This window comes from Nuphar pumila, chromosome 9 (genome assembly GCF_984573655.1).
Source record: "Nuphar pumila chromosome 9, dmNupPumi1.hap1.1, whole genome shotgun sequence".
Lineage (NCBI taxonomy): Eukaryota > Viridiplantae > Streptophyta > Magnoliopsida > Nymphaeales > Nymphaeaceae > Nuphar > Nuphar pumila.
Window position 1 is genome coordinate 1,392,945 of NC_143257.1, and position 116,543 is coordinate 1,509,487.

At 39.2% G+C, this 116,543-nt stretch overlaps 3 protein-coding genes across 4 annotated transcripts; all 3 read left to right on the top strand.

Moving 5' to 3' along the window:
• Positions 1-37,051: 37,051 nt before the first annotated feature.
• On the top strand, positions 37,052-42,365 carry LOC149828158 (protein GRAVITROPIC IN THE LIGHT 1-like). Its single transcript, XM_090016775.1, has 2 exons — positions 37,052-37,697; positions 41,023-42,365. The coding sequence occupies exons 1-2, from the start codon at positions 37,106-37,108 to the stop codon at positions 41,790-41,792; spliced, it is 1,362 nt and encodes a 453-aa protein (XP_089872901.1). The 5' UTR covers positions 37,052-37,105; the 3' UTR covers positions 41,793-42,365.
• Positions 42,366-47,959: 5,594 nt separating this feature from the next.
• Positions 47,960-68,248, top strand: LOC149828159 (putative ataxin-3 homolog). The gene is made up of 2 exons (XM_090017418.1): positions 47,960-48,383; positions 67,368-68,248. The coding sequence occupies exons 1-2, from the start codon at positions 48,126-48,128 to the stop codon at positions 67,896-67,898; spliced, it is 789 nt and encodes a 262-aa protein (XP_089873544.1). The 5' UTR covers positions 47,960-48,125; the 3' UTR covers positions 67,899-68,248.
• A 4,263-nt stretch (positions 68,249-72,511) lies between these two features.
• LOC149828160 (neutral ceramidase 2-like) lies at positions 72,512-115,276 on the top strand. 2 transcript variants are annotated; one of them, XM_090017419.1, is made up of 10 exons: positions 72,512-72,854; positions 73,981-74,374; positions 108,679-108,887; positions 109,083-109,442; positions 109,647-109,908; positions 109,990-110,263; positions 110,394-110,519; positions 112,287-112,350; positions 112,949-113,118; positions 114,388-115,276. In XM_090017419.1, the coding sequence occupies exons 2-10, from the start codon at positions 74,031-74,033 to the stop codon at positions 114,934-114,936; spliced, it is 2,358 nt and encodes a 785-aa protein (XP_089873545.1). In that variant the 5' UTR covers positions 72,512-72,854; positions 73,981-74,030; the 3' UTR covers positions 114,937-115,276. The 2 variants fall into 2 exon arrangements, with proteins under 2 accessions (XP_089873545.1, XP_089873546.1); XM_090017420.1 differs by having other exon boundaries at positions 72,645-72,859.
• The last annotated feature ends 1,267 nt before the right edge of the window (positions 115,277-116,543 follow it).

Sequence of the window (116,543 nt, forward strand, 5' to 3'; positions counted from 1 at the left end):
ATTAGCAATGGACGTTAATTCAAACAAAAGAATGTCCACTGTTACCACAGAAAGAGAGAGAGAGGAAAAGAAAATGGTCTACCCGTTAAATGGTTCATCCACAGTCTTCTCCTTTAAAATGTCCTTGTTAGATATGTTTTTTTTTTTGGCAAATCTGACCACATGGATGCTAATAAACTCTTGAATTTTTTTGATGTGTAAATAGGATTTTACAAAGATAAAAAAATCAACTGTTTTGAAATTTACAATTTTTTTTTAACTGATACTTTTAACCATAAAGATTGTATCTATACTGTTAGATTAAAAACAAATTAAATCTTTCATATTTTTAAGGGGATGAGAGTGGACAATCCCCAATCTCTCTCTCTCTCTCTCTCTCTCTCTCTCTCTCACACACACACACACACACATATATATATATATATATATATATATATATATATATATATATATATATCATTTCACTTATCTTGTTTAACATGGTTTTTAAAAAATCTCATTTCTTGATTTTCTTTTGGCTTTTGTCACCGACATGGACACGAATCATGACTCAATGCCGGTATACGCCAAGCAAGTTTGCAAATTTGTAGAAAAATAGGACACGAGGATACAAATCTTTTTGTTTTTTAATTAATTTAATTATTCTTAAATATATCAAATATAAAAATACATTGTTTGTTAAAATTATTATTAAAACCAGAGTGACAAATATCGTGAGATTTATGAAAATCTTGTGATAATATCACGAGAAAATGCCTGAAAGTTTAAAATGGCAATTTCTCACGAGATTTACAAAATATTGTGAGATTTATGAAAAAACATAAATACCGTGATTTAAACATGATACTTATGTTTTAAACAGCTATTTATCACAAAAAAATTGTGTACTTTTATTTTAAAATAATTTTTTTTAATATTTTCTTATAAAAAATATTTTATATATTTTTTAATTGATTTTTTTATTGTCCAGATTTTGACAAAAAATACGAGATTTATGGATTTTTTTCAATTTCTTGCGAGTTTTTGAAAAATGAGAAATTACCGATAAAAACGTTTGTCACTATGATTAAAACTATCAAAATGTATTTAAAATAATAAAATATTATCAATTCATGTCATAATATGTCACGTGACGCCTCCATAAGTCATGTTGTGTCACCTTTTTACACATGGGACCCTGTTACGATTGATCGTGGCCCTGTTTCGGTATCTGTGGTGTAAAACTCCACGGGTACTCTCCTTCCATCACCTTGCGACAAGGGACAAAGGTAAAATTTCTCTTTGCCAAGGAGAAGATGCGGATTCCATTCTGAGAATCGACCAACATTACCAAACATCAGTCTTTGTTTTTTTTTAAAGGCAAGCTGGGGTTAGGCAGACCCCCCCCCCCCCACCCACCCACACCCACACCCACACACCACCACCACCCACACACACACCCACAGCCACACACACCCACCCACCCCCACCCACCCACACCCACACCCACACACACCACCACTCACACACACACACACACACACACACCACCACACACACACACACACACACACCACCACCCACGCACACACACACAAGTTATTATTTAACCTACCACTGGGTTTTGACCACTTTATAGAATGAAAGTGTTAGATCAAACCACAGATGAGCCCTGCTTATCTGCAGACTCAATAATGTATTTGACTCATCCAATGCACATGAATTCTTTGCTCATGCAACAATCTTCTCGCTTGGGCTCCTCGAGGTTGGTAGGAGCTGTCAGTGCAACTCTCCTACGTTGCAGGTTCAAAATCCAGTGGTACATTTGAATAATAATTGGTGGGGTCTGCCTAATCTCAGTTTGCCTTTTGAAAAAATCAATAATTTGTTGGGTTTTTTTAAAATGAAAATACTATTCAAAAGATACTCACTTTCAAAATCTCATTAATATTTGAACCTCATTTCACTTTTGGAGTTATGTGTCAACTTACTTTTTATAAAGTTTTTTTCTATGTCAAAAAAGTTTTATATTTGGGGTACCAAATGTACCCTTGTTGATATTCACTTGTGTTTTTACACGAACAAACCGACGATTTGACAAATCTCCACGATATTTTGAAAATATCAAGAAAAAGCACATTTTAGGTTGCCGTTCTAAATGGTTTAATGTCTTGGATTTTCAAAGTATCGCGATACTTTCTTTAAGGTTGAAACATCATGATTTTTATCATGATATTTATGTTTATATATATATACTTTTGTGAACAAAAATGGGTGATTTTATTTTTCATATTCATATGTATTTGTTTTTTTTTACTATACTTTGGTGATAAAAACGTGAGAAATATGAATATTTTTAGTTTCTCACTAGAATTTAGCCGTCGTTATTTTGCAGTTTTAAACGCTTGTGACAATGATCCTGGAGGAGCGCTTCCCAAAGAGAGAAACGTGGGGACCGTTTGGAGCGCGACAAGCAGCAAGCCAGCTGGTGATACAGGATATATGTCAGGTTCCACAAATGTTGTCTCGATACTTATCATATCTGCTAAAAATTGATACGATACTAATCTGAATCGGCTATTTTTAATAAATATAAAGCTTACTTAAAATTATTTGTTTATTATTTTAATGGTTTTAACACGTGCCACGTTCTGATTGTCATGAAATATTCTTTCATTATTTTTTATCCCATTAAGAATCATGATTCATTTGAGAATCGGAATTGTTGGCCAAACGATTCGGGGCCCGTACTGATATTGATATTGACAACATTGCACAATGTTATCATCGGTAGTACCAAAATTGCCCCTTCATCCAGATACCGATATCCGCCTTGAATCGTTGGGCCCAGTGTTGTGAGAGGCATACGCCTCAGAGGCGAGGCGCACGCTCAAGGTACTGAGGTGTGCTGTGATGCGCAAATTGCCCCTCATCAACCTCCAGCCCCCCCCTCCTTCATCCCCAAGTCTTCCTCCTCCGCCCGATTTGTCGGCTGTGCTAACTCCAAGTGCCGGTGGATCCACCGCCACGTGCCGGCCAGCTGCTCCACCGCTGCTCCTTGCCTCCCCTCCCACCGCTTCACTTTCATACCAGTTGTGAGAGGCGTACGCCTCAGCGAAGCGCAGGTTCAATGCCTCGCTTCGCCTCATCGCATTTAACAACCTTGGTTGGGCCACCTATTCAGATGTATCATACTCAAGTGAATCGTTTTGTATCAGCCACAAAATAATTAAAATATATTACATGTAAATCATAATGTGACACGTGTTAAAACTATTAAAATAAAGACATTTTTTAAAATGTATAAGCAATATTAAAGTGAAAAAGTGAAGGTCGACATGAAGAAATTGTAACAAAAAATACAAATAAAAATAAATAAATTAACAACTATATATATAACCCGTTTTTCTCAATAAATAGCTGTTAAAAGCCTAAATATCATGACACGTTTGTTTAAAAAATGATATTGTGACATTGTGAAATTATTATGACATTTTTTACGTTAAAAACAACAACCAAGGTATCACATTTATTTTATGATATTTTCAAAATATCAATGACAATGTGCATGAGTTATTTTGTTTTTTGATATTTACACAGAGAAACCACTCCCAGGATCAGAAACCTAGATGTTCTGGCTCTGTCTGCGGTACTTGCGGTCGATGTTCCAGCTGCGTAAAACTTTGTAGGTATATCCCTTGCCTGGGGCAGGTTATATGTGCACCCCCACACACATGCAATGTTACAGTGAACGTTTGGGATCCCGATTGAATGCCGCGTGACGTTTAATTGGGTATAATAAAAAATTAATATTAAGTAAAAAATATAAAATTATCAAAATTGGATATTCCCTAACAACGTGTCAGCAGATCCAACAAATGCTGTCGGGTGCTCCTAAGAAACTCTGGAACGTTCTTAACGTGACACATTATGTTGCTTTTTGGGCGTTAATTTGTACGATTTAGCATATAGACAAACATCATGATAATGGACTTTACAGCAACTCTCTCTGTCTCCTGTATACTATATACTATATTATTAATACTACTATTTATAAATAGTATATAGTTATAATTGAATAAAAAAGTAAAAGTTAATAGTAATAGTATCATATTTCTACTGTTTCATTTTTTGATTGTTTTTTTCCCTCTCGGATGAATCTAAAATTCCAGAGTATTTATTTTCACCCAGATTATATTTTTTTCATATTTTGAACAAAAAAGAAGAAGAAGAAACTCTCTCTCTCTCATGGTCAAATTTTGTTCACCCAGACTTCGGCTCTCGTTCAAGCCTTACTAAAACCAATGTCATAGATGGTCTCTTTTCGAAAAGAGCACAAGGACAAAACTTTCTTATTTTTTATTGATTAAAAATATTTTTGGGTATTTTAATATTTCAAAAGATTTTATTATTAGAAATTATTACAAATTGTAAATTATTGTTCATACATCCTAAAACGCATAATGTCCCCTTAGACTATGGCTGAAAGATGGTCCGGGTGACCTAGGCCCGGCCCTAACAGGCCAGGCTTGGGCCTAGTTTTTTTAAAATAAGACCCGACCCCAACTAGGCTTAAAGCCAAACCAACAAAATCTCGGGTCAAGTTGGGCAATCCCACAGGTTATATATAGTGTAAAGTATGTGATTCAAATAAATGGATCAATATATCATGGATCTCATTTATTTTTGTGTTTTTTAAATTGTTATTAAGGAAATCTATGCATTTAAGAAAATAAATGTGGAATATCATGAATATAAGATGAGTTGTAACCCTACCCGAATGAGGTCTGAGGACCAAACGGGTGGGGCACCGACTTTGTATTAGAAACAGAACCCACCCGAACTAGGCCTAGTTGGTCAATGGGTCGAGATTGATAAGGCCCCACCCATCAATGTCCTGGTCAAGCCCATCCACTAACAGGATCGGTCTAGCCCAGCCTACCCATTGTCCTGCAGCCCTACTTTAGACACAAGACCCTGAATGGTGTGTCCTCGTGATATAGCTCAATGGGTTAAGTCAGACCTAATTGGAATCCCGATAAACGTAGGCGTGCTACCTTTGTCTGCCCTACTTGCAGTCGATGTTATTGCAGCGTAAAACTCCGTGGTCATACCCCTTGCCGGAAGTAGGGATGGCAGTTGACCGGGGGGAAACGGGGGCACGCCCCGCTTAGCCCCGTTTGGACCAGGGATGAAGGGTATGAAATGAGGATGGAGGCGGGGACGAAGGTTAAAATCCATTCCCGTTTGGGGATGTAGGCGGGGATGAACGTACCTTTTTCCCTGTCCCCGCCCCGCCCCGTCCCTGCCACTTTTCCCCATCTCATCCCTGCCCCACCCCGCCTCATCCCCGTTTGAACCAGGGATGGAGGACATGAAACAGGGATGAAGGCAGGGGTGGAGGTTAAAATCCATCCCCACCGGGGATGGAGGCGGGGATGGAGGTTCTAATCTTGAGGCGGGGCAGGGGGTGGAGACCTTGTCCCCCACCCCGCCCCACTGCTATCCCTAGCGGGAAGCAGATCAGGTCATGCTGAACATGAGTGTTTTTGCTCATGCCTACATCGTGGCCATCCTATTTGTATTTTAAAAAGCTAAAAAGGCTCATGTTCAGCATGACCTGATCTGCTTCCCCCCTTGCGCAAGTTACTTAGTGCTTAATTTGCAGCATTATCCATAAAAAATGTTTTGCTTTCTTATTAAGGAAAAAAGGAAAAAAAAAAAAACACGTTAAGGTGTTGGATTTTTTCATATAAAAGCCATATTGGATTCTTTTAATATTTGGTAGGCCGAGTTGATCCTGGGCGTTTGATAAGCTATTGCGCGCGTTCCTAGGATGCCCTGTGCATGGGTCCCACGCACGTTCACTTGCCCATGCAAACTTAGGACACAAAGATGCAATTTTTGTGCGTCCTTTGGACACAAAAAATATGTCCATCACTGTTCCGTGCTCCCTCATGGAACATTGGAGGACGGACAGTGCGGGGCGCACAATAAAAAATAGGGTGCGTGGGCAGGGCGGGACAATACACCCTATTTTCTACACAGGCAGTATAGGACAGGACGTTTTGTCCTGTCTATATGCATCCCGAATTCAAATGCCGAGGTCTTCATATGTGCCCCTCGTTGAACTTGGATTAATAAGACATGGACTTGGACATATAAGGCAATTTGGGGGTGAATTCCTGCTATGATTTTTTTTTTTTACCTGCCCCAGGAACAGAGGCGTAAACGTGCTGACTGAGTCTGCCATGTTTATGTTGGCTGTCTTGTCAACGTAAAACTCTGCAGGCTTATCCTTCAACCTCAGGGAGTCACCAAGCTTCAGCATACCCAAGAGGGTGGCGCTCATGGGATTTGAACCTAGGCCTCATCCCGTTAAGAAAAAAACAATGGTGAACTTGTGGAAGCTGAGATTTGAACTTATGATTGTCTAGAAAAAACAGAAAAAGGAAGCTGAGATTTTTTGTATTGAATTGGATATTAGGAGAGGGTGTTGTGTGTTCTCTCCCATACATGCTACAGTGCATGTTTGGAGTCCTGACTAAGCGCCGCGTGATGCTCAATCAGGTGTATGGGGGTACCATACATTGCCGTACATCCCGCAAGCGGGTGTACGTTGATATACAGTGACTCTGTGAGCGTCACGCAGTGCAAAGTTGAGACCCCAAACACGCACTATAGTTACAGTACGTGTTTGGGGGGGGGGGATGAAAACATATAACCTACCCTTGGATAGTAGTGATTGAAAGTACTGTATGATCGATGCAACCAACACTAAATGGGTGGTGAATAGTGTTTTTAAACTTCATCTTTGAAATTTGAAAGATTTTGAATTCTGCAAAGCAATTACACACAAAGAACACAAATTTTATCCTGTTTTCTTTTTTCCAAACCTAAATCCATTCCCTAAGCAAAATCCGCTTGAGATTTCCACGATCAAACTTGTGTCATGATAAGATCAAACAAATCAAAACCCATTACAAACAAAAATGTGAATTAGCGACGGGCGCTATCTATCGCCAATTCGTCGTTAATCCGTCGCTAAACTGTTTAGCGACGAATTGGGATAGATAGCGTCTGTCATAGATTTTTGGTCGCTAATTAGCGACAAAACTCATTTGTCACTAATCTGTCGCTAAATAGCAATGAATAATATCCATCGCTAAATAACCAACGGACTTTGTTTTGTGACGGATATTATTCATTGCTAATCCGTCGCTATTTTAGTGATGGATTAGCGACGAATAATATCCGTCGCAAATTTTTTAAAAGAAATTGAAATATAAATACTTCATATCAAATTCTATATGCCTAAACAGTGCATAACTGCTATGGGTGACAAACTGCTCGAATGGAGATATTTAATTCCCCTTGCCGCTCTCAGAGCTATTCGCGACCTTGTCTCCCAATTTAGTGGTGTTCTGTCTACTCCTTTGCTTCCTGTTCACAGACATTCTATTAGAAGAAAGAAGAGAAAAGAAAGGATACAGAACACGAAAAGACTATCTAGATTAATGTCATCAAGAAAATCTATCACAATTCAGTGTAAAACATACTGAGAATAAAAGATCTAAATGCTATCAACATTAATCACAAAATGCCAAGACTGAAATGACCAACTGATTTTGCTTGTAGGTAATTGCCAAGAACAACTCAATCAACTTAATAGCCATAGTAGAGAATAAAGCTACCAAATCAGCTAGAAGAAGAAATAGATGAATGAAAGGACAACAAAATTAATAAAAAAAATGCAATTTTGTACCTTTGGGTTAGCAGGATTTTCAAATGGTTGAAGAATGTAAGAATTGGGAGTCTTTGCTAGCAACTCTTCAGCCTTCTGAACAACTCCTTTTGTGCCTTTAGCTGGGTCTGTGAGCACTAGTTCAGCTCCAAAAGCTAGAAGGGTCATTCTTTTCTCAAGACTCATAGAAGCAGGCATGATGATTATAAGCTTATAACCCTTGGCCACTGCGATGAATGCCAACCCAATGCTAGTGTTGCCACTAGTAGGCTCAATCAATACACTCTTTGGTGTTCATAAAAACACAAAAGTTGCACGTCACACACACACACACACACAGAGAGAGAGAGAGAGAAGCAATCAACTTGATTTAGTTCGAACCCGATACATGTCATAATCCTTACAACTAGAATTGAACACTCTAAAAAAAGATACATTCAATGGAACATTACTGAAGCTACACGGGGCCGAGCAGCTAAATCCATGGTTAAGATTTGAGAATATCAAGTCCCTATACTTTGCCTCTCGAAAGAAATACCAACAAATGTTTAATAGAGAGTATTGTAAATAATGTTGTGAAGAATGAAACCAGAAGGCTAAGTTTCAAGATATAAAAGGGAAGAAGTACAAATTGGTGAGAATGAAGCAATGTCATTTAACATCAAATACCTCAGCAACACGAATATTTATTTTATGATTATTTCGCTTTTCTTATATAAGTCTCAAGAATAACACGGGAAAATCTTTACAAACTTGAAAAATATAAAACGGGAGCTAAGAAAAAACAAATTTTCATAACTTAGGAAAAATATACAAATGTCAACAAAATATAAAAACTAAATATGGATGATCATAGAAAATAAATTTCACAAGATATTCAAATTGGTGATATCTTTTCAAATATGGTTGATAATATATTTTTATGAAAATATTGCAGTATTTTTCCAGAAAATACCCAATATTTGTGACGATGATAAAAAAGGCCATTCACCAGATACAATACTGAACTTGAAAAGAATTTCCTAACATGTCCAGGGGTTATACGCCCTTTCTCTTCTGCATCGAGGATCATACTGTACCCAATCCTGTGAAAAACAAAGTCAACCACTGTGAGCCCATGATAAACTTAAGAAAAAGAATGTATATAGGTGACCATAGTACATATCCTTGACACTAGAGCATGGCTCCATCATCTCCAGCTTAGCCGCAATGCGAGCAACACAACCATCTACGACATTGTTGAGATACATCAAAGGTGTTTTCCCGATCAACTAGTCAAAACAGATAATAAGCAGATTCAAAATAAAACAAAAAGGATAAAGATTCTTCAAGAAGGGACGAACGGGAATTCAATGAAAAGGGCACACCTCGGTGACAAAGTGTGCGATCGAGGTTGGTTCTTTCACCATCTTTAAACTGTAAAACTAGAATTAAGCGCTAATCCTTATGATCCCTGCTAACCCAAAGGTCCTCCAGATCGAAGCCCCTCTGTGCGTCGAGAAAGAACACCAACTTCTTCCCACCACCACCACCACCAATAGCTCCACCCATTTTCGATTTCCCCACCACATCATACTCCTTTAATCCGCCACCACCACCCACATTGTCTTCCTCCGTGACCGCCGCCTTCTTCAGCGCCATAGGATCTAGGTGAGGCAGCTTCGCGACAGCCATATCGATCGCGCCCTCTTCCCTATCGGGAAACCAAATATTTGGGGTTAATCTAAGAGAGAGAGAGCGAGGGAGAATTTCACGCCCTAGATGAGATGGTTTAAATCGAAAAGTAGCGACCGAATTTTTTCGTCGCTAAGTCATTGTAAATTAGCGACAACAAAATTTTGTCGCTAATCCACCACAAATTAGCGATGGATTAGCGACCTAATTTTTTCCGTCGCTAATTTTCACAAATAATTTGAATGTTAGCAATTGATAGTTTTCTCTAGCTAATCCATCGCAAATTTGCGATGAAAAAAAATTATCGCAAACTTTTGTCGCTAAGTAGCATTTTTCTTGTAGTGATTGGTCTCACTTTCAGCAACAACCTTGTTGAAAGCAAACTTCTCTTTTAAACCAAAGAAGACTGTCCTTTTACAGAGAAATTGAAATATACAACTTATAATCAACCTATGAGCATTTCTTATGAATGCAAAGAAAGTTGAATAGTTTTGTAGAGGCTTCTAAGGCTTTAAAAATACTCAACTCACGATTTCATTGACTCACAAAAAGAATTTGAGTGAAGAATTTGAGTGAAAAGACTTAGTGAGTGAGAAAACAAATGCTTAAGAGAAAAGGAGTAAAAAACAAAGAATTCGATGTTTCAAATCATTGATTTTGAGTGTAGATCTCTTATTTATAGCTGAAGAATTTCAAACGTTGGGGGCACAAAGGGGTGTCAAACTGATAGTTTTGAACAGTCAAAATGTTTGAAAAATGATAGAACGTAACTTCTGAAAAATTCAAAAATATAGCTATATTAGTCGACTAAAATCAAATATTAGTAGACTAATTGTTAAATCAATCGACTACTGTGTCTAACCGAAAAGATTTGAATTCAAAATTTTGAAAATTAGTCGACTAAAATCAAATATTAGTAGACTAATTGTTAAATCAATCGACTACTGTGTCTAACCGAAAAGATTTGAATTCAAAATTTTGAAAATTAGTCGACTAAAAAAATTTTAATCGCTTGATGAAAATCATCAATAGACTAAAAAAAGCTTTCAGTCGACTTCTGTTAAAATTTTAAAAAATTGGACATTTGGGTCGGTCAACTAAGAGTAGATTAGTTGACTGATCAAAAAATAGACATTTGACTTTGAAAAATGTACGAGAAAATCGGTTGATTGATAAGGCTATTGGTCAATTGGTAAAACTAAAAATATAGGTAAATGGCTTTCTAAAATGATTTTTGCAAAGGTTTTTTTTAGAAAAAATTTTCTAAGTATTTTTAGGTGTAATACAAGTGAGATATGCAATCGAAGTTAGGCTCTTACAAGAATATAAGAATTTAAAGAGATTTACAATTGCACAAAATCTTCAATGTAGAACTTGTAAATTTCTTCAATTCTTTTCTTCTTTCTTTATTGCCATAGCTGAAATCTAGTTGTTTCAGTTATTCATCATCAAAATATCATATTTGAATTATCGTGTACACTTTTCTTGTCTTAACAATGATGATGAGTACAGTGTTAATAGTAGTATTTGCTTAGAATTGCTTTACGATGGTAGACTTGTGTGTGTGTATATATATATATATATATATATAATGTACTTATTTATTTATTATATAGGTAACGCAAATTTGTTTATCAACCAAATATGTCAACTTATATGAACCACGATTTTCATAGTTTTCCTATTTTGAAAAGCTCACCATATGAATGTGATTTAGACTCTTAGTTTTATAAAAAAGAGACACTTGGATCATCCAATTACTATGTATAAGAAAGATCTTTTTAAGGGTTGAAAATCATTGGCTTATAATTTTTATAAATATTTAAACATAAAAAATTACATTTATCAACCGGATTACGATAAATGGGCCAGGCCTAATAATTATGTAGGGATAGATTTGCAGAAAAACCTATAAAAATCAAGACAAAGAAATAATATTTGGTTGGTTGACATATTCCACTTTTCCTACTTACTAATATCCTGCATTAAGAAATTGTCTCAGTCCAGTACAAAAGAGAGCATCTGTCTGCATGCATTTCATTGATAGATTTGTGGGTGGGGGTGTGGTACCCATCGGAACTCATCCTACTCGGATCCAACAAATTCACTCGGGTGCTGGTAAGAAACTCTGGAGCGTTCTTAACCTGACACGTTATGTTGTTTTTTGGGCGTTAATTTGTACGATTTAGTAGGGGTGGCAAAAACCTGACACGACCCGCCAACACGACCCGCGAACCTGAGAACCCGTTTACCCGACCCAACCCATTTATTAAATGGGTTGGCGGGTCGTGTCGGGTTACCCGTTTATTAAATGGGCTGGGTTCGTGTTTGCCACAACCGACCCGTTTAATAAACGGGTCGGGTTCGGGTTGAAGTATGCTGACCCACCAACCCATCGGGTCGACCCGCCAACCCGACACGATTGCCACCCCTACTAGCATATAGACAAACGTTTTGATAGTGGACTTTACTGCAACTCTCTCTTCTCTCTCCTGTATACTATATTATTAATACTACTATTTATAAATAGTATATGGTTATAATTGAATAAAATAGTTAAAGTTGATAGTAATAGTATCATATTTCTACTGTTTCAGTTTTTTATTGTTTTTTTCCCTCTCGGATGAATCTAAATTTTCAGAGTATTTATTTTCACCCAGACTATATTTTTTTTAAAAATTTGAACAAAAAAAAAAAAAGAAACTCTCTCTCTCTCTCTAGTGGTCAAATTTTGCATATGTAGTAGTGACTTTGGCTCTCGTTCAAGCCTTACTAAAACCAATGTCATAGATGGTCTCTCTTCGAAACGGGCACAAGGACAAAACTTTCTTCTTTTTTATTGATTAAAAATATTTTTGGGTATTTAAATATTTCAAAAAAAAATTATTAGAAATTATTACAAATTGTAAATTATTGTTCATACATGACATAACGCATCATGTGGGGGCGTCCACGTACCATAGTATGCCCCCTTAGACTAGGGCTGGACGAATATGGGCCGGGTGACCTAGGCCCGGCCCTAACAGGCCATGGCTTGGGCCTAGTTTTTTAAAGAAGACCCGACCAAGCTAGGCTTAAAGCTAACCCAGCAAAATCTGGGGTCAAGTTGGGCCAGCCCACAGGTTATACATAGGGTAAAGTATGTGATTCAAAAAATGATCAATCATGGATCTCATTTATTTTTTTGTATTTTTTAAATTGTCATTAAGGAAACCTATGCATTTGAGAAAATAAATGAGGAATATCACGAATATAAGATGATTTGTAACCCTACCCGAATTAGGTCAAAGAGCCAAACTGGTGGGGACACGGGCTTTGTATTAGAAACCAAACCGACCCGCACTAGGCCTAGCTAGGCTCGACCTGGTTGGTCAACCGGTCAAGATTGATAAGGCCCCACCCATCAATGGCCCGGTCAAGCCCATCCACTAACATGATCCGACTAGCCCAGTCTACCCATTGTCCAGCCCTACCTTAGACACAAGACCCTGAATGGTGTGTCCTTGTTACATAGCTCAATGGGATTAGGAAGTGACTTTATCGAGTCCTTAAACCGCATGTTAAGTCACACCTAAATATTTCAATTCCAATCTCACTAGAGCAAATAGAGTGGCTTTTTTTGATAGGTATTCTCAAGCTATATTTTTTTTACTCTAAGAAAATGCCCTAGGTGCATACACCTAGTCGTGCTGGCTCAGCCTACCGTACTTACTGTCATTGTCCTGTCAACGTAAAACTCTGAGGGCATACCTCTTGGCCCTAGGGAGTAGCCAAGCTTTGGCTTACAAAAGGATTGATGCCCGTGGGATTTGAACCTAGGCTGCCGATCAAACCGCATAGGCCCCATCCCACTATGTCAAACCCCTTGAGTCTATTCTCAAGCTATATTTAACTAAGTGGTAATGTTTGTTACCCTCATCGGTACAAATCCGTTTGGCTCATCTCGAAAGTTATTTTTATCTTTGTACCCTTCCTTGAGATTTCATTGATGTAGATTGTTTTGATCAAATCAAATTCCATAAATGTGATCTATATTGGTGAAGGTTGATGCTTAAATCGCCAAAATTCAACGTGTACAGGATTTTTTAGTGGTTCAAAAATCAAGGGTTGACAAAACACAAAACTTGTAATTTAAAAATTCATTTCTCTTCATTAAAGAAATACAATTCAAAGGTTGATTCTTATTAAATCGATCATGTTGAGTCCATCTATAGGGTCAGACAGTGGCGGAGCCAGGGGTGGGCGGTCGCCCACCCCAGAATTAGAAACCGAGTCGAAATATGATATGACTAGGGTCTTCTTCTTCATTCCCCACGATTTGGAGGCTGCATTCTTTCCTTGCGAATGCTTGTCGAAGAAGATCAGAGCAGGGTCGTGCATGAGTGAAGATCATGCCTCCCTGCGATACAGAGTTGCTCTGCCTCGATGCTGTGGCGAGGACCGTCCCCTCCGAGAGAGAGCTGAGGAGGCACCTCAGTTGGAAGACCTTCGGCTTGCTGCTGGATCACCACCGAGAAGGAGGTGGCTCAACTACCGAAACAGACTTTCGATCTCGATGTATGATCTTCACCACCATGAAAGCTTTGTGCCACTGCGCCACCGACAGAGGTCGATGATCACCACCCGAAGTCTGCCCACCCAACAAAAAACTTCTGGCTCCGCCACTGGGGTCAAATTTGATCAAAACAAATTGCATCTTAAGATTTAAGAGCGGTATGAAGATGGAGATGACAAGGGATGAGTCATGGAAAAGTAACCCCCTAGTGAAAAACTACATAATATTTTTAGTTTTTTATTGCTTTTGCATATCTGACCCTTTTGATGCGATCCACATGTTTGGTAATGCCGGTCTTTATAACATGTTTTTCCACGTGAATGTCAGATTTTTCAAGGATTGAAATATCAAGTTTTATTAACAAAAAAGTACTATCAAAGGGTCAAATCTTATTATCCTGACCAGGTTAAATACATTTATGGGGTCAGATTTGGTGAAAACCCCCTCTTTTTATGGGTTCCAACTAGGGGTTCCTTACCTATGAGGGTAGCAAATACTTTCCTTAACTAAGAATCATAATTCCATAGGTTCATGGAGAAATGAGGCTGCAGCTAAGGGCATTTCATGGCGAAAAAAGCATATAAAATTGCAATGACTTGAATAATTGTAATAATAACAACTTTGACACACCAAGGGGGCTCCGCCTGTCTGGTACGAGCAGCTAGTGCACGTCACCTTGTGTTGGGACATTGCAAGTTCGAATCACAATGGTATCGTTGTATATCTGTTAGGGGTCTGCCTAATTCGCCTATAAAAAAAATTCTTTGGCACACTTGAAGTCATCTTACACTTGCCGTCTGGAGTCTTTAATTTGTTATGATCTGACACTGGATCTGATATCGTGCAAAGTATACATATTCATATAGCGTAGGGGTAGGTGCCTACACCCTTTTCATCGAACAACAAACGGACGTGCGGTAAGCTAAAGGACATTTAGCAGCGGATGTTGATCGCGCTAAAGGCCCCAAGGTCTTTAGCTGCTAAAGGGGTCCACAAAATAAAATGTGAACTGTTAATCACACACATTATATACAACAACAACAACAACTACTACGCCTTCATCCCAAAATAATTGGGATCGGCGATATGAACCAAAAAAGAAAATCATTATGGGTCTTCCACATGAATCCTTCTCCTCCAATCATTTCTATCCAATGCCAAGTCCTTGGTGAGGTTCAAAGCATTCATATCCTTTCCTATCACCTCCATCCATGTCTTCCTAGGCCTACCCCGACCTCTTTTAATTAATATATTTTCCCATTTCTCCATCCTTCTAACTGGAGCATCATTAGGCCTTCGCCGAATATGTCCAAACCACCGTAAACAATTCTCTCATCTTATTTTCAATGGGTGCAACACCTACCTTCTTACGTATCTCCTCGTTCTGAATCTTATCTTCTATTGTATTTCCACACATCCATCTCAGCATACGCATCTCAGCTACACTCATTTTTTGAATATGATGTCTCTTGGCAGCCCAATATTCCGTACCATATAGTAAAGCAGGCCTAATAGTCGTCCTATAGAACTTTCCCTTCAACCGCAATGACATTCTACGATCGCACAACACTCCAGTTGCACTTTTCCATTTCATTCACCCAACCTTTATCCTATGATTTACATCTCCATCAATTTCTCCATACTTTTGAATGATAGATCCCAAATATTTGAAACAATCATCCACCGGTATTTCTTGCTCACCAAGTTTCACTACACTCTCATCATTACTTCATTGCTTACTAAACCGACATTCCATGTATTCTGTCTTACTCTTACTCAACTTAAAACCTCTTGCTTCCAATGTTTGTCTCCATAATTCTAACTTAGCATTAACCCCAGCTCTAGACTCATCAATCAAAACAACATCATCCGCAAACAACATACACCACGACACATTTTCTTGAATTGATCTCGTAAGCTCATCCATCACTATAGCAAATAGGAAAGGGCTTAAAGCAGATCCTTGATGTAACCCAACCGTTATAGAAAAATTGGTTGTCACCCCTCCACAAGTGCAGACATTGGTTACTACTCCTTCATACATATCTTTAATTATTTTAATGTACTTGAGAGAAACACCTTTCTTCATCATTGTCGAGCAGAGAACGTCCCTAGGTACTCTATCGTATGCCTTCTCAAAATCAATAAAAACCAAATGCAAATCTTTATTCCTCTCTCTAAATCACACACATTATATATAGGAAAATATTTGCTACTAATGAAGGTAAGGAACTAATGAATTAGATGTCATAGGTGTAAGTTGTATCCATTCAATCTTACCACAAATGTGTTTAGCATGATTTGTTTACTAAGAATCAAGCCTTTAATTGCATTTATTTCACCTAAAAATGTGATCTTTTGAGTTGTGAAATTTTGGCCCTTGTGCGCCGTTGATTTTTAGTCTCCTTTAAAAACCTATTTTTTCATAATCACATGATTCAAAACAAGTTTTCTACTAAACAAACCATGTAGATCACATATATATCATTTAATCTACAAAAAAAATTAGAATTTTTGAAGAAAAAGTGATTCTACTCATTAGTTCTCTACTAGTAGCGAATATTTAACCTATATATAGAGAGAGGGAGAAGGGGAAAGAGAAAGAAGGTGATAGTTGCTAATTGGTTTTCTAATTAATCAAGTTTTTCAAGGGTTTTTTATTGTTTTTCTTAAATCTAGTTGATCTTACATATGTGTTTCACATGCTTGATTTTATAGGAATCTAATCTTGGATTATCTAATTCTGAAACACAAGTTGTTATAAGGTTTAAAAACCGAGTCTAAGATTTTCATAAATATTTTAGGATTAAAAAATCATATTTTTGTTGAAAAAGCATGATTCAAGTGTTGTTCTCTAATAAATTGACCATGTTGAACACATCTTTACAAATATATTTAAAAAAAATAGGAAAAAAACCCTTAAAATTTTGAGTTAGCTGAGTGGTTAGCTAGAAAGGTGGTTAGCAATATATAGGGATAAATATTGGTTACTAATGAAGGTAAGGAACTAACACTACAAGAAATATATGGATTAGCGATGACCTCAATCCGTTGCTAATCCGTCACCAATCCATCGCTAAACAGTTTAGCGACGGATAACTTTCATCACAAAATTTTAGTCACTAATTAGAGATGGAAACTATCTGTCGCAAGTTCTGTCGCTAATTTACGATGAATTAGTGAATGTCATGATTCATCGCAAAGCCGTCGTTAATATGCAGAGATTTGGTTTAGCGATGGATTAAAATTCATCACTAAAATATTGGCCGATTCACTTTTGTGATGAATAAATATTTATCCCTAATCCGTTGCTAAATTATATGTCGATACTAAATAGCGACGGATAATATCCATCGCTAATCCATTGCAAACAATAAAAAAAAATTTAAAAAAATTTGTTTAAAACATAAATATCGAGAAAAAATTCTCGTGATACAATTTATATTTCTTGTGTATAAAAAATAAAGTACACATAAAAATACATATAAAAAATAACTAAAACAATTTATCGATCCACTATAGTCCTCGCCAAGTTCTAATTATTTACAAGTGAACATTTACAAAGATTTTCTTTTGAAACAACAAGAAGGTACAACAAATTCAACACATGAATCTAATCATCGCCAAGATTTTGTGCACCATCTTCTTCATTGTCTCGATCTGCCCCTTCAGCTCCTTTACGCTGATTATCTCCAACATCCTACAAGAGAAAAGAAAGATTAATATTGATAAACAAAATATAATGAAATAAATTATATGCAATGCACCTAAGTTAAGGCAATCAAAGTAACATAAGTGAATTACACATAATCTAGCTAGCAATAAAGTAAAGGATATTAACAAAATTCAGATGTGTTCATAGGCTGACATAAAAAATTCATAATGATTCAATCATGCAAATATGTGTTCTAATCATGCATATACTAGCTTGAAATCTAACAACATGAAACAAATCACATGAAACTTTCATACCTAAGAGGCACCTGCAAACGAAGTTCCCTTGTCCCGAAAAAGGCTGCAAAACTCATTACGGACAACATTAGAAATTGCTTCATGTAAATTATCACACATTATGTCCTTAACAAGCTGGCGGAAACCATCCCAAGAATTAGGAGGGTCAGTCGGATGCTTAGAGCTGATGCTGACAGGAGAAGTCTGAGAGTCGTGACTGGATGAGGCAACGACTGGTGAGGTGTTCATATTACTCTCAAACTTGAACACACAACCCTTTTTAGGTTCACCGGTTGCAGTCACCCATGCTCTAAGATCAAAAGGCGGAAGCTGAGTGGAGTCATCGTCATATCGCTCTATCATCTGTTGCTCATATGATTCTTATAAAGTAATGATTATAATATGGATTAATAATTAACACTTCAAAAAAAATGGCCATTAGCGACGAAAGTTTGAGATAATTTTTTTTCGTCACAACTTTGGGGCGGATTAACGAGAGAAACAAATCTGTCACTAAAATCCATAATATTTATGAAAATAGCGATGAAAAAACTTTTGTCGCTAATTAGCGACGGCTTAGCAACGTCAGGTTTTTGTCGCAATACCCACGACATTTAGAGACGGATTTGGCGACAAAGGTTTTTTCTTCGCTACATAGCGACAGAAATATTCCGTCGCTAACTGGTCATATAAATTTGCGATGGAAGTAGGTCGTCGCCAAATCCATCGCTAAGTTTCCGGTAAATCCCTAATTAGAACTCTTTTTTCTCTTTCTTGTTTCATCTCTCCCGCTCGATGCACTCCCCCGACCGCCGCCCTCTCCCGCCCGATGCACTCTTTGGCCTGTCACTCGTCGCTCCCCGGTCCACCGCCCGTCCCTCCCCCGACCCATCGCCCCCTGTTCTGCCGCCCGTCCCTCCTCCGGCCCATCGCCCCCCGTTTTGCTGCCCGTCGCCGCCTGTCCCACCCCCGGCCCATCACCCCCCGCCTGACGTCTCCCAGGTAAATGGGTCATTTTTTTTTCAGCAGAGGGTCGCCCCTCTGCCTCGTTCTTTATTTCCGGCAGGTGGGGTTGCCTCCTTGCCTCTCTTTTTTTCCGGCAGGGGGGGGGGGGGGCGACCCCCTGTCTCATTTTGTTTTTGGCAGGGGGTCGCCCCCACTGCCTCATTTTTTTATTCGAGAAGGGGGTCACCCCCCTGCCTCATTTTTTTTTTCGGTAGGGGGGGGGAACCCTCTGCCTTATTTTTTTTTCCGGCAAGGAGTCGCCCCCCCTACCTCATTTTTTATTCAAACAAGGGGTCATCGCCCTTTCTCTTTTTTTTCTCTAGCTAGGGCGGGACCCCTTGCCTTTTTTTTCTGGCAGGGGGTTGCCCCCCTTGCCTTATTTTTTTATTCGTGCACGGGGTCGCCCCCCTGCCTTATTTTTTTATTCGGGCACGAAGTCACCCCCTTGCCTTATTTTTTTTTCGGCAGGGGGGCGCTCCTCCTGCCTCGTTTTTTTTTTGGCAGAGAGGGCGAAGGGGCAGGAGGGCGCCCGATGATTGTCGGGTTCTTGAACCACGACATCGCTCTGTGCCTGCCGCTCCGGGGGACGATCACTGCCCCCGGAGACCTCATGTTGTTGTCGTATATCGCTGGCCTACTGACTGGCCAACCGAACTCGAAAACCTGTTGGGCCGAACGAAAAGGCGGTCGACGCCTACAAGGCATTCCGCCTCGCCAGAATCCTGTCCGACTTTGATATTTATTCTAATTTTTTTCCTTTCGATAGAGGGTGACTTCATTTTAACACTGTGTCTCTTGCAGATTTCTCAATGGATCCCGCTTGTGCCCCGCCACTCATGGTAAGTAAGTGATAAAAATACTGCAAATCGGGTAAATACCCGTGGTAAGTGATGCAAACTCATCACATGTTATTTAATTTGTTGGATGCAATACTTTACTGTTCACACACTCACTTAGTTGTTGATATCTAGCACTACTTTGTTGGAGTTTGGAGATCATGCTGAGCATGATTTTAATGTATGAGAATAGAAGTGTTCTTATTTTTGGATTACGAATTCCATGCTAGGCATAGTAGTAGTTAGCAGGATATTAAAGTGTGTTTGTTGTAGGTACATGTTTGACATTTTCTTGATATGAATGTTTTCGATGTATTGCAATGTTTGAAGTGATTTTATCCATGCTTACATGTACTTACTTTCAATTTGATTATGACTTACATGTAAAATTATATAAAGAAAGCATGCTTCAAATGAATGTATCGTGTTATGAATAGTTTGCACATGAAAATATTAAGTTATCAATACATGTATCATAATTCTTGTGATTATATGACATCATATATTGCAATGATTTGAATGATTTGCAGGTATTTCAATGATTTGAATGTATTGCAATACTTGATTTGAATTATTTGAATGTAATAAAATGTATTGCAATGATTTGAATGATTTGCAGGTATTCCAATGATTTAAATATATTGCAATACTTGATTTGAATGTATTGAAATGTATTGCAATGATTTGAATAATGTATAGGTATTCCAATGATTTGAATGTATTGTAATACTTGATTTGAATTATTTGAATGCATTAAAATACTTGATGTGAATGATTTGAAACAATTTGAATTTATTGCATGACATTTTTTATTTGTTTGATTATGGTTCGTGGAGTTTACAGTGGTCGTTCATAAAGTAGTAGTCAGTGTTAGCCTTTATCTTTATGGGCTCTTTTGATAGGTATATCATTTTACTAATTAGATGCTTGATTAGTTGAAATGCGTATTCTGAGAATTTCTAACTTATTTTTTTACAGATGATGTTTCGCCTATACTTGACCCACCTACACTAGTTGATCATACAAGTCAGGCACCAACACAGGATGCAAGGTCTTCTTAGTCTGGCATAAGAAGACTCATTCAAATAGTCTATATCGATAATCGACCGTAAGTATTTCATTTTCACTTATTGCATATCTTATAAATATTGTATATTGATATTTACTATGTACCAATTCATGTGTATCATAAGATTCGAGCCACAAGAAGTAGTACGCGATATTAGGAATTCACTACTTCAACATCTACCAGGACCGATCGCTCAATGGAAAGAGTATTCAAAAGAGGTGATAGACAGATTATGGTCCTCATTCATGGTATACAGTTGTTTGTCATAGTTAATGTGTTTCATATTTAATTATTTGATATAGTCATGTCTACTAACTTTTTAAAAATATTTGTAGGCTTTGAATTGCTTCGCGACTATGATGGAGAAACATGATACAAGGAAGGTGTGGCAGAAGGTGGCTGTCAATCTATTTGCAGGCATGCTCTACAATATGAAGATTGCAGCAAGAAAAACATCTGGCGGGATAGTTGATTCACTGCACATATGAGCAGGATAGAATCACTTATACAATTTTTTTACTGCCTTAGAACACATATGAGCATGGTAGAATCACATATACAGTTTTTTGACTGCCTTAGAGCACATATGAGCATGGTAGAATCATATATACAGTTTTTTTGACTGCCTTAGAGCACATATGAGCATGATATAATCACATATACAATTTTGTGTCTGCCTTAGAACATATATGAGCATGATAGAATCACATACACGGTTTTTTGACTGCCTTAGAGCACATATGAGCATGATAGAATCACATATACAGTTTTTTTGACTGTCTTAGAATACATATGAGCATGATAGAATCACATATACAATTTTTTGCCTGCCTTAGAACACATATGAGCATGATAGAATCACATATATAGTTTTTTGACTGCCTTAGAGCACATATGAGCATGATAGAATCACATGTACAGTTTTTTTGACTGCCTTAGAACACATATGAGCATGATATAATCATATATACAGTTTTTTGCCTACCTTAGAACACATATGAGCATGATAGAATCACATGTAAAGTTTTTTTACTACCTTAAAGCACATATGAGCATGATAGAATCACATATAAAGTTTTTTTGCCTACCTTAGAACACATATGAGCATGATAGAATCACATATAAAGTTTTTTTACTGCCTTAGAGCACATATGAGCATGATAGAATCACATACAAAGTTTTTTTTACTGTCTTAGAACACATATGAGCATGATATAATCATATATACAGTTTTTTGCCTACCTTAAAACACATATGAGCATGACAGAATCACATATAAAGTTTTTTTACTGCCTTAGAACACATATGAGCATGGTAGAATCACATATATAGTTTTTTTTACTGCCTTAGAGCACATATGAGCATAGTAGAATCACATATAAAGTTTTTTTACTGCCTTTAGAACACATATGAGCATGATTGAATCACATATAAAGTTTTTTAACAACCTTAGAACACATATGAGCATGATATAATCACATATACAGTTTTTTGCCTGCCTTAGAACACATATGAGCATGATATAATCACATATACAGTTTTTTACTGCCTTAGAGCACATATATATGAGTATGATAGAATCACAAAAATAGTTTTTTTACAGTCTTTAGAACATATATGAGCATGATTGAATCACATATAAAGTTTTTTTACTCCCTTAGAACACATATGAGCATGGTAGAATCACATATATATATTTTTTACTACCTTAGAGCATATATGAGCATGATTGAATCACATATAAGTTTTTTTACTGCCTTAAGAACACATATGAGCATGATAGAATCACATATAGGGTTTTTTTACTACCTTAAAACACATATGAGCATGATAGAATCATATATATAATTTTTTTACTGTCTTAGAACACATATGAGCATAATAGAATCACATATAGAGTATAATTTATTTTAGTATATTTTGTTTATCAATATTGACCTTTCTTTTCTTGTGTAGGTTGCTGGCGATAATCAACGTAGTAGAGTTGAAGGGATAGATCAAGACAATGAACAAGAGAACACACAAAATCTTGGCGATGATTAGATTCATGTGTTGAATTTGTTCTACCTTCTTTTTGTTTCAAAAATATAAATGTTGAATTATAAAATAATTAGAACTTGCAAATTTTAGAGTGGATTGATTAATTGTTTTAGTTTCCTTTTATATGTATTTTGATATGTACTTTATTTTTTATTCATAGGAAATATAAATTGTATCACAAGAATTTTTTATCGATTTTTAATTTTCAAATAATTTTTACATTTTTTTTCTTGTTTGCGATGGATTAGCGACGAATATATCAATCACTAATTACTATTAGCGTTGAATGTAGCGACGGATTAGCAATGACTATAAATCCGTCGTAACACCAAAATCACTGTATAGTAACGATGGCCTTGCAATGGATGTTGGCATTCGTTATTTCATCGTAACTTAGCGACGAAACTGACGACAAATATATTCCATCGCTACTTTGCGATGAAACTGACGACAGATATATTTCATCGCTAATTAGCATCGAAAAATTCGTGATAGAAGCTATCCGTCTCTAATCCGATGCTAATCCGTCGCTAAACTGTTTAGCGACGGATTTAGGTCATCGCTAATCCACAGGTTTCTTGTAGTGTAAGAATTACAATGTTTATGATAACTTATATATTACAATGTTTATTACATTTATGTGTTTCAACAAACACATCCTTGTATGACACAATGCCTTATTTTTTTGCTTCCTGCGAAGTTAAACGATAAAAAAATTATTTAACAGGTATGCAACAATACTTGTAAAATTGATAATATATATTGATGGGTTACCATTTTCTTCAGGTGGCTCCTAAAAGTCCTAAATCCACGTGCGTGTAGATGGGCATCGGGCATCTTTGCTCGGTTTTGTGCAGTCTTCATTGAGCGGTTTTGAAATTCATGCCATGCCCACTTGTCGCACATTGCATCCCAAACATCTGACCTGATAGTAGGAGGGTCATGACACTTCTACTGAAGTGGAACATCTATCCTGCCATATGCTTTTCTTGCTGTAGTCTTCATATTGTGCAACATATCTGCAAATCGACTGACAGCCACTTTCTGTCACACCTTCCTCGCATCATGCTCCTCCATCGTAGTCGCAAAGCGATTCAAAGCCTACAAATAATTTTAGAAAGTTAGTAGACATGACTATAATAAAAAATTAAATATAAAATACATTAACTATGAGAAACGATTATATACCATGAATGAGGACCATAATCTGCCCAATACCTCATTTGGGTACTCTTTTTATTGAGTGACTGGTCCTGGTAGATGTTGAACTAGTGAATGCCTAATCTCTCGTATTACCTCTTATGGTTTGAACCTTGCACTGCACATGAATTGATACACATTAACTATCAATATACAGTATTTATAAGATAAGTATAAGATAAGTGAAAATGAAATACTTACAGTCGATTATCGATATACACTATTTGAATGAGTCATCGTGTGTCGGACTGAGAAGACCCTGCATCCAGCGTTGTCGCGTGACTTATATGAACAACTGGTGTAGGTGGGTCATGTGCAGGCAAAACATCATCTATAGAAAAATGAGTTACAAAATTCACACAATGCGTATTTAAACTAATCAAGTATACAATTAGTTAAATGATATACCTATCGAAGTAGCCCGTGAAGATGAAGGTTGAGACTGACTACCACTTGATGCTTGACCACTGTAACCTCCACGAACCATATTCTAACAAATAAAAAATGTCATGCAATACATTCAAACATTATAATACCTTCAAATCATTGTAATACATTTCAATACATTCAAATCATTCATATCAAATATTGCAATACATTAAAACATAAGATATGACATCACTTGCTAATCATGGATAACATATCCTTAACTTGCAATACAATTTGATTATTTACATAACCCTATATCATCATGGATATATAATCAAATAAAAAATAACTTCATGCAAGACATTCAAATATTGCAATATATTCAAATCATTAAGTCATTGCAATACATTTTAATATATTCAAATCATAACTCTATACCTATCGAAGATACATAATCAAATCAAAATTAACTTCATGCAATACATTCAAACATTGCAATAAATTCAAATCATTCAAGTCATTGCAATACATTTCAATGCATTCAAATCATAACTCTAAACCTATCGAAGATATATCATCAAATCAAAATTAATTTCATGCAATACATTCAAACATTGTAATACATTCAAATCATTCAAGTCATTGCAATACTTTTCAATACATTCAAATCATTCACATCAAATAGAGGTATGCATTACAAGATGTATTTCACTAGCTCGAGAATTTTTTCTCATCACTTGTTTGACTTTCATATTCTTCTTCGTCCTCCTCCTCCTCTTCGTCATCTTCTTCATCTTCATCGGGTGCCCATCCACTTGGTATATCATTTGAATCGCATTCTTCCATTGACCAATGGAGATATGACATATATACTATACGCGACATTGTGACCATAAGAGAGGTCATAAATATCATCTGATTGATAGTAATGGCTCTCTTCAGTTAACTTGTCCATCATAAATTTTTGTCGCTAATTAGAGTTTTTCTTGTAGTGTAATGAGTAGAAATCACTTTTTTTCTTCAAAATGTCATAATTTGTTGTACATCAAATGTTAATGATGCAATCTAAATTGTTTGTTTAGTAAGAAACATGATTTGAATCATGCGATTATGGTAAGTAGTTAAGTTTTTAATGGGGTCCAAAAATCAATGACCCACAATGTGTCAAAATTTTATAACTCAAGAAATCATATTTTTATAAGCAAGCAAATCATGTTGAATATATCTACGTAGTTAGATTGAGTTGATACAACTTGCACTTATGGTTTCTAGCTCATTAGTTCCTTACCTTCGTTAGTGTGTATCTCTTTTTGGGTATATATATATATATATATATATATGTGTGTGTGTGTGTGTGTTGGTTCTGCCACATTAAGCCTCTTTAAAAATGTAGTTTATAGCATCTTTTCTCACATCTAACATTGTAGATGTGATCTATAGGTTTTGTTTAGTGGGAACCGACTTTTGGATCACCGAAATCTAACATGTATACAAGTTTTTTCGATGATCCAAAAATCAATGGCTATGAAGGCATCAATTTTTCCGGATCATAAAATATATTTTTTCGTCAAAAAAATGATCCAAGAGTCAATTCCCACTAAATTGAGCATGCCAAACACTTATAATGGCTCAAATCTATCATAAAACACTTCAAACTATAGGGTCCAACAGGGCAGAACGAGAAAAGAGGATGTTTTGCTCTCTCTCTCTCTCTCTCTCTCTCTCTCTATATATATATATATATATATATATATATATATATATATATATATATATATATATATATATAATTGAGTCCATAACCTAGGCTTGCAAAGTTGCAAAGTCTGTGCTTGAGGTCGGCCAAGGTCAGCCAAGTTGATATTCCCCTTAGTGGAGTTTTCCAAGCCTTCATGATTTCGATAATACTATTACCCTCGTACACCAAGCCAAGCCCTAGCCTCTCTGCTACATGTGATTTGCCTCTATGGTTCAGTTGAACGCAGATGCCCTAAAAACAAGCTTATGAAAGTCCTTTACAAGACACGGACAGTCTGGTCTACAAGACATGGCCAAGTAGGTTGAGATTGAGAGTCAATGTCACAACTCCAACTTAACCCCCATCTCATACTATTCTCATGTCCCATCAATGGCGTGTCCCACGCTTTCTTTGTGGCGTCCATGTGATATCAGGTCCTTGTTACTAATGCATAAATGATATCTAGCTACTCCAGTATACCCTTGTGTCGTGCCCCATTGTATATTCCGTTAATGAAAATTTACACATGGCGTGTCCCATGTTCTTTTTATGGTGTCCATGTGACATCCAGTCCTCCCAACATTCCACAGGGCATTATTGTTAATACTATGCAATGTGCATGGGCATTCTTGGCACTATCAAACTTCACAGCAAAATGGTACCTTTCAAGTAGGGCTGGTAGGTGGTAAAAAAAACGTAGAGCTGGTAAATGAGCTGAATGAGACCCAGGATAAAGTGCTCAAACTTGGCTCATAATCAACCCGAGTTTAGGGATGGCAGTGGACCGGGGGAAAGCGGGGCCCCGCCCCGCCTCGCCCCGTTTGGACCGGGGATGAAGGGTATGAAACGGGGATGGAGGCGGGGATGAAGGTTAAAATCCATCCCCGTCCGGGGGTGGAGGCGGGGATGGACTGGCACGTTCCCCCGCCCCGCCCCGCCCCGCCCCATCCCCGCCCCGGCCCCGCCCCGGCCCATCCCCGCCCCGCCCCCGGCCCATCCCCGTCCCGGCCCTGCCCCATCCCCGCCCCCAACTCAGATGAACTGTTTACTAACCCTAACTCCCTTCCCTAATTTCCTAACCCTAGAGCCGGGCGACGTTACTGTGCACGTAGGACGCCGGGTTCTCGATAGCGTACCGGACTCCGGCCTGGGCGGCGAGGTGCATCACGTGGGTGAAGGCGACGAGGTCGAAGAGCTTGGCCAGGAGCCGGGCGTCGTTGATGTCACCGGCGATGACGAAGACGCCGTGGTCGCCGAGGATTCGACGGCGGGCCTTCTTGAGCGAGGGGTCGTAGTAGTCGTTGAAGTTGTCGAGGCCGACGACACCGTCACCGCGCTTCCGGAGGGCGAGCGAGACGTGGGTGCCGACAAAGCCAGCGGCGCCGGTGACGAGCACGCTCATCCCGCGGGGTCGGGGACGGGGGCGGGGTCGGGACGGGGACGGGGCGGGGGCGGGGCGGGGACGGGGACGGGGCGGGGACGGGGACGGGGACGGGGCGGGGGTGGAGGACATGAAACGGGGATGAAGGCGGGGGTGGAGGATAAAATCCATCCCCGCCGCGGAGGCGGGGCGGGGGTGGAGGATAAAATTTTGAGGCGGGGCGGGGGTGGAAACCTTGTCCCCCGCCCCGCCCCACTGCCATCCCTACCCGAGTTAAACGAGCTAAGTTCGAGCTAACTTGTTTGTAGAAAAAATATATTGGTTTAGAGCTGGAAGAAATGGTATAACAAAATAGTAAGTATAAAATATATTTAAAATATATTTCGTACTACCTAATGAGCTTATCGACGAGCTTATTTTACGAGTTTGAACGAGCTCTTTACTATGAGCATGGCCAATCCACTAGCAGCTGGGCTTGTTTACCAGACCTACTTTGAAGGTACATTGTTTTTATTTGGTGTTTTGTGGTCTTGCTTTATGACCTTTTAGCCCTTGGCATCCTTCTGCATATCTCCCCAATGATTTTCCCATTGATTGGAAGAGAACAATAGGAAAGCAACAAACTTCACTAGACCAAGAAATGAAGGGGAAAGGGGGGCCGCCAGTGAAAGCAGTGTCCTTCCATACACGTATCGATTCCCCCACTTGGTTGAGCTGGTTGTCCATAACTCGATACAGTGCATTGCCATTTCTATAAATTTGAGTGGTTTTCTTCATTGAAACTCAGCCTCTTGTCGCAAAGATTCGTTTTAAAACAATGAAGGTTGCATTGGTACCGGTGGTTCTCACTGGCGAGAAAGCCTTTTGAATCTCAGACTTGTTGCATTGCGCACTCTTCAAAATTGAGAATCGAGCTTCACTTTGTAAGAACTCTTTAATTTCTTAATTTTCTTTCGATTTGCCGGATAATAGAATACAGATTTTTATATGCTAATACGTTTTCCATAGTAAATTTTGAGGATTGAAGATTATGGAATTAAGTTAACCAGTAGTGTTTTTTTGGTGTTGTTGAATGAGAGTTCCTTGTGTGTTTAAACAGATGAGAAGTACTTTTAGGTTTAGTTTTTATGTGATTTCTGTTTTAATGTCTTTTTCCTCACGGGAGCATCTGTATGAGCTCCATGTACAGTAGCTTTTACCGTGGAGCTCTCTTCCATGAAAACCCCACCACCGGAACCACTCGCTAATGAACCCGCAACATCTTTCAACTTGAATGCCTTAAGTGAACCCACCTAGCCAGGTGTGTATAGCCCTTGTGGGCTTGAAAACTTGGAAAAATTGAACAGGACTGGGTCTGTTATTGAGCCTCTAGCTCGGTTCTCTCTTGGTGGCCCAAGACTTGTTTAGAAAAGGCTCCCTACTCTCCAAGTGCAACATGCTTGTTTCATTCTTCGGACTATTCTAATTCTAAAACCCAATCACATAGCATATCCTCTAAAGTTTGGATAGTTCTCTCTGACTGATCATTCGTCTAAAGAAGAAATATTGTGCTAAACTTAAGCGAAATCTTCAACTACTTTCAAAATTAAGAGGTAAAATGAAGGTCAGGATCTGACACAATAGATCACAGAAAACCATGCAAGCGAACTACTTCATCAATGTACAACTCGGTTAGCTTGAGTTACTTTTTTCGATTTATTACATGAAAAAAACTGCCCTCAAGATCAGAGACCTAATCACAGTGACTCTGCTTGTTGTACTTTCCATTGCTGCCCTATTAGCATAAAACTCTGAGGGCTTACCTTTCACCCCCTAGGGAGTTGACTTAAATTGTGATTGTTTGATACATTGGAAAAGGAATCTCTGATTTATGTTCCAATTTCCCATGGAAAGGAAAAACGGCTGTTCCCTGGTTGTGTTTGCCAACATAGCCACAAATATCATGATATTGTAAGAAACGGTTAAAATCAAGAAAAAAGTCATGGTTAGTTTTGTATATTTTGTATTTGTGTACTTACTTATTTTCTTCTATTTTTTTTAAATTTATATATGCTATATTTTCTATAGAGGTTTTGCAAAAATATATTTTTTAACTTTATAAGAGCTTTTTCCTTACAGTGAAAAATTATGATTTGTGAACCGCAAGGACCACAAAAAAGCTAAGCAATTGTGCTCTTCTTTGGGCAACAGCATGCGTGTACTCATTGCACTTCATCTTGGTCCTTTCTAATAGGAATATGTTTGCCAAACCCTACCAAACATTTCTCACCTAGAAAAACATGATCTTTCATACGTAATTTTGATATTTCTACATTGAAAAATCATTTTTCCCACGGCCAGATGGCTCAAACACGCACGAGCAGGAACAGACCCAGAAACTTTTATTGAGGGGCCCAAACATAAAGCAATTTTTTTTTCTTAGGGAGGCCAGAAATTTTGTTTTTCAGGGGCCAGATGGCTCAAACATGCACGAGCAGGAACAGACCCAGAAACTTTTATTGAGGGGCCCAAACATAAACCATTTTTTTTTCTTAGGGAGGCCAGAAATTTTGTTTTTCAGGGGGGGGGGGGGGGGGGGGCGGGGGCAGAAATTTTTTTTTCTATGTTGAGAGCAGTCAAATAAAGGCTCCAATATAAGTTTTAAGTTCTTGGGGGCCTAGGCTCCCCAGTTCTATTGTTAGTCCGTCTCTGTGCACGAGTGACAATTTTTTCTTATGAAAAATTTTCCCACCTTACATCTATAGGAAAATGTTTCATAAGCCACTTTCTCAAGAATGTTTAGAAACAAGTTCCCGGTTTAATTTGAGCATATTCACAAACAAGCAGACAATTTCGGTGCTCTACATAAGTGGGCCATAATTAGGGATGGCAGTGGACCGGGGGAAAGCGGGGGCCCGCCCCGCCTTGCCCCGTTTGGACCGGGGATGAAGGGTAAGAAACGGGGATGGAGGCGGGGATGAAGGTTAAAATCCATTCCCGTCCGGGGGTGGAGGCGGGGATGGACGTGCACTCATCCCCGCCCCGCCACGATCCCCGCCTCATCCCCGTCCCGACCACTTTTCCCCGCAATATCCCCACCCCGCCCCATGTGAAGCATTGGCCCATGGGATAGGGGTCCTAGTCTCTGAGTTTTACGTTGCTGGCACGACGACGACTGTAGGTATGGCAGGCTGAGCCAGCGCGATCATATCTTCATGTTGGGTATGGTTTCTTCGGGTTATAAATTCAGAAAAACATAAGTGACACATACATGACTTGGCAAGTGTATTTTTTTGTAATTTTTATATTTATTTTCAAATGTTTTTTATTTTTTATAATAACTTGGAGTTTAAAGCTTGGTTTGTTTATTTATCATCGAAGATATTGAATAATGAGCATATATTTATGTATAAAAACATTTAAATAATATATGTTACAAAGGGATAATGTTTGACACCTTTTAGGGTTCTAAACCCAATAGCGAAAAACTTTAATTTCTTTTATACATATATATATATATATATATATATATATATATATATATATATATATATAGAGAGAGAGAGAGAGAGGGAGAGAACTTTGAGTTCTTAAGTCCCCCTTCTGTTCCCAAACTTGGTGCTCCTTTTGAAATAGTTCTAGTCCATGTTAATCGTCCTGAATCAGCCAATTTGAATCGGCACCTGACAGATTTATTGAAAATCAGCCTAAAATCGGTTTTCTGTTTTCATTCTTAATATTTTGTGATAATTATGATATTTGTTTGTTGTTATATTTTTTGATTTTTTAAATGCATATTTTAGAATTTGAACTAACCTCCAAGCTATCTTTACTTTGTTTCTGTATTTTTAAAATATTTTTTCTGTTTTCTTAGATCTTTATGGTTTTATATTTTTAATTAAAATCGATGTTTTTAAATAAACCAATTAAAACAATTCGATTCAAACTAATTTTCTGAATTTGGAAAAAATATTCGGTTCAAAAGCCGATTCTACCAACAACGGTTCTAATGAAGGGCTTCGGATTGTTGATCCAAAACAATGATAGGCAAGACCAACTCCATCTAGTTTTTAGATAAGTGGCCCAAATCCTTTCAAAACCATGCAGGTGCCTTTGATTACCTTGGATCTTAGATCTGATGTTTGGATCTGGTGAAGAACTCATGCCAAAATAAATTTTTTTTTGTAAAAGCAAGATTTTGGATCCTTAAAAAATATACCTAGAGATCCCTTGTTTGCAAAAAGCATGGATTTGGCAAACAAATCCCGGGCCAAATTCAATTCAATCATCAATTTTGAGATCCAAAACATTTGCACATTACCCAGCCTCACAGTCACTTGTGGCCTTTGAGAAGGGATGCAAATTGTTCGGATTTGGGACAGCTAAATACATGAGAGTCAGAGTCAGATCCGTTACACCCAAAAATTACAAAACCTCCATCCTGGATCCAACCCATTTGGATCCCTACCTTTGAGTGCAACTCACCGTTACGTCTTTGAGGTTCATGCTTGCACAAAATCAGTTAAAGGCTCCACATAATCACTACCCACTTGAGTTTAAACACTAGAGATGTAAACGGCTTGGGTTCGGATCAGATGTAGCACTGTACCAGATCTGACTAACTGGATTGGGACTCGGATTGAGAAAGGGTAGTACCAGACCTGTCTATGCATCTTCTCAAAATTTGACATCGAAATCAGACATCCATTGGATTCAGTACTAAAAGCCTAACCATAATGTGAATCCAATTTTTAGCCCAACTTGATTTCCTTTGCTGAACCCAATTAATAGGAGTCAGATTTGGGTCCTATATTGGATAAGATTCGATCCAATATTCCTTTAGATTTCTGCAGTGTGACAAATATAGCGAGAAATTACTGAAAGTTTTAAACTTAATTCCTCTGATATTTTCAAAAAATCATGACTATAACAAAGACTTGTTTTTTTTTGAAAGGCAAGCTGGGGTTAGGCAGACCCCTACCAGTAGGGGTGGCAATAGGGTCGGGTTGGTGGGTCGGGTTGGCAAGTTGGCAGGTCATCATACCTCAACACAAACCCGACCCGTTTATTAAATGGGTCAGTTGTGGCAAACACGAACCCGACCCATTTATTAAACGGGTAACCCAACACGACACGGTTAACCCGTTTTATAAACGGGTCAGGTCGGGTAAACGGTTTGGCGGGCGAGTTGGCGGGTTGGGTTCGAGTAAACGGGTTGGTGGGCGGGTAAATGGGTCATTGGGTTGGGTTTGGGTAAATGGGTTGATCCATCCACCTAACCCGTTTATTAAACGGGTCAGCCGGGTTGGTGGGTTGGCATACCCCTAACACGAACCCGACCCGTTTAATAAACGGGTTAGGCGGGTCAACCCGTTTACGACACGAACCTGTTTAAGCCAAACCCGGCTAAGAAGCGGGTTGGCGGGTCATGTCAGATTTTGCCACCCCTACCTACCAATTATACAACTATACCATTGGCTTTTGAACCTGCAACGTCCCAACGCAAGGTGACGTACCCTAGCTGCTCCTACCAGACAAGCGGAGATCCTGTTGGTAAAATATCATGATTTTTTTTTGTAGAAATTAAAACATTGTGTTTTAAACGAATATTGATCTGCCACAAAGGGGTTTGACGTAGTGGGATGGGACCTAAGCAGCTAGGTAAGTGGTCTAGGTTCAAATCCTACGAGCATCACCTCTTGCGCAAGCCTGAGCGTGGTGGCTCCTTTAGGGTTAAGGGGTAAGCCCACATAGTTTTACGCTGCCTGGCGGGACAGCGACGGTAAGCACCGCAGGCAAAACCTTGGAAGTTGTTTCTTCATGTAAATATATATATATATATATATAAAACACAATATTCATGTTTCATAGACTATTTATCGTAAAATAACTGTGTTTATATTTCTAATTTAATTTTTATTACCGATATTTTCCCAAATGCAAGTTTTTCAAAAAAACAAAAAAAAACTTTTTCTCGTGAGTTTTTGTCTGCCGATATTTTGCCGTTTTTTAACTTTTGTCACTATAGATTTCTGATTCTCACCCGTCTCGGCCTCTGTTTTCTGTTTCGTTTTCAGAAAACTCGTGCCGTTCGGCCCAACGAGTAATCGGCTGAGATCGACCATTATTCTCTGCGATTCGAGCGAAGCGCGTTCCGACAAGGGGGGAAACGATGATGCCCAACATGTGCGTCCGTTTCGGGAATATGCGTCCGTACAGGTTTAGCTCGAGAACCCCGTCCATGTCCGTTCCGTAAGGACTAACGGCGGGCCGTTAGGGTTTCTGACTAACGGAGTCTGCCCGTTCATCTCGTTTTTTTTTTGCAGGGAGAAGAAGGAGATGGATAAGGAGAGCACGGAGCTGACGGTGATGAAACCCCACATGTACGCCGTTCCGTCCACGAGATCACTCCCACTCGCCTTGAAGGCGTACATCAGGTCGACCCTAACCCTAGTTGTTTTTAATTTGACGGAAATTTATCGTTTTATTAAAAGGACAGTCAAAATAAAATATAATTATTTAACATATTTCACTAATTTCACAAAAACTTTAATTTGTTTTATATTTACACATAGAAACCGTAGGATCTCAGACCTAGCCGCAGTGGTAGAGCCAAACTTGGATCAGATTTTTGGGTATGGTATCGGGTTCAAACCTGAGTCTAATTAGATTCATTATAACAAAAAACATGCCCGGACCAATAAGAACAAGATGAACCAAACCTCATAAACTCTCACAGGCAAAAGTTTCTTTTTCCATGAGAGTTTTTCTCTCTTCCAAACGTGCCCTTTAAGTGCTGCTGCACTTAATCACCCACCATATGTTGTTGGGCCCATGGTGACGACCTTTTTTATTGGCAAAATCTTGTTTTTCAAAAACTCGCAAGAAATTGAAATTTTTTCATAAATCTCACATTTTTTGGCGAAATCTCAACAATAAAAAATTCAAATAAAAAATATTTTTTATAAAAAATATTAATAAAATTTATTTAAAAATAAAAATACATGGTTTTTTCATGATAAATAGCCGTTTAAAACATAAATATCATGTTTAAATTGCAGTATTTATGTTTTTCATAAATCTCGCAATATTTTAAGAATCTTGCAAGAAATTATTGTTTTAAACTTTTAGGCAATTTCTCATGATATTATCGCAAGATTTTTCATAAATATCGTAATATTTGTCACTCTGGTTGAGCCCTACAACTGATAGTCCTTACCCCGAAGATGGTGGGTGATCAGGTGCAGCAGCATACTCACATTGCACAGGATCCTCTCTCAAGCAAGGCCTTATAAGCTATGTTGAGCATCATCGGGTTGGAGTTTTGACTTGAGTTCAAAGCAGATCCTATCTAGATGATAAGATCTAATAGTATATATTTAAGTATGGATACCGACCTAAAAGAAACAAGGTTGTGTTGTGCTTAGCAGCTTTTAGTGGATCGAGCAACATAAAGATTCATATCATTAGATATCGAACTATGGGAGATCCGATGAGTCTTGATTCAAAATCAAACCCTCTTTCAAAATGGGCCGATGTTGGGTCAAGCTTGGCAGGACCAGTTTGCAGACCTACTATGGAGGATCGCTTATGTGGGCATTCATCTCTAAAGATGCAAGTGGGTCGGATCCAGGATGGGGGCTTTACAATTTTTGGTTTTTTGGATCTGACCAGATCTGAATCCCCCTTGATAAAGATCCTAACCATTTGCATCTCTAAGATAAGTCCACCAGCTAGGCTTCCAAACTTGGAGGTAGGACCCACAAAGCAGTATGTCCCAAAAGTGGGGCTAACCCTAAAGTGGAGTGGTTGTGCTTCTTTGGCTTCTCGTCCACGTGTGAATATTATAGAATGAAAATATAAACTAATTTCTATTTGTGATATCGATAGTCATATCACACTATCTCCGGCAATTAGGGGTGTCAACGGGCCAGGTCTACCCTGACCCCACCGGAACCAAACCCTACAGCATGGTGATAAATAAGAAGACCCGACTAAGTCCTGGGTCTAAACCCGAATATCCGATTAATACATGAATCCAGGTATAGTCTGTGAAATTTTATACCAGACCCGGACGACCTGAGTTATGATTAAGACCAGCAATTTTTTAATGTAAAAATGATAACAAATATGGTTTTACCCGGTATGGTCTATGTTTGGTTCATGTAGTTTTTATTGGGTTTGGGTATGGTTTTTCTTATAGTGCACCCGATTAAACCTGGGTCCGGAGCCAATAACATACCTGAAAATCTAGTCCAAGTCTGGTTCAACCTGGGTCTGAACCAAACCTGACCCATTGAGACCCCTACCCTTAATCAAGTATATTTTGGTCATAACTCAAAACCATATGAGAAGTCCCGTTCAGGCTACAAGGGTCTGGCTTATTTGGTAGGGGCTACTTTAGAATGTCACCAAGTTGACGAGATGTCACAAGTTCGAAATCCATGGCTGGCATCCCTTGCTGCACGGTCAAAGTTGAGTGTACTCTTCGTTGGATAGGGAGAACCTCAAGGGTTAGGGATGGCAGTGGACTGGGAGAAAACGGCCCCCCGCCCCGCCTTGCCCCATATTTCAACCGGGGATGGAGGACATAAAACAGGGATCAAGGTTAAAATCAAAACCCATGCATGGATGAACTTATGCTTTTCCCCGCCCCGTCCCTCTCCAATCCCCGTCCCTGATCTTTCTTTAGGGATGGCAGTGGAATGGCAGTGGAACGAGGGGAAACAGGGCGCCGCCCCGCCCAACCTCACCCCATTTGGACCCGAGATGGAGGACATAAAACTAGGATGGAGGCGGGGATGAGGTTAAAATCAAAACTTGTGTGGGGATTGTGGGCAGGATTTTGAGACGGGGTAGGGGTGAAGACCTTGTCCCAAGCCTCCGCACCGGTCCACTGCTATCCCTATCAAGGGTTTGATCAACAAAAGGCCAGCCAATGTGTTGTCGGTGATTTGGGGTAGGGTAAAAAAAAAAGCTTCTACTTTGCGTCCAGGGACTCAAGCAGGCCAAAACATGTTACTAGTCTTATTATTTTTAAAACTAAAATAAACTTTATATAAATCGTTTTAATGTACAACTGATTATAAATACATTTACAATCAACTTAGCAAATACTATTTTCTTCTTCTTTTGTTTTTTGTCACATCTAAGACCCAATAAATGATAAAACCATATGTTTTATCATTTTCACATTGAAAAATTGCGGGTCTTAATCAAAACTCGGGTCGGGTCTGGGCCTACTATAAAATTTCACAAACTATTCCCGGATGTATTTATTAATTGGACCTTTGGGTCGTACCTTATAGGGATTGGTTCGGATCGGGTCCGAGTAAACCAGGCCCATTGATACCTTTAATTCTCGACATAAAAAACTGCATAAAATTAAATAAGAAAAGGGTCTGGAAAGTGTGACCCGCATTAAATGCTCCATCTGGCAACAAAGGATCCAACCACAAGAAAACAAAAGAAAACCCCAGAAACTAATTCCATGAATAAAAATTAAAGACAACACGAAGCCCCTCTGATCTCTCTCTCTCTAACAGAAGCGAAGACGAGATCAAGCCGAAGAAGAAGAAGCAAGGGATGGCGAGCAGGTTGTCCTCCAACTTCTCCGATCTGATCCACCGAGTCGCCGGTTCGTGCCTCATCCAGACGATCGCCCGGGGCGAGGACGAACCGGAGGAGAAGAGCGACTCGTACCCGGACGATCACGACGGGTCGACCTACTTCGACTACGAGGACGAGGAGGAGGAGGAGGAGGAAGAAAGGAAGGGGACGGTGATGGTGGCGGCCGGGGAGGCAGGGAAGCTGCAGGCGATGGAGGTGCTGATGATGGAGGTTTTCGAGACGGTCTCCTCCATGAAGAGGGCGTACGTGAGCCTCCAGGCCGCGCACAGCCCGTGGGATCCCGAGAAGATGAAAGCAACGGACGCTGCCGTGGTGGCGGAGTTTAGGCGACTCAGGAGGCTCCGGGACCGGTTCCGTCGGGGGAGCCCCGCTGCCGCGGCGGCCGCGGCGGCGGAGAAGGTGGCCTCGGTGTACGATCCGGAGGTGGAGGAGCTGAGGAAGGAGGTGAAGGAGAAGGAGGAGCAGGTGGAGAACCTCCGGGAGCGGCTCAGGCAGGCCAGCGGCAGGCGGGGGGGAACCAGGCGGTCCTCGGCGCGATTCCGACAAGGTAAACGCCCAAGTAACTCACTCTCCCTCCAGTTCTTTTTTTTGCTACTATCCGCGGCGGCAATGTTGTCAGATTCGTATCGACCCTTGAATCGTTGGACCAACGATTCAGTTGAATTGGCCGATTCATAATCGCCTCTGAATCAGAATCGAAACGCTCAATTTTCAACCAGCATCTGAACCGTGTCATAAAATATTAACAAAATGTTTTTTAGCAATTTTTATTTATTTTAAAATGATACAAACCGGGTCATTTGGTAACGATTTTCTGCCGATATGATACGTATCGGTCGATTCAAGCAGATACTGACAACAATGCTAGTCCGCGGCTTCCTTCTGGGAATCGGCTATCCGATCGCCGATTAATCGGAGGTCCCGTCCTAGAGGCGACGGTACTTCGCCATGGTTTTCACAAAACCGGTAACGGTTTGCGTCTTTTCAGTTTAAATGACCGAAATACCCTTATCAAAGGCAAGCTCTTCGAAGCTGCTTCGGGTGTGGAGCAAATCGGTCGAGTCTGGTAGCGGTTAGACTCAAGTCCGGTCTCTCTCTCTCTCTCTCTCTCTCTCTCTCTCTCTCTCTCTCTCTCAGTTGGCCTCATCGTGTCTCATAGAATTGGGGAACTTTTCCAATAGAATTTGGTTCACTTGTCCGGTATTATTCCGTCCACCTGAGTGTGTGGGTTCACGTCCAGACTGAGCTCAAGACCTGACATAGAGTGCGTTGTCAAGGTGCACGTGGAACTCCAATTCAGTACAAAACCAAATCTGATCTAAACATAATATGTCAAGTCCGTTCAAAAACAGCTCGAAGGGACTTGCCTTTGACTGGAATAGGCTTGGTGCACACAGGTAGGGGTGGCAAAATCTGACACGACCCGCCAACCCGCTTCTTAGGCGGGTTCGGGTTTGGCTTAAACGGGTTCGTGGCATAAATGGGTCGACCTGCCTAACCCGTTTATTAAATGGGTCGGGTTGGTGTTAGGGGTGTGCCAACCCGGCTGACCCATTTAATAAACGGGTTAGGTGGATGGGTCAACCTGTTTACCCGAACCTGACCCGCCAACCCGCTCACCAACCCATTTACCCGACCCCGACCCGCCGGCCAACCCGTTTACTCGAACCCGTCCCGCCTGCTAACCCGCCAACCCGTTTACCCGACCCGATCCATTTATTAAACGGGTTAACCGTGTCGTGTCGAGTTACCCGTTTAATAAATGGGTCGGGTTCGTGTTTGCCACAACCGACCCGTTTAATAAACGGGTCGGGTTCGTGTTGAGGTATGCTGACCCACCGACCCGACACGCCAATCCGCCAACCCGACCCGATTGCCACCCCTACACACAAGGCAGTTGAATTGGGTCTCACATTTTAGGAGGTGTTTGTTTCATGCCCTTTTCCTAAGAAAGAAGCTATCCTTCACACGTCCATGAGAAAAATGTGGCAGGATTAGGTGTCACATGATAAATGCAGAAAAGAAGCTTTCTCCCAATGGGAGGCTCAGCTTGTGTGGTAGGAGCAGTTAGTGCGTGTCACCCTGTGTTGGGAAGTTGCATGTTCGAATCTCAATGGTATTAGTTGTATAACTGGTAGAGTCTACCTAACCACAGTCTTCTCTGTCAAAAAGAAAAGGAAAAGCTTTCTTGTCAAAGTAGGTTCATACCCCAGTTTTCCCTCCAAAGCTACCCTTTCAAACCAAAGCGGCTTCTCTTATGTAGGAGTGTAACAAACTCTCCCTTCGGATTTTACAAGCTACCAAACGACTGTCCTGATACGTTCTGTCTGGACCGATACAGAATCTTAGTTGAACCGAGTCGGTTTAGTCTTCAAAAACTTCGACTGCCCCCGTGTTGAGAGGTAGTTTGGGTATTTTGGTTGGGATAAAAGTTCCCCATGATGATGGTGAATTGCACGTGACATTGGAAGGTTGTGGGGCCCACTGTCTTTACGCAGTGCACTGTGGATAGTTAGACCAAATAGTTACTTTTTTGCCCCCAAGATTCTGAGTCAAGGTCTAGGATGGATTCAATTTTGACTTTGACCTTCCACTGGGATGAGAAAAGATGCCCCAGTTTTTTTTAGTTTTTTTTTAAAGCATTAAAAGATCTGCAAGCTCAAGCGTGGCGGCTATCTGGGACAGTGATCGTAATTAAGGCAGACTCAATATAAAATATATTAAAAAAAGTCAAAAATTTAAGAGACCTGGCCGCGCTGGGCCTGCCAAGCATTGGCTTGCGCAGAAAAGTGATGCTCATGAGAATCGAACCTTGACTGCCCTTTTAGCAGTTATGGTTCCTACCCCACTATGCCAACCCCCCTTGGGCGAACCTTGATGACCTTGACCATTATGTTCAGCGATTTTGGCCTTTTGAGAATTCAACCGTCGACCGTCCAACGACCTTCACTTCTAATTAGGAGGTCAATGTATCGGGTTAGGACTCAGGAACCGATTACATCCAACCAGTTACGGACCTGGGCCCACACAAGTGGTGGGTCTGTTAAAGCTTGTACATTTGTTTGTAGAGGTGATACCCAGATCCAGTTAGAGGCTCGGTTGACCCTTGGACATTTTAGTAGCTGCTAGAAGCTTTTTGAACTTTTAAGGCTTTATGCGTTTCTAACGCTTCCAAATCTTTATGAAAAGCTTGCTTTCAGAGAAAAAAAATAAAAAGTTTGATTTTTCTAATGTGGGTTGACTGAGTTTTTAATTACTTTCTTGACAGGAAAATGCATCTTTCGTGTCAAAAGAATTACACTTTAGTCGGTTAATTTATGGCTTCGTTTTGAAACCAGCATATATCTGGTTTGACCCGTACATGTTTGTTTCACTTTTTGTAGGAGAAAGCCCTATTCCCTAAGAAAGAGTGTTTCTTTCATGGGAAAAGGCTTGAAACAATCGCTACCTTAGTTAAGTACTAGGCGAAATACTTGGATCTACTCTCTAGGGAATCCACTTTCCTGTGAAAGGAGCGCAAAGTTAGAAAAACTACTGCTTATCAGACATTTTTTTCATATGAAATGGTTTCTCCCACCCTTCTCGGTGGGAGGGTAAACCTTTTCCATGGAATGGTAAGTCTCGCCAAAAGCCACTGGCCCAATGCACTTCTACACAGGTAGCGTATGGGTCCCGCATTGCTTTTCGCGAGGCTATTTGTTTCACGGAGGCTGCAGAAAGGCAGCCATTTTCACACCGTGAAACAAACGGAAGCTTGGACTGAATGGGCGGTGTTTGGTAGGGTGGATTTCGGTTCATGGATGCAAATGCAAATGCAAATGCAAATTCTTACCTTTCATTATGATGATGATGACGATGATTCTCTTGGCCAGTGGTGCACGCACCGACGCCGGAGCTCTTCGAATCTTGCATGAACCAGGTGAAGGAGGCGTCGAAGGCCTTCACGGTGCTCCTCCTCTCGCTCATGCGTTCCGCCAACTGGGACATCGCCGCTGCCGTCCGCTCAATCGAGGGCGGGGCTACGGCCATCACCACTACCACCGCCACCACCACCAAGTACCCGCACCCCACCCACGCGAAGCACGCGATCGAGTCGTACGTGTTCCGGAAGATCTTCAACGGATTCGAGAACGAGGCATTCTACCTGAGCGGCAGCCTCTCATCGCTCATCCACCCGGAGAAGCACCGCCGGGACTGCTTCACTCAGTACCGCGACATGCAGTCGATGGACCCCGTGGAGCTTCTGGGCATCCTCCCCGACTGCCAGTTTGGCAAGTTCTGCTGCAAGAAGTTCCTTGCCATCCTCCACCCCAAGATGGAGGAGTCGTTCTTCGGCAACCTCGAGCAGCGGCGGGCGGTGGTGAACGGCGGGCACCCGCGCACGCAGTTCTACGGCGAGTTCCTCGCTCTCGCCAAGGCGGTGTGGCTGCTGCACAAGCTGGCCTTCTCGCTCGACCCCCCGCCCTCGCACTTTCAGGCCACCAAGGGGGCGGAGTTCCACCCGGCCTACATGGAGAGCGTGGTCAAGTTCCAGGACGGATTGGTTCCCCAGGGCCTGGTGGTGGGCTTCGGGGTGAGCCCGGGGTTTAAGATCGGCAGCTTCGTCATCAAGTCTAGAGTTTACCTCGCCAGCAGGACTTGACGCGATAAAACAAATAAAAAATTTGTCTTTATGATCTATTATGATGATGCCCATCGTGGTCGATCCTGACCGTTTAACCGAATACATGTCGACGGCTAGGTTCGTACGTAGCCGTGCATGGGCATTCAGATTGGACGACTAAGCACACTATCATATGCCATAGGATGAAATCTTTCTTTTTAAGTGACAGCTGTCATGTCGCATAGGGCCCACACCTTCTTTGAATAGCAAAGACTTTGGTTTTCGTAGTCATGTGTGTGTCTGTAGAGTCTGTTAGAAGTTAGAAGGGACTTAAAGGTAGTATAGGTCACGAGTAATTAAATAATCAAGTGACGTTTTCTAGGGTTTTTTTGTTTGCGTGTTTAGGGTTTTGTAGGGGTTGTTGACTTGTAGTATACTTTTTCGTGGTGCACTTTTCCCTTTGTTGGCGATGATAAGGGTCTTTGTTTTGTATTTTGTATTTTGTATGGGTGTGGTTGTGCATGAAGAATATCTTTGTTTTGTACTTTTGGGTTTTGTATGAGTGTGGTTGTGCATGAAGAATATGGAATGCAAGGTGTTTCTTTTACACAATTTGAGACAGTTCTTTGAAATGGCAGTTACCAAGTTTTTGGTAAATGAGACAAATTACCCTATAATGAGTTTTTTTTTTAGATTGAGAAAAAAACTACTGGAGATCCTGACTTAAGGTGAAAAGATCAGGTGCAATATGATTGCACAAATATTTGTGGATTAAGCACCTGATCACCCTCCATCTTGGGGACACGCCTGTCAGTTGTGGGGGTAAGGCCTGACAGAGGGCAATCAGGTGCTTAATGCACAAATTTTGTGTCATGTGACTGCACCCAATCCGGACTCTAACTTAAGCCGGTGTCCGCGGTCTAAAACACTAGGAGTACTTTCCCTTGGTTCACTTGAGATAGTTTTTCAATTGGTTTAAGCATCATTGTAAAGACCTTGACCATCGAACTCTCAATTATGTAATTTTTTTTAATGACAAGAAACCCTCACCGAGAATTGGATCACTTAATGGTCTCTCCTCCTTGCAAGAGGTGAACCCCTGGTGAGGTCACCAACAACCAAACCCTTACAGAGCCTACCAGTTAAAAGCACCTGCCACATCCGATGAGAGTCGAACCTGGGACAAAGGGGTCAGCACCTTCGATCTCCTCAAGTTGGCTACCACATAATCAGTTGTGAACTTATGATAACCCACATTACAAAAACACTAAGAAACCATCCACACCACTCGTTGCACTCTAGAGAGGTTTTTATTGAGAAATATTTAGCCAAAAATAAACCACTGACAGAGAATCCAAAATGCCATTGGTTGAGATATAATCAACAACAGTTGACTTGGGGAGGGTTGTGTATGTTCGCCCCCGATGATTCACTGAATCCCACGTCCGTGTTCGGGGGATCTAATGAGCGCCACGTATTCATGCACATGGGGCTCGTATTCCCGTGTATGTTGACATAACTTTGCACATGGGGATACGAGACGCACATGCTTACATACGTGGTGCTCTTTGGGACCCCGATCATGAGATGTAGCTAACTGCCCTGTTCGGGGGGGAACATATAACCTGCTTCGGTTGACTTGTAACCAACCCGGCCTGGGAGGAAGCCATGTTGATATAGTCTATGCCATCGAGAATAAGTGGTACTCGTAGAGTTGTGAAGGCATATGCAGAACATGTTCTTTCACAATGAGTCGGCCTTCCGTCTGATAACTTGCTATACTGGGTGATTTGCTATTGAAGATGACTTGATTTCGATAGATTCATGTGAACCAAGCAAGGATCTGGAAAAAAAAATTCCCAACACCACTTTTTGCGTTTGCCAACTATTTAGACACTGCACCATGACACACAAGACAATCTTTGATATTACCAGTAAAGGACCATCTTATTCCAAACATCTCTGGCACTTGAAACTACATTCCTCTACTGAACTTGCACCTTAGGAATAGGTGGACGACATTTTCACTGTCCATAGCACATAAGGGACATATATTGGGAAGATGATGCCCCAGCTTTTGCAAACGATCTCGTGTCATCACACTACAACAAAGCAGTAGATTAGCGACGACCACATTCCATCGCTACGCATGTTAGCGATGAATTAGCGACAACGAGGCGACGGTATGCTTACATCACGAATATTTCGACGCTAACTGGCGAATGATTTATTCCGTCGCCAGGTCCGTCGCTAATTGCGACGGACTAACGAGCGCTATATTCCGTCGCCAATCCGTCGGTACTAAACGGCGACCACGGCTTGGCGACGGATTTACTTCTGTCGCTATGCCGTCGCTAGATTTATATGAATAGCGACGAATGGTTCCGTCGCAAACACGAAAAAAAAAATAAAAAAAATTTATTTGAAAATTAAATACCGAGAATGGTACAATTTATATTTCCTGTAAATAAAAAACAAACCACACAAAAAATTTCATATAACAAGAATCTACAACAATTAATCATTCCACCTTAAAATTAACAAGTTTAATTATTTACAATTCAACAATTACAATTAGGAAACATAAAAAAATAGAACTTCTTCAACACAGTTCTCTAATCATCGCCAAGATTTTGTGCGTCTTCTTATTCATTGTCTTTATCTGTCCCTTCAGCTCCACTACGCTGATTATCGCTAACAGCCTACACAAGAAAAGAACAGTCAGTATTGATAAACAAAATATAATGAAATAAATTACACACTATATGTGATTCTATCATGTGCTCATGTGTGATCTAAGGCAATAAAAAAACTCTATATGTGATTATATCATGCTCATATGTGCTCTAAGGCAGACAAAAAGTTATATATATATATATATATATATATATATATATATATATAATTCTATCATGCTCAAATGTGTGCTAAGGCAGTCAAAAAATTGAATATGTGATTATAGCATGTTCATATGTGTTCTAAGGCAGCTAGAAAAACTCTATATGTGATTCTACCATGCTCAGATGTGCTTTAAGGCAGGCAAAAAACTATATATGTAATTTAATCATGCTCGTATGTGTGCTAAGGCAGTCAAAAAATTGAATATGTGATTATAGCATGCTCATATGTGCTCTAAGGCAGGCAAAACAAAAAAATCTATATGTAATTCTATCATAAATGATATATGTTCTAAGGCAGTAAAAAAACTCTATATGTGATTTGTGCATGCTCATATGTGTTTTAAGGTAGTCAAAAAACTGAACATGTGATTATAACATGCTCATATGTGTTTTTAGGCAGTCAAAAAACTGAATATGTGATTATAACATGCTCATATGTGCTCTAAGGCAGGCAAAAAAACTTTATATGTGATTATAGCATGCTCATATGTGCTCTAAGGCAATAAAAAAATTCTATATGTGATTCTATCATGCTCATATGTGTGCTAAGGCAGTAAAAAAACTGAATATATGATTATAACATGCTCATATGTGCTCTTAGGCAGTCAAAAAACTGAATATGTGATTATAGCATGCTCATATGTGTTCTTAGGCAGTCAAAAAAACTTTATATGTGATTCTATCATGCTCATATGTGTTCTAAGGCAGTCAAAAAAACTTTATATGTGATTCTATCATGCTCATATGTGTTCTTAGGCAGTCAAAAAACTGAATATGTGATTAGAGCATGCTCATATGTGTTCTAAGGCAGTCAAAAAAACTTTATATGTGATTCTATCATGCTCATATGTGTTCTTAGGCAGTCAAAAAACTGAATATGTGATTATAGCATGCTCATATGTGCTCTAAGGCAGTAAAAAAAACTCTATATGTGATTATAGCATGCTCATATGTGCTCTAAGGCAATAAAAAAACTCTACATGTTATTATAGCATGCTCATATGTGCTCTAAGGCAGGCAAAAAATTCTATGTGATTCTATCATGCTCATATGTGCTCTAAGGCAAACAAAAAGTTATATATGTGATTCGATTATGCTCATATGCGTTCTAAGGTAGACAAAAAACTGAATATGTGATTATACCTGAGAGGGACCTATAATCGAAGATCCCCTGTTCAAAACAAGATTGTTGATCTCATTTCGAATAAAGGGGGCGACGATGTATTGAAAGTAGTTATTCAGTGATTCATTAACGATCTGACGTGCATCATTACCGGAAAGAATAGTCGGCTGCTTGAAGCTTATGTCGGCGCAAGAAGTCGGTGAGCCGTAACTGGAAGAACCAATAACTGGTGAAGTGTTCATATTACTCCCAAACCCGAACACGCGACCTTTTTTGGGTTCACCTGCTGCAGTCACCCATGCTGTAGGATCAAATGATGGATGCTGAGTAGCGTCATCGCTCTACCATCTGTTGCTCATATGCCTTCTACAAAATAATGTTTAAAGTATTCATTATTTAGACAATGCACCATGACACACAAGACAATCTTTGATATTACCAGTAAAGGACCATCTGATTCCAAACATCTCTGGCACTTGAAACTACATTCCTCTACTGAACTTGCACCTTAGGAATAGGTGGACGACATTTTCACTGTCCATAGCACATAAGGGACATATATTGGGAAGATGATGCTCCAGCTTTTGCAAACGATCTCGTGTCATCAGTCTGTTATCAACAACCCATCTGAGAGTCAATAAAGCACAAGGTGATAAAGTTTGATCCATATAAATTGCATAATCGAGAGCTTTTGATGGCAAGACCGAATCAGATTCCATACTGCTTTGATCAATTTTTTTTTGACTTAGAAGCCATCTTAAACAGTTTTCCTTATTTGGATCCCAATTCTGAGAGTTCATTGCCTCAGTGACAGATCTTAAACAATTTTCCTTATTTGGACCAGGGATGGAGGGCATGAAACGGGGATGGAGGCGGGGGTGAAGGTTAAAATTCAACCCTGTGCGGGGATGGACTGACACTTTCCCCCGCCACATCCCCACCCCACCCCACCCTTCCCTCTCCCCGATAAACCATAACGCAAACCCCCTTTCCCCATTTTTGTTCACCTCCCCTCTCACGCAGCCCTATTTTTTCCCCCTTCTACCTCCCCGCGTAAGCTTCTATTTCCTTAAGATCCTTCCCCATTTGCAGATTGGTCGGAGCCGTGCCATCGCCGTGACCAGTCAGAAGCCAACCGCCGCGCCACCACCGTGACCAGTTGGAAGCCAACCGTTGTACCACCATCGAAAGCCACCGTCACTGACCACCACAGCCTCGTCCATCGTCGTGCCACCGTCGGAAGCCAACCACTGCTGGGAGCCCGATGTTTCTGTCACTTACGTTGGGAACCTCGACTATCGCCAAGTAACCTTCTTCCTCTCTCTCTCCTCTTCTCTGCAACCCCCATTTTTGGGTTACCGGGGGTGCTAAGAGCCACCATTACCCCTTCTTCCAACGCCAACCATCAAGGGTGCACCCCCTACTTCTAGTTTTTTATCGGGATCTGTGCAAGTGTAAAGGCTCTATCGGGAACAGAGCCACCTCCCAGGGGATGACTCTCTGTCTGAGCATTTCCCCTTTCCTTTGTTGATCCAACCTGGCGAGGATGTGGCAGGGACGAGGCGGGGCGTGGATGTGACAGTGGTGGGGCGGGGGTGGAGGTCCAAAGTCTCCCCCGCCACGGGGATAGACCGGGGATGAAGGTTAATTTTCTGAGACAGGGCGGGGGTGGAGACCTTGTCCCCCGCCCCACTGCCATCCCTATCTCGGAACGGCCAACAAAAAACTGCTATATATGCATTTGAGGCTTATGGATGAGATAATGCAATCCTGAACTTTGTGTAGAGCACTTTGTTGGAGTTAGAAGGTAAATGGGGGTGTCAATGGGTCGGGTTTACCTGGACCCTCATCCGGGACCAAACCCTTTAGGGTCCGGGTATGGTGACAAATACGCAGACCTGATTAAGACCCAGATTCGGTCCGATTAATACATTGACCCAGGTATAGTTGGTGAAATTTTATACCAGACGCGGGCTCGACCCGAGTTCAGATTAGGCCCCATATTTTTTCAATGGAAAAAATATTATTTTACCATGTATAATCCCGGTCTCGTTCTAGTCGTTATCGGGTCTGGGTATGGTTTCTCTTATAGTAGACCCGGGTCCGGACCAATACCATAAGCCCGAGTGAAAAAGAGCGAGGCGTGGAAATTTAACGGCAAATTGAGGGCCAGCTGAAACCGCGCTACTTATTCCGAGTGGTGGAAGATGAAGACCCTCATGTCCTCGAGAAAGGATTAGGAATTCTAGCGCTTGCGAAATCAAAATTTTCTAGGGTTTCTGCAATTCCCCATTTTCTTCTTCTAGGATCCCCCCCCTTCTCTCTCTTTTTCGGAGGGGGAAGGAAGGGATGGAGGAGGAAGGGCTGTTCAACGGCGGTCTGCTCTACCACGAGGTACAGGAATCGAAACTCTGCGCGGTCCATTGCGTCAACGCGGCCCTGCAGGGGCCCTTCTTCTCTGAGCTCGATCTCGCCGCCCTCGCCTCCGATCTCGACCGCCGGGAGCGCCAGATGATGCTGGAAGGCGGGGAGGAGTCGGAGGAGTTACTCTCTTTTGACGCCGAGGGCTCGCATAACGTCTCCATGGATGGCGATTTCAGTATTCAGGTTGGTGTCTCCTTCCTCTCCCTTCTTTTCTTTTTTATTTGCCCACCCAATTTCTCTGATTGTAAAGAATTGGTTTCCTATGCAAATTGTCCAAGCCTTGCTGGCTCTGCATGCCGTATGCCGTATTACCCCTGGCCCTCAGGGAGTTGCTACGCATCGGCTTGCGCAAAGGGTGACGCCCCTGACATTTGAACCTAGACCGCCTGCCTAGCGGCCTAGGTCCCATCCCACTACGCCAAACCCCTTTGGGGCAGATTGTAAAAAATTGGTTAAAAAAAGAAAAATCGGTTTTGTTTGGTAAAAGAGTGTTACCGTGGTGAGCATATCCAGCACATTGATCCTGGCAGCACAAATGAAGGCAGGAAAGAGTGTTACCGTGGTGAAGATGGTAAGTCAAGAAGTCAGGAAAATCAAGATAGTAAGAAGGAAGATTATTGTAGTAAAAATGGTAAAAGAATCAAGGATAACACTTGCTACTTCACTCAGTCATCAAATGAAAGAAAAGAAGATTATGATAAGAACGTGCATGCTGCAATTCTGGAGAGGATATATTCTCCAGAATTTTCAAAATCATAGTTGATTGATTTTTGCTCTCTCCTATTGTATCGTCCATTCTAGATGGTAATTTCTCATATCTATTCTGTATTTATTCTGTGGTTGAGATTTGAATAATTAGAGAGAAAGTGAGAGAACTTCCTACCGTGGGCGTAGGCCTGATAGTGCACAACCATGTTATATTTTGTGTCCTTTTCATTTCCAGTTTTACTTTATGGTAATCAGAGCTGTAGAGTGACAGGTTCAGCTTCACTCTTCTCGCTCAAATTCAAGTCCCTCTTTATCCTCAACTCCCTATCTGCACCCCTGCACTTTGAATGTTGCAAACTTCTTGTCTTTAAGGTTGAATCATTGCAACTTTTTGTTGTGGAGGATGCAAATTATGGCTCTTATTGGGAGTCAAGGTATGCAGGGATTTCTCATTGGTGAGACTCCCATGCCGAGCAGGGGGATGGTTTCTAGACCTATCGAAGCCACAAGGGAGGTTCATAATTCGACATATGTCACTTGGCACTGATCTGATAGACTCTTGAAGGGCTGCATCATAGGCACGCTTTTTGAAAGAGTGCTTTGTGTCATCGTGGGGCTAGATATGTTGAAGGAAATCTGGATAGCACTTGTGGATGCCTTCACCCAAGATTTACAAGAAAGGGGTTTTTACCTTACTCAGCTAATGACTGCCCTCAAGAAAGGATGGATAACACTTGTGGATGCCTTCACCCAGTGTTGTGTTCTAGGTGGGCCTAGGTTAGGTTTGGGGCTTAGGTAAGCTCGATTAGGTCTAGGTTTAGTCAAATTAAAAATCGGCTAGGCAGGGTAGGTTGGTTTTGACAGGTTTCAGTAGAAAAATTGGTACACCTAAACAGTGTGGAGAAAAAATCCTAAATTTGGAGGGAATGTTCCAGACACCTTAGGAAAGGCACAAGCACAAACCATTTTTTAGGGTCGGACGACATAGGGATAGGTCGGTACGGTTTCTGGAATGGGACAGACAAACAAGACAGAACAAAGGTCAGACTGGGGTTTGGGGATGGACACACCCTGTTTGTAAATTCGATATCTCAAAATTGAGATATGATAAAATTGTGATTTTTGGATGGTTCGAATTAGATAGCCTAAGGAAGCTTGAGTCCAAATTTTAGACCAGTTCACAGTTTTGGCTGGGATTAAGGTACGATAGAGGTCTAGAGAGTGATATAAATACTTGAGACACCTTCGTAAGAAAGGTTGATCAATAGAACCATGACTGACAGAGCTTCTACGTAGAATTCCAAGGTAGGGATCACTCCACAACGAAGATATGAGTATGAGAAGGGCTTGGGCCCTTAGAAGGGTTTAAGGACCAACCTAGGGAGGTTTGGCTTCACATGGATCACAAAGAGAAGAGAGAAAAACATGAGGTAGGAGATAGAGAAGAGAGAGAAGAATAAGGGTGAGAGAGAAACGTTTGGAGGGAGAGGGACGTGTGTATATATATATATATATATATATATATATAGAGAGAGAGAGAGAGAGAGAGAGAGAGAGAGAGAGAGAGAGAAACTTTAATATCTTATTCAATGCTTAAAAGGGGAACCCCAACCCTCTATTTATAGAGTAGAGGTCTGGAGTCTAATCCTAAACTAATTGTGACTTCATAAAGAATCATACTAAAAATAAGAAACTTAATAAGCGAGAGGCTCCTAGAGGCCAATCTCTATCAGGACTCCTACATTAATTAAAGCTCCTAAATAATTAAGACTCTAGATAATTAATAACTAATTAATTTCAAGAAGGATCAAGGAAGCCTCTGAAAGTGGGGGATGCTGCATGATGGTCTCTTGGTTCATGCCCCCTACGTGGGCCCTGTCGGGTGACCATCTTTGGTTTTAACACAGACATGTGTCAGACTCTCCTTTCTTTTGGTATAGACATGTGCCCATTGACTTTTTTACATGTGAGGAGGACACGTCACCTGCCACATCGCCCCTTATGGGTCCCACCTAAGCCTGGATGACCCACATGCCTGTAGGGAAAGGCGTGTGGATCCTAGAGCTCGGATCCACACCATTTTCTGAAATTCGGGCACAAGAAAGAGTGTTTTACCTTGTTCAACAAATGATTACCCTCAAGAAAGGATCCAATGCACCTACCAAATATATTCCAAAGTTTAAGAGTATATGTGACGACCTTGATACTATAAGAAATCATGTGGAGGACAAGGCCTCATCCAGGGGTTTGAGCCATTTGTGTTGTCTATACTGAGGCAACATGTGCTCTCTTGCAAGTATGTTGTATCGCTTCTACAAGGCTATGAAACCCACAACACTTTTGACACTCGAGCTCAACCAAAGATGACCTATTATGGCCAGCATGATTAAGGGCATCATAGAGGAGGAAATCCGCTCTTGAATTCAAGAGGGTGTAGATTCGTCCAAGGTGGAAGAGGAAACAAACAACAACAAGGTGGGCAAGAGGGTCAACAGAAAGATGGTCAGAACAATTAGAACTTTGCATCAAAGAATGAAAATTGAGGAAAAGAAAAGAATGAAAATGTGGTTTGTCAGATTTTTAACAAGAAGAATTTTACAACAATAAAATGTTTTAACCATGCCTTTTAGCAGAAGATCCTTCTCAAGAGCTTCCTGCCATGACTATTGTCGACAATCAAGACTCAGAGTGGTTCTCCGATCCAGGTGCCACATCTCCCATGACAAGTAACCCAGGTAAGCTCTTCAACTTAAAACCATATGTTGGATCGGATTTTGTCATGGTTGGGAATGACCAAGGATTGGCCGTTACCCATATTGGAAAGCCTAAGATTAACTCTAAACTGTCTCCCATTGTTTTGAAAAACACTTTGTGTTCCCGAGATAAAAAAAGAATCGTTATTCGTGAGTCAACTCACTACTGATCTGCCATATGATTTCAAGATCTCATCTAATGGTTATTCAATTAAGGATAGGAGGTCAAAACGAGTAGTAGGATGGAGAGGAGACGAGGTCATACTGATTTTTTTTAACAGATTCCAGAAGGTTTCAGAGAATAAATGGCATCAGTGCCTCAAACATCCACAGATGAGTACCGTTCATTATTTACATTGAAGAAAGGTTATTATTATTGATGTTTCTTATCACAAGATTAAAGGATTTGTGTGTACTAGTTGTCAAATGGGAAAGTCATGTAGACTTCCCTTCATTTCTTCGGAGAACTCATGTGATAAGCCTTTTATTAAAGTTCATTCTGATTTATGGGGTGCCAGCCCCAGTCGTTTCTCCTGATAAGCATAGGTATTATTTTGTTTTTGTTGATGACTACAATTGTTTCTCATGGATCTACCCACTTAAAGAAAAAATCTGTTTTTTCAGCATGATCATTCATTTTCATTTCTTTGGAGAACTTGTGGTAAGCCTTTTATTAAAGTTCATTCTGATTTATGGGTGCCCAGCCCCAGTCGTTTCTCATGATAATCATAGGTACTATTTTGTTTTTGTTGATGACTGCAGTTGTTTCTCATGGATCTACCCACTTAAAGAAAAAATCTGACTTTTTCAGCATGTTCATTCATTTTCATAAATATATTGAATGCCAATTTGATGCTGAAATTAGATTATTTCAATCGAATAGGGGGTAGAGAATATTTAAACTCCAAGTCTGTTAGCTACCTCGATGGTCTCAATGTTAAACATCCGATTTCTTGTCCGAAGACGCCACAACAAAAATGGGGTCTCCAAACACAAACATAAGACTATAACCGTTCTTGACCTTACTATGCTGATTCACGCCAACTTGCCAAAACTATTTTTTGGTGGATGCTTTCTCTTCAGCAGTTTTTTTAATAAATAGACCCTGCCTATTCTAGTCTTCTGGTGTTTGGTTATAGGTGTTTCCCATATCTACAGGTGTATGCTAAGAACAAGTTTGATCCTAAGTCATTGCCTTGTGTGCTTTTGGGCTATACTACTAAATACAAAGTTTACCGATGCTTATACCTGGTCACTGGAAAAATCTTTGTTTTCACAACATGTTGTCTTCGATCAAAACATCACGTATGTCAGGATAGAGGCAGCCACATTATATCAAGATGTTAACGTTGAGGGTGAGGCTACAATCTTTAATGATTTGGAAAATGTTGACTTTCCTAACAAAAAGAGTGCAGGAAATGATGATGCAGTGGGTCATGACAGTAGAATATGGGCAGCCTCGAGCCATCTGCAACCATCATTAATCAGCCTGATTATGAGGAATGCCCTGTTGATGCCAGAATTGCAGAAAATCAGCAGCATGATGTCATAGTTGAAGAAACGACAGAACCCAATGTCGAAGAACATTCAGCTGATAACAATGATAGCATTGGAGATGAAATTGATCATAAAGTGGTCAAAATAATACTTTCTGAACCATGACCACACGCAACATGCATGGGATTTATAAACCTAATCCTAAATATGCCCTCATTAGAAAATGGTAAAAAATTCCCAAATAAGCCAAGGCAATCAAAACAACTCTAGCTCATCCTGGGTGCTGAGTTGCTATGATTGATGAGCTTTATGCACTTGCTGTCAATAAGACTTGGGATTTGGTGCCAAGGAAACTGAGTATGAATATCTTCAGTTCAAAGTGGGTATACAAAATTACCAAGTCAATCTTAAACCTGATGAGACGTTAGATTGATTGAAGGCCAGAATCCAGATTAGTGGCATGAGGCTTCACTCAAATAGAGGGAGTTGAATTTTATGAAACATTCTCTCTCGTTGTTCGCATCAGTAGTCATAAGAACTGTGCTTACAGTTGCCACCGTCAAAGGATGGGAAATGAGACAAGTTGATGTGAGAAATGCCTTTCTCCACAAAAATCTCAATGAGACTGTTTTTATGAATCAGCCACCAGGGTACGAAGACAAAATTTTCCCGACCACATGTACCACTTGAAAAGACATTATATGGCTTTAAACAGGCCTCTTGTGCCTTGTTTGATTGATTGAGCATATTTCTTCTCAATGAAGGCTTTTTTTTTCTAGTGTTACAGATCTCTCCATGTTCATTTGTCTTCAAGACAAAGAAACTATTACTCTATTAATTTATGTTGATGACATGGTTCTTGTTGGAAGGAATAAGTTTTTTATTCAAGAGTTTTTTCATCAAATTTGGCTAGGAATTTGCTATGAAAGACCTATGGTATTGAAGTATCCCTTTCCAACAAAGAAATTTTCCTATGTTAAGCTAAGTATGTGCATGATCTTCTAGAACATGCAAATATGCAAGATTGTAAACCTCTCTCCACTCCAATGGCTTCAAAAATTCCTAATTGGGAAGTGAGTGCTTTTGAAGATCCGACTCATTATGAAATTATGTAGGTAGTGGTGGGCAACGGGCTAGGCGGCCCGATGGACCAAGCCGACCCGGCCCACCATGGGCCAGGTTTGGGTCAAGGTTTTAGTCCCGAGCCCATTAGCTACCGGGCCGAAACTGTAATGAAACAAGAACAAGAGCAACCGATTACCTTTTATGAGCTTTATAAGAAGACAACCACATCACAAATGGACCACTAATGAGTCAATGCACATCACCCACACAATGGTCAAGAGAGGAGAAAATAAATGCTCTTGTATTACAAATGCTTGAGAAAACATAGAAAAGATACAAGGGGAGAACCCTTATTTATAACAAGAGGAAGAGATAGGGATCAACCCAACTAGCTCTTGGGCTGCCCTTGGAGCAACTCCAAGAGCTAGTTGGAGTTGTCCCAATTGATGACATCAAAAATTAAATGGTAAAAAATAAAAAGTAAATAAAAGGTATAGTTAGCTCCTAATGGGTTGACCTCTATTACAAATAAAATGATCGAAATACCCCTGATGGGTATTTCAGTTTATATATATATATATATATATATATATTAGAAGCACAATCTTAACACCCTCTCTCAAACTCACAATGTAACAACCGAGAGTTTGCCAAGTAAGAAGTAAAATCTAGATGACGGGAGCGTTTTAGTGAAGAAGTCCGCTAGTTGATATTTAGATGGTATATCTGGCAACATGATGGTTTTATTTAGAAATTCCTCACGAACGTAGTGACAATCCATTTCAATGTGTTTGATCCTTTCATGAAATGTATGATTGCTTACCATATAAATTGCGCTCTTGTTGTCATAACATAATCTCGACGGTTTTGCAATGTGAACTCCCAAGTCTTCTAACAATTGTCTCAACCATACTAATTCAGACGTAGTTGTCGCCATGACACGATACTCTGCTTAAGTGGAAGAGAAGGACACCTTCTTCAGCTTCTTGCATTTTCATAAAATTAGATAATCACATTAAAAAAACAATAACTAGTGGTTGAGCGCCTGCCACTAACATCCCCTTCCCAATCAGAATCAAATGATTTCTAACGAGGAAGATGATAAAAGAAATAACCCATACTTAATAGAATCTCTAATATATCTTATAATTGTCATTACAATACTCATATGAACTGTAGTGAGAGCATGTTGAAATTGAGTAATAGAATGAATAGCATTAGAAATATCAAGATGAGTAATAGAGATGTAAGATAAAGCTCCAATCATTTGTCTATATGGAGTTTGATTCTTCAGAGGTTCTCATCATCTGTCTTCATCTTTGCGTTGATGACCTCTGGAGTATCAACTTGTTTTTCATCTGAGAGTCCTGATCGTTTGATGATCTCTACTGCATACTTAGTCCAAGTAACCACGAGGTGAGTAATCCACTTCTGTTTCAAGAAAGTACTGTAAAAAACAAAGATCTGTTATATCAAAGTTTTCTTTGAGCACATCTTTGATATGATTAACTCTTTGCTTATCACCTCCTATGATAATCATATCATTAGCGTAGAAAAGTAATATCACCTTTTTGTATTAGAGGATTTAACAAATAATGCAATGTCAGTATAAAAAGATTTAAAACTAAGTTGTGTCGTAATACTAATGAATCAATCATACCAAGCCTTGGGGGCTTGTATTAGGACATATAAAGCTTTCCGTAACCAAAGAGTTTTTCCATGTGGTAAACTTAATCTTGGTGGAAGATCTATGTAAACTTCTTCATTGAGATTGAGATTATCATTTAAAAAAAATATTTTTTACATCCATTTGAAAAATGAGTCATTTTTAATAAATATTATAAAAATAAGAGTTTTTACAGTAGTCATGCAAGCGATTGGGGAAAATTTATCATCATAGTCAATTCTATATTCTTTATTATATCCCTTGGCTACTAGTTTGACTTTATATCTTTCTAATGTCCCATCACTTTTGGTTTTAATCTTGTAGACCCATCTACATCCTATAAATTTCTTTTTTTTGGATAATGTTTGAATTTTTCAAGTTTTTTGCCTTTTCTAAAGCCTCCAATTCATCATTTATTGCTTTAATCCATTCTTGATGATTTTTAGCATCATGGTAAGATGATGGTTCTACGTACGAGTGTACACCATTAAACATGCTGTATAATTGAGTTTAAAGGAATCATAAGATACAAATCTACTAAGAGCCTTTGAAATTCTCATAGATCTTATAATATGATAAAAATCTAAATCTTGATTTTAAGAATATATTTCTAAAGCACATGGGGGATGGTTTTCGGTACGTCGAGTATAGATTTAAATTTGGTTATGAGGTTCGTCTATATTACCAAGACTCTCATTTTCATTCCCATATGCATCATGAGTGTCCTCATTGTCACTCTCATGCATATCATAAATGTCATCACAACTTACATGCTTATTGGTAAAAGCAAAGTAAAAAAGAAATGAATAGTCACAATGCTCTTGGTTTTTTTCTTTTCTAAATCCATTATTGTTTTCAAGAAATGTGACATTTCTTGAGACATATAGTTTGTTCATTTTAATTTCATAACATCTATATCATTTTTTTTTTGTATAGCTTTGAAAAACACAAGGAATAGCTTTTGCGAAAAGTTTGTCATTTTTGTTGGTAAGGACAAAGCATTTACATCCAAAGACTCTCAATCTTTTGTAATCAGGAGATATTTCAAATAATTTTTCAATAGGTAAAATATTTTTGATAGTTTTTTACGACATTCTATTTATCAATAAACTACCATAAAAGCGACTTCAACCCAAAACATTTTTGGAACATTTCTTGATATAAGAAGTGTTCTATTAGTCTCAACAATATGTCTATGCTTCATTTCGGCTAGTCCATTTTGTTAAGGGATATAAGGACATGATTTTTTGGTGAATAACCCCATGTAGGCTTAGTTGTCATAGGTGCTAGGCGGAGCCTAAGCGATAAGCCCCTAAAAAGGCCTAGGCAGGTTTTAGGCGGTACTTCAAATAAAAAAATTAAAAAAACATAATAAAAAACATGTATATAACATAAAATCAATCAACAATAAGAAATAAACAAATAATATATTCAACACTGTAAAGCAATTATATTACATAACCTTAACTTGCTCAAACAAATTAAGAATAAATTAACAATTAAATAAACAAACAATACAACTAACAATGTGAAGAACAATACACAAAAAATAAAATCATGTATACAAAAAAATTAACAACAACAATAGATATAATACAAGCAATAGACAAATAATGCCTTTTTCATCTTTTTCTCAACAATAGACATAATTCCAGCAATGGACAAATAACATGTCTTCTCCTCTTCCTTCTTCTTCTCCTTAAAGAAGAAAACAAATGATATGTCTTAAAAAAAAATCTTTAAAAACTAAAATAAAAAAAGCCTAGGCAGTCGCAGCCTAGGCGGTGATATAGGGCCCCACTGCCCAAACCTGGTCACCCAGGCTGTGGGGTTGCTCCTAGGTTGCCTAGGCGCCACCTTTGACAACTAAGCATGTATGTTAAGATAGTTTTTGAAATCCTTTGATACAAATTCTCCTCCGAAATCAGTTCTAAAGATTTTAATATTGATTTTGAATTGCGTCTTTGTATAACAATCAAATTTTTGGAAACAATCAAATACTTCAGATTTGTTGTTTAAGAAAATATATCCAAGAGTGTCTACTATAATCATCCACAAAATAACATAATAAGATACTTCTCCTTTAGATATAACCGGAGTTGGTCCTCATATATTTGAATGTACCAACTCAAATGATTTTTTTGATATAAAATGACTAGACCCAAAAGGTAACGATTTCATTTTACCAAGGATGCAATCTTCACAAAAAAATTCCTTTCTTTATAATTTGAGAGAAATGAAAACAAATGCAATTTTGACATACTAAGATGTCCTAGTCTTTTGTGCCAATTTTCTATATCGTCCTTTTTCACAAAATTACAAAAAATAGTTTTTAACATAGAGATCTCTCCTATGATCTCACTAAATCGGCTTTCTGGACCGGAGATCCTGTATCAAATAATCATTAGGTGAAAACAAGATTATGCATCCATGATTTGCAATTTGGGAAACATGTAGGAGGTTTAAATTCAATTTTGGTACTATTCTAATATTGGGTATAAAGAAAGTTTGATGTTTTTGTAAAGTCTCAAAACTTTTGATTTTTAAAGAAGTTTCGTCGGCTGATGAAACATATGAATCATTTGGGTTAGTATGGACTCATTAGGAGTCACAAAAAGAAGCATCAGAATCAAGAATCCAAAAAGTCTTACCGGGGGTCAATGCATGTAGACACGACTGCTCTCGAGAGGGAAAAAACTTGATTTTTGAACATTGGTTATAATGCCTCTACGAGTTGTGCCAAAGATAATGAGCCGATGCTTTTGGAGTCATCTACACCATTTCTTTCAAGAGATGGTCCCACTGAAGCTACCTTATTATCATGTATTTGATCTTCTCTCATTTTTTTAGGGCAAAATGACTTGATATGACCTGACTCATAGCAATGATAGCATATCAATTTGTCACTCTTCTTATATTCTTGGTCGCTTCTTTTATCGTTTTGGCTCCTCCCGTAGTCATTAAAATTTCTTTTATTCTCATTACTTCTTCTACAGTGAGGAGGCTTATTGTTAAAATGTAAAATGTAACATATATAATATATATAATAATAATAGAATATAATAATATTATTCTATTTTTTTTACTTTCTCTTTTTTCTTTTCTTTTATTTCTTTTTATTTTTATATATTGTCTAGTTCATTTTGAACTAGACATTGTATTCTAGTCAAGTCCCAACTAAGACTTGACTAGGAATATAGTCGTTGGACCTAGTCCAATGGTTGTATTTAGAGTCGTTAGACTAGGTCCCTTGACTCTCAAGGAGAGCTCTCCTTCATCTCTTCCACTTGTATAAATAGGGGTGATCCCCCTCCACTTTGTATCAATGCTTCTTAAGCATTTCTTGTGAAGAAATAAAGATTTATTATTTTAGTGTATTCTTTCATTTTTACCCTTTTATAGGTTATGCTTAAGTGTCTTCAATAGGCACTCTTTTGAATAGCTCGTGCTTTTGTGGAAGACCACTATTTCATTACATAGTATCAAAGTCTTGAAGAACTTTCGATCTTGAAGATTTTCTCCTCGTTTTTTATGCTCCCTTTGCAAAGAGTGATTTATCTTCGTGTTCGTGATTCAAGGGATTGTTTTGGAGAAGGAAAGGACTTTTGAGGAAGCTTGACTATGAAATTTTGTGGTTGTGCTCATTCTTATCCTCTCTTACCTTTTTCTTTCTCTCTTTTTCTTCACTTATCTATTCTTTCTTTTCTCACCCTTGTAAAAGATGGATGACAATGATAAGATCACCATTATACCCATGAAATTAAATGACACCAACTATCTAATGTGGGCTTCAATCATGAAGCATCACATTTGGAGAAAAGGGTTGTGGGGTATAGTAGATGGTTCCGATTCGGAACCAAAACTAATTCTCACAAAAGTTGAGAATGACAAAGAAGTACTTGTCACGGAAGGAGAGAAGAATAAGGCATTGACAACCTATGAGAAAAAATAGAAAGAATGGAGAATAGGGCACTCCAAAATTATGTTATGGCTAATTAATTGCATTGACATTAAGAAATGCTCTAGTTTTGCTAAATTGAGCATGCCGATAAAACTTGGGAATATCTTAAAAATATGTATTCCCTTAAAGATATTGCACATCTGTGCATTTTACAAAGCAAAGTCTGGATGATGACTCAAAAGGACAAAACTATTAGAGAATATTACAATGAGTTATCTGAACTTTGAGAGGAATTAGTTCTTCTTGAGCCAAAATGACATTGTTCCGAAGATATCAAGCTTCGCCAAAGGCAACTCGATATGAAATATTTTTATCAATTTATAAACGGTTTAAGATCGGAATTTGAGTAGACCAAATCGGCTCTTCTACATCGTGAAAAAGTTTCTTCTATCATTGATACTATAGAATAACTAACTATGGAGGAAAACAGACTTAGGAAGAATACTCCAAAAACTAAAGATGACTCTGTTCTAGCTGTGTCTAGACCGGGTAACTATGTGCGCACTTATAGGCTTCTCATTTTGCTTGACAAGGTGGTAATTTTGACAAAAAAAAGTCATTTGTCATCATTGTCATGAACTGGGGCATTATAGGCATCAATGTTCTAAGCTAAAGAGAAAAGACGAAAAAAAGTTGCATCGGTCGGATCAGAATCAAAAGATCAAGATGCACCGGTATCTATGGCTTAATTGATGAAAATTCTTCAACCTCTTCTCAAAGGAGCATCCTCCTCAATTGAAGCCTCAACTGGAGCAGTTGTTTCATCATTATCCGATCTCAGTAACTTTCCTTGGCTCCTTGACTCTGGTGCTTCTTTTCATATGACCCCAAATGTCAATAGTTTATCCGAATGTTTTAAAAGTAACTCAAGTGTGTTAAAAGTTTTCACAGCTGATGGTACCTCTCTTGAAATAGAAGGAAGATAAAATTTTGAAAAACTTCTTAAAACAATTTTTTTTTTATTCCAGAAGTTAGATATATTCCTAAAGTGAATTTAAACCTTTTGTCTGTTTCTAAAATATTTGATTATGGGTGTAATATCTCCTTCTCTTCTCATGGTTGTTCGGTACATGATCACCAGTTAGGAAAGCTGATTGGGAAATGACATAGAGAAGGAGGACTCTATTATATGAATGTTTTGGAATTGCCTTAGAATGCTTTCTGTTATAATGTTCAGAAACTAGAGTTGGATTTATAACACAAAAGACTTGGACATCCTCATATGTTTAAAATCTAAATTTTTCTAAGTTTAGGAAAATTTTGTAATTTTTAAAGTTTTGCTTGTAAAGGCTGTATCCTTGGCAAAATGAAAAAATTACCATTTCATGATAGAACTTTTGTTTTCTCTAGACCACTTGAATTAATACATTAAGATGTTTAGGGCTCTGCACCAATTATTTCAAAAGGTGGATATGCATATTATGTGATTTTTGTCGATGACTTTTCTAGGCATACTTGAATTTACTTCCTTAAGTATAAATATGAAGTTTTTTTTTCACATTTTCAAACATTTCATAAAATGGTTAAAAATAAATTTTAAAATGCTATTTTCATTTTTCGCACTGTTTCAGGAGAAAAATTTATGTTCAAAGAATTCAAAGACTATCTTAACTTACATGGCATCACACATCAAATATCTTGTCCACGTACACCACAAAAAAATGGCCTGGCAGAACAAACACATCGACGCATCATGGAAACTACTAGGACCTTGTTAATAGCAAATCAAGTTTCAAAAGATTTTTGGGCGGAAGCTGCACTAAATGCTACCTATCTTATTAATTGAATGCAATATTCTTCTTTGGAAAACATAACTTATATGGTACAGAATGTTGGGCTGCCAAGAGACATCATATTCAAAAAATGAGTGTAGCTGAGATGCGGATGCTTAGATGGATGTGTGGAAATACAATAAAAGATAAGATTCGGAACGAAGAGATACGTAAGAAGGTAGGTGTTGCACCCATTGAAAATAAGATGCGAGAGAATCGTTTACGGTGGTTTGGACATATTCGGCGAAGGCCTAATGATGCTCCAGTTAGAAGGTTGGAGAAATGGGAAAATATATTAGTTAAAAGAGGTCGGGGTAGGCCTAGGAAGACTTGGATGGAGATGATAGGAAAGGATATGAATGCTTTGAACCTCACCGAGGACATGGCGTTGGATAGAAATGATTGGAGGAAAAGGATTCATGTGGAAGACCCAAAATGAATTTCTTTTTTGGTTCATATCGCTGACCCCAATTGTTTTGGGATAAAGGCGTAGTTGTTGTTGTTGTTGTTGTTGGAAAACATAACTTCAATTGAAAAACTTGTCAACTTATCTCTTGATTATTCTAGATTAAGAGTCTTTGGAAGCAAGTAATTTGTTTTCACCAACAAGAAAGACAAACTCTCTCCCCGTGCGATTCCTTGTGCCTTCTTAGGATATGCCGATAATAAAAAAGGTTATAGGTGTTTTGATTTCTAAAATAGAAAATTATATGTATCAAGAAATGTATCTTTCCTAGAGAAAGAAAGTTTTTTTGAATTCAAAAAACCCAAGGAACTCACTGAATATTCCTTTTTAATAGATTTGACTTCAAAATCCAATGACTGAGATCTTGAATGTTACTTTGACAATGAATAAAGTCCTATTGTTGTTGAACATAATATTGATAATGAAGAGCAAACCCATAGGGACGTTAGTCTACATTATTTAAGACGTAGAGAGTCAAATCTTTCATGTGCATTAGAAAAATATTCTGAAGTACCAATCAAAAGGTCATCTTGAATTTCTAGACCTCTTGGATAATTTGTGTCATACGAATCCTTTTCACCCACATACAGGTGTGTTATTGCATTAATACAATCATATATAGAACCATCATCCTATTCTCAAGCAAAAAACCATATAGAATGGGTAAAAGCCATGAAAACAGAATTGAACACATTAGAAACGGCTAACACTTGGACTATTCAAGATATTTCTTCAGGTAAGAATCCTACAGGCTGCCGATGGGTTTACAAAGTCAAAACCGAGAGTGATGAAACTCTTGAAAGGTATACAACTCGTTTAGTGGCCAAAGGATATGCCCAAGAGTACGCCATCGATTATGAAGAAACTTTTGCCCCTGTTGCTCGTATGACCACTGTCAGAACTTTAATAGCTTTAGCCTCTATTAGAAAATAACCCATACTTCGGATGTCAAAAATATTTTTCTCAATGAAAGTTTAATTGAAGAAGTGTACATGGAAGCTCCACCTGGTATTAGTATCCCAAGGGTAAAACTCTTCATTTAGAAAAAGTTGTTTATGGTCTTAAACAAACACCAAAAGCCTAGTGTGATGGATTTAGTCGTGTTATGCTTGATATTGGTTTTCAATCTTGTTCAACAGACACTGCTTTATTTATTAAGAATTCTGATGTAGGCATTATTGTCCTCCTTCTCTATGTAGACGATATGATCATCACTGGAGGCGACAAAAAGAGACTTGCAAACATCAAAACTCTTCTTAAAACTTATTTTGAAATGACTGACTTAGCTTTATTAAGATATTTTTTAGGAATTGAAGTTGCTTATTCCCCTCGTGGGTATTTAATATCTCAGTCTAAATTTGTCTTTGATATTGTTTTCAGGTTTGGAATTACAGATGACAAGAAAGTAGACACTTCAGAGGTTGTCAACATCAAAATGAGGATTGATGATGAAGAACCTCTTGATGATCCCACTCCTTATAGACAACTTACCAGAGTACTTTCCTATCTCTCTATTACTAGGCTAGATATAGCACACGTTGTACACATAACTAGTCAATTTCAATATGCCCTCACCTCTGTTCACATGGAAGCAGTCTTGCATATTATTAGATACATAAAGTTCTCTCTTTCACGAGGACTCTTCTTATCTGCTTCTTATCTTTAGATTTAATTGCCTATACTGATGCAGACTAGAGAGGTGATCCCAATAATAAACACTCAACCACTGGTTTTTGAGATTTTTTAGGTAAATCCTTAATTTTATGAAGATGCAAAAAACAGCAGAAGGTCTCTCTCTCTTCCACTGAAGCTGAATATAGAGTCATGGCCACCACGACAATGTATGTAGTTTGGCTTAGACGTCTGCTAGTGGACATGGGAGTAGAAGTAACACAAGCAAGAATGTGCTGTGACAACAAGAGTGTGATCTATATTGCTAGCAACCAGACATTTCATGAACGCACCAAACATATTGAGATGGACTGTCACTACGTCAGAGAGTAATACCTACATGAAACTATTGATCTGCCCTATGTTACATCAGAATACCAATTAGCATTTTACTTTATCTTAAACAAACTTTCGCTCATTGTACCGTAAGTTTGAGGAGGAGTGTTAAAATGTAAAATATAACGTATACAATATATATAATAATAATATAATATTATTATTATATATATTTTTACTTTCTCTTTTTTTTTTTTTCCTTTTTTTTTATTTATTGTCTAGTTCATTTTGAACTAGACATTGTATTCTAGTCAAGTTCCAACTAAGACTTGACTAGGAATATAGTCGTTCCAACGACTATATTTAGAGTCGTTGGACTAGGTCCAGTGACTCTCAAGGAGAGCTCTCCTTCATCTCTTCCACTTGTATAAATAGGGTGATCCCCCTCCACTTTGTATCAATTCTTCTTAAGCATTTCTTATGAAGAAATAAAGATTTATTATTTTAGTGTCTTCTTCTATTTTTACCCTTTTATGGGTTATGCTTGAAGTGTCTCCAATAGACACTCTTTTGAAGATTTCTTGTGCTTTTGTGGAAGACCACTATTTCATTACACTTGTAAGCCTTTGTATGATTTTCGGGCCTTGACATAGCAAGCATGAATTCTTCCTCTTTAGAGGAGGAGGGTTTTTTCAACCTATTTTCCTCCATAGTTAATTCTTTAAGTATTTCAACTATGGTAGGTACACCTCCTTTATGATGAATGATCGATTTTGTCCCTTCAAATTTGGGCATATGCCCATTAACAAATTGGTAAAAGTGCTCCGTTCTAATTTGTTTTTTACGGAGTTCTACATCTTGTGGGCAGTGCCACTTTGGCTCTAAAAGGGTCAATTCATCTCAAAGAAGAGAGAGGATCTTGTAATATTCTCTAATGCTCACCTCTCCTTGGGTTATAGTTCTTAATTTATTTTGCACATTGCATATGTGAGCTATGTCCTTAAAACTATGCATATCTTTAAGATACTTCTATGCATCACTAGCAAAATGAAATTTTGCTAAGCTAGAGCATTTTTTGATGTCAGTACTATTGATGAGCCATTCAATTATCTTGGAATGACCCATCCTCCATTCCTTACATTTTTTCTCTTATATTGGATCGACTTCCTTTCCATTTTCTAATTTTGGAGAGTATAAGTTTATGATCTCTTTTGGTGCCTTCCACCAAACCCTATAGACCCATTTTCCTTATTTTATGTTTTACTATGGATGCCCATATTACATAGTTAGTATCGTTGAGCCTTACGGAAATAGCGACAATCACTTCTCTTTCATCCTTCATTTTTACAATAATGAGAGATAAAGGGAGAGAAGAGAGTAGGGGAGAAGATAGAAATGTTGTTGAAGATAACTTTGATGGTGTGCTTTCCAATGCAATGATCCCACAAACCGATGCTCCACCAATCTTACAATTCTCTTCTAGGTCTTTCCGAATGCATCACAATCCAAGAGCACAAAAGCTAATGAAACAAGAACAAGATCAACCGAGTACCTCTTATGAGCTTTATAAGAATACAACCACACCACAGTGGACCACTAATGCGTCAATGCACATCACCCACGTAAGTGTCAAGAGAGAATAAAATAAATGCTCTTGTATTACAAATGCTTGAGAAAGTATAGAAAAGATAAAGGGGAGAACCCCTGTTTATAACAAAAGGAAGAGCTAGGGAGCACAGAGCAGCTCCAACAGCCATCCCAAAATAAAAATGGTAAAAAACAAAAAATAAATAAAAGGTACAGTTAGCCCCTAATGGATTGACCTCTATTACAAAGTAAAATGATCGAAATGCCCCTGATGGGTTTTTCGATTTATATATATACACACGCACACACACATGAATATATATTAGAAGCACAATCTTAACAGAAACCTGGCCTGTTATATACGTGGGCCAGGTTTGGGTCAACCCGCGGGCTACCGGTCTGGCTCGATGGGCTTGAGCTATTTATTAATTTTAATAATATAAATTTTTTAAAAATTAATTAATTGCATAGTAACTTGGTAACTATTATTATTTACCTAATTAGTTACATTAATTTTATTAAAATTAAAAAGATAATTAGTTAGGTACATGGGAACTTGTTAATTATTTATTATTTACCTAATTAGTTGCACTAATTAGTTCGGTTTGGGCCGGGCTGGGCCAGGCCACACTTAAAGCTCCGCGGGCCGAGCTCTAAACGGGCCTGGGCTGGTCTAGCCCGATGCCCACTCCTAATTGTAGCGTCCCTGCAATACCTTACCATATCTCAACCAAAAGTCTCATATAGTGTTAATTATGTAAGTCAGTTCATGCGTACTATTGCTCTTATCAAGTGCTGAAACGCATTCTCAGATATATAAAAGGTACCACGGATTATGGATTGAAGATTCTTGCTCAAAGTTGTGTTTCATCTTAAGCTATTCTTCTTAGCGTTTTTCATGCCATGGTGAGATTAAAAGTATATTTTTCTGCATTGAAGTCTCTTCCTTTTTCAGTTGATATATAGTGTTTTCTAAATGAGATGTGGTGCTGAAAATAAGAACTTTTTTTCGTGTAAATTTAAGAGGCTTAAGGTTATCCTTGCACATCATTGCTGTGGTATTATTCAATCCTTGTCTGAATGTTGTAAGTCACTGCATTTCAATAGTTCATATACTCATAGCTATATCGATATTGCGTGTTAAGATACTCGTGATTGAGGCAATGGTATGTCAAATATGTGTATATTCACGTCCTTTTCCTTGGTTGATATCTTAACATTTTCTATTCGTGTGGGATGTTGAATAAAATGATTAATTTTCCTATATATGCTAGAAATGCTACTTTTAAGTTATCCACAAAGCTGCCTGTTCTATTATTCAACCATTTTTAAGACTATTAGTTCTATTTAGGTTCCATCAATCTATGCCTCTTAATGCAGTGTTTTGGTTTTTGCATAATAAGTTTGTGGGGGTGGATAACAACCACTTCTGTATGCACCTTTTGTTGGGTTCAACCCTTTCGGATTATAAACACCATTTCTGGTTTTGTCTCTCTACGCCTTTGAAGTTTGGAAAATAAAAACTCTCATAATTTTCTCATTACTTTTTGCTGCTTTCCTGGGTTGAATGATGTTAGGACTTCATGCTTGATTTGAGAAGTTGATCGGTATTGAAGAAATCATTCTCTCTCTCTCTCTCCACCCTGTGTGTGTGCGTGCCTGCCCACTTAGCTTAGATCTGCTCCTGTGGTTTAATTCTTGAATCTTGAGTGAATAATTAACAATGGTATATCCATGGTTTCTAGGTTCTGGAAAAGGCCTTGGATGTCTGGGATTTGAAAGTCATTCCATTGGAGTCACCTCTAGCCGGGGCTGCACAGGTTGATCCCCAACTGGAGAATGCTTTCATCTGTCACTTGCAAGACCATTGGTTCTGCATTAGAAAGGTGAATGGAGAATGGTACAATTTCGACAGTCTCTATGCTGCCCCTCAACATCTCTCCATGTTCTTCCTCTCTGCTTATCTGGATACTCTCAAGGGCGACGGCTGGAGCATTTTCTTGGTGCGAGGCCGTTTCCCAAAAGAGTGCCCTGTCTCATCGTCCGAGTCCCTCAATATGTTCGGACAATGGCTCACACCAGAAGATGCCGAGAGGATCACAAGGTCCACTAACCTCTCTCAGGTTTCTCCACATAATACAGAGTCTAAGCAGATTTCAGATCCATCACATATGGCAGTTATGCGTGCATTATTGGATAAGGAAGAACATGATTTGAATGCTGCCATTGCCGCGAGCTTGATGGACAGCAGTGCCACTGCAACGAGCAAAGACTGAGGCACCCAATAGGGGGGACTGTCAATGAGTTTTGAAACAAATTGGAGAAACAGTTTGTAAGTGATGAGTTTCTTTGGCCTGTGTCTGTTTTTGAAGGCATGCCTTGTTGAATTTCAAAAGGCTTACATGGTTACCTTGAACTTGAATTTATTTATGTATTGGGAAGAATAGGTCGATGCTGGGTCATTGCAGTTTTCAGACATCCACTTTTACCGGAATTCCCAAGAAGCTGTGATTGAAAATTACATAATTGGTTGTCCAGCTACTATTCACTTTTATTGCTGCTGGCAAATGTGTATTAACTTCCCAAAACTAATACAGGAAATGAAACTGCATGGTCTTGATGTGCATGAATGAGTCTTTGCGCAAGAAGGTGGTTTGAAATTTCACCAAATATTTGCATTACTTGCTGACATTATCGGAGGTTGGTTCCAGATTCTGCTTCAAATGTTTAAGTATTCAGATTGTGCATCTGAGTGGCATTGATGGCTGAAAAAATGAACAAGAGGCAACTGTTTTCTGGTTGTGTTCCAGTTATGTACTGTCTGGGAGACCATGTCTAGTGCGGGTGGACATTGGGCTGGGCTGCCTGAACCGACCAGGGGCCGTTAGGGTCTGACGCAGACCTTAGCCCGTGAATACCCAACCAGATTTTTGTCAGGTTGTCTGGGAGCCCATGTCTAGTGCGGGTGGACATTGGGCTGGGCTGCCTGACCTGACTGGGGCCGTTTGGGTCTGACTCAGACCTAGGCCCGTCGAATACCTGACCAGATTTTTGTCAGGTTCGGGCCAAGTCCAAGTCTTATCGAGCACAGGTACTGAGTTCTGCCTGGTACCTGCCTATAGGCCAGGGTTGTGTCAGCCAGGTGGGCCGGCAACAGGCCAAAGTTTAGGCTACAAATAGAGAGAGAGAGAGAGAGAGAGAGAGAGAGAGAGAGAGAGAGAGAGAGAGAGAGAGAGAGAGAGAGAGAGAGAGAGAGATGTGCCCCAGTCTCCGGTGGTAGCCTTGGTTTATAGGGTTGTTTTAAAAACATACCCCTAAAAAAATTCACAATTCGCTCATACTCAGATCTGATAGTATCAGGTTCTAAATTGGTTGTTTCTATTTTCATTAAAATTCATGATTTTAAATTTTTAAAAAAAGTGAATTTTAACAGCCTCCTCCCCCCCACCGTGCGTGCAAACACACACACACATAATGGGGCTGGGGGTAGGGAGGTGTGGGCGAAGATGAGCACATATGGTGAAAGTGAACCTAATATGATTTTGAATTTATTAATTATTAAATATGGTTAAAGGGAGTAAAGTAGTAGCCAAGGGTATGAATTTGAATTGCCAAAGATAAAACTAGCTACAAACAATTTTGAATTATAAGTTTGAAGTATGAATTTGAATTATCAGAAAATTTTAGGTATTGTTTTTTTGTAAATAACAATTTGTTTATATGATTAAATGTAAGATAAGGATACGACACTACCATCTTATCTCTTCCCTCGTTTGCTAAATGTCAATTACATGACCTCAACGTTTCCTTCATTGCCAAATGTCAATGACTACTAGCTCAACAATCAATTAATGCTGGGTCTAATTACTTGGATGATTAAGCTCGGGCTTCAATCCCATATGGGTGATCTGTTAACTTTCCTATTAAAAAAAGAAAAAACTACAAGTCCGGTTAGGCCAACCGGTCGGGTTTAGTTCGAATTCAGGTGGAACCAGACCTGGCCACAATTTTTGGGTATGATATCGGGTCCAGTCCGGATCTGGGTCTAATCTGACCCACCATAAGAGAAATCATACCTGGACCCAATAAGAACTACTAGAACCAGACCTGGGCCATACCCGGTAAAATAATATTTTTTATCATTTTTACATTGAAAATTTGTGTCTTAATTGGAACTCGGGTTGGGCACGGGTTTGGTGTAAAATTTCACACACTATACCCCGATCCATGTATTAATCGGACGTTTGAGTCCAGACCTGGGTCTTATTATTTATCACTATACCTGGACCCTGTAGGCTTTGGTATGGGTCAAGTCCAGGTAAACCCGCTGACACCCCTAGGTAAGGGTCACCACCGTGGGGTTGCCTGCATGGCCAGTGGGGTGGTTGTGAGAGTGTTGAGATTAAGACACCGAATCAAACCCCACTGACACACATGTGTGTTCGTAGCTTTCAAAGGTGAGTCAGGCAAGGCAAGGTGGTTGTGAAGCCTCACCCAGAGTTTTCCTTGCTATCAAACAAAAGAACTACCAGTCATGAGGGATCATCCACTAAAGGTTCCAAAACTTCCCCACTCCTGACATGAGACATAATTATTGACCCATTTGAGAGCGGACGATAAGAATATTTTGGATTTGGTTCAGATGTAAGCATTACTGAATTTGACCTGATTGGATTTAAAGTCGAATGGATAATGGAACTGAGAAAGCTAGATAACCCTAAATACATGTAACTGGATTGGGATCTTAGTGGGATTTAAGTTGTTAAACTCTATACTACATTAGAATATGGTTATTAATGGGTTGGTTTTTACTCTTATAGGATCCAATTCAACGGATTCAGATTCTTGCTGATACCCAGCCTAAATCCAAACTATTGACACCCTTAACCGTGAGCAACAAGCGCAAAAAATTTTTTTTTTTAAAGGCAAGCGGGGGTTAGGCAGACCCCTACCAGTTATACAACTATACCATTGGGTTTTGAACCTGCAACGTCCCAACACAAGGTAACATGCACAAGCTGCTCCAACCAGACAAGCAGAACCCCCGTTGGTACAAGCCACAATTATAGTAGCACATTATGAAGACCTATGTGATAGGGACACATCATTTTGGTAGTGTAGCATGCCCGGACATGCGGACACAAACAAAACCCAAATGAACAATATTTTAATATTATTTTAATCTGTCAAAGTATTGTTTTAATAAACATACATTTTATCATTAAAATATCAAAAATTAGTTCTTTATTGATCAAAAAATTTTAAAAAAAATTGTCATGTCTTATTTTTCAAGAAAATTTGAACTTTTTAGTCGAACTCACACAATGTATCCTTGTGTCCACGTGTCTTTGTGACATAGGTGAGGACCTCACTTACAAATAGGGGTGTCAATGGGTCGGGTCGGGTTTGGACCCAGAACCAGACTCAAACCAGTTTTGAGATGATGGTACTGGGTCTGGACCCGGGTATAATCAGATCCACCATAAGAGAAACCATGCATGGATCCTATAAGAACTACATGAACCAGACTCAAACCATACCTGATAAAATAATAATTTTTTATCATTTTTACACTGAAAATTTGTAGATCTTAATCAGAACTCGGGCCGGGCCAGGGTTTGATATAAAATTTCACAAACCATACCCGACCCCATGTATTAATCGAACCCTAGACCCTTTGGCTCCGACTCGGATTGTAATTGGGTCTTCTTATTTATCACCAAACCCTAACCCTATAAGGTTTGGTAGGGGTTGGGTCCAGGTCAAACCCGATTCATTACACCCCTACTTATCAATGCAAGGCAAGTTGATTATAGGTGAGATGAGAGCCGTCACAATGAGACAGTTAGGCTCGAGAAAATTGGTGCAAGGTTAGTCTTTTGTCCAACCTTCTCAAGTTTCAAGGGAGAAGCATTCTCAGGCGAGAATCACATCACGACTTGTAGTTTCTTATCCTTGTAAATATCTTGAAAAAGTGTTTGACTGTAATTTATGGTAACAAGATTTTGAGAAAATCCAACCTTTGCAGAGAACATACTAATCCTTGACTTTTTGAGGAATCCTTCATCAGTGGTAGTGGTTGGTTGTGAATGACCTGACTTTCTCTTTCAATTAAATAAGTATGATTAAAAATTATCACTAAAAACATAAAAATATATTTATCACGTTAATATAATAAATGGTAATTTGAAAGTGAATTATATTTTAAAAATTATCAATTTTTAAATATTATATCACATAGGTGGTATTCACGAGTGTGTGACATAGCTTGAAAGTGCAGGGCTACTAGAATATGAGAAATGAAAATATGAAAACTAGAGCGTCACTAGCATTTCCAATAATTATTTTTTTGCAAAAAACCCGACCTTGCAGATGCATTCAATATGGTCCATTTACTATAAATTGATTGTTGGATCATGATTTTTTTTTTTAAATGTGATTTTCAAATGCTTAAACATTGACCAAAATTTTGAGCCATTTATTTTAAGCCTTAATTTTTTTTTGCTTAAGCATCACAATCAGAAAATTCAAGAGCCAGTCTCTTAAAAAGGGAGCATGTAGAATAAAAAAAAACTCATAAATATCCCAGTTCACACTCTAGTTTTCACATTCTAGCTGTTAGCTTCTACATGAACATGTTGAGAAGAACCGACAAACAAAAAAATAGAAGAAGCACACACAAAAAACAAAGATTTTATATGGTTAGACAAGAATTGTCTAAATTCCTTATTCAAGTGAGAGATCACACTTTTACGAGAGACAGATTTACCATCTTTAAATAGAATGAGTTTATGAATGTTACAAAAGTGGTTGAGTCAGATAAAATTATAAAACTATCCTAAAAACTTGTCCAAAAGAAAAAAATTGTCTATGAGGGGCTAGCACCTTCGGAACCCTCAGAACATTTGTGTCAAACGTTATTTAGCTCCGTCCATGTGTAACTTGTCTAATCCCACTTACAAGTCGGCTCATGGAATGATTCAGAACACTCAGTGGACGTAACCCATGGTAGATGGAACGACAACCGAGGCTTTAGAATCTCCGGAAGCGTGAAGTTGACGATGGGGGAGTTTGTTATGAAGAAAAATTTGATGGGTGCTCTTTAACCTACTTTGTTGTTATTGCCTTACTGTCCTTTTGCGCTGTCCTCTCTCTTCTTTTCCCCCTTTTTACATTATCGGTCATGGAGGTTTTCCTTGAAGAAATGTGGGGTTGAGGAGGATTATTGATCGGTAAGGTACCCTTTTGATCGTATATTTGGCTTTATTTTGGAAAAATGGTTTGTGGGTATGTTTGAATTGTATGTATTTCTTGGTTTCGGTGCTTTATTCTTAGTTGGTTTTCATGGGTTTGGGGTTTAATCAGGTGGATTGTTGAGAACTCTTAGATGGGTAAACGCATAGATGAAAGCAACTGAGGGACTAGTTTATGGTGTGGGAATGGTGGTCTTCTTTTCAATTTAGCATGTCAGTGTCGTGCATAACGATGGGCACGATAATAAAAAATGTCAACATTTAGATGGTTAACTCTCTCTCTCTCTCTCTCAAGTTCACGTTTGGAAGTGACAAGAATTCTTTTTAGAAATTTTGAATATTCATGATACATGAAAAGCATGGGATGTACGGGTATGAAATTTCACCACAATTTCTCCACCTCCTTAGGTGCAGATGTGTTTCATTTGTATACATGAACCTTTTTCGTATGGAAATTTCACCATCATTTCTCCGTTGCAAGTGCATGGGAAGATTCTGTTTTTCCTATTTCATACAGAACTTTCCGTCACGAATTTCACTTTTTTTGGATGGTCATATGTTTTGGATGGAAGCATGTATATCAACAAAAAATCTAGGTTGAGTTTTAATATGAAGGGCATTCTGTATCAATCATAGGTGTAATGACAAATTATTGGATCATTGTGAACTATGCTTTGCATGAAGAGTATATAAATAGCAGATTCATGGATGCCAAGTATAGTTCACCAAGGGTGTTGATCCTCCTAGCTGAACAGTTATCAGGGACTAAGAGTCTGTCTGCATGCCGCAGAAACCTGGGGTTAATCCCTTTCTGAATGGAATGGAACCCCCAATTTCAATGGAAAACCATCCTTTCCACAGAAGGCACTCATGGGACTCAAGTTCCATGTAAGAAGATGCCACGGCGAGTGTTGCACATCTCCCTCTTCTGCAGGATGCAAACATACTCTAGGGAATCTGCATATTGTGTTATATATTGTACTCTTTAGACACTGGGGATGGGTTTTCTGCATATGAGGTTTCCATGAGATAGAATTGTTGTATGAGGTCTCATTCAGATAGAATTGGTCGTTTGAATGTTCTGTCAATTATTTGTTGACTGCAGGGATATGAGAAGGTGTTGACTGAGTCTATAACATTTGTTTTGCTGTCCTGATGGAGCCACTATCCCCTGTTCATCATTCAAGGCAGATGCTGACTGCAAGACTATCTTTATGCCTTTTATTTGTCTCCCTCTTTCAATGCTGCAGAACGGCACTTTCAGACTCCACATACTTAATTGGTCTTGGAAGCTATGACATAACTGGACCTGCAGCAGATGTCAACATGATGGGCTATGCTAATGCTGAACAGGTTGCCTCTGGAGTTCATTTTAGGCTGCGAGCTCGTGCCTTCATTGTTGCAGAGCCTAGTGGTGCACGTATGGTATTTGTGAATCTTGATGCCTGCATGGCCTCACAGCTTCTCACTCTTAAAGTGCTTGAAAGGCTTAAATCAAGGTATTAAGATTTTTTTAGCTGAAGTTTCAAATTTCTAGAGGAGGCAGTCATATGAACTTCTGTTAAACCGTTAATCTGGGAAGTCAAAAATATTTCCTTTTCAATGTTATTAGGCGTGTCATGAAAAATGAGCCTAGACAGTCATTAGCAATGCTGTTTGGGAATCTGACAACCCACCAAAAAAGAAAAGGAATCAAGGAAAGAAAAATAATTTTCAACATAGGTTGAACTTAATGATCTGAAACTGCTATTTCAGCATCTGATAAAACAACTATCCTGCTAAGACAATGTGATCTCTTGGTAGTGTCCGGGGCAGAATAGTTCCATGTATTTAGTGTCATTATGCTGTACATTCAGTAAATCTTGTATTGTAGATGAAGGGTCTTTCACATCGTCATTCTACTGCAGATAAGCTATATATATTTAGTGACTTTTAATGTAAGGTCACTCTCAGCAAAATCTCTTTTAACCCATTTATTTTCTGTTGTCAAGTTTTACCCTAACAACAGTTAGGGTTGATTGGAGTGCATCAGTAGCGTATGCATGAGTTTTGAAGGTTTCACTTGAAGGAATAGAGAAATATATTTGTTAAGGTCTAATATGCACTCAGAAAAATAAATAAATTTGTTAAGGTCCAATATGCATTCCTTATGTATTCTTCTAAACAAATTATTTTAATCTTTAGAACCTAATACTGCATTCATTTGATGTAAATCCTTCTGAGCGTATTATACCTCCCTGCTGCTGATGGTGCATGCTTTCCAACATTCCAGATGTCTATCATGAAGTGGCACAAAATCCAAGACACAAGAAAAATAAAAACAATACTAGTTCTATTAAACAACTGAAATCTAAATGTATTATCACAATGCGTTTCGTTAAGACCAGCGAACATATCATACTAAAAAACAAGAACCAAGGAGTAAAAGTTAATAATTTTTAGTAATAAAAAATATATACAATAATTACAAGGCAACCTTACTACACACACACACACACCTAACTGGCCGTCACTCTCACTCTATACATGCAATCATCCACCAATATATGTATATATATATATATATATATATATATATATATATATAGAGAGAGAGAGAGAGAGAGAGAGAGAGAGAGAGAGAGAGAGAGAGAGAGGGACTAGCCTAACGGCTAGTTGGGAGAGGTCCAATGGCTGGTTAGACCTCTTCCAACTAATCATTGGGTGTAGTTGAATGACTAGATTGGTCAACATAAATTGTTCAAGATGAAAAACAAAAATAAAGAAGAAAAATACAAAAGTAGTTATTTAAAAAATGACTAGGAAATAAAAAAATTAAAACTTCCTATTCTACCCCTAATAGTATATATTAAGTATATTCAATCTATACAACACCTAGGCTAATGACTAAACATCCAATAGGTACACCAAATATATGTGAGAAATCTTGAAAATCGAGCCTCTGAAACCTGCAGCAACATGTTTGAGAGAAAGAGGAAGAAGAAGAGGTTGGAACAATGTAGAGAGCAGCCCACTATTTCTGTCTTGGCTGCCTCATTGGTATTAGTATTAGTGACTACACTGACTAGGGTTCAGGTTTGACTTGATTACCCTTAATACAAAATAAATATTACATAAGAATACATCCTATACAAGGTGGATCAGGTCCAAATCCAAACTGAACACAAGTGACTATTTTCTTACAGCCTCCCTCAAGCTGCACATGCAGATTGGATCGTGGATAACTTGCTTTTCAAGAATCAGAACCTCGTCTTTGTAAGTCTCTTGGTGAAGATATCAACTGTAATGAAGTGGATTGAATCCGGTACACATGCAAGAACACACTAACACACTTTCAATCAAGTAAAAATACTTGATTGAATCACGAAACCACCCGCAGCTCAATATAGCTGTTGGGGCAACTCCAACAACTATATGGAGCTGTCCCATCATAAATATAGCTGTTGGGGGCAGCTCCAACAGCTATATGGAGCTGTCCCATCATAAATATAGCTGTTGGGGCAGCTCCAACAGCTATATGGAGTTGTCCCATCAAATTTGAAAAAGACAAAAAGGTAAAAAAAGAAAAAGACAAAAATAAATACATTAAATAAAATGCAGAAATTTCAGCCCCTAATGGGCTGACACCTATTATAGATAAAAGACCGAAATACCCCCAATGGGCTGACACCTATTACAGATAAATGACCGAAATACCCCTAATGGGTATTTCAGTTAACAATAAACACATATATACATATACATGTATATATACATATATATACACGTTTATGTATATCTTAACACCCCCCCTCAAACTCATGGTGCAACAACCAAGAGTTTGCCAAGTAGGAAGTGAAATCTGGGTGAAGGAAGTGCTTTGGTGAAGAAGTTTGCGAGTTGATACTCTGATGGAACATAAGGCAGTGTGATAGTCTTTCGCAGAAATTCTTTCCGAACATAGTGACAATCCATTTCAATGTGTTTTGTCCTCTCATGAAATGTATGATTGCTCGCGATATATACAACACTCTTGTTGTCCCAGCACAATCTGGAAGGTTCTGTGGTGTGAATTCCCAAATCCTCTAGTAGTTGTCGCAACCATACTAACTCGGACGTACTCATTGCCATGGCGCGATACACAACTTCAGTTGAGGAGAGAGACACCTTCTGTTGCTTCTTGCATCGCCAAGAGATTAGAGAGTCTCCTACAAAAACACACAAACCAGTAGTTGAGCGTCTATCATTCACATCCCCTCCCCAGTCAGAATCTGAGTATGCAATGACTTCTAATGAGGAAGAAGATGATAAAAACAATCCACGACTTATAGAATTCTTAATATATCTAATAATTCTCATTAAACACTCATATGTACTGTAGTGGGAGCATGCTGAAATTGACTGACAGAGTGAATAGCATGAGAGATATCAGGACGAGTAATAGAAATGTAGGACAAAGCTCCAATCATTTGTCTGTATGGGGTTGGATCTTGCAGATGTTCTCTATCATCCTTCTTCATTTTTGCATTTATGACCTCTGGAGTGTCAACCCGTTTTTCATCTGAGTGTCCTGATTTGTCTATGATCTTTGCGGCATACTTAGTCTGTGACAAAAAATAACCACGAGGTGAGTAAGCTACTTCAATTCTAAGAAAATACCATAAAAAGCTAAGATCTGTCATATCAAAGTTGTCTTTAAGCACATATTTGATATGGTTTACTATCTGCTTATCATCTTCTGTGATTATTATATCATCTACGTAAAGCAACAGTATAACCATCCCTGCATTGGAAGACTTAACAAAAATGCAGTGTCAGTAAAACAAGATTTAAAATGCAGTTGAGTCATCAGATTACTAAATCTATCATACCAAGCTTTGAGAGCTTGTTTTAACCCATACAAGGCTTTTCGTAAACGAAGAGTTTTCTCATGTGCTAAATTCAAACCTAGTGGAGGATCCATGTAGACCTCCTCATCCAGATTACCATTTAAAAAAGCATTTTTTATATCCATTTGAAAAATTGGCCATTTTTGGATTGATGCTATAGAGATGAGAGTTCTGTCAGTCGTCATTCGAGCAACTGGGGCAAAGGTCTCATCATAGTCAATTCCATATTCTTGATTGTATCCCTTAGCTACTAGTCTAGCTTTATATCTTTCCAATGTCCCATCCCATTTGGTTTTGATTTGTAAACCCATCTACATCCTATAGTTTTTTTTCCTTTAGGTAATGTTTGAATTTCCCAAGTTTGTGCCTTTTCTAATGCTACTAATTCATCGTTCATGGCTTTAATCCATTCTTGATGATTTTTAGCTTCATAGTAGGATGATGGTTCAAAATATGAGTGTATGACCATTAAGCATGCTCGGTATCTTGGTTCAAAGGAATCATAGGATACAAATCTACTAGGGGCTTTTGAAATTCTTATCGATTTTCTAATACTAGCAGAATCAATATCTTGATTTTGAGAATATCTTTCTAAAACACATGGTGGGTGCCCTTCGGTTCGCCTAGTATATATTTGTATGTTACTATAGGGTGGGTCGATATTGTTAAGATTGTTGTCTATATTTTCACTTGCATCATGAAAGTCAGAGTCTTCATGTTCACTTTCATGCTCATTATGAAGATTTTCATACCCTTCATGTTCATTGATGAGATAAAAAAGAAACGAATAATCATAGTTTTCTTGGGGTTTTTCCTTTCTAAAACCATCTTCATTTTCAAGAAATGTAACATTTCGTGAAACATATAATTTGTCCCTTTCCCTGTCATAACATCTATATCCCTTTTGATTTTCGGCATAGCCCAAAAAACACAAGGGATTGCTTTTGGGGAAAGTTTGTCGTTCTTATGGGTAAGAACAAAACACTTACATCCAAAGACCCTCAATCTTTTATAATCAGGGGGGGGGGATTTTAAACAAATTTTCAATAGAGGATATATTTTCAATAGCTTTTGAGGGCATTCTATTTATCAAATAGACTGCCGTTGGAGCAACTTCGGCCCAAAACATTTTTGAAACATTTTTTGATACAAGAAGTGTTCTAGTGGTCTCAACAATATGTCTATGCTTTCTTTCAGCTAGTCCATTTTGTTGAGGAGTGTAAGGGCAAGATTTTTGATGAATGATGTCATTTGAATCAAGAAAATTTTTAAATTCTTTTGATACAAATTCCCCCCCCCCCCCAAGAATCGGATCTAAAAATTTGAATATTGGTTTTGAATTGAGTCTTTACGTACTAGAAAAATCTTTTAAAACAATCAAGTACTTCTGACTTTTGCTTAAGAAAAAAGATCCAAGAATGTCTACTATAATCATCTACAAATATAACATAGTAAGATACCCCGCCTTTAGATGTAACTGGAGCCGGTCCCCATACATCCGAATGTACTAACTCAAATGGATTTTTGGATATAAATTGTCTCTGCCTGAAGGGTAAAGCGCTTTCATTTTGCCAAGAATGCAATCTTCACAAACCAAATTCTTTTCTTTATAATAAGTAAGAAATGAAAACAAGTGTAATTTGGTCACACTAGGATGTCTTAGTCTTTTGTGCCAATTTTCTATATTTTTCTTTTCCACAAAATTACAAAAAGATTGTTTTGATAACTCAAGATTGTCCATTATATAAAGATCTCTTCTTCAATGGCCTTGCCCAATCAGTTTCCCGGACTGGAGATCCTGTATTAAACAATCATTAGAAGAAATAAAACTTTACAACCATGATCCGTAATTTGTGAAACCGATAAAAGGTTTAAATTTAATTTTGGCACAACCCTAATATTTGGTATGTGAAAGTTTGATTATTTTTGAAAGATTCCAAGACTTTTGATTTTTAAGGATGTTCTGTCGGTGGTTGAAACATAAGAATCATTTGAGTTAGAATGATATTCGGATAATATTGACTCATTTGGAATATCATGTTCATCATCAGAGGAGACATGCTGATGTATCCAAGAAGGATCAACTGTACCTTCTTTTTGTATATAATCAGGTGGGTCATCACTTCTCAAACTATCACCATGAGCCTCACGACAGACTGTGTCAATGTTTTGCAATAGAGACATGTTCATCCAGTCTTTTATATCATCATTATATGGAGTTGAGAGATATTTCTCTTCATTAGAGTCCTTTTTTTGTAAAAACAAAGTTATCCTCATAAAAAAACATGTTTGGATATGATTATGCAACATTTCACTGGATTCCAACAATACCATTTATGCCTATCATACCCTGCAAATCTACATATTAATGCTTTGGGAAGAAATTTGTTACGCTGAGAGTAATCAATGTGCATATGGCATACACATCTCCAAACCTTTAGTTCAGTTAAGGCAGGATCTCTTTTAAACAAGACAAAATAAAGTGTTTTGTTATCTAAAATTTTCATTGGCAGCCTGTTTATGATATGCACGAAAGTGTGGAAGGCCTAACTCTATAATCCCAATCCAACTCGGCTAGCATGAATCATTGTCATCACACTTTCAACAATGTGTTGATGCTTCCTTTTGTAATGAAATGGTAGTCTTCCACGAATGCACTTGAATCTCTCAAAAGAAAGTATCTAAAAGATACTTTATACAAGACCCAAAAAAGGGTATAAATGAAAAAACAAGAAATAAATGACAAGCTTTATTTATGAGAACAAATGCTTAAAAAGCATTTTTAGTGAATGATTTTACAAAGGGGGATGCACCCCTATTTATAAGAGAAAAGGAGGAGAGCTCATAAGGCGCTCTCCTCTTAGCCATTGGAACTAGTTCCAACGGCTAGAATTCTAGCGGTTGGACTAGTTCCAACAGCTAGATGCTTGGTCAAGTTTCAATCGGAACTTAACCAAAAGCAAACTATCTAGTTCAAAATGAACTAGATAGTTAAAAGACAAAAAATCTAAAAATAAAAAATATATACAAATTTATATAATAATATAATTATATAAATATGTATTTTATATTTTAACACTCTCCCTCAAACTTACGGTACTATGAGCGAAAGTTTGTCTAAGAGGAAATGAAATCGGGGAGCCGCAAGTGGTTTGGTGAAAAAGTCTGTTAACATATGGTAGATCAATGGTTCCATGCGAGTACTCGTCTCTGACATAGTGACAATTCATCTAAATGTGTTTGGTGAGTTCATGGAACGTCCGGTTGCTTGCAATGTAGATTGCACTTTTGTTGTCACAACATATGCGTGAAGCTTGTGTTACTTCAACTCTCATATCAGCAAACAGTCGCCTGAGCCATACGACTTCCATTGTAGTGGTTGTCATGACTCTATATTCAGCTTCAGTGGAAGAAAGATAAACCTTTTGCTGCTTCTTGCACCTTCACAATGTTAGAGATTGACCTAAAAACACACAGAAACCAGTGGTTGAATGTCTATTATTAGAATCACCTCTCCAATCAGCATCAATATAAACAATTAGATTTAATGAGGATGATGCAGACAAGACGAGTTCTTGTGAGCGAGAGCTTTTTAAATATCTAATAATACGTAAAATTGCTCCCATGTGAACAAAAGTGAGAGCATGTTGAAATTGGCTAGCTGTGTGTACAATATGTGTAATGTCTGGCCGAGTGATAGAGAGATAGGAAAGTGATCCAACAAGCTGTTTGAATGGAGTAGGATCATCAAGATGCTCTCCATCATCAATTTTCATTTTAACATTGACCACTTCTAGGGTGTCCACCTTCTTATCGTCCATAATGCCCGACCTGAAAACAATATCAAGGGAAAATTTAGATTGAGACATTAAGTATCCACGAGGGAAATAAGAAACTTTAATTCTTAAAAAATATCTCCATAATCCTAAGTCAGACATTTCAAAATGAGTTTTAAAAAGAGTTTTGATATTGACAACTCACTGTTTGTCGTCATCGGTGATGATCATATCATCTACATAAAGAAGAAGAATAATGATACCTGGATCAGATTTCTTAATAAACAAGGCAATGTCAGCTAAGCAAGAGTGAAATCCAATATTAGTCATAACATGACTAAATCTATCATAACAGGCTTTTTGGGGCCTGTTTGAGGCCATAAAGGGACTTCTCAAGACGAAGAGTTTTGCCCTTAGGGATACAAATACCAGGTGGAGCATCCATGTGGACTTCTTCAACGAGACTCCCATTTAAGAAAGCATTTTTGACATCTATTTGAAATATAAGCCATTTTTTAATAAAAGCAAAGGCGATTAAAGTTCTAACAATGGTCATACGGGCTACAGGGGTAAAGGTTTTTTCGTAGTCAATGCCATACTCCTGAGCATAACCTTTGGCTATGAGTCGTGCCTTATATCTTTCTAGGGTCTCATTACTTTTGGTTTTGACTTTATAGACCCATGTACGGTCTATAGGTTTCTTTTCGAAGGAAAGATCTTGAATGAACCAAGTGTTGGCCTTTTCTAATGCATCCAATTCTGTTTTCATGACTTCAACCCATTCTTCGCGATTTTTGGCTTCAGAATAGGAGGAAGGTTCACATATGATTTGATTAATGCAATGGCTGCCCTATATGAGGGTGAAAAAGATTCGTAAGAGACAAATTTTCTAGGAGGTCTAGAAATTCTAGAAGTCCTTTGATTGAGAACTTCAGAAAACCTTTCTAATGCACATGGAGGGTGTTGCTCTCCAACTCTTCGTCTTGAATATTGCAGACCAACATCCCTACTGGTTTGGTCTTCACTATCATTTTCAAAGATAGTAGGACTTTGATCATTATCAAAGTTAGAATCAAAATCTTCTTCATTGAATTTTGAAGTTAAATCGATTAAAAAAGAATATTCAGTAATATCCTTGGATTTTTCACTTTCAAAAGAACTTTTTTTTCTAGAAAAGACACATTTCTTGATACATATAATTTGCCATTTTGAAGATCATAACACCTGTAGCCTTTTTTATTTTCAGCTTATCCTAAAAATGCACATAGGATTGCACGATGGGAGAATTTATCATTTTTGTTTGTAAATACAAAATATTTGCATCCAAAAACTCTTAATCTAGAGTAGTCTGGAGCTAAATCATAAAGTTTTTCAATTAGGGATATATTTTTTAATGATGAAGATGACATTTTATTGATGAGATAGGTGGCAGTGAGAGTTGCTTCAGTCCAAAAACCTTTCGGAACTTGACTTGCAATTAGCAAAGTTCGAGTGGTTTTCATAATGTGGTGATGCTTGCGTTCTGCAAGACCATTTTGTTGAGGGGTGTGTGGTTATGATCGTTGATGAGTAATGCCATATAAATTAAGATTGTTTTTAAATTATCGAGACATAAATTCTCCCCCCTGAATCGGTACGAAAAATGAAAATATTACTTTGAAATTTGTTTGTTTCCATCTTATGAAATATTTGAATTTATGTTTAAATTCAAGTGTGTCTAGAAAAGTCATCAACAAATATGATATAATACACATAACAACCTTTAGAGATAACTGATGCGGGTCCCCAAACGTCCGAATGTATTAACTCAAGAGGTTTTATAGAGACAAAGGTTCTATTAGAAAAAATAATCTTTTCATTTTACCAAGAATGCAGTCTTTCCAAGCAAATTTTTCAGGATTACAAAATTTTCCTATACTTGGGAAGTATTGGATTTTAGACATATGAGGATAGCTAAGTCTTTTGTGCCACAACTCTTTTTCTAATTTCTGAACATTTAAACAAAATACATTCTTTGGTAGTTCCTGTTGAGAATAGGTGGTTCAACACTATTCATGATCCACGACATAACTGTGTCATTATCTTCATCCTAGGTAACATATTTTTCCACTTTTTCAGTGGGTTCGTCTTCCAACAAGATATGTTTTCTACGATGTCCAGATACCGACATCATAAAAGTTCTGGACCACCTGGCATAGTTAGTTTCATTCAACCTTAGAGAAGAGCCGTACGAAAAGGGATTGGCAAATGCCTTATACTCCCCAATATGTTCAATTTTGGAATCACATTTCGAAGTTTCAACCATACTGAAGATATAATTCTATTTCAGCAGAGATAAAAATCTGGACAGGCTTCAAGCAAGACAGGGGATAGCGTGTGACACTCACACATCAACTGATACGACAACCAACAACTGTTCACAAAAAAAAAACCACGACAGTAATGAACAACAACCCTCAACAAGGATAATTTTTTTTTAGCACAGCAGGGCATCAAGCCTTCAGTTTCCACGACAGTTATGAACAGCAACCCACAAACATGAATGATAATTTAAAATTTTTTCAGCACAGCAGGTAATCACTCTTGCTGTTTCCATATTCTGAAATAAACTACCAACTGAAAAGAAACAACCAACAAAGATCCAGTGAATCACGACCAACGATAATGTGCAGACGCAGAAAATAAATCACGACAATTGTTGCTCCCAGACAAATATAGCTCGACAGCCAACAAGAATACCAGTTCTTCAGGGCCCGGTTAAAACAAATCAGTCATTTTTTTTAATCACAAGCAACAACACAACAGGTGAGATTGTTGTTTCTCGGCAGGAAAACTCGGTAGCAGAAAATCACGGCAGGAAATCACGGCAAGGCTTCTCCCAAACAACAGAAAATCATGGCAGGAACAAAACATCTGCTCCCTTAGCTCTGATGAAAGATCTGGGTCATCAAATCCTAGATCTGTTATCAGATCTTACACAAATAAAGAACAACTGACCTGATTTGAAGATATAATTTTTTTTCGTTGGTGTAGATCATTCGAAGATTGATCATGATCGACGATCACGCTCCCACGATCGGCTGCTCTGATACCATGTTGAAGGAAAGATTAGATACACCGAACCCTAGGTAGAGAGAGAGAGAGAGAGAGAGAGAGAGAGAGAGAGAGAGAGAGAGAGAGAGAGAGAGAGACGACTGCACAAGAAAAACTTGTTAACCTCATTAGGGCAGCTACTCTCTATGTTAAATAGAGAGAGGCCTAAAAGAATAAATTACATCTAAGTCCATTATTAAATTAAAATTTCAAATAACCTCTAATCTAAGAAGGCTTAAACATAAAACCACCTATTCTCAACCGTTCCAAAAAGTCCATGTAATATAATGCCTCATTCTCTATGGCCTTCCCCAATTAGCTTCCCTGACTGGCGATCCTGTATCCAGCAACCATAAGAAGAGAAAGATATATTACATTCATAATCATAAATTTGTGACATAGATAAAAGATTCAAATTTAATTTTGGGATATATTAACTTCTGGAATACAATTTTTTTGGATTTTTGAAAACTTTCAAAACATCCTACTCCTTTTATTTTAAGAGATGTTCTATTTGCTGTAAAGACTTTTGATATACTTGAGTTATTTTTAAGACATTTAGATAAACATTTATCCTTTGGGGTCATATGAAATGAGGCACCAGAATCTAAAAGCCAAGAAAAGTTACCTGGACTGGATACAGATGCAACTGACGCTCTAGTTGAGGCTTCAGTTGAAGAGGATACTCCTTTGAGAAGAGGTTGAAGAATTTCCATCAGTTGAGCCATGGAAACAGGTGCATCTTGATCTTTTGGCTCGGTTTCAATAGATGCAACTCTCTTTTCGTCTCTCTTTCTTAGCTTCAGACATTGAGGTCTATAGTGCCCCGATTCATGACAGTGGTGACAAATAACTTTTTTTTTGTCAAACTCACCACTCTGTCTCTCAAAATGATGTGGCCTATAAGTGTGAGTATGATTCCCTGGTCTAGACATAGCTAGAATGGAATCATCAACCTTTGGAGTAATCTTTCTAAGACGGTTTTCCTACATAATTCTTCAATAGTATCCACAATAGTAGGGATTTTACCACGATGAAGAATAGCTGATTTGGTGGATTCAAATTTCGGCCTTAATCCATTTACAAATTGGTAAAAGTGTTCCATATCGAGTTATTTTTGACGAAGCTCGATGTTCTCGGCACAATGCCATTTTGGCTTTAAGAGAGCTAATTCTTCCCAAAGTTCGGATAACTCATTATAATATTCACGGATAGATTTATCACTTTGTCATCGTCTAAACTTTTTCATGAAGATTGCACACATGTGCAATATCTTTAAGAGAAAATATATTTCTAAGGTATTCCCATGCCTTATCGGTATGTTCAAACTTAGCAAGGTTAGAACATTTTTTAATGTCTACGCTATTAATAAGCCATGACATTATTTTAGCATGTCCCATCCTCCACTCTTTTCATTTCTTTTCATATAAGGCTAGAGCCTTGATTTTCTCCTCTTCTGTTAGAGGAACATCCTTATCACCCTCTTTCTTGGTGAGAGATAGTTTGGGTTCTGAATCAGAACCATCAATGATTCCCCATAAACCTTTTCCCCATATGTGGTGCTTCATAATTGAAGCCCACATCACATAATTAGTATCATTCAATTTCATAGGAATGCTGGTGACTTTATCATGGTCATCCATCTTTTACAAAGGTGCAAAGTAGGAAGAAAGACGAGAAAAAAAAAGGAATAGAGAAACAAGAAGGAATAAATACAATACAATGTTGTTCAAGTTCTTCTCTCCAAATGCATCCTCTTGTAGCCAATAGATAAGTGTTAAAACACCTTTTCGGCAAGTGCTAAAACACTTATTTTCAAGTGACGAACTCTTTTTGTAAGAACAAGGTGGTAAAACACCTTTGCACAAGAAGCACAAAAATCGAGGCAAAAGCTTTTCAAGATCTAACAATTTTGTAGCTTTGATACCATGTAATGAAATGGTAGACTTTGATGCAATGCACGTCGGAGGAGGAGTGAAGACAGATGCCCACCGTGAATCGGTGTGGCTCAAACTTTTATTATTCTCAACAAGTTTCAATAATCAGGGGAAAAACAACCAATAGCAAGGAATAAAATGGAAAAACAGAGTGCAAGTAACAAAGAATAAGCAAAAGGAAAAAAAAGGTCGGCTGAAACTTTTCTTCTGTGTCTCACGAAACCCTAGGAGAGGGTCTTTAAAGATTATTGCTGGACCCGGATCGTGTGTCCAGCCTTGGACCCGAATCGCTATCCGGGTCAGCTTCAATCTGCTGCTGGCTCTGTGTTGTTCGAACCGCACCACGCCTGGAGTAGGTGCGCAGGGACGTGTTGCGGCTCCGTTCCTGCCATGGGGTCGGACACGTGGGTCCGGTCTTCTGCCGTTTGTGGTGGATCGAGTAGCACTATGGGTCCAACCGGGTCCTGCCCTGCATCATTCTCCCCTGGTTGGGAAGAAGTCGGCTCTGACGACTTGTTGTTTCCACAGTAAGCATATAGATCAGTCACGTTGAAAATAGGGGAAATATGCCAATCGTCGAGCAACTCAAGGAGGTAGGCATTCAAACCCAATCGCCGAAGGATCTTAAAAGGACTATACTTCTTAGGACTCAATTTGCTATAGGTGCCTACTGGAAAGCGCTCGGGACGCAAGTAAACCCAAACGAGTTGACCGACTTGAAACTGGATATCACGATGACTTTGATCTACGAAAGCTTTGTAGGCCTCGTAGCTTTCAACAAGTTTGGCGCGGACCTGTCTGTGGATGTCACGCATATATTCGACGACATCAAATGCGTCTGGAGCTGGAGCTGGGAGATCGGACACAGGGGCTAGGTCAACGACATGGGTGGGTGACCGACCATACACCACTTGGAACGGGGATTTACCTGTAGACCGGTTAATGGAATTGTTGTATGCGAACTTGGCTTGAGGCAATACAAGGTCCCAAGTTTTGACGTTCTCCCCCACTAGACTCCGTAAGAGGTTTCCTAAGGTGCGATTGACAACTTCGGTTTGGCCATCTGTTTGGGGGTGATACGCACTACTGAACTGAAGCTTGGTCTTCAATAATGCCCATAACGATTTTCAAAAATGGCTCATAAAGCGCGTGTCGCGATCAGAAGTAATGGTGCGGGGTAAGCCATGGAAACGAGCGACGTCCTTGAAGTAATAGGAAGCTACCAAGGAGGCGTCAGTGGTTCGCTTACACGAGACAAAAATGGCCATTTTGGAGAACCGGTCAACAACAACTAGAATTGAATCAAAACGACGTGGAGTTCTGGGAAGACCTACGATAAAGTCCATGGATACGTGCTCCCACGGTCGCTCCGGGATAGGTAATGGAGTATACAGACCACTATTCTGACGATGACCCTTAGACACTTGACACACATGACACCCTTGAATGAACTTGACCACGTCTTTGCACATTTTGGGCCAAAAGTATCGTTCATCTAGTAAAGCGAATGTCTTATCATGTCCAAAATGTCCAGCTAACCCTCCCTCATGTAACTCGGAAATCAATTGAAGCCTAAGAGAAAAGTCAGGCACACATAACTTGTTCCCACGAAAGAGGTAAGTATTATGAATACTAAAACGGTGGTAGACAGGGTGATCTGAAGAGGTGCACCCTTCCCAGACTTGTTGGAAGTCAGGGTCCGTTGGGTACAACTCCTTGCACTGCTCGAACCCAATAACCCGCACTGACATAGTCATCAGTGAAAGAAGGAAACCCTATTATCGACAGTGAGAGAAGGGAAGAGAGAGAGAGAGAGAGAGAGAGAGAGAGAGAGAGAGAGATATTCCAGAGGAAAGAGGGTTCAGTCCATCGTGACTGCCCTCTCATTCTATTTATATTAAAAGTGCAAAACACTAGGGTACGAAAATACCCCTTTACAGAGTGTTAATTTACAATACATGAACTGGATCTGGACCCGATCCATTACATAAATGGATCGGGTCAGACATACACAATGAAGATAACGATGCCTTCTTTTCAGCCTCCCTCAAGTTGTGCATGGTGTTGGACCATGAACAACTTGTTCTTCAAAAACCAAAATCTATCCTTTGTTAACCCTTTAGTGAGGATATCAACAACTTGTTCTTTAGTTGACACATACATGGGCTCAATCTCTTTGTCTTCAACCTTTTTCCTATTTATATTAAAAGTTATTCTTGACATCCATAAGTAAAGAGGATGAGCCTCTTATGTTCTATCAAGCTGCGAGCTCTAGAAGATGGGTAGAAGCAATGAATGAAGAAATGGAGGCCTTACATGAATGTGGCACATGGAAGATTGTGCCTAGACCACTGAACAGAAATGTCGTTGGGTCAAAATGGGTGTACAAGATAAAATATAAACCAAATGGGAGCATCGAAAGGTACAAAGCTCGACTTGTAGCCAAGGGATTCACACAAGAGGAAGGCCAAGACTTTGATGAAACTTTTAGTCCTGTAGTTAAGATGGGGACCATTTGTATTGTGTTGAGTCTAGCCATTAAACATGGATGGACATTGAGCCAGCTGGATGTAAAAAATGCTTTTCTGCACGGGGATTTAAAAGAAGAGGTCTACATGGAACAACCCACTGGATATGCAGAACGAGACGCCAAAAAATATGTATGCAAATTAAAGAGAGCACTCTATGGTTTGAAAGAAGCTTCTCGTTCCTGGTTCGACAGTTTTTCTCTAGAAATACAACGGCATGGTTTTTCTCGGTCTCTTCTGGATCACTCATTATTTATTTACAATGAACAAGGAGTTACTACTCTTCTGTTGATATATGTAGATGACATCATCATCACAGGGAATTGTAAAAGCCACATTGAGCAGGTGAAGAAGTTATTAAATCAGAGATTTAAGATGAAAGATTTGGGAGAGCTGCGATATTTTCTTGGGGTAGAAGTTGATAACAAAAATGATATGCTTACCCTTACTCAACACAAATATACGCTGGACATTCTCGGCAGAGCAGGCATGACAGATTGTAAGCCGTTAACAACTCCAAGTGTCATCCATCAGAAATTGAGTTCACAAGAAGGGGATATATATGGAGATCCCACTAAGTATCGCAGTTTAGTTGGCATGTTGCAATACCTGACTTTTACTAGACCCGACATAGTATATTCGGTTAATCAGGCATCTCAGTTTATGCATGAACCTCGTGTGTCACATATGGAGGCAGTCAAACGTATACTTCGCTACCTAAAGGGTACAGTGGGTGATGGGCTGGTATACAAAGGCAAGGAAGAATTAGATCCAGGCGGGGGCCATGAGATTGTTACTTATGCTGATGCTGATTGGGCGGGTGATCCAGACGAACGACGATCAGTATCCGGTTAATGCAGCTTCATTGGGCCAAACTTGGTATCCTGGAGCAGTAGAAAACAAAAGGCGGTTGCTAGATCGAGCACTGAGGCCGAATACAGATCGATGGCCACTGCCACGGCCGAGGGTACATGGATAAGACATCTTCTGACTGAAATGGGAGAACCGATTGCTCGGTCACTGTTACTGTGTGACAATCAAAGTGCCATCAACATGTCATTCAATCCCATTCACCATAGTCGAGCAAAGCACATTGAAATAGATCAACATTTTATTAGGAAAAAGGTTGAAGACAATCAACGTGGATCCATCAGCGTCAGCAGCGTGGATTTATCAGCCGTAAATCCCCGTGCAGAAAAGATTTTTTACATCCAGCTGGCTCAATGTCCATCCATGTTTAATGGCTAGACTCAACACAATACAAATGGTCCCCATCATAACTACAGGACTAAAAGTTTCATCAAAGTCTTGGCCTTCCTCTTGTGTGAATCCCTTGGCTACAAGTCGAGCTTTGTACCTTTCGATGCTCCCATCTGGTTTATATTTTATCTTGTACACCCATTTTGACCCAACGACATTTCTGTTCAGTGGTTTAGGCACAATCTCCCATGTGCCACATTCACGTAAGGCCTCCATTTCTTCATTCATTGCTTCTACCCATCTTCTAGAGCTCGCAACTTGATAGAACATAAGAGGCTCATCCTCTTTACTTATGGATGTCAAGAATAACTGAAAGTCCAATGAAATTTTTTTATAACTTACCCACCTGTCAAGCAGATGTCGAATCCGTGAAGATCTTCTAATATCCATTTGCTGCGAAACGGATGATCCAGATGGATCCGTGTTCGTACAAGGAATGAATGAGGGTTCTTTCTCTCACCGAGTGTACACAATACCCTTATACCTTGTTGGCTCCAAGTCATATGTGACAGTTTCCTCCGTTTGAGTCTCATTGGCTGAATCCTCATGTGGTTCATTCTGACTGCAATTTTCTGGACAGTCTACTGTACCATTGGAGAAGAGTTCTGAATTTAACCATGGGTAGTATACCTCAATGCTGGAGCTTGAGTTATCAGTATCCACCATAGTTGAATTATTATCCTGATCAGCAAAGTTCATTTCATCGAAAATAACATTCCTTGATATTTTGACACACTTACTCAGGGGATCATAACACCTGTACCCTTTGTAATCTTCTGCATATCCTATAAATCTGCATTTCAAAGCCTTATCTTGGAACTTGTGCCTGAGTGAGCTATCAATGTGCACATAACAAACAGACCCAAACACACGTAATTCATGATAATCAGGTTGTATGCCAAAAAGAGAGAAGTATGGTGACTTATTTTCTAAGATATTCATGGGCAAGCGATTTATCACATGAACTGTGGAGTGGAAGGCCTCAGTCCATAATGATATAGGGAGATTGCTCCCGTGCATCATGCTTATTGCAGTCTCAACAATATGTCGATGCTTTCTCTCAGCAATCTCATTTTGTTGAGGTGTATGAGGGCAAGACACTCTTCTCTTTATCCCATTATGTTGAAGAAAATTAACAAAATCACTCGAGAAGAATTCACCTCCTCCATCACACTGAAAATTAAGAATGTTGGTAGAGAAATGATTTTGAATGAAAGAGTGAAATTTCTGGAACAATCCAAAAACTTCTGACTTGTGCTTCATAAAGAATATCCAAGTATAACGTGAGTAACTATCAATGAAAATAAGATAGTATTTACTGCCAGAAAAAGAAGTAATTGGAGCAGGACCCCAGACATCTGAACAAATGACCTCAAATGGCCTCGAAGCTCTTTTATTAATGGAAGCAAAAGGTAAAACATGACTCTTACATAGATGACAGCTAGAACATTTTGTATCAACGACTTCTGAACTCAGACTGGACTTAAGAATAAGATTATTCATGACAAGTTTTTCAATGAAATGGCGACCACAATGGCCAAGACGACTATGCCAAAGTCTTGGCTTATTACTTTCAGAAACAGTAAATATAAAATCAGAATCAAAGACTTGACGTTGGTGAGGCTTCAAGGATGAATAGTTGGAATGAATGAAGGAAGGATCTTCTTGGAAGATGTACATGTTGCTCCATCGTTTTCCTTCAGCGAATATCCTCCTCGTGCGAAGATCCTTGACATAAACAGAAGAGGGAGTAAATTCAACTGAAGCATTAGCATCATCAACAAGTTTTGAGATAGAAACAATGTTCTTTTGAATATTAGGAGCATGGATGACACTTGGAAGTTTAAGAGAGGACTTTGACATGTTTATAATGGCATTTCCAGTATGTGAGATGGCATGATGTGATCCATCTCCTGTGACAATGCTATTCTTTCCAACATAAGGTGTAAGAGTCAAGAGTTTACCTACATCACCTGTAACATGAGTAGCTGCTCCAGAGTCGACATACCAAATTCCTTTGTCGTTTTGTTTCATATTCAATCCTGCCAAGGCTGCCAACAACAACTCTTTTACTTCTCCATCCTTTCTAGCCTCTGCTTGTGGAGCTTTCCCTTTGTTTTGAGGATTAAACCAACAATTCGCTTTAATGTGCCCTTTCTTGTTGCATAGGAAGCAGGTGGGAATGGGTCTTTGTCCCTGGACATTGGGTGTTGGAAGTATGCCACGACCTCCATAGTTATTTCTCCCTTGTCCTCCTTTTCCTCGAAAAGAACTTCCTCTACCTCGACCATAACTCATTCCCATAGCCAGCACATCTTGTGTTCCGGAATTCCCATGAGAGGCTTCAGAGGAACCTTTCAGATTATCTCATATTGCAATAATTTTGCACGAAGATCTTCAAACTTTGGAAGTTCTGGTAAACATAGTAAGGTTGTCGTCATAACATGATAATCTGGCCCCAATCCACTCAAGGTTTGTTGTACTTTATCTTTTTCACTGACAAGACACCCAACAACAGCCAACTGATCTGTGATGCCTTTCATTTTATTTAGGTATACCACAATAGACATGGAATCTTTCTTCAGCATTTGAAATTCTCGCTTAAGAAACATAATTCTTGCCTCAGAAATTTGTGAATATGTTTGAACTAATGTATCCCACAGTTCCTTTACCGAACAATCATCAGGAAGAGCAATAAGGACCTCCTGTGAAAGAGTTGAGGTGATGTATGCCACTAGCGATTGATCCCTCTTCATCCAAGCAACATATTCTGGATTATTGTGAAGAACAACAGATTGTTCTCCTTTATCGTCCGCCTTTTCTTGCGAAAGGAATTCTGGAGGCGGTGGGACCGATCCATCCAGATGACCAGAGAGGTCCTGACTTTTTATAAACGGAATAATCTGTCTTTTCCAGGTTAAGAAATTGCAGTTATTCAGTTTTTTAGAGACTAGTTGACCGAGAAAACTTGAGGACAGACATGATTGCCCGTGAGTAAAATCCATTTGATGAATATGTTTGAATTGACACTTAGGTATGAAAAACAAAGGGCTCGGCTAACAGAACACTGCTCGGCTAATAGAAAAATTTTCAGATGAGAAAAAAACAGATGGCTGTTAGCACATGATACTCAGCAGGCAATTATCTTTAGAACCAACAAAAAAATACAGATCAGCAGAGAAGGAAATCACAGATTGACAGTGATTAGCAGGTAGCAGGGAAACACATATTAAATGCAGGGAAAAACAACAGGAAAAACAGCAGGGAGGAAATCACAGATCAAGAGAGACAGATTAACAGTGATTAGCAGGTAGCAGGGAAAACACAGATTAAATATAGGAAAAGCAACAAGAAAGCAGCAAGAATTAAACCACATATCGAAAGAGGATCGATTTTTCACAAAGGAAAGGGGAACCTGATTTAATTAGAGACACAGGACACAGATTTTGCTGATAGAAGCACACAGATTGACGTTGTGTTTCTTTGAGATTCACGGCTGATAGGTCCAGATTCACGCTGGGATGAAAGGCACACAGATTGATGCTGTGTTTCTTTGAGATTCACGGCTGATAGGTCCAGATTCACGCTGGGATGAAAGGCACACAAATTGACGCTGTGATTCTTTGAGATTCATGGCTGATAGGTCCAGATTCACGTTGCTTTGAGATCCACAATACCACGCAGATAAAAAAAAATGATTCACGCTGGGTCTTTCTTCACACAGATTCACGCTTGGTCTTTGAGGTTCACAATACCACGCAGATTCACGCTGGGGCTTTCTTCACACAGATTCACGGCTGATAAATCCACGCTGATGGATTCACGCAGTGATTCGCTCCCAGATTTTGGCTCTGATACCATGAAAGAAGGAAACCCTATTATCGAGAGAGAGAGAGAGAGAGAGAGAGAGAGAGAGAGAGAGAGAGAGAGAGAGAGAGAGAGAGAGATTCCAGAGGAAAGAGGGTTCAGTCCATCGTGACTGCCCTCTTATTCTATTTATATTAAAAGTGTAAAACACTAGGGTACGAAAATACCCCTTTACAAAGTGTTAATTTACAATACATGAACTGGATCTGGACCCGATCCATTAAGATAACGATGCCTTCTTTTCAATCAGAAGGCTGTTTTTTCTACTAAGGGCGCCAACCACCTTGTTCAGACTCTTCAGAGTACCCGATTGATGACGAATCGTGAAAGTATACTCTTGCAAGAAGCTGACCCGCTTGGCGTGACGAGCACTTAGCTTCTTCTGACTATTCAAGTACTTCAATGCCTCATGATCCGTGTATAAGACAAACTCCTTATAAATGAGATAATGCCTCCAATAACGAAGGGCTTGAACAACGACATAGAACTCAACATCATAAGTGGAATACTGACACCTGGCCTGAGTCAGCTTTTCACTAAAGAAAGCAACATGGCGGTGGTTCTGACTCAATACGACACCAATTCCCACTTTAGAGGCATCACACTCAACCTCAAAGACTGCACTGAAATCAGGGAGGGCTAAGATAGGGGCACTGGTCATTCTTTCTTTAATGACAGTAAAAGCTCTTCCAGCTGCGGGTGTCCATTGAAAGCTAGTACCCTTTAGGCACTCCGTGATGGGGGCCATGAGGGTGCTAAAATTTCTCACAAAACGTTGGTAGAAAGTGGCCAACCCGTGGAAACTACAGATCTCTCCTATAGTCTTTGGGGTAGGCCAATCGACAATCGCACAGACTTTTGCGGGATCTGCCTTGACTCCATCGGATGACACAATAAAACCTAAGAACACGACACTGGACGTCATAAACTCACACTTTTTCGCATTGGCATACAATTTTTCTTTCCTTAAAATTTCTAAGACTTGACGCAGATGACTCAAATGATCAGACAAAGACGAACTATAAACCAAAATATCATCAAAGTAGACAACCACAAACTTCCCGATACACGGACGTAAGACTTGGGTCATCATGTTCATGAAGGTACTTGGGGCATTAGATAACCCAAACGGCATAACTAACCACTCATACAACCCATCACGTGTCTTGAAGGCCATTTTCCACTCATCCCCCTCTCGTATACGAATCTGGTGATACCCGCTTTTTAAATCTATTTTAGAGAAAATGGAGGCACCAGATAACATATAAAACATATCGTCCAAACGGGGAATGGGAAAACGGTATTTGACCGTGATGCGATTGATCGCGGGACTATCCACACACATGCGCATGGTCCCATCTTTCTTAGGAGTGAGCAAGGTGGGCACTGCACAAGGACTAACACTCTCGCGAATGAAACCCTTTTGCAGTAACTCTTGAACCTGTCTTAATAACTTGGCATGCTCGGAGGGGTTCATGCGATATGCGGGGAGGTTGGGTAGGCTCGATCCTGGCACAAAGTCAATGACATGCTGGACTACTCTAGTCGAAGGTAATTCATCAGGTAGCTCATACGACATAACGTCGCGAAACTCCTCTATGAGAGGGGCAACGCCCGTGGGAATGGACACAGATGAACTCATCAAGGGCTTTGCCACCAGGGCATAACAATAGCCATCTTCTTGACAATGGTTCAGGAAAAGCCGGTACGAGAGGCTTGCTAGCCTGGGGACTCGCTCAGGCTTATCCACGGTGGGAAACCCGGTCTCCTTGATAGGGAGAAGGACTATCTTATGGCCATTAAAGATAAAAGAATATGTGTTCTTGCGGCCATCGTGAGTTGTCTAGCGATCAAACTGCCAGGGACGTTCCAAAAGGATGCGACACGCGTGCATAGGGGCTACATCACACCACACCTCATCATGGTAGTGTCCTTGTAAAAGTATCTTCAACAAGATACTTTAGTCGATAACGCAACAACCTTAAGAATAAATGTGTGAACATACACACTCAAGAACACTTGTGCACAACAAGCACAACACACCGAATCACAAATGTGCACTTGCACCCATAAGTTTCATAAACACTAAAGAGGTTGGGCTATAATCCCAAATCCCTTGAAGAAATACAAGAGGAGCTGCCCATATATATAGGGCTTTGGAGGAGGCCTTGGGAGGGGCTCCACATAGTCGTTGGAGCCCCTCCAACGGTCACAAATGTGACCGTTCGAGGGGTCCAACGACTAGTGGGTTGGGCCCCTCCCAATGCATGCACAATGCATTAAATGCAAAAGCAAAAATAAATAAAGAAAAAGGAAAAAAGAAAATACAAAAAACATATTCTTGAAAAAGAATATGTGTAAAATTCCTAAACTACCCTTACTATGACTATATATATTTTATATATATAATTGGTAAATACATATACATATATTATATATATGTATATGTATTACCTTATATATATAAAATATATATACGAAATTACAAGTTTGATTACATAATTTAACACCCCCCCTCAAACTTAGGGCAAGATGACCGATAGTTTGCCAAGAAGGAAGTTGAACCGCGGAGCGCACAAGGCTTTAGTAAAGAAATCTGCCAACTGATATTCGGACGTGACATAAGGAAGATCGATAACTCCTCGGAGATATGCTTCACGAACATAGTGACAGTCCATTTCGATGTGTTTTGTCCGCTCATGAAAGGTGTGGTTCTTTGCAATGTAGATTGCACTTTTGTTGTCGCAGCATAGCTTGGTGGGTCCTTCAATTTTGATCCCCATGTCTTCTAGCAGTTGGTGAATCCAAACAATCTCCATGGTAGTAGTGGCCATGGCACGATATTCAGCTTCAGTTGAGGAGAGCGACACCTTTTGTTGCTTCTTGCATCTCCACGAAATTAGTGAGTCTCCTAAGAACACACAAAAACCAGTTGTGGAGTGACGGTTATTTGGGTCACCTCCCCAATCTGAGTCATTATAAGCAATCAATCTTAAGTCAGAGGAAGAGGACAGAAAAACTCCCTTATTTAGAGTACCCTTTATGTATCTTACGACCCGTAAGATGGCACTCATGTGAACGGATGTAGGCGCATGCTGAAACTGACTTGCAGTATGGACTGCATGGGATATATCTGGTCTGGTAATACTCAGATACATCAAAGATCCTACAAGCTGTCTGTAGGGTGTAGGATCCAACAAGGGAACTCCATCATCAATTTTCATCTTTGCTCCTACTACCGCAGGAGTTTCACACAGCTTCTCATATGTAATACCTGACCTGTCAATGATCTCAGAAGCAAGCTTAGTTTGAGATAAGAAATATCCTCTAAGAGAGTATGCCACTTCAATTCCCAAAAAATACGTTAAAAAACCCAAGTCAGACATTTCAAATTTATCTTTTAAGATAGATTTTATACTTTTAACCCCGTTAGAATCACTCCCAGTGATGAGCATGTCATCAACATACAGAAGTAAAATTACAATCCCTGCATTGGATTTTCTAACAAATAGAGCAGTGTCAGTAAAACAAGAGGAAAAACCATTCTCAATCATAACAGAGTTAAATCTATCATACCAAGCCTTGGGAGCTTGTTTTAGGCCATAGAGTGCTTTCTGAAGACGAAGCACCTTCCCCTTAGGAGTCTCCATTCCAGGAGGAGCATCCATGTAGACTTCTTCGCTTAAATCACCATTTAAAAAGGCATTTTTCACATCCATTTGATAGATGTTCCATTTGTTGATAGAGGCAACGATTATAAGACATCGAACAGTGACCATACGAGCTACAAGAGCAAAAGTTTCTTCATAGTCAATACCATATTCTTGACTATATCCTTTTGCAACCAAGCGAGCTTTATACCTTTCAAGGGATCCATCACTTTTAGTTTTTACTTTGAAAACCCATCTGCACCCTATTGTTTTCTTGCCTTTAGGAAGATTTTGGAATTCCTAGGTTTTGGCTCTTCTCAGAGCCTCAAGTTCATTGTCCATGGCATTAATCCATTCAGGGCATTTACGTGCTTCTTCAAAATTTCTAGGTTCTATATAAGAGTGGATGGCACTAAGGCAGGCTCTATATCTTGATGAGAAAGAGTCATAGGAAATGAACCTAGAAGGAGGCCTTCTACTTCTCTCAGTTCTACGAGGGATCACTTCATTCTGAGAGGCACTGGGACTGGCATCATTATATCTGTCAAGAGCACTCCTAAAGTTGTTTTGATCTCTATGAGAGTAGGTGATAGGGTCTCTAGGTAATTCAATAGGTTGATGTGACGAAGGAGACAAGGAGATGTTTTCCTCGGTTTCAAGTTCATTTGGGTTACTTTGATCTGACTCATTATCACTATAATCATCGTCCTTATTTAAAAAATCAAATACAAAAGAATAATCCATATTTTCATTATGGGGGTCACAACGTTCAAATCCACTAACATTTTCCAAAAAACTCACGTTCCTGGAAACATACAATTTATCACTTTTGATATCATAACAACGAAACCCCTTTTGGGTTTCAGAATAGCCAAGAAAGGCACAAGGAATGGCTTTTGGAGAAAGTTTGTCATTCTTATCAGTAAGAACAAAACACTTACACCCAAAGACCCTTAACCTGCTATAATCAGGTTCCTTATCATACAGTTTTTCAAAGGGAGAAATTTTGTTTAAATTTTTCGATGGGAGTCGGTTTATGAGATAGACAGAGGTAAGGGCTGCCTCAGCCCAAAGATTTTTTGGAATGTTTTGAGAAATGAGCAAAGTCCTAGTTGTTTCAATGATGTGCCTGTGTTTTCGTTCGGCTAACCCATTTTGTTGAGGGGTTTTCGGACATGATTTTTGATGAAGAATTCCAAAATTTTCAAGATAACTCTTAAATTCATTTGAGAGGTATTCTCCTCCAGAGTCAGACCTAAGGATTTTTAAACATCCATTGAATTGATTTGAAATCATCATGTGAAAACTTTTAAAGGTTGAAAAAACTTCATGTTTATGTTTAAGGAAATAGATCCAACAAAACCTAGTATAGTCATCCACAAAAATCACATAATATGAAAAACCTCCTTTTGACATTACCGGAGCCGGTCCCCATACATCGGAATGGACAATTTCAAATGGCTTTGTCGTAAACATGGATCTTTGAGGAAAAGTCAAACATTTCATTTTCCCAAGAATGCATTCATTACACAAAAAGTCACTTTTACAAAGATGTTTAACAAAAGGCAAATACGAGATTTTAACAATATTGGGATGACCCAATCTCTTATGCCATACATCTCCCGGACTGGCGATCCTGTATCCAACATTTATTAGAAGAAAATTTTATATCGCAACCATGGTCCGAGAGTTGGGAAACGGAAAGAAGATTTAGGTTAAGGTTTGGGATAAAACGAATTTTTGGAAAAAAGAAGTCTTGTTTTTCAAAATTACCTATTCCTTTAATCTCAAGAGATGTACCGTCCGCGGTTGATACAAAGGATGAAAAAGCATTTTTAGAAAAATTTGAAAGAGTGCAATAACTAGGGGTCATGTGAAAGGATGCCCCGGAATTTAAAAGCCAAGATGTCTTACCGGGGGAAGAGGATGACATAGCGGCTCCGGAAGTACCTCCCTTGAGAAGAGGTTGTAGGGCTTCCACGATTTGTTGAAGAGAAAGAGACTCACTTGATAAAGAGGGTCGTTCTTCAACTTGAGATGCCATAGCCGTTGCAATCAATTTCTTCCATTTAGGACACAAGGGTTTGATATGTCCGGGCTCTTTACAATGATAGCAAGTTACTTTGCTATAGTCTCTTTTGCCATACCGATCATTTCCTCCTTGACCTTGATTCTTGAAATGAGGAGGTCTATAGGTCCTCATGTTATTTCCCGGTCTTGACACGACATTAGCCATTTCACCATCTTCTTGAGTAGAGGAAGTAACAAGAATGCTAGGATTATTTTTGCCAATCCTCATACGGGTTTCTTCACCACTTAGCTTGGTGATAACATCTTCGAGTGAGGGGGATGTGAAGGCGGAGAGAAGAGAGGACCGAACTTGTTCAAATTCGGGTCTAAGGCCATTTAAAAAATTGAAGAACCGGTCTTCTTCAAGTTGTTTGTGCCTTAATTCGATTGCCTCACCACTCCATTTAGGTTCAAGGATTGCGAGCTCGTCCCAAATAGAGGATAATTCGGCAAAGTACTCCCGAATGGTCATGTCATTTTGTTGGAGAGTCAAAGCCCTTTTTTGGAGAAAGTACTTGTGGGATAGATCTCTTGAGGTGTACATTTTCTCAAGATATACCCAAGCTTCGGAAGCCCTTTTAAATTTGATGATGTTGGCATTTATCTTGGTCTCAACGGATGAGAAAATCCAAGATAAGATCTTGAAGTTCTTCATTTCCCAATCATCATGTTTCTTAGAATACTCTTCAAGGGCCTTTTGTCTTTCATCCCCTTCAAGGATCTTAATATCCCCTCCTTCAACAATGGTAATTTTGGGTTCCGGTTCCGGTATGGATCCATAAACGTAACCCCAAAGCCCCTTTCCTTTAATATGGGCTTCCATATTACCGGCCCAAACATGATAGTTTGAGCAATTAATCTTAAACCCAAGAGAGAAATGAGAGTCTTTTTCGCCCATTAGAGAGGAAAGAATGCAAGAGATAGTATATACCTTAATTACTTTTTGCGTCTTTCTTGACAAAAGAAGCTCCTAAAATTTTGCACGAAGAAGATGATCCTCTTTGATTTCAAAAAACTTGAAGGCACGCTTCCCGAGGAATACAAAAGAAGGCGAGTCGCAATTCTTCTTCTTCAACGAGGCTCTGATACCATGTAAAAGTATCTTCAACAAGATACTTTAGTCGATAACGCAACAACCTTAAGAATAAATGTGTGAACATACACACTCAAGAACACTTGTGCACAACACACCGAATCACAAATGTGCACTTGCACCCATAAGTTTCATAAACACTAAAGAGGTTGGGCTATAATCCCAAATCCCTTGAAGAAATACAAGAGGAGCTGCCCATATATATAGGGCTTTGGAGGAGGCCTTGGGAGGGGCTCCACATAGTCGTTGGAGCCCCTCCAATGGTCACAAATGTGACCGTTGGAGGGGTCCAACGACTAGTGGGTTGGGCCCCTCCCAATGCATGTACAATGCATTAAATGCAAAAGCAAAAATAAATAAAGAAAAAGGAAAAAAGAAAATACAAAAAACATATTCTTGAAAAAGAGTATGTGTAAAATTCCTAAACTACCCTTACTATGACTATATATATTTTATATATATAATTGGTAAATACATATACATATATTATATATATGTATATGTATTACCTTATATATATAAAATATATATACGAAATTACAAGTTTGATTACATAATTTAACAGTTCTCCCATGGAAAATCGGACTAGACATCTCTGGGTGATGGGGACCTCGTTTCCTTTCTTGAACCAAGCCATCTTATAGGGTTGAGACAAATTTTCGGTGTCGAGTTTCAAGGTAGACACTACACTCTCAGACACTATGTTCTCGCATGCCCCGGTATCAATGATAACATCACATGCGTTACCCTCACAGTTGCACCGGGTCCTAAAAATGTTATTCCTCAACCATTTCGATGGAGCCGATTCTCGGGGTGTGGTCAACACATGACGGATGGACAACAAACTTTCGACATTACCGTCGAACTCTATAACTTCCCTCTGATCCTCATCCTCAACTAATGACTTGCTCTCACTCTCACTCTCAGATGCTGACTCTACAATACCTTCAACAAGATGGGTGTTCTTGCTTACAGTGGGACACTTAGACGCGACATGCCCTAACTCCTGGCACCTAAAACAACGAAGGGTCGACTCACTAGGCTTGGCTTTGGACCGGGTATGGAAAGCGGGTCCTGACTGGTCAGGCTTGCTAAAGTCTGCTCTAGGCTTTGAGTCACTAGGGGAGCTTGCTCCCCTGGTTGGGAAACCCGACTTAGGTCGACTAGTGGGTTCACTACGGGAGGTCCTATAGTCTTGCCTCCTTTTAAGCTTTTCCTCGACATTCATGGCGTAACTGCTGGCCTGATCTAATGTCTCAACTGTGACACAACTAAAGTCATCAGAAATGACAGGGCAGAGACCCGAAATGTACCTTGTGACCTGCTGGCGGGCGGTTTCCTCGATCTGTACACGTAGGGAAAGACAATGGAACTCCGCAGTGTACTATGCCATAGTTCGGGCGCCTTGACGCAAGGTCAGGTACTCCTTGTAGGCTCTCTCGGCGTGATCTGAAGGCACGAATTTTGACTGCATCAATCTTTACATCTCCTCCTATGACTGTACGCGCTCTAATCCCTGCCGCTCTCTTGATCGCTGCAGCTCCACCCACCATGTCTGTGCTAGGCCCCACAGTCGCGTAGACGCTAGAGAGATACGACGGTGTTCAGCGACGGTGTGGTAGTCGAAGAAGAACTGCACGACATTAGACCAGTCGAAGAACTGCTCCGAGTCGAATCGCCCCGCAAACTTTGGAAGATCCAGCTTCACTCCGTAGGTGGAGGAGTGTTCTGGTGTTCTCTGCGGTCGAGGCTCCACCATTCCTGCAGGATGCTCGTTCCAGAAAACGTCGTCGTCCCATACTGCTTCATTGTCCGTTGTGCGATACTGCTCGCCTGGATGTTGGTGATGACGAACTCTACCGATGGGGGGTCGACGGTCAGGGCGCGCCGGTTCCTGCTGATACTGTCTCGGTCTGGCTTCCCCGTGGGCGGGCACCATCTGCGGCCGGTATTGGGGTACTGGGATGACGGGAAGTCCAAGGTAGGGTGGATGGTTCGGGTGGGTCTCATGTTCCTGGTGGGTAGGGTTGGTATAATATGGGTGTGGGTTAGGATTCTGGTGTTGGGTCGGATGCTGTATTGGGTTCTGGGTCAGGGTTGGGTTGACAGGTTGGTTTGGGTTTGGGTACAGGGCCTGGTTGGTATATTGATGGGTTGATTCGCTCGATGGGATGTGAATCGGGCCCATTCCTAAACTGCTCGTCGGACCCAGATGTGGATAGGTTGGATCGAGGGTCAAGTTGTGGGGATAAGAGGCTTGGTTTGAACTCGATCCACGATCTATAAGATTATGGGTCTGGTTTTGACCCGGTTCAAATCCAAACTGGAGCTCCGTCCGGGTCTGATATGGGTTTGGGTCGACATGAGGTCTATTTTGAGGGTCAAAATTAATAGGTTGGGTCTGGTTCGGGACAGCCCGCGAACCGGAACCAACTAGGTAGGCCGGGTAAAGGGGTTCTAGACCCAGACCCGCTCCCTGAGACCCAACGGCTGGTCCCAGCGAAACAGGCCTGTGCCCTGCTGTAGCGAAAGCTGGACTGGACCCTCTTGGGTCTGGCCCAACCAAAAGGGGTTCGCCTATTCCCGCCCGTAGGGGTGCGATCACGGAGCCTCCCCGCGCGGGGTCGGGAGGGAAAGGTGAGTCCCTCCCCAGCCGGGCTGATGAACCCGGGTCTGCGGTAGGGCCCAACGTGATGCTGGGGCCTTGCCGACCCTGCCACGAGCCAGGTCCTGCAGGTGGACCCAGTGCAACCCTGGGGCCCTGCAGGCTCGGGTCGACCTGCGGCGTAGTCACAGGTACACGCGGCCACGAGCCCAGACCTGCAGGTGGACCCAGCGTACTGCTGGGGTCTTGCAGGCTCGACCCCACCTGCGATACCAACGCAGGTGCTCGCTGCCTGGGGTGAGGTACCACTACCAGGGAGTTGCTGCTCGCCGGGATCCCCTGGTGCTGTTGAAAGGTGCCTAGATCTGGGGTTGGTACTAGAACCGGTGGGAAGGTAGCGATACGACCCTGCTGGATTTGCGTCGGCTGATAGGGTTTTGCAACATTGGGACTCAAGCTTGTGGACGCGCCATTAACGAGGTCTGCGCTTGGTATTGCGCACGGTTCTCTGTGCGATTCGAGGGCTGTCATGCGGTCATCAAACCCATCCAACCGCTTCGACAGGCCGGCGATATCTCTACTCATGAGCAACATATTCTCCTGGATTTTCGTCAACACGTCCATTACGCGCAGCATTGGATCTTCGCTGCCAGCCTCCTCACGCTCTTCGCCTCGTGCCGGATCGGTCCCTGCTTCAAGAGTCATCTCGCTGATGAAGGTGGACGCCGACTCTGATACCACTTTGATGCAGTGCACGTCGGAAGAGGAGTGAAGACAGATGCCCACCGTGAATCGGTGTGGCTCAAACTTTTATTATTCTCAACAAGTTTCAATAATCAGGGGAAAAACAACCAATAGCAAGGAATAAAATGGAAAAACAGAGTGCAAGTAACAAAGAATAAGCAAAAGGAAAAAAAAGGTCGGCTAAAACTTTTCTTCTATGTCTCACGAAACCCTAGGAGAGGGTCTTTAAAGATTATTGCTGGACCCGGATCGTGGGTCCAGCCTTGGATCCGAATTGCGATTTGGGTTAGCTTTAATCTGCTACTGGCTCTGTGTTGTTCGAACCGCACCACGCCTAGAGTAGGTGCGCAGGGGCACATCCCTGCATCGCGGCTCCGTTCCTGCCCTGGGGTCGGACACGTGGGTCCTGTGTTCTGCCCTTTGTGGTGGATCGAGTGGCACTATGGGTCCAACCGGGTCCTGCCCTGCATCAGTCTTCCACGAATGCACTTGAATCTCTCAAAAGAAAGTATCTAAACGATACTTTATACGAGACCCCAAAAAGAGTGTAAATGAAAAAACAAGAAATAAATGACAAGCTTTATTTATGAGAACAAATGCTTAAAAAGCATTTTTAGTGAATGATTTTACAAAGGGGGATGCACCCCTATTTATAAGAGAAAAGGAGGAGAGCTCATAAGGAGCTCTCCTCTTAGCCATTGGAACTAGTTCTAACGGCTAGAATTCTAGCCGTTGGACTAGTTCCAACAGCTAGATGCTTGGTCAAGTTCCAATCGGAACTTGACCAAAAGCAAACTATCTAGTTCAAAATGAATTAGATAGTTAAAAGACAAAAAAGAAAAAGAAAAAAATAAAAAATATATACAAATTTATATAATAATAATATAATAATAATATTATTATTATATAAATATGTATTTTACATTTTAACACCTTTCAGCTATGCCATTCTGTTCAGGTGTATGAGGGCACAAATTTTTATGTAATATGCCTCTCCTATCACTATGGAAGCGAGTAATGGTTTGTCTAAACTAGTTTTTGACAAGGTTATGAAAATGACAAAACAAGCCGAACACTTTAAATTTGTGCTTCATTAAAAAAATCCATGTATAACGACTATACCCATCTATGAATGTCACATAATATCTACTTGAAGAATAAGAATCAATGGGAGCCATCCTCCAAACATCGGAATATAGAATTTGAAAAGTGAAATAAGCTCTTTTATTGATAATTTGGAAAGGGAGTTGATGACTTTTACATACTTGGCAACTAGAACATAAATTCTTTATCATCAACTCATTATTACAACAAGAACTAGACATCAAACCAGAACTAATCAAAGACTGCAAGAAAGGATGACCACAATGCGCCAAATGCCGATGCCACAGATCAATCGATGGTTTTGGATGAGATTGGGAGTCAAAAAAGAACAACTGAAACTTTGGAGCTTCCTTTATCATATAAAGATTCTCTTTTTTCTCTTTTTTAACATATGTTTCCTTCGAATCTAGTCCCTTTACACAAACAGATGAAGGAATAAAGATAATAGAAGAATTATTTTGCTGACAAAGCTGAGAGACAGACAAGATTGCTTTTAAGACGCAAAACAAAAAAAGCATTAGATGAAGTTAAAGGTTTAGGAACACTAAAAACATGAGCTTTTCCTATGTGAGTGATGGGGTGAACAGTTCCATCGCCTGCAATAATTTTATCATGGCCAGTATAAGGTTTGAGTTCAGAAACCCTCATCACTTGTAACATGATTGCTTGCTCCTGAATCTAAGATCCATGCTTTTTCTTGAGCTCCTTTTGCAGAATCTGCTTGCATATGCTGAAAAGCCATAGCCAAGGCTTTATGATTACGTTGTTGCTCATTGCCCTGCTGAACTTGAATGTAGTTGGCATTATGCTCCACCTTTTTCACTCCAGCTGCCACTCCATAGCTGGGTAAATCCCAGCAATCAGCATCGCTATGCCCTTTTTTCTTGCACAACTGGCAAATAAGAGCTCCCCGATTTTGAAAGTTTTGATGCTGTTGAAAATTTTGTTGTTGATGCTGTGGTAAGGGAAGTAATCCTCTTTCCCCTTGTCCATAATTCCTGCCTCTGCCCTTTAAGAACATGTGAGGCTTCAAATTGCAGCAAGATAGGACGTAGTGCCTCATACGTAGGGATTTGCGTCTGACACTGTAGAGATATGACCAGCATAGAGTATTCTGGCCCAAGTCCAGCAAGGATTTGTCTGACTTTATCCTTTTCAGGGATAGGCTGTCCAATCAAAGCTAGTTCATCAGCAATGGTTTTCATCTTATTCATGTATTCCATAATAAAAGATGAATTCCTTTTCATGTTCTGAAACTGAGATTTCAACTGCAGTTGCCTTGGATTCAGAGACCTGAGAATAAACTTCACGAAGTTTATCCCAAAGTTCCTTTGCACTCAATCCATCATCCAGTCTAACAAGAACATCCCGAGAAAGAGTGGACAAAAGGTATGCTGCCAGCATTTTGTCCTGGCGAATCCACTGCTGGTATGTGGGGTTCTGCGTGAGACCACTCCCACTGTTCCCTTCTCCATCTTTTCTCTCTTCCAAGTATTTATTGGGTATAGGATCAGAGTTATCCAGGTGCCCAATCAGATTCAGACTCTCTATGAAGGGAGTGATTTGATGTTTCCAAATGAGATAATTTGAGGTAGTTAATTTTTCAGGGACAAGCTGAGAAAGAAGAAAAGTATTCATGGAAAGTGGAGTAGGAAATTAGGCCATTTGAAGATTCCTGGGTGCAAAAAATAGGGTGTGCTGAATAACAGCAAAAAACTCATCAGCATTTTTTGCTTGGCTTTAACAGAGGACCCTCAAACTGTGATGACCACAAGTATTGGTTATTCAAAAGGGGGTAGATCTAATGGGTTCCCTTCGTGTTTTTTTTTTTGAGAGAGATGTGAATATCACAAAAAGAGACGTGATTTTCAAAAACAGAAAATCACAGTTGTTGGGTGAGAATCACAGCAGCTAACCAGATCTGGTTTTGGGTTTCAGGAAGGGAGGAGAAGACAGATCTGATATACCAAAGAGAGGAGAACTATGTGAACAGTAACAACCCCCCCTTTTTTGGTAAAGGATAAGAAAAAAAGGGACGTGATTTTGGAGGGAGGAGAATCATGTGAACAGTAACGCGTGAATTAGAAAATCACATGAAATGGGATGGAGAGGCAACCAAGAAAAGAAGAGAGGGATTAAAGAGGGAAGAGAAGACAGATCTGATGAAGGACTACCTGGATGAAGTTGACTTTGATACCATATGAGAAATCTCGAAAATCGAGCTTCCAAAACCTGCAGCAACATGTTTGAGAGAGAGGAAAAATAAGAGGTTGAAACAATGTAGAGAGCAGTCCACAATTTCTGTCTTGGCTGCCTCTTCTTTTCATTGGTATTAATATTAGTGACTAGGGTTCAGGTTTGACCTGATTGCCCTTAATACAAGACAAATATTACATAAGAATACATCCCATACAAGGTGGATCGGGTCCAATATGACCCAATCCAAACTGAACACACGTGACTCTATTTTCTTACAAGATATACCTAGAATACATAAAAGAAATACAAAAGATATACAAAAGAAATAAAAGAAAAGGGATATACAAAAGTACAAAAGATTTACCAAGTACACCTCGGTATACTTTGGTATATATATATATACGTACCCGACAAGACATATATCTTAACAGATCATGGTGCTATCTAATGTGAACATTTCTCTGATCAAATGCTCGAATTCCAATTACATTTAGGGTGCCTTTGAAACAAGGGGGAAGTTCCTCCAGGTCATGTGTTTGGATTCATATAACTTAGGCATGTGTTCGATGAATATAACGGCATGTTCTAACAGTTTTCCATTTATTTTCAGATGCCTGCTGCATGATTTTTTTTAAATTCTTCAGCAATCATGATGCTAGCGATGGGTTTTCAATGACCTGATACTATTTGTTTTCCTTGGACAGAAGGGGTTGCTGTGATAAAACTTGTTGCAGTTCACATAAAATTCACTGAATGAAAACCCATTCTTTTCCTATTGAAATGTTATGATATTGTCCTATGTTATTGGAAACCCAGTTTTTTGCATGTAAAATAATGTATTTTAAAAAGAACACCTGCTTTAGAATTTAGTCTAGTTTCCTGGATTATTCAGGAGCTCATCTCTTCACTCAAATTGTTATGGGACCTTGCTGATCAAACCAAATTTCTAGTTTAGTATCCAGATCCAGTTTGTGAATCCTCATTTTCTTCTTTCTCATTTTCTTGTCAGATATGGAGACCTTTATAATGAGCAAAATGTAGCTATCAGTGGCATTCACACTCATGCAGGGCCAGGGGGCTATCTTCAGTATGTCGTATATATTGTTACATCTCTTGGGTTTGTTCGCCAATCATTTGATATAATTGTTGATGGCATTGAGAAAAGCATTGTACAGGCTCATGAAGGTCTTCGCCCTGGATCCATTCTTGTGAACAAGGGTAAGAAAGAGAAACCTTAAAAATGCAATAATTCTGCTTCAAGATCTACAGCCATGTCCTTCCTCTTTATATAGTTATATGAACTTTGAACCATTTTAGTTTGCAAGCCCTTGCTGCATATCTAAGATACTAGTTTTTGGATATTTTCAGCCAATTGTCTCTGACTTGATTTTGGTTTTGAAAACTTGATTTAAGGTGAGCTCCTTGATGCTGGCATAAATCGCAGTCCTAGTGCTTATCTAAACAATCCCCCAGAAGAACGGAGCAAATACAAGTACAACGTTGACAAGGACATGACACTTCTGAAGTTTGTGGATGCTGAATGGGGTCCTGTTGGAAGTTTCAATTGGTTTGCAACACATGGAACCTCCATGAGTCGCACGAATTCACTAATAAGTGGGGATAACAAGGGAGCAGCAGCACGTTTTATGGAGGACTGGTTTGAGCAGATCAATGTGTTGGAAATGTCTAGAAGGATGCATCCTGATTTGTACAGTAACCAACAAAATAGCATTCCTCGGAGATTCTCACTCATGCTTCCTAGTCAGCAAGAAGGTCTCTTCATTAGTGTTGTCATCATGCTTATCATCATCTTTATTGTTATCATTAGTATTGTTATATTCCCTTTCTTTTTGAAGTCAGCTTTATCTGCAAATTGCTGTCTCTTTCCTGAATAAGTTATCTAATTTGAAGTTTGTTAGCATGGAGTTTCATCTTGATAATATCTGTTAGTTGCTCATATTTTCTATTGCTTTTCAGATGAGTTGATAAAGCATGCAACCATCTTTCGGAGTCCAGGTGGAATGTCTGCAGAAAGTCCTTTTAGTGTTACCAAGCGTGTCAGAAGTTCTTTCAGGCGCAATGGCAGACCAAGCTTTGTAGCTGCATTTTGTCAATCAAATTGTGGTGATGTAAGTCCAAATGTGCTGGGTGCATTTTGCATAGACACTGGACTGCCATGTGATTTCAATCATAGTACCTGCAATGGGAAGAATGAGTTGTGCTATGGCCGTGGTCCTGGGTATGAATCTATTTTGTTCATAAATTTCCTTAATCTTTTGTTTAAATTTGGAATTTGATGGTAATTTGTTTTCCATTGAAGCTCGGATGAATTTGAAAGTACACTTATTATTGGGGAAAGACAATTCAAGGAAGCATTGGAATTGTTCAGTTCAGCATCTGAGCAGTTGAAAGGGAAGATTGATTTTCGTCATACCTATTTGGACTTCTCAAAGCTTGAGGTCACTGATACCTCCAGCAGTCCTGGTGCCAAGCAAGAGACTGTTAAAACATGCCCTGCTGCTATGGGCTTCGGTTTTGCTGCAGGAACCACAGATGGCCCTGGAGCTTTTGACTTCAAGCAAGGGGATGACCAGGTGACATGGAAGTGGATTTTTTTTTTCTCATCATGCTCTTTTATTCGAAGTTTCCATGAGAATGTTGTGTAAATATGTCAGATATACATCATTCTAATCCAATTTATTTGCACCTGATGTTATATACTAGGGCAATCTTTTCTGGAAGTTGGTGAGGAATGTACTGAAAACACCAAACAAAGAACAGGTCGATTGCCAACACCCTAAGCCAATTTTGCTTGATACCGGAGAAATGACTGCACCATATGCCTGGGCTGTAAGCATATATAATCAATACTCCTTTAGATTCTTTGTTGTTTTACTGGGTACAAGTGCAGAGTTTGTCCTAGGTTTACAAACACATGTTTTTCACATTCCTACTTCAACATGAATAATGTTGTTTTTCTTTTTTTCATTCTCTTCTTCTTCTTCTTCTTTTAGGGAGTATGGGTATGTCTGCATGTGTCCACTTGTCCATGTGTTGTAGACCATGTTATCATTTATTTTAAGAAGTTTGCAGTGTGAGAATTCAATATTTCTATAACATGAATTTAGGATGCACCTGCTATATGCCAAGCTTGGTGTGAGATATCCTCTATGAGAAGTGTCGTGGTTCCCTGGAGGGCTATTTATCTGTTATCATTTACTTGAAACTGTGTGATCAGTAAGCTTCAATATGTAAAATTAAACAAAGATACTGAAGGATTTTGTTTTTCAAGTTTTCCCAAAGTTCTGTATCCAGCAAGCAGATATGCTGGAAGAAGATCTTGCAGCTATATTTTGCAAAATTTTAGCTAGCAAGCTAGGACCATTGCTGTAAAATTTAATGCCTTTATATTGTGCTCTGGAGTATCTCTGGCAGAGTTGGCAGCATATTTTTTGGTGCTCATGCAAGTTAACCAAATTGCGTATTTGAAGCATAGCTTTATCTTCTATACCTCATTGAAGTGGGCATGAAACTTACCTGCTTGGATCAACTGTTGCTAACTTACAACTCTTTCTGATGGTTGCACAGAATTGCTGTTAAATATATACCTCTATGATTGGAGAAAATACCAACTGAAACTTTAAATCTAAAATTTAAATTTTCAGAATAGGTTCAGGCTAGATTTTCAAGACTGTTTTATGTGAAGTTCCTCATATTTATAAAAGCTCAATTACAGGATTCAATGGAAGGGCGTGGGGGACAAACTGAAATTCTGCATAGTTATATGACCATCTAAAGTACCCAAGATGTTGTAGGGGCACCCTCAACCTGCTCTGTGCCATGTTCTTTATCATCTCAATCAGACGTGGGATATATTAAAATGGAAACCTAAGCCACCACATTAACTCCCTTTTGGAAGAGATTATTTGTAAAATATTTCATAAATTATTAATGATAATTAGTAGGGGGGCGTTATCCCCAGTGCTCCTTATAAAAAAGGGAAAACCTCATATTTATGGGAGACATTTTAGATTTTCTTTTCTTGTAATATAAGAGCTGCTTCATGGTGTTGATCACTTTTGAGAATCCTGCTGTTTGGTTGAGTTAAATGGATTCACATTTATTTTCTCTCTAATTGAACTTTTTGCTCATATGTCCTTACTTTTATCAATAAAATTATGCAAATGAAACTTTTTATTTTAAGGATATTTGTAAGAGCAATTTGCTGATCCTCAATGGTCAAGTTCATCTCTATAGATTTGTTAGTATCACAAAAAAGTTCTTGCTTTTTGTTTTTTTTTCTAAAAGTGCATCTTTCGTATGTCTAGTCGTAGAAAATTCACTGCATTCACAATTAAGTAGCCAAATGTCTCGCTTTGTTCCACAGAATCTGAGTTCTTTGCTCAGTTTTTAAATGATTCCTAGGCTTTTCTATGTGTGTCACCGTATAGGAAAATTTCTCACTGATTCACCTTTTTGTGGTATTTTTGTTGAGGCACCAACTGTTTGCTGTTGTCAGGGAAATTCTGTTATAGTCATTTCAGTAAATATGTTGTGAGCTTAAGAATGTTAGTATGAAGAAAGAGAGAATTACTCATGTGTTTTTATTTTAATCAGCCTTCCATTCTTCCAATACAAATGCTCCGGATAGGGCAGCTGATCATTCTCAGTGTGCCTGGAGGTATGAGCCTCCTCATTCTTTTTTTGTTGAATATTTAGTTATTTACCCTTCTTCAATCCAAACTCATGATTTTGCCAATTTCTTCCAATCTATTGTTTTGATTACATATTATCTACAATAATATTGGGGATCATAGTTCCAAATTACAATACCTGCCATATTTATTATTATATGCTACTATAGCTCTTTTTCTAATGATACAAAAGCAGGAAATGAAATAATTAATATAGAGATGTATGTATTATAGCTCCATAATAAATATGAAGCATCTTTTGCAGAAGTCCATGCTCTGTGCTTGTTTGGTACTCATTCATTTTGCTTGAGATGAATGAATGTAGTCATTTTGAATTTCTGAAATAAAAAATTAGGCTGGATTAGTAGATTCTCAAGCTAATCTGTGATCCACCAGTATCCCTCCACCGGTGTCTATTGTACTGAGAAATTTTGTCACATGTCCTGAATAATGATCTTGTGGATGACATCTTGCTGTTTAAACTGCTGGGTTTTCCACAGATCTGTAAGAAATTTAATTATGCCATGGACAAAATGCCTGTCTAGCTTACACGATTTCATGGCCATCTTTTGGTGTTCCTTGCAGAATTCACTACAATGGCAGGGAGGCGCCTCCGTGATGCTGTGAAAGCAGTACTCACCAATGCTGGCAATGGAGAATTTGATGAAAACATTCATGTTGTTATTGCTGGGTTGACAAATACCTATTCACAGTATGTGACCACCTTTGAAGAATATCAGATTCAAAGATATGAGGTAAAGTATGCTTTTATTGCTCTAGCTTTTTATTATTATGAACTACATAATCTGGCTTCAAACACTATGAGTTAATTAAAATACCACCAAATACCTTCACCTCTCGTTAACAGTCTAGGACTCTTAATCTTTTCTTTTTTATTTTGGTGCTTGGCAACATATGAAAGCCTTCTATAAATAGAAAACTATTTGTGCAAAAATGAGAGCCTGTTTACCTGGGCTCTTTCTTTGTATCTTCTCTGCGCTTCAAGCTCATTCTGAAATTCTTCAACCATATGAATTGTAGGCTTTGTTTTTATGGCTTTAGCTTTTTATTATTGTGAACTACACATTCTACCTTTAAAACACTCAGTTAATTAAAATACCACCACCAAATACCTTCACCTCTCAGTAAAATATAGGGCTTTTAATCTTTTCCTTTTTTGGTTCTTGGCAAATATGAGGGCTTTGCTAAATAGAAAATTATTTGTGAAAAATGAGAGCCTATTTGCTTGGGCTCTTTGCATCTTGTCTGCACTTCAAGCTCATCTTGAAATTCCTCAACCACATAAATCATAGCTATTTCAGAAAGATTAATCATTTTGATGGATGTGATTATCCAGATCACTTTAGAACTTTAATCTTTTCCTTTTTTGGTTCTTGGAAGATATGAGAGGGCTTTGCTAAATAGAAATTTATTTGTGAAAAATGAGTGCCCATTCTCTTGGGCTCTTAGCATCTTCTCTGTCTTCAAGCTCATCTTGAAATTCCTCAACCACATAAATTGTAGCTATTGCAGAAGGATCTTTAATCATTTTGATAGATGTGATTATCCAGATCACTTTAGCCTTGATTTTCTACACATTGCCGTCTGGTACTTGTAAACAGAATAGTTTCCTGTGGCTTTCTGGACCTTGACAAAGAGCATTCGTTGGCTACACTTTGTTTCTTGTGGATTATTGTACTTTGTCAACTATGTTATTATTGCACTCATGTTTCCTCTTCTTTTAGTCAAATGTCTTCGAAGTTCGATTTGTTTTCCAGGGTTATATTTTTCTTGGTCCGAGAAGGGTTCTTTCCTTATCTTGATGAACATGAACATTAGATATCATAGAAGAGGAAACATGATTGCACTACATCAATCATGTTTGTCAGTTATATAAACTATCCTCTGCATTCATTTAAATTAGCTATAGACATTTTGTGTTGCTTCAGTCGACGTGATGAATTCATGTCAATGATTAGGTTGATTTAGATGGCTTTCTGTTGAATTCACACTAATTTTTACAGGGAGCTTCTACCTTGTATGGTCCACATACATTAAGTGCATACATTCAGGAGTTCAAGAAGCTTGCAGCAGCACTCGCAGCTGGTCAGAGCGTCCAACAGGGACCTCAACCTCCTGACCTCTTAAATAAACAGATAGGTTTACTCCCACCTGTTGTTGTTGACATGACTCCCTTAGGTGTCAAATTTGGTGATGTAAGAGCAGATGTGCTGAAGAACTCTACCTACAGAAGAGGTGACAAGGTGGTCGTGTCATTCTGGTCTGCGTGTCCGAGGAATGATCTCATGACCGAGGGGACGTTCTCTTTGGTGGAAGCATTGGACAGTACCAATAGCTGGAGCCCATCATATGATGATGATGATTTCTGCTTGCGCTTCAAGTGGTCGCGCCCCTCTAAACTTAGTACTTTCAGCCATGCAACTATTGAGTGGAGGATTCCAGAAACGGCTGTTCCGGGTGTGTACAGAATAAGTCATTTTGGTTGTGCAAAGAGCATTTTCGGGTCTATGCATCATTTCAATGGATCGTCCAGTGCCTTTGTCGTGCTCTAGATCTGGAAGCTTCGTTCGGTGCCCACTCCTTCATAGCATACAGATTGGAAACTCTGGATGAACTCTCACCAAATGTGTATGTAAGACTTTCTAGTCATGGTGTGTCTTTATTTGGGATTATCTCAAAAGTTTTACAGCAGTTTTACTATTTTATTTTCCATAAAAATGTCAAGTTTCCACAGTTCATGGCTTATTTGATTTTTTTCTAGTTTGGGGGCTTATGCTTAATAGTAGAAGACTATACAATCATGTTCTGATTTTTAATTTGGTTCTCTCTTGGACATAATCTGTAACATAAGCAATGATAAAGCAGCTACTGCCACCTTCTCAATTGTCTCAACTATATGTTTTATTTTTATTTATCATGTTTTTATTTTTTATAAGTTTTATTTGTTTACACACATCAATGCTTTTCTTGATATTCCTTGAACTAAAATTTTAACTTGTTACAAGTTTTTCTCCTGCCAAGAAATACTTGATAACAAGATCCATCTCTATGGCTGCAAGAAAAAGCCTAATTAATAAAATATAACAGGAAGAAGCATGACGTCATAAATCTCACCATATGGTTGTGATTTACATGGTCGGTTTTATAGGGACTGGTTCTTGGATTAGCTGATTAGGACCCATAAGTAGGATCTTTTAAGGCTTGAAAATCCGCAGTTTAGAAATTTAGTAAATATCCGAACATCCAAAAATCATATTTTTTCATCAAAAATACCCGATCAGACAGTTGTCCTGTCCTAACAAATGGACCATATCGAACGCATCTGCACATGACTCAAACCATTGCCAACACGCTAGCAACCCGAGCATTACCATTGCACCAAGCAATGTCATCAAATAGTAAGAATGGATTGGTTCGGCACAAGCCCAGCATTCTTCAAAACCAATCAATAGGTTTGAGAATGTGATGGTAAAGTTAACCATTACAGGAAAGTTATTTGATGTTAAGCTACCATGAGTGCGACAGTTGGTTTATCTAACCCATAGAAACCTTTCAAAATGCTATATGAACTTGCGTATGATCATCTCCAAAATTTTAGTCTTTAGTAAAATCTAGAGGCTCATGGATAGTGACAGATCTCGTGAGACTTATGAAAATCTTGCAAAAAATTACCCGCAAGTTAAAAATGGTAATTTCACGTGATGTTTTCAATTTCTCATTAGTTTTTTGTCAAAAATAGAAATACCCCGCTTTAAGCACAGCATTTATGTTTTTATTGGCTATTTATCTTGTAAAAACTGTGTAGTTTTTTATTTTTAAATATTTGTATTTATATTTCCTTATAAAAATATGTTTTATATTTTTAATTTATTTTTTTTGTCAGGATTTTGCCCAAAAATGCAAGATTTAAAAAAAAAAATCAAATTCTCACGAGTTCTTGAATGCCAATATTTTGTCCTTTTAAACTTTTGTCACTAGGGGTTGAAGTCTAAAGTAGACTTTAAAGTGAACTCTCTCTGAGAAACTAGAACATGTAAACTGCCCAAACCTATCAACTTTGTTGAACCAATAAAAGCCGTCCGATCTTTAGATCCCTATGTAATCCTTTGTTTTTCCTTCTCTTTTCTCTCCTCCAATCATTTACCTCTTTCTTTGCCCT

Excerpts from the sequence above, each read along its gene's own strand:
- LOC149828158 (XM_090016775.1), top strand. The coding sequence starts at position 37,106 with ATGGCGAGCAGGTTGTCCTCCAACTTCTCCGATCTGATCCACCGAGTC. Across the intron at positions 37,698-41,022 it reads CTCGGCGCGATTCCGACAAG|TGGTGCACGCACCGACGCCG; the intron begins GTAAACGCCCAA and ends TCTCTTGGCCAG.
- LOC149828160 (XM_090017419.1), top strand. The coding sequence starts at position 74,031 with ATGGAGCCACTATCCCCTGTTCATCATTCAAGGCAGATGCTGACTGCA. Across the intron at positions 74,375-108,678 it reads CTTGAAAGGCTTAAATCAAG|ATATGGAGACCTTTATAATG; the intron begins GTATTAAGATTT and ends TTTTCTTGTCAG. Across the intron at positions 110,520-112,286 it reads CTGCACCATATGCCTGGGCT|CCTTCCATTCTTCCAATACA; the intron begins GTAAGCATATAT and ends TATTTTAATCAG.
- LOC149828159 (XM_090017418.1), top strand. The coding sequence starts at position 48,126 with ATGGAGGAGGAAGGGCTGTTCAACGGCGGTCTGCTCTACCACGAGGTA. Across the intron at positions 48,384-67,367 it reads ATGGCGATTTCAGTATTCAG|GTTCTGGAAAAGGCCTTGGA; the intron begins GTTGGTGTCTCC and ends CATGGTTTCTAG.